Source organism: Artemia sp. Qi Xiang Cuo, chromosome 7, assembly GCF_049724085.1.
Source record: "Artemia sp. Qi Xiang Cuo chromosome 7, ASM4972408v1, whole genome shotgun sequence".
Lineage (NCBI taxonomy): Eukaryota > Metazoa > Arthropoda > Branchiopoda > Anostraca > Artemiidae > Artemia > Artemia sp. Qi Xiang Cuo.
Window position 1 is genome coordinate 12,914,863 of NC_142800.1, and position 136,478 is coordinate 13,051,340.

Below are 136,478 nucleotides of genomic sequence, written 5' to 3' on the forward strand. Positions count from 1 at the left end.
CCATGGCCGCCACTAGAACGGCATCACCCTGCTTTTTAAATCTCGACAAAAATGTTCGTGATTGCACTTATCCATCCCTCCACCCCAGCTTGAGAAATTTTCTGACGGTACTGATAACTCCCTCTCCCCCACTCTCCACGTTTGTGCCTATGGACACGTAAATGTAATCTTTCATGTTACATAGAAAAGGATTTCCTGGAATAAGATGAGTGCTACCACCGCCCAGCACCAATATTAAACGTGCTGTCTAAATTATCTCCAGGTTCTAGATGGTTCCAGGTTCTATTTTCATTTAAATGTGTACAAAAACCAAGCTCAAGGCAACAAGTTTCTCCCCCTTCTGGAAAAATACTCTAAGATGCTAAGGAAACCTCGTCCCTCCACCTTTTTGCAGGTTAGGATATGAATGTAATGGTTTGTGTGAGAAGGAGACATCTTTCTGCGATAAGAAGGGAGCTGTCATCCTGCAGCACATGTATTCAGGCTCAATATAAAAACATAAAGATTGGATGCTATTTTATATGATCTCCTTCATTAACCTCTTCTATATTGGCTCACGAGGAGCTAAAAAAATTGGGAATAAAAATGTTTGATTAAATTCAACTTGGTGAACTGTGATGAAACAGTTGAGAGCCATGGCTAATTGGAAAAGAAAAAAAAATCCAAGACAGATAGTTTGAGTGAAAGGCAAAGCTGGCCTAAGCTTTTTCAGAATTGTATAAAAATGATATCATTTCATTTGTTAATAGATAGACTACCATTCATCCATCCTAGGGCAGAACTAAGGTTGATAGGTATGGAGTAAGGGTAACTCAAATAGTTCCTGAAGCACCAGGCACATTCCCCTCTGCACAATGGCCCATCGACCCTCCTCAATAATAGCTGATGCGTAGTTTTTCATTGCTGTGCATAATTTTGTCAAACATCCCAACTTGTTAATTAAAGCTTTAAAATGAATGTCCGTATTAACCGTTTATTTAGCATGGACTACATGACTCTTTAGCAAGGAATGCGCTGCCGCACGTCATTACCATCTCTGAAGATGGGATCCTCATTATGGAGTTTATAGATAATTCTAGACCAACCGGAACCTTTGGTGTCATTAAATAAAAAAAACAAGTTTTTTAAACTGAAAGTAAGGAGCGACATTAAAACTTAAAACGAACAGAAATTATTCCGTACATGAAAGGGGCTGTCCCCTTCAACGCCTCGCTCTTTATTCCGTATATGAAAGGGGCTGTCCCCTCCTCAACGCCTCGCTCTTTACGCTAAAGTTTGACTGTCTCACAATTTTTTTTTTAAACAATAAAAAACTTTAGCGTAAAGAGCGAGGCGTTGAGGAGGGGACAGCCCCTTTCATATACGGAATAAAGAGCGAGGCGTTGAGGAGGGGACAGCCCCTTTCATGTACGGAATAATTTCTGTTCGTTTTAAGTTTTAATGTCGCTCCTTACTTTCAGTTTAAAAAACTTGTTTTTTTTATTTAATTTCTGATCGTTTTTTAGTTAATGAAGCTTTTATTTTAATAAAAATTTTAATTTTCTTTTGATAAATGTATTTATTTAAAAATTAAATTAAGTAAATAAATTATATATTAGTATATTTTTCTTCTGGCAAAAATTCAAAGTTGCAGATTTTTGCAGATATGAGCTTGAAACCTATGTAATAGGGTTTTCTGATACGCTGAATCTGACGTTGTGATTTTCATTAAAATTCTTCCACTTGTAGGGGATGTTTCCCCCTCTTTAAAAAATCGAGTAAATTTCCTCAGGCTTGTTGCCTTTGATGAGTAATACTAAACTTAATAAAATTTATATATTTAGAATCAGCATTATAAACACATTCTTTTGATACATTTATTGACATCAAAATTCCGTTTTTAAAAGTTTCGATTACTATTGAGCCGTATCGCTTGTTTTTTTATTGTTTTTTTTATTACGTATATGTTATTACGTATATGAGGGGGTTCTGCCCTTAGTCAATACCAAGCTCTTTACGTTAAAAGTTAAAAAAAATTTGATTCACAAACCCCTGAATCACAAAGGCCGTTTAATTAGAATAGATAGCTCTTTTGAAAGCACTAAAAAAAAACTGTAGCTTAAAGAGCGAGGTATTGACTTGGAGGAGAACCCCCTCACATACGTTATAATTTCTGTTCGTTTTAAGTTCTAATATTCCTTCTTACATTTCAGTTGAAAAAACTTGGTTTTTTTTTATTTAATTTCTGATCGTTTTTTAAATAATGCTTGGAAATCCGGCGCCCCCTTCATAGAAATGTCCCTTACCCCAAAGAAACATCCTCCACGGAAATATTCTCCAGAGTAACTCCTCCTCTAGCCCCCCTCCAGAAAAAATCCTTCCTGAAAATGGTTGTATACTTCCCAATAACCAATAAATAATGCTGGCAAGTCCGGCGCCCCCTTCATGGCGATTTCCTTCCCCCATGAAAACTTCCTTCATGAACAGATCCTCCAACATAACCCCCGACCCACCCTTCCCTCCCACTAGCAGAAAAAAACCTCCTGAAAACTTCTGTATACTTCCGAATAACCAATACTATATGTTAACATTGGGTAAAGTTCATATCTTTTAGCCCTCCCTCTGGGTACTTCGGGGATTAAGTCATCCCAAAAGACATATTTATCATATTTTCGACCATGCTGAACAAAATGGCTATCTCAAAATTTTGATCGGGTGACTTTGGTAAAAAAATAAGCGTGGGAGGGGGCCTAGTTGCCCTCCATTTTTTTTTGTAAATTAAAAAGGGCAATATAACTTTTAATTTCCATCCCAATGAGCCCTCCCACGATTTTCTAGGACCACTGGGTCTATACGAACACCCCTGGTAAAAAAAAAAAAAAAACAAACAAACAAACAAAAAAACCCGCATCCGTGATCTTTCTTCTGGCAAAAAATGCAAAATTCCACATTTTTGTAGATAGGAGCTTCGAAACCCGACCGTGGGTTTCTCTGATACGCTGAATATGATTTCTTGATTTTCATTAAGGTTCTATAGTTTCTAGGGGTTTTCTCCTGATTTTTTCGAAAATCGGCCAAATTTTCTCAGGCGCTCAACTTTTGACGTGTGTCACTAAACTTGATGAAAGTTATATATTTGAAATCAGCATTGAAATCTGATTCTTTCAGAAATCTTTTTTGAAATCTTTCGAAATCTTTTTCGAAATTTTTGAAATCTTTCTGAAACGGAAAAACCCGTTTTCTAGAGTTTCGGTTACCATTGAGCCGGGTCGCTCCTTACTTACAGTTCGTTACCACGAACTGTTTGATTAGGCGTTTGAATTGAGTCCTTTATACTGCAGAGAAAAGTTTTTCTTTTGTAAGAGTGGATCTATCACACTAGGCCACCCATATTCAAGCTCAGTTCAAATGAAGGGAGATTGGAGATTAATTTCCTCTCCTCTCCAATTTATACTCTCTTCTATATTTATATGAAGTCTCTTGGAAAGTCTGAAAATTTGGGCACACAAATTTGCTTTTCAATGCATCAGGCACACTTGTCGTCTACTTAAACATCGACTCGGCGGCCCTTCTCAATAAAAGCTGATATGAAATTATAATTTACATAAACATACATAGCTTTATCAAACATCAAGCTAATCAACTTAGTTATATGAAAGTTCAAAATAAATGTCTTTATTGCTAAGATTTAAGCCAATAAATGACAGAAATCGCAACTTTTTGGGTATTTGAAAGGGGCGTCGAAGGTTCTAATTTTTTTTCTAATGAGCCTTCTTTTGATTTTCTAGAACCATTGGCTCGATACGATAGCCCGGAAAACGCATCCGGAACCACGGTTTCCGGCGTTTTCCGGAAACACCGGAAAACGGGAAAAAAACGCATTCAAGATCTTCTTCGTCGAAAAAACAACAAAAATGACACAAATGGGTAATCCACAATTTTGTATATACAAGCTTGAAAGTTCTACTTTAGGGTTTTCTAATATGCTGAATTTGATGGTGCAATTTTCATTAAGATCACTTGCCATTTAGGGCCATTTCTTCTTTTTTGATGGAAGATGTTTTTCAAAAGGGCTAGTCAGCAATATTCAAGCAATGGCTGAGGGTACTAAGTTTAAAATCCCATCCCCATCAACATGCAAGGTTGATGGGGATGTTAAAGTGTGATTTGAGGCAAACAGCCCCCCCCCTGCCCTTTCATATGCTACCTCCTCAACACTGATGGAAATTTTGAAAAACAGTTTTGCTTAAAACGGTCGGAAAGACTAACAATTATGCTTTCGGAGATTTCGTGCCCCTCTCAGCCCGCGGGGCAAGGAATATAAATTTTGCAATTTGTCCATTTTTACATGCAGAATATATCATTGGAAAAGGGGGAGTATTTGTTCCTTCGTGTGTCTAAGGGTATTCTGGTGACATTTGGAGGAATGTTTAGGGATGTGTTGAGTTAAATCAAAGGACATTACGTGCACCCGGATCACCAAAAGGCGTACATGCCATATTTTAGGAGCGGGTAGGGGTATTAACTTTCAGTGCTATATGACTGCAACTGCTACTGTGAATGAAACTGTGACTACTTGTGACTACTAATGCGAATGCAACTATGTTCACTTGCTACGGTGACTACTTGCAATTATGACTGCTTGTGACTCCGACTACATTTCGGCGTAATTTTGATGAAATTTTTGAACAAGTTTAAAACACACTACGGGCATGTTGGCTGCCAAAAGAGTGTATCCGCAATATCTCAGGGACAGCTGAGGGTGTTGAGCTGAAACTTCTAGGCATATTCAGAGGGATGCTCGAAAGTGCCTGGAGGGCAGCCAGCTCCTCCCCTACGCCCTATTTAGATGCCCCTTCCCCAAAACTGATCGATATTATAAAAAATTTGTAAAAATCTAATAACCATTACCCTGATTAAGAGCTGTAAATTATGTAATTTGCCCATTATTTATATACAGGACTTATCGTAAGGAAAGATGGAATGCTTGATCGTAGGTGTGTCCAAAAAAGCTAAGGGTGTTATGGTGAAACTTCAAGGAATATTGAGGGGGATGGTGAACTAAATCAAACAACGATTTGTATCCAGGCTATAAAAAAACGATTGCATCCAGGCTATAAAAAGGGAGAATCTGCTGTATCAGCCACTACTACTACTGCTACTACTACTACTGTGGTTGCAACTACAACTGTAACTTATTGTGACTGCGACAGCTTGTGACTGTGACTGTGAGTACTTTTGACTACGACTACTTCTACTTGTCACTACTTCCAGGATACGTTCAGGAGATGCTGAACAAAATCTGATCACACAATGTGCAATCTGATTATAAATTAACTAAAAAAACAAGTCTTTTTATTGAAAGTAAGGAGCGACATTAAAACTTAAAACGAACAGAAATTATTCTGTATATGAAAGGGGCTGTCCCCTCCTTAACGCCTCGCTCTTTACGCTAAAGTTTTTTATTGTTTAAAAAAATAAACTTGTGAGACAGAGTCAAAATTTAGCGCAAACAGCGAGCCGTTGAGGAGGGGACAGCCCCTTTCATATACGGAATAATTTCTGTTCGTTTTAAGTTTTAATGTCGCTCCTTACTTTCGGTTAAAAAAAACTTTTTTTTTAGTTAATTTCTGAACGTTTTTTAAATAATGCAGCTTCGATTTTGGCTAACCGTACATGAATAATTAAAACAAAGTTGGCATATTAATTTTCCTTTTTTTGGCTAATTGGCTCTCTCGAAATTTTGTTCTGACGTAACTTACAAATTAACTTACGTAACGAATTTCTATATTCGTATGCTTTTATTACTTATATTAGGTAGTTCGCTCCCTAGTCAATACCTCGCTCTTTACGCTAAAGTTCGAATTTTGTTCGAATCACCAACCTCTGAATCACAAAGGCTGGTTAATTAGAACGATAGCTCTTTTGAAAGTACTAAAAAAACTTTAGCGTAAAGAGTGAGGTATTGACTAGGGGGCGAACCCTCTCATATACGTTATAATTTCTGTTCGTTTTAAGTTTTAATGTTGTTCCTTACTTTCAGTTGAAAAAAAGTTATATTTTAATTAATTTCTGATCGTTTTTTAAATAATGCTGGGAAATCTGGCGCCCCCTTCATGGAAATGTCCCTTCCCCCAAGGAAATAGCTGCTCCATGGAAAGATCCTCCCCCGTAACCCCTACTCCGAACCCCCCCCACTAGAAAAAAATCCTCCTGAACACGCCTGTATACTTCCCAATAAACAATACTATATGTAAACAATGGGTTAAGTTTATAAATTGCAGCCCTTCCCCCGAGAACGGTGGGGGATTAAGTCATCCTCAAAGACATATTAATTAGATTTTCGACTATGTTGAATTGGGTGACTTAGGAAAAGTCACCCAATCAACTGAACTATGTTGATTGGGTGACTTAGGAAAAAAATGAGCGTGGGACGGGGCCAAGTTGCCCTCAAATTTTTTTGGTCACTTAAAAAGAGCCCTAGAACTTTTAATTTCCGTTCGAATGAGCCCTTTCACGATATTCTAGGACTACTGGATTGATACGATCACCCCTGGGAAAAAAAACATCAAAATTCCTTTTTTTTAGAGTTTCGGTTACTATTGAGCCGGGTCGCTCCTTATTTACAGTTCGTTACCACGAACTGTTTGATAAAGGCGCATCAGCAATATCTCAGGAATGGCTGAGGGTATTAACTTGGAACTTTCAGGGCGTGTTGAATAGTGCTTGGAAGACAAAGGGCCCCACTCCTCCTTTCTCGATGTCCCCCCTAAATACTGATCAAAATTCTGAAATAGCCCTGTTGTTCAAAATATTCAAAAGATTTGATAACCACACGTCTGGGGATGTCATGCCCCCCACAGCTTCGGGGCAAATAATGTAAGTTACACAGTGTGCTCATTGTTTACGTGCATTATTTATCATTTGGAAAGAGTGGGAATGTTTGATCCTGGGCGTGTCACGAAGCGCCAAGGGTATTGTGGTGAAACTTTAGGACATATTCAGAGGATGCTTGAAAGTGATCGGAGGGCAGTCAGCTCCTCGCCTACATTAGATGCCCCCTACCTAACACTAATCGAGGTTTTGTAGTAAAGACATTTTATTCAAAATAGTAAAAAGTTTGATAACCCTCACCCAAGGCAAGGGTTGTAAATTATGCAATTTGCCAATTACCAAACAGCCTGAGAAAATTTGGCTGATTTTCCGAAAAAGGGAGAAAGACCCCCTAAAAGTTATAGAACCTTAATGAAAATCGCACCATCATATTCAGCGTGTCAGAGAACCCTACTGTAGAGGTTTCAAGCTCCTATCTACAAAAATGTGGAATTTTGCATTTTTTGCAAGAAGAAAGATCACGGATGCGTCTTTATTTTATTTTTTTCCAGGGGTGATCGTATCGACCCAGTGGCAATAGAATATCGTGGGAGGGCTCATTGGAACGGAAATTAAAATTTCTAGTGCCCTTTTTAAGTGACCGAAAAATGGAGGGCAACTATGCCTCCTCCCACGCTCATTTTTTTCCCAAAGTCACCCGATAAAAATTTTGAGATGGCCATTTTGTTCAGCATGGTCGAAAATATGATAACTATGTCTTTTAGAATGACTTAATCTACCGAAGTCCTTGGGGGGAGGGCTGAAAGTTATGAACTTTACCCAATGTTAACATATAGTATTGGTTATCGGGAAGTATACAGACGTTTTCAGGGGGGATTTTTTCTGGTAGTGGGGGGGGGTCATGGATTATGTGTGAGGATCTCTCCATGAAGGAAGTTTTTATGGGGGAAGGGACATTGCTATGAAGGGGACGCCGGATTTCCCAGCATTATTTAAAAAAAGATCAGAAATTAAATAAAAAAAACGAGTTTTTCAACTGAAAGTAAGCAGCGACATCAAAATTTTATACGAACAGAAAATATTTCGTATATGATTGGGTCTACCCCCTAGTCAATACCTCGCTCTTTAAGCCAAAGATTTTTTAGCACTTTCATAAGAGCCATTTGTTCTAATTAACGGCCTCTGTGATTAAGGGGTCATTTTTACAGAATTGGAACAAAATTCGAACTTTAGCTTAAAGAGCAATGTAATGACTAAGAGGAGAACTCCCTTATATATGTATTAAAAATATATGAAAATAAAAGTTTGTTACGTAAGTTAATACGTAAGTTACGTATATTTATTACTAATAAAAACGTTCATAAATAAAATTAAACAAGTTTCAAGAAAGCCATTTAACCAAATAAAAGTAAAATTAATATGCAATTTTTTTTTAATTATTCATGGACGGTGATCCAAAATCAAAACCTGCTTTAATTCAAAAACGTTTAAAAATTAAATAAAAATAACAAGTTTTTTTTTAAACTGAAAGTAAGGAACGACGTTAAAACTTAAAACGAACAGAAATTATTGCGTATATGAAAGGGGCTGTCCCCCCCTCAACGCCTCGCTCTTTACGCTAAAGTTTAACTTTCTCACAACTCAATTTTTTTACAACAATAAAAACTTTAGCGCAAAGAGCGAAGCGTTGAGGAGGGGACAGTCCCTTTCATATACGGAATAATTTCTGTTCGTTTTAAGTTTTAGCCTCATTCCTTACTTTCATTTAAAAAAAACTTGTTTTTTTTATTTAATCTATATGCAGGATTTATCATAGGCAGCGCAATAGTGCTGCCTAAGTAAAAAGTAATGCGGGCACAATGCATTATTATTATTATTTTTTTTAGACCAGGGAACTTCGCATAGAAGGAGCTGTGGTAGAAACTTCAAAAAGGGCTAATTCGATTGGAAATTGAAGGGGCTAGTACCCTTTTAATATTTGAAAGTGATTGGAGGGCAAGCAACCCCCTCCCACGCCCTCTCTTATATTTTATAAGATTCTTATAAAAATAGCGGCTGTATAAGCTTGGGGGGGGCTTATTAAATTAGTAATCAGAAGTTCTTGTGCTCTTTTTAAGAGTCAAAATGATCAGAGGGCAGCTACCCTCCCACGCCCATCATTTCCCCAAAGCATCCACTAAAAATTTCGAGATAACCGTTTTGTTCAGCGTCATTGATAGGTTCATTAATTGTGTATTTGAAGATGACCCCCCCCCCCCCACAGCCCTCAGGTCATGGGTTGTAAATTTTACCTCCGGGGCATTTAAGGTTTAAACGGATTGAGTGGTGGTACAAACTTCGGATGGGGGATCATTGGACTGGAAATCAGAAATTCTAGTGCCCTTTTTAAGATTCGAAATGAGCAGAGGGCAACAAGGCCCCCTCCTTATGGTATATTTTCCTCCAATACACCCAAAGAAAATTTTGAGAGAGCACTTTGTTCAAAAGCAGTCCAAAAATCAAATAACAAGGTCTTTGGGCTTGACGCAACCCCCCCCCCTCCCCCCTACGAGTCTGAGGCCAGGGATATAAGTTATGATCCGGGGTCATATAAGCTTTTATAGAACGGGTGGTCGTGGGAGCTTTAGAGGAAGCTCATACGATTGGAAATGTGTAGTTCTAGTTCAATCTAGTTCCCTAATGTTTTTTAGCACTTTTAAAAAACGTCTTATTGTTCTAATTAAACAGCCCTTGGGTTTCAGGAATCATTATTAAAGAATTGGGACAAAATTCAAACTTAAGCGTAAAGAGCATGCTGTTGAGGAGGGGCGACCTCCTTTATATAGGTAATAATTTCTGTTCGTTTTAAGTTTTAATGTTGCTCCTTACTTTCAGTTGAAAAAACTCTTTTTTTAAATTTCTGATAGTTTTTTAAATAGTGCCAGGAAACCTGGCCCCACCTCCACGGAGAAACCCCCTTCCCATAAAAACATCTTCTGGACAATTCCATCCCGGTGAAAATTTACCCCAGTCAAATACTCTTAACCATTCCGCGTGCAAAATTGAGACGGAACAGAAAAAACAAGACATATGAAATGAATTTTGTATAAAAATTCTGGCAAATTCCCCCAGTGTATAATTTCCCCTGACAAGTTCACTCCCTGGAAACTTCCCTCTCCATGGAAGATTCCGCCGTGGAAAAACCCAAAAACCCAGCAGAAAATGTGTCCCCCCCACCCAAAAATGTATTCCTTCATCCCAATAACAAATACTTTGCACAAAAATTAGGCAAATTTTATAGCTTAAAGACCTCGCCCCTGGAGGTATGGGGGGGGGGGGTCATGTTATACCCAACGTCATAGTTATTGGGCCTTTCAACTATGATGAACAAAATTGGTGTCTCAAAATTTTGATCGGAAGATTTTTGGAAAAAAGGACGGGGGAGGGGGCCTAGTTGCCCTCCAATTTATTTGGTCACTTAAAAAGGGTACTAGAACTTTTAATTTCCGTTCGAATAATCCCTCTCTCAATATTCTAATACCACTGGGTCGATACAATCACCCCTGGGGAAAACAAACAAACAAACAAAAAAAACAACAAATAAATAAACACGCATCCTGATCTTTCTTGTGGCAAAAAAATACAAAATTCCACATTTTTGCAGATAGGAGCTTGAAACCTATGCAATGGTGTTCCCTGATACGCTGAATCTGATGTTGTGATTTTCATTGATATCACTTGATTTTTAGAGGCCGTTTCTCCCTTTTTTCTAAAATCAGGAAAAGTTTCTCAGACTTGTAAATTTTGATGAGTTAGACTAAAATTAATGAAATTTATATATTTGGAATCAGCATAAAAAAAAACAATTCTTTTGATATATCTATTGGTATCAAAATTCCGTTTTTTACAGTTCCGGTTACTATTGAGCCGGGTCGCTCCTTACTTACAGTTCGTTACCACCAACTGTTTGAAAAACCGAAATATATATATATATATATATATATATATATATATATATATATATATATATATATATATATATATATATATATATATATATATATATACATTTAAAATAATAAAAAAGACTATGTCAATAAAAAGGAATAGACATTAATTTAAGAAAAATTTTTCCATAAAAAAAAATTCAAAGAAAACTAAAGAGCCCCATTATGCCAAAAATAAGCGGAAATAAAGTCAAATAATCTTCCAAGCTTAAAACTACCACAATTCCCTATCAATAAATGAATGAAACTTAAAATGAACAGAAATTACTATAAATAGCCGATTCAAACTCAAAACGAGCAAAAATTAACATTAGTATGGCTGACAACCTTCATGCCTTCTCAAGACCAGAACATAATTTGCGCTTTACTGAACACAAAATGTGTTTTAAATGTTTTCGCTCTTTTTTATTTCAATAAATTCAAATATTAAGACTTTAAGGAATAATTATCAGTATATGTATATGAATAGAGCTCGTCCGGAATGATGCACCCCATGTCTGCTGACCACGTACCTCTGGATACGGGGTTTCCCCTAACTAAACACTCCGATCAGGGTGGCCTCAACCTCACGAGGGGGTGGAGCCCACCCCAGGATTCTCAGTATCAGGTAAATCCTGGCTCTAATCAGAATCCAGGTCTAGGGTCGGTTGGGATTGCAACCCTCCACCCGAGACCCATTGCAACGAATAGCTTAGCATTTGCCTCGGATGACCAACCTTCTTTTATCCCATCACGACCCTGACTGCTTGCCCCTTGCTTGCTTAACCCTTGCTGGCCCCTGGACCGAGAAATGACCAGTGTTTGAATCTCCTTGACCAAGGTCGCCGCCGTATTGCCAACTAGAATGTATGGACATTGAATTTTCCCGGAGCCAAGACGCTTTTGGTGATGGAACTGAAGAGTCTCCACACCTCTATTACTAGGATAAAAGAAATCCACCTATTCAAGATAGGGAATGATTGCGTTGGTGAGGGATACCATCTTCTCCGGTCTGGCCGGACAACCACCAGAAGAAACGGAGTCAGACTAGTTCTTGAAGAAAAATCCAAGAAGTGTCTACTGTCATTCACTCCCGTCTCGGATAGAATCGCTAATGCTCGACTCAGTCACAAGCAAGGAAAAATGACGGTCCTTGTTTGTTATGCCCTGACAAACGAAGCCGACACCGAAACAAAGGACACTTTCTACTCTTCCCTGACGAATGAATTGTCTAAGATATCCCCGCACGATATTGTCATTCTCCTGGATGACCTTAATGCAACTTTGAGCGACAACCACAACTTATGGCGACAAGTCATTGGACCAGTTACTCCGGATTCCCTAAATGGCAATGGTTTAAGGCTTCTACAACTCTGCAGCATGCACAACCTTGTGATTACGAATACCATGTTTGCAAGAAAGAACATCTACAAAAATAAATGGTACAACAACGACGGCCATACCAAAAAAATGATCGACTACATCATCGTGTCACAGAGATGGAGGTCTTCGATCAGTAACTGCAGGACGTATAGGGCAGCTGAGATTGGCAACACTGACCATCGCCTCGTTGTCGCTAACATGCGACTAAGGCTCAAAGCTCATCGCTCAGAACCAAGACCAGCCAAGATCGACGTCTCTCGCCTCTGCCATCAAAAGATACGGTCGAAATATGCCATTGATGTCTCGAACCGCTTCTACGCACTCTTGCCATTTGAAAGTTGTGAAAACACATGGCTCTCGTTCAAAAAGAATGTCCTGGAATCAGCGACAGCAAATGTTGGACGGAAAAAGCGTGCTAATAAAGCGTGGATCTAGTCTGATACGCTTGACGTCATAGAGCAGAGACGCAAGGCAAGGTTACTCGGTGACATGCCAACCTATAGAAGCCTTAATGGTGTCCGCAACAAACTGATACAGCAAGAGAAGAAGATGTTTGTGGAAAGGAAGGCGCATGAGCTAGAGGGTGCGGCCTAGAAAGGTGACGTTTGCAGTCTCTATAAGCATCTCCGTGATCTAACAGGTGACAAAGCCCCCTCGGTTGCATTTGTTGTCTTTGCGGATGGCCAGCCGCTCAGTGAGGAAGCTGCCCAGGTCAGTCGATGGAAAGACCACCTCTCGGGCCTCCTCAACGCCAAAGCTGTAGCGCAGACTGACCAAGAACTCATCACCCTAGCCGCCAACCCCCAGGAACTGCTGACAATTGACACAAAAACTCCTTTCACGTCATCAGAAATCTACACAGCAGTAATACGTTTGAAGAGCAACAAAGCGGCAGGCGTATGTGGAAGATCTGCTGAGCTCCTGAAGTATGCCGGACTGGCGATGCTACTTTGGCTTAACGTGCTGTTTTCTGTGGTTTGGTGCACAGAATGGATCCCGAAGGACTGGTGAGCAGGTATAATCCTGCCCTTATGGAAGAGAAAGGGGAGCAAGAGCATCTATTCGAACTACTGTGGCATAACGCTACTTTCAGTGCCTGGAAGGCTCTTTGCTATGACCCTGCTGGATAGATGCATGAGTATCCTCAGAAGAAAGAGGAGAGTCCAGCAGGTGGGGTTTATGCCCGGGAGATCCACTGTCAAACAAACCTTTACCATGTGCAAGTTAATTGAGAAGACGAAGGAATTCTGGAGGAAAGAATATGTAGCCTTTGTGGACTTCAAGGCTGCGTTTGACTCGGTGGATTGTAACTCGCTCTGGCTGATACTTCGATCAACTGGTCTACCAGACAAATACTGCAAGTTGTTTGAAAATCTATACGAAGAGACCGTTGGTTGCGTCCAAGTCAACGGCAAACGGAGCACGACATTCGGCATCAAAACCAGTGTACGACAAGGGTGTGCCGCCACCCCAGAACTTTTCAATTGCGTGATAGACCATGTCATGAAACGAACAACAAATCGCCTGCCCTTTGGTCTGCAGTTTGGAGATCGTTTTCTGACGGACGCTGACTTCGCAGATGATATTGGTCTAGTTGCTGACTCGATCGACCAGTTGACTGACACTCTGGAAGTCCTTCAGGAAGAGGCAGCAAAAGTGTGGCTGAAAATAAACTAGCTTAAGACGAAGCTAATGGCAATTGAGCCCCCAATCCCAGTCTCGCCCCCTAAGAGCATAACTGTTCGCGAAGCTCCTGTTGAGGTTGTGAAAGACTTAACTTAACTTTACCCCGTGCTGTCTAAAGTAAGCTCAGAAATGGAAGAGGCGAGCGGCCAAGTTACAAAAGCCTCGTCTATCGTTGGAAGGCTCCGCAGTCTCTGGAGAATGCCGCATATATCTAGGCATACGAAGATGTGAAATTTATAATGCATTCGTAAGCTCGGTCCTCCTCTATGCAGCGGAAACCTGGCCTCTCAAATCAACAATCCTTAGCATGATAGACGTCTGGCAGAGGAAACAGCTCCGTCGGATTGAGGGACTTCGATGGGAGGATTTTGTAAGCAACGCAAGGTTGCTCGCACTCACCTCCCAAGTGCCATTCTCCGTCCAAATAGCGTACCGTACTCTCAGATGGTTTGAACACCTCCTGCGTATGCCGACGACAGCCCCAACCCAAATAGTCTACGATTTTGACGCTAAAGCTCATGGCTGGTCTCGCCCGAGGAACAGACCTCAGACAAGGTGGAAGGATAGCCTCAACAAATTCCTTGAGATAGCTAGCATTGCTGTCGACGAGGCCCCACTAATAGCAGCAGACCGGTCAGCCTGGAGGAGCAGAGTTGCGACGCTCTCTACGCCGCCCCCAACGCGGCAGGAGCCTTAAGTAAGTCAAGTAAGTCATATCTATATTAAACTGACAATCCACGTTCATTTGTTTTTTGTTTTTGTTTTTTTCAGTAAAGCGCAAACTATGTTCTGGTCTTTTGAAGGCATTGAGGGTTATCAGCCCTACTAATGTTGATTTTTGCTCGTTTTGAGTTTGACTTGAATGAAATCACTCAAGAGAGGTAAGTCCGTGTTCTTCCTCCACTCCAGCCCCTGAGAAATTCTTTCAGATATAGCCACGACTTCGGAGTGCAAATTGCAGTAGTGTGGAGTGTGGAGTGCATGGAATCCGCAGATTTTGGTCGACAAATCTTGCACTCTTCCGGTTTTGAACAATACATTTTCCTTTGGTTTCAATAAAGGTCTTGATACGGAGGCCGTAGAATGTTTAAGGTAGCTCGAGAGGATCGAAAAATTCTACACATTTCCTAGTTTGAAAGATACAGGGCTAGTGTTCAAGGATTTGTGCTTGGACGTATATGGATCCCTGTTAAAGACATTGGTTATTAGATTGGTATTCATGGTCCAGGTCTCGTAGAATTCGACTTAGTGAGATTAGGATAATACTCGGCAAAGGTGCACTCTAAATGTATAGTGCCTGCTCGTACAATACTAATATCTTGAGCGGTCGACAAGTCCAATACACCAGTTCAATGAGTTTTTGAAAAAATTGAATCGGTTATTGTATTTTCGAATAATTGTTAATATCAATCCAGGGGTTGCATAGTCAATTCGCACAGGGTTCTGTAGGATTTATCAAAGGATACATTGTATTTTGCTTTGCAATGAAGATTGTCCAAATAATATAAAAAGTTCAAATTTGTGTGAGGAGGCTGCTAATGATCCTACGGCACTGGCGCCTCTTTTTTTTTTTACAAAGTCTAATGCAAGCTTTGAAGGTATTTCACCGCTTATAAATAAAGATCTGTGTAGGTGTCTAGACCAGTGGAAATGTGTCCTTGGTTGTAGGTTGTATAAGGGACGAGCAGTTGTTTCCACTGGCTCTTAATTTTTCAATTGCCAGGAACCCAAATTGCCACGAACACAACGGAACCCAAAACCTTTTGTTTCCGAACTTGAATTTTTGCCGAGGAAAGAGTGACAGATACATCGACTGTGCCTGGAAGTACTTTTCGCAAAATAAAATTGAATGGAGGGAGTCTTAACTATGATTTCCTTACATTATGTCCACCCTACATTTGGTGGTAACCACTGGGATGTATTAAGGATTCCAAGATTTGTTTTGCCACCCGAATGCAATTTGCTAGTTGCATTTGTAAGTGCAGTCGTAGCCTCCGTGTCTGCCGTCCGGCTGACCCTTTCAATTTCTTATAGGACATCAACATGAATTTAGGATGGATTTTGGATTTTAAGATGAATGAGTCTTCTCCGAAGTCTATGTGACCACCCTTTCAAGAAAAATCTTAAATGTTAACAATACGCAACTAGTATAGCTTATAACCCTTGCCCTGAGGGCCGTGAGGGGGAGGTTGTCATCCCAAAAGACATAATTATTAGACTTTTCAAATATGTTTAATAAAATGGTTATATCTGAATTTGATTGGTTTTATCTTGGGAAATGATGGGTATGGAGGGGGGTGTGGGGGGAGGGTGGGGTTGGCTTGTAGTTCTCCTTTCATTTTCGAATATTAAACTTCTGATTTCCAATCCAATGAGTCCTCTCCGATGTTTTTACGACCTCGTTTTTCATAAGAACCTTATATGCCCCCGGGGCATAGCTAATAACCCTTGCCATGAGAGCTATGGGGGGTTGTAATATTCAAAGACATAGTTACTGGATCTTTTAACTACGCTGAACAGAATAGCTATCTCAAAATCTTTATTGGATGGTTCTAGGCGTTTACCCCCCCCCCCAGCGAGTACCCCCCCCTTGGAAAATAAGGCTTTCCAAATTTGAGAGTCTTATTTGAGTTTTATTTTTTTAATTTCCGTAGGGGGAAGGAACTTTACTGCTTGTGTATTATGCAACAATCACTCAATTTTACGCTGTGTAAAACTCGAAAACAAAACCGGTTTCTTCATTAATTTTTTTCAGCTTAGCGCGAGACAAGGCAAAGACAAGTGACAGAATATATGGGAAATGTATATAATTTGAGCTATATATTTGCACACAAGCGGGGGGGGGGTTAAAGTATTTGGATAGTTTGGTGTCAGAAAACTATTCTTTCTAGGTATGTGGCCACTAAAAATTTGCAGTAGAATAGCGAGGTATCTGTAAATTTTGTTAACTAACTAAAAAAAAAAAAAAAAAAAAAAAAAAAAAAAAAAAAATCCCAGTATAAAGTAAATGTAATGTTTCATTTAAGTGATTTTCCAAGTGTTAAATGTTTTTTGTAGTGACCGTTTTTCCCCAGTATTAAGTACTATTATTACGTTAATGTAGTATTTCATTTAAGTGTTTTATGATGATCGCTGATCAAATGTTATTTGTGCCTTTCATTTATGTTATTAATTAAAAAAAACTTTTTCCACAAAATAAATTTTTCAAAGAAAAGTAAAAAAACTTCATTAAACAGAAATTGAGCAAAAATAAAATCAAATAATCTACCAAGCGTGAAACTACCACAAATCAGTCTCGGTAAATAAATGAAACCCAAAACGAATAGAAATTACAATAAATAACCGAGTCAAACTCAAAACGAGCAGAAATCAACATAAGTTGGGCGCAAAACCCCTACGCCTTCCCAAGGCCAGAACAAAATTTGCACTTTACTAATAAAATACAAATGAATGTGCATTGGCAGTTTAATATACATATACTGATATTTAGTAATCAAAATCTTAATATTATTTGATTTATTAAAGTTATAAAAGTAAAAACATTTATATTTTTTTCAGTAAAGTGCAAATTTTGTTCTGGCCTTGGGAAGTCATAGGGGTTTTGCGCCCAACTTATGTTAATTTCTGCTCGTTTTGAGTTTGACTCGGTTATTTATTGTAATTTCTGTTCGTTTTGGGTTTCATTTATTTACCGATGCTGATCTGTGGTAGTTTAACGTTTGATAGATTATTTGATTTCATTTTTGCTCATTTTTTGTTATATGGACCTCTTTTGTGAAAAACTTTTTATGTGGAAAAAGTTTTTTTTAATTAATTTCTGTTCTTTTTATATTGACATAGTCTTTTCAGGGAAAAAGAAAATAACACTTTAAATCTTTTCGTTTTTTAAGACTTTATTTTTTTTTTTTTTTTGCGTTTTTTTTTTTGGCGGCTATTTTTATGCTGGAGAAAAATTTTAATCAATTTTTAACAACATACACCCTTTGAAAAATCTAGACACAAACAATAGTGTTTAATTCGATTTCATACCTCCTCTAGTTGATCTGAAATGGAAAACTTGATACCATTCACAAAAAAATCTGTTTACTTTCTTTGATAGCTTGGATCCACTTACGCTATTTTGATTTGGTTGAATTTTAAGAGCAGAAGTAGCCCCGAAAGTTTGAACATAATACCCTCAGTCGTTCTTGGGATACTGCTGAGGTATCTCATTGGGAATTGGGATTATCACAGTGCATTTTGATTTAATCTTAAGGCAACATTTAGTTTTTAAACATAATGGGCGAATGGGCATGGGAGGGTGGGAGTGGAAGGGGGATTAGTTGCCTCCAATCACTTTTGACTATGAAAAAGGGCATCAGCCCTTTCTGTTTTCAATCGAATGAGCCCCTTTCGAAGTTCCCATGGCAACTCCTTCGATACGAAGTGCCCTGGTCTAAGCAACAAGAACAACAAAAAATATCACTAATCACTTTCGACTATTAAAAAGGGTACTAACCCTTTGAATTTCAAATCGAATGATCCCCTTTTCAAGTTTCTACGACAAAGATTTCAATAAAAACCTTATATGCCCCCAGGGCATAGCTTAAAACCCTTGCCCTGAGGGCTGGGGGGAGTATCCTCCTCAAAAACATATTTTCTATCTGGAAATCAACTACGCTGAACAAAATAACTGTCTAAAAATTTTGATTGGATGTGTTTGGGGGAATGATGGGCGTGGGGGGGGGGGCTAGTTGCCCTCCAATCACTTTTGACTATTAAAAATGGCACTAGCCCTTTAAATTTCCAATCAAATGAGCCTTTTTTGAAGTTTCTACGACAACACCATCTATAAAAACCTTATATGCCCCCAGGGCATAACTAAAGACCCTTGTCCTGAGGGTTTTGGGGGAGTGTTCTCCTCAAGAACATATTTTCTATCTAAAAATCAACTGCGCTGAACAAAATGGCTATCTAAAAATTTTGATTGGATGTGTTTGGGGGAATGATGGGCGCGGGGGGGGGGCTAGTTGCCCTCCAATCACTTTCGACTATTAAAAAGGGTACTAGCCCTTCGAATTTCCAATCGAATGAGCCAGTTTTGAAGTATATAAGACAACGCCTTCTATAAAAAACCTTATATGCCCCCAGGGTATAACTTAAAACCCTTGCCCTGACGGTTATGAGGGAATGTCCTCATCAAAAACATATTTTCTATTTGGAAATCAACTACGCTGAACAAAACGGCTATATCAAACTTTTGATTGGATGTGTGTGGGGGAATGATGGGCGGGGGGGGGGGCTAGTTGCCCTCCAATCACTTTCGACTATTAAAAAGGGCACTAGCCCTTTGAATTTCCAATCAAATGAGCCTGTTTTGAAGTTTCTACGACAAAGCCTTCTATAAAAACCTTATATGCCCCCTGGGCATAACTTATAACCCTTGCCCTGAGGGTTGTGGGGGAGTGTCCTCCTCAAAAACATATTTTATGTATGGAAATCAACTATGCTGAGCAAAATGGCTATCTCAAATTTTTGATTGGATGTGTTTTGGGGAATGATGGGCGTGGGGGGGGGGCTAGTTACCCTCCAATCACTTTCGATTATTAAAAAGAGCACTAGAACTCTCGATTTCCAATTGAATGAGCCCTTTTTGAAGTTTGTACGACGACCCCTTCCATAAGAAGTGCCCTGCTCTAAAGGAAAAAATTAATAAATGATACACTGTGCCAACATCGTTCTTATATGCCCTCAGGGCATAGCTTAAAACCCTTGCCCCGAGGGTTTTGGGAGAGTGTCCTCCTCAAAAAGATATGTTCTATGTGGAAATCAATACGCTGAACAAAATGGCTATCTCAAAATTTTGATTGGATGTGTTCGAGGGAATGATGGGCGTGGCCGCTGCCTATGATTTTATTGTGTTCATGGCCGTATATTTGGCTTTAAAATACACTTATCTATCTATCTATCTAATAAACGGAATAAGTTTACCAAATATATTTTGCATGCAGACCCGCTGTACTTTACCCCCCCCCCCCTAATGTGTAAATCTATAGCCCAAATTTATTTTTAAAGTAACAAAGAAACTAACGAAAAAACTGGTGTGTTTTCGTATTTTACAGAGTGTAAAATTAATTGAGTGGCGCATAATACACAAGTACCAAAATTCCTACCCCCAACGGAATTAAAAAAATAAAACTCAAATAAAATTCTAAAATTTTTCGAAATCCTTATTATCCGCGGGGGGGGGGGGGGTATTTTCTGGGGGGCATTTTCCGAGGGGGGTATTTTCCGGGGGGGGGGGGTAAATGCCGGCCACCCTTTAAGCACAACGTAAACTATAAATTTTGACTTCCAATAAAATGGTTTTCCTTCCAAGGTTATAAAAACCATCGGTTCTGTACGAAGTGACCAGGGGAAAAAACAAATAAGAGACTTAATACTCTTTGCCTAGTAAATGCCACTATGTTGGCTCCAGTTTAGTAGATTGTAAGGTAATAATTTATGTTTATGTCACCAAACTAAAAAACAAGTAAAGCATCGAGAAAAAAATAAAACGACGGATAAAAAAAAAACACTACGGATATAAAAAAGAGGAAAAAACATGGAAAAGACTACACACTGAGCAGTAAGCACATCTCTTTAGAAATCAACTATGTTCATTAAGCGAATCGCCTTGCACAAGGCCATATCCAGGAGCTGGGGGCAGTGGGTTTGAACCACCTTCCTCAAAATTTTCGCCCAACTCGTAAAAGCGTAAAACAATGCAAATGAATTTTTTTTTGATGAGTCTTTAATTTTTTGGTAAACCTCCGAAGAAATACCCCCGAAAACAAAACATGGATACGGCCTTGGGTTTGCATCAATGAGAAATTCAAGCAGCCTACCTATGACATAATAATTTTACTGAAACTAAGTGAATACAAATTGAACGAAAAGAAGGATTAACAACTCATTTAAAAGTTTTATCAAAAGCGAGCGTGGAAAAGAACAACTGGAACATTCAAAGAAGAGGTCATAATAATTTTCAACACCACCACATTATCAGAGTGGAGTGTTACTCTTTCCTGTATGTAATAATTAATTTAGGAGGCTTTAACTGGTTATAAATTGTGTTAAGCATGGGGACGGGCTACATTTTTTAAGAGACACAAGGTCATCCTCATTACAAAAAAAGTTGATCCTCCAGCTACTGACAGAATTCTCTAACCTATTATACCAATTATGATATATTGCATTGGTAAAAACGGCACGGAGAACAGCAAGAGAGGGAGCAATATTTTTTTGAATTATAATATCTGCTCGCAAAATCGAGTGACTAATCCTTCAGTAAGGATGAGGGTGTCGTTTTTTTTTTGGGGGGGGGCAAGAGGGGGCAGCTGCCCCCCTAATAATCTGTAAAAAAAATAATTTTATAGCCCATGCCCCTTGACTATCCGGATATAAACCCCTCTCGTCCCACCCCAATAAAAATGCAGGGGCTACATCCATGGTAAGGATATTTCAATGCTACTGTAATTAATCGGGAGTCCATCAGAAGTGGTGGCTATAACCTCATTTGAGGCAGTCCTAAAATATTTGGAAATTAAAATCAGGGAAGAACTTTGAACTGAATGTAGAACATCCCTTATATATGTTTTCCTAATTGCACTAATCCATATTATTGCTGAAAGGGTTTAGTGCTCAAGGTTTGAACCCCAAGTTTATCTGGGCGCACTAAGGAAGCGGTTGGAATATTATTTTACGGATTTAATTCTACATAAGTAATATGAGGAGACCAAAGGAGTTTTCTATCTAAAATATGTAGTGGTAACTGTATATAGGTACTTAAAAACTCCGCAACAGGGTTTTATGACGTGCCAAAGTTGATAGTGTAATTTTTAATAAAAGAAAAATCACGATTAGAATTTAAAATTTTCATTTATGCATAATGCTATCAGAATCCCGCTTTTTAGAGTTTTGGTTACTATTAGCCAGTGTCGCTTCGAAATGTTTAATGTCTGCATTAAATGTTTGTTTCGAATGAATTACGTGATTTATTTATTTAGGTTTTATTTCATCAAATAAACAAAAAATCAAGCCAATATAATTAGAAAACACTACGCTAGGGAAAAAACAATTTTGCTAACGCCTAGCGATTGCATACATAACTCTACCTAAATCAACCTAAATTAATAAATCAACTCCACAAAAAAATAATAAGGAAAAAAAACTAAGCCAAACAAATACGGCACCTGGAACAAAATTTGGAACAAATACGCCACCGCGTGGCATTACTGACTCTGAAACTGGGAAGTTCAACTCATTGCTCTTAAATTTTAAATCAATTAACTATAACAATCGATAATAACGTGGTTGTTTTTGCGATAAAATTTTAGTTTCGTGCCATAGAATGGAAGAAAATACCACTTTTCTGCAGCACAATTTGGCTATTTGGCTATTCACAATTTGGCTATTCAAAAAGGGGACTAAAGCTATTGGCTATTCACAATTTGGCTATTCAAAAAGGGGACTAAAGCTTTCAATTATTTTTTAAATTAATCCGTTTTTTGATTTCTAGGACTACTTTTCCAATGCAACAACCTCTCAAAAAAACTTTATCACCTCAAATAAAAATCCAATGTTTGCAGATGGTAGCTTGAAACCTGATGAATTGTATTTATTTATCATCAGTATAAGAAGCTGATTATTCTGATGTGTGTTTTGCTATCAAAACGTGTTTTAGGGTCCTTTAACTGGCAGCATCCTCTATTTTCTCTCTAAACGTAAGTTTTTTTTTAACAGTTTGTGGTAACGAGCTGTAAGTATTGAGTGACTCGGCCCAATAATAACTAAAATTCTAAAAAGATTTTTTTTTAGAGTTTAAAGTACTGTAAGTATGAAGCGACTCAGCCCAATAATTACTAAAACTCTAATAAGAGCCATTTTATCTAAAAATACATACATTAAAATAATTGGATTTTTATGCTGATTCAAAATATATAAAATTCATTTCATCAAAAATCAATTTATCAATATATTAAAATCGATTAAGACAAATAAAAAGAACAAATAAAAGACGATTTTTTTCTTCCACAATTAAGACAAATGAAAGAAAAAATTATGTGTGGGAGGGGTTTTCCATGAAGGGGGAGGTGGATTTTTTAGCAATATTTGAAAAAAAAATCAGAAATTAAATCCATTTTTCATCTTTTGAATAAGCTTTTTCACCTTTTAATAAGCAAAAACGGAACCGACACGTAAATGTAGGTAAATGGTTAAAATACCAAGAAGGAAAACCAGATATTAAAAATCAAAATCTGTTTTTACGTCGTTAAGATATGAGTGCTGGGAATCTTTTGAAAAAATTAATTTCTAAATTGTTGCGCAAATAAATCTGGTATTCTCTTTTACAATTTTAGATGTCATATTAGAAGACACGTTTATTCAATTTCTAATTATATACTTTACAGCAATCACGTACACAGAAGTATGGATCTTATGTTTTAAGGTGGGGCTAGCTTGAAATAACAAAACAAACACAGACAAATTTATAAATTTTATTGGGAACTCTGGAGAAGATTAGGAAATTGGTGTGACCAAGGGAAAGGGGTAAAGACCCAAATTTGCGAACTTGCCTGATTTACAACAAGCTCAACATGCATCAACAGTAAAATAACATAACCAAGATGTATTGGTAACATAAGATGTAGTGGAAACACAGGATGGAGATGCACTCTAATCTAAAAGATTTCGGACATAGACTAAGGCTGGGTTCAGATCTATATCTATGACTCGAATGAGAGTCGACTCTAAGAACTCATAATTTGAATTTATTTCTCACGCAATTTTTGTTTTAATAATTTGATTTTTTATCCAACCCAGCATCTTTACATAGAGACTTAGTTTTAAAGTAAAGGGTAGGTTGTTTTGACCAATATTTTATTTTCTGAGAGAAAAAGCATAGAATTTGAGGTCAATTGGACCTTAGGGAACAAATTTGACTAAAATTTGATTTTTCATAAAAAAACCTCTGTCAAACAGTTCGTGTAACGAACTGTAAGTAAGAAGCGACCGGACTCAATAGAAACCGAAACTCTAAAAAACGAAATTTTGATACCAATAGATACATCAAAAGACTTGTATTCTTATGCTGATTTTAAATATATAAATTTTATCAAGTTTAGTCTTACCCATCAAAATTTACGAGCCTGAGAAAATGTGCATTATTTTCCAAAAAGTGAAAACACCCTTAAAAGTCATAGAATATTAATGAAAATCACAACATCAGATTCAGCGTATCAGAGAACCCTATTGTAGAGGTTTCAACCTCATATCTACAAAAATGTGGAATTTTGTATTTTTTGCCAGAAGAAAGATCACGGATGCGTGTTCATTTGTTTGTTTTGTTTTGTTTTGTTTTTTTCCCCTAGGGGTGATTGTATAGACCCAGTGATCCGAGAATATCACGACAGGGCTCATTCGAACAGAATTTAAAAGTTCTAGTGCCCTTTTGCTGTGACCAAAAAATTGGAGGGCAACTAGGCCCCCTGTCACACTCATTTTTTCCCCAACCGCACCGGATCAAATTTTTTTGCCCATTGTTTGCATATAGTATTGGTTATTAGGAAGTTTACAGACGTTTTCGGGGGGATTTCTTCTGGGGGGGGGCGGTGCTTTCCAAATAAAAATGCCGTTTTCGGTGTAGTAAGGCAAATTTCTAAAAAAAAAAAACGGCAAATTTCTTAATTTATATGAGAGCAGTGGCTTTATGAAGTTTTACTTAATGTTTTACTCAATGTTCTGTTTAATAATTCTGGCAACAACTGCTCCAGTTATTATATCTTTGGATACAGTGGCGGTTCTGTCCTCTCTTGAACCCGGGACAAAATTTGAATAGTCCCCTTCCACCTCCCTGTCTTTGAAGAATATTCAGGCCTAATTTTAACAAAGTTTTTATTTATTAATAAAAGTTTAATTCATTAGCAAAGTTTTTCATTTATTTAAACATGATGTTTCTTACTTTATAAGAGAAAAGATATGGGAAAAATGAAAAACTCGGATTCAATTTATTATACTTACTACCAACTACGCCTTCTCCTTTATTTAAATAAAAATGAAATTTCAAAAATGATAAAAACATCATAAATGTTAGATTATGTATTTTAAATTTTGTGCCCCTAAAATTTTTGCACTCAGGGCCAGTACCCCCGTAAAGAACAAGGTACTTACGAGGGGGCAAACCCCCTCATATACGTAATCATTTCTGTTCGTTTTAAGTTTTAATGTTGTTCCTGACTTTCAGTTGATAAAACTTGTTTTATTAATTTAATTTCTGATCGTTTTTTAAATAATGCTGGGAAAACCGGCACCCCCTTCATGGAAAATTTTCTTTCACCATGAAAAATTTCTCCACGGAAAGATCCAGCTGTCCCCTCCTCAACGCTCCGCTCTTTACACTTAAGTTTTTTATTGTTTTATAAAGTAGAGTTGTGAGAAAGGGTCAAACTATAGCGTGAAGAACGGGCGTTGAGGAGGGGACAGCCCATTTCATATATGGAATAATTTCTGTTCGTTTTAAGTTTTAATGTCGTTCCTTACTTTCAGCTAAAGAAAACTTGTTTTTCTTATTCAATTTAGGAGGAAAACGTCCTCTAAAATTCAAGCGATCTCAATGAAAATCACACCATGAGACCCAGAACATAAGAGAGCCCTATTGTAGGGATTTCAAATTCCTCTGTACAATAATGTTGAATTTGGCAATTTTTACCAGAAAAGATTATGGATGTGGTTTTTTTTTTTTTTTTCATTTCTTTGGGTAATTGTATCAAATAGATGACTAGGAGAGGGCTCGTTCGAATGGAAATTAAAGGATCTTGTTTCCTTTTTAAGTAGCTAAAACATTGGAGGGCAACTATCACCATTCCCACACCCCTTTTTTTCTTACTGACATCCGATAAAATTTTTTTAGACAGCTATTTGATTCAGCATAGTTGACTGGTCTAATAATTATGCCTCTGGAATTGACGTTACTCCCCACAGCCCCTGGATAACGGGATGTAAGCTGTACAATTTGCCCTTGGTTACTTATTTGTTATTAGGAAATATAACTAAATTTGTCCTGGAAATTTTCAAAGAGAATCTTACACATAGGTGGTGGGGATTTCCTGGCATGGAGTCTTTTTTCCCCTCTTATTCCCTCAGAACTAGCAGGGCACTGAAATGTCACAGAAAGCTTTCTAAGAGCTTGTTTGAAACCTAATGCTTACCTTTACAAACTTTGAATAAATTTATCTTAACAGCGCCCTAGTAAAGTTCTGGTTTTCTGGATAATTGACCGTAGTGTTTTAACAATATGTCTTTTACGTGTTCTGTACGTGTATCGTTGCACGTATTTTTATTGTTGCCGTATGATTTATCATGTTCGTGCTCGCAGTAAGTATTGTAATTATTTGTAGATTGGACATGTCTACAAATATATTATTTTATGCTTTAAAACGTATTACAAGATTTTTGAACAGCTTTTTAGCGCGCAAGGGACTTTTTACCCCTAAATTCTCCCCCTTTCCATTAAATTTTGAAAAATACCTCTTTTTGGTGTTTCTATCGAAAAATACCTCTTGTTTGGTATTTGCAATGAAAAAAAAGATAAACCCAACAACAAAAACAACAACCCCCAGATTTTGAAAATAATATTTTGTCCCTCCCTACAATTTTGTGAATTGACGCCCATGGTGTCCACCCTCTAAGCCCAATACACCATTTTCTGAATATCAATATAAGAAAATCTGTAATTTTCAATTCCTTAAATACAACTCAATAGAATTACAATTCAATGAAGACAACTATATAACACTCAAACCTTGACAATAAAATAACAGATTTTCATAAAAATCCTCATTTTTTACCTGGAAATACATTTATTTTTATGTTTCAGAGGACTGACAAATCCATTTTATAAATTGCAAAATAGTGGCATAAAAATATTACGTTTCTTTTAATTTTTTTCATCACCCCCTTTCACCTTCCAACCGGGGTGTCGTTTGGGGGTGGCAAGGGGGGCAGTTGCCCCCCAATAATGTGGAGAAAAAAATTATACGTCCCATGCCCTTTGACTATCCAGATATAGACCCCTCTTGCCCCCCCCTCCAATAATAATGCTGGAGACTCGCTCTTGCCTCCCAAAGAAAATATCTCTGATCCTTCAAAATCGTTTTTTCAAGTAAAGATGCCTTAAAAAATATTCTTTGTACAAATAAGCGGTCTTTAGCAATATTGAATAAATCTTTAAAAAAAAGTAAGAAAAAACAGTTAAAGAAACATACTTTTCACCTTCCATTCTTCATTTGAACTATATATTTTTTAACCTTTTAAACTACCTTTTAAATTACTACAACCGATCTGTTAACTTTGAAGACCAGCGTCCCATTTCTTTGATATAAGATACTGCCGCTAAAAAGGTGAAAACATGCCAAAATCATCGTTTTTCGAGCAAAAGAGTGGTTTCAATCCCTCCCTCATAAGAAAAAGCACCCTCTAAGAAAATCCCCATAAGCAAATCCCGACCCCTAAAATTTTTTTCTTTAGGGCAAATGGGCAAATATTGCCACTTGTACACATGTAACATTTGTTATTGGGAAATATAAAGATGTTTCTTGGGAGTAATTGCTGCGGAGAGAGGAGATTTTCAACGGGCAGAATTTTCCACGGGGAGGAAGTTTTTGGGAGAGGGGGGGACAGTTTCCAAGGTAAATTTTATTCGGGCCAGGGAAGGGGTTTTCCTCGCATGATTTCAATGAAATATTAAATAAAAGTTCGAATAGGGATAAAATCCTTTTAATAGACAGTGATGATGATAACAGTGATAGAAATTCCGAAAAAATAGCAGATATTTTGGTCACATATGCAGTGACCGTCATCAGTAGTAAAACTAAACTCTCATCATGGAAAGGCAGTGTGGTCTCCGAAATTATCTACGAAAAAATATTAAATATAAAAAACAGGTTTTTTCAGCTGAAAGCAAAGAGCAACATTAAAACTTAAAAAAAAATTCCTTATATTAGGGGGGCTGTCCCATCCTCAAATCTCGTCCTTTACGCTAAACTTTGAATTTTTGTCAAAATCATAGGCAGCGCAATAGCGCTGCCTAAGTAAAGAACGATGTTGGCACAATGTATTATTTATTTATATACTTTTTTTTTTATCCATACCCGGGCACTTCGTATCGAAGGAGTTGTCGTAGAAACTTCGAAAACGGCTCGTTTGATTGGAAATTGGAGTAGCTAGTGCCCTTTTTATTAGTCGAAAGTGATTGGAGGGCAACTAGCCTCCCCCCCCCACGCCCATCATTCCCCAAACACATCCAATCAAAATTTTGAGATAGCCATTTTGTTTAGAGTAGTTGATTTCCAGATAGAAAATATGTTTTTGAGGAGGACACTCCCCCACAACTCTAGGGGCAAGGGTTTTAAATTATGCCCTGAGGGCATAAGAACGATGCTGGCACAATATATTATTTTTTTTCCTTTAAAGCAGGGCACTTCGTATCGAAAAAGTTGTCGTAGAAACTTCGAAAAGGGCTCATTCAATTGGAAATTGGAGTGGCTCGTGCCCTTTTTAATAGTCGAAAGTGATTGGAAGGCAACTAACACCCCTTCCACGCCCAACATTTCCCGAAACACATCCAATAAAAACTTCGAGATATCCATTTTGTTCAGCGTAGTTGATTTCCAGATAGAAATTATGTTTTGAGGAGGACACTCCCCCACAGCCTTCAGGGCAAGGGTTGTAAGTTATGCCCTTGGGGCATATAAGGTTTTTATAGAATGCGTTGTCGTAGAAACTTCAAAAAAGGCTCATTCGATTGAAAATTCAAACGGCTAGTGCCCTTTTTAATAGTCGAAAGTGATTGGAGGGCAACTGCCCCTCCCCCATACCCATTATTCCCCATACACATCCGATCAAAATTTGAGATAGCCATTTTGTTCAGCGTAGTTGATTTAAAGATATAAAATATGTTTTTGAGAAGGACACTCCCCCACAACCCTCGGGGCAAGGGTTTTAAGTTATGCACTGGGGGCATATAAGAACGATGTGGGCACAATGTATTATTTATTATTTTTTCCTTTAGAGCAGGGCACTTCGTATCAAAGAAGTTGTCGTAGAAACTACGAATAGGGCTCATTCAATTGGAAATTGGAGTGGCTTATGCCCTTTTTAACAGTCGAAAGTGATTGGAAGGCAATTAACACCCATTCTACGCCCACCAGTTCCCGTAACACATCCAACAAAATTTTGAGATAGCCATTTTGTTCAGCGTAGTTGATTTCCAGATAGAAATTATGTTTTTGAGGAGGACACTCCCCCACAGCCTTCAGGGAAAGGGTTGTAAGTTATGCCCTGGGGGCATATAAGGTTTTTTTTATAGAAGGCATTGTCGTAGAAACTTCAAAAAAGACTTGTTCGATTGGAATTTCAAAGGGCTAGTGCCCATTTTAATAGTTGAAAGTGATTGGAGGGCAACTAGCCCCCCCCCCACATGCCCCTCATTCCCCCAAACACATCCAATAAAAATTTTGAGATAGTCATTTTCTTCAGCGTAGTTGATTTCCAGATAGAAAATATGTTTTTGAAGAGGATACTCCACCACAACCCTCAGGGCAAGGGTTTCAAGTTTTGTCCTGGGGGTATATAAGAACGAAGTTGGTACAATGTATTACTTATTATTTTTTCCTTTAGAGCTGGGTACTTCGTATTAAAGAATTTGTTGCAAAAGCTGCGCAAAGGGCTCATTCAATTGGAAATTGGAGTGCCCTGTGCCTTTTCTACTAGCCGAAAGGGATTGGAAGGCAACTAGCACCTTATCCACGCCCACCATTTCCCGAAACACATCCAATCAAAATTTTTGATAGCCATTTTGTTCAACGTAGTTGATTTCCAGATAGAAATTATGTTTTTGAGGAGGACACTCCCCCACAGCCTTCAGGGCAAGGGTTGTAAGTTATACCCTGGGGGCATATAAGAATATATAGAAGGCGTTGTCGGAGAAACTGCAAAAAAGGCTCATTCGATTGGAAATTCAAAGGGCTAGTGCCCTTTTTAATAGTCAGAAGAGATTGGAGGGCAACTAACCCTCCTCTCACGCCCACCTTTTCCCCAAACACAGCGTATCAAAATTTTTAAATAGTCATTTTATTCAACGTAGTTTAAGTTCTGGAAATTAGGTCTTTAAGGATGACAACCCCCCCCCAGAACCCTCAGGGCAAGGGTTGTAAGTTATGCCCCGGGGACATATAATGTTTTCATAAAACGCTTTGTCGTTGAAACTTTAAAAAGAGGTCATTTAATTGGAAATTGAAATGGCTATTCCTTCTTAAAAGTCGAAAGTAATTGGAAGGCAACTAACAGGCCTTCGCCGTCTACCGTTTCCCCAAACACATCAAATAAAAATTTTGTCATAGCCATTTTGTTTCACGCAGTTTAAAGTTCAGGAAATAATACCTGTGAGCAGGACACTCACCCCAGAGTCTTCAGGGCAAGGGTTATAAGTTATGCCCTGGGGGCATATAAGTTTTTATTGAGATCTTTGTCGTAGAAACTTCAAAAAGATATCATTCGATTGGAAATTCAAAGTTCTAGTCCCCTTTTTAGTAGTCGAAAGTGATTTAAGGGCAACTAACCCCCCTCTCACGCCCACCTTTTCCCCAAACACATCTAATCAAATATTTAGTTAGCCATTTTGTTCAGCGTAGTTGATTTCCAGATAGAAATTATGTTTTTGAGGAGGAGACTCCCCCACAGCCCTCTAGGCAAGGGTTGTAAGTTACGCCCTGGGGGCATATAATGTTTTTATAGAATGCGTTGTCGTAGAAACTTCAAAAATGGCTCATTCGATTGGAAATTGACATGGATAGTGCCCTTTATAATTGTCGATAATGATTGGAAGGCAACTAAAATCCCTTTCACGCCAACCATTTCCCCAAACATATCCAATCAAAATTTTGAGATAGCCATTTTGTTCCACGCAGCTAAAAGTTCAGGAAATTATACCTTGAAGAGGACACTCCCCCCACAGTCGTCAGGGTAAGGGTTATGTGTTAAGCCCTGGGGGCATATAAGGCTATTATTGAATTCTTTGTCATAGAAACTTGAAAAAGGGCTCATTCGATTGGAAACTACAAGGGCTAGTGCCCTTTTTGATAGTCGAAAGTTATTTGAGTGCAACTAACCCCCCTCTCACGTCCACCTTTTCACCAAACACATCCAATCAAAATTTTAGATAGCCATTTTGTTTCACGCAGTTTAAAGTTCAGGAAATTATACCTCTCCCCCCAAGGTCTTCAGGTCAAGGGTTATAAGCTATGCCCTGGGGGCATATAAGTTTTTATTGAAATCTTTGTTGTAGAAACTTGAAAAAGACCTCTTTCGATTGGAAATTCAAAGGGATAGTGCCCTTTTTAATAGTAGAAAGAGTTTGGAGGGCAACTAAACCCCCTCTCACGCCCACCTTTTCCCCAAACACATACAATCAAAGTTTTTAGATAGCCATTTTTTTCAACGTAGTTGAAAGTTTTGGAAATTAGGTCTTTAAGTCTGACCACCCCTCCCCCCTCCCGAAACCCTCAGGGCAAGGGTTTTAAGTTATGCCCTGGGGGAATGTAAGGTTTTTATAGAAAGCGATGTTGTAAAAACATCAAAAAGGGCTCATTCAATTGGAAATTGAAAGGACTAGTGCCCTTTTAATAGTGGAAAGTGATTGAAGGGCAACTAACCCCCCTATCACACCCACCATTTCCCCAAATACATCCAATCAAAATTTTGAGATATCCATGTTGTTCAACGTAGTCGAAAGTTGTAGAAATTAGGTCTTTTAGGATGATAACTTTAGGAAGAGAAATATCAAAAAGGACTCATTTGTTTAGAAATTGAAATTGCCCTTTTAATAGTTGAAATTGAGTGAAGAGTAACTGACCCCCTCCCACTCCCACCATTTCCCCAAATACATTCAATCAAAGTTTAGAGATAGCCATTTTTTTCCAACGTAGTTCAAAGTTCTGGAAATTATGTACTTAAGGATGACAAACCCCCCCAGAGCCCCCAGGGCAAAGGTTGTAAGCTATGCCCTGGGGGTATATAAGGTTTTTATAGTTAGAGTTGTCGTAAAAACTTCAAATGGGACTCATTCAATTGGGATTTTGAGAGGGCTAGTGCCCTTTTTAATAGTTGAAAGTGATTGGAGGGTAACTAACCACCCTCTCACGCGCACCATTCCCCTAAACACATCCAATGAAAATTTTCAGATAGCCATTGTGTTCGACGTAGTATAAAGTTCTGGAAATTAGGTCTTTGAGGGTGAACCCCCCCCCCCCAGCCCGCCGGGCAAGGGTTTTTAGTTATGGCCTGGGGGCATATAAGGTATTTATTGAAAGCGTTGTCGTAGAAACTTCAAAAGGGCTCATTTGATTGGAAATTGAAAGGGCTAGTGCATTTTTTCAAACAGTTCGTGGTAACGAACTGTAAGTAAGGAGCCACCCGGCTCAATGGTAACCGAAACTCTAGAAAACGGGTTTTTGATACCAATAGATACATAAAAAAAAATCAGATTTCAAGGCTGATTTCAAATATATATAACTTTCATCAAGTTTAGTCCTACCCATCAAAAGTTACGCACCTGAGAAAATTTGGCTGATTTTTGAAAAAAGGGGGAAAGACCCCATAAAAGTTATAGAACCTTAATGAAAATCACACCATCATATTTAGCGTATCAAAGAACTCTACTGTAGAGGTTTCAAGCTCGTATCAACAAAAATGTAGATTTATGTATTTTTTGCCAGAAGAAAGATCACGGATGCCTGCTTATTTGTTTTTTTTTTCCAGGGGTGATCGTATCGAACCAGTGCTCCAAAAATATCGTGAGAGGGCTCATTCGGATGGAAAGTAAAAGCTCTAGTGGCCTTTTCAAGTGACCGAAAAAATGGAGAGCAACTAGGCCCCCTCCCACGCTCTTTTTTCCCAAAGTCACCCGATTAAAATTTTGAGATAGCCATTTTGTTCAGCATGGTCGAAAATATGATACAAATGTCTTTTAGGATGACTTAATCCCCTGAAGTCTCCGGGGGGAGGGCTGAAAGTTATGAACTTTACTCAATGTTTTGAACTAGTTATGAACTAGTTCAAACTTTCAAAGTTTTACTTATGAACTAGTCGAAAGTGATTGGAAGGCTTGAAATTTTTATAGTAAAGATCGATATGGGTATAATGTATGATTTTTATTTTGTTGTTGTTGTTTGGACCAGGACACTTCACATCGAAGGGGATGTCTTAGGAACTTCGAAAAGGGCTTATTTGATTGAAAATAGAAAGGGCTGATGCCCTTTTTAATTGTCGAAAGTGATTGGAGGGCAGCTAATTCCCCTCCTACGCATACCCTACCATTTGCCTTTATTATTAAAAACTAATTGTCGCCTTAAGATTAAATCAAAATGCACTGTGTTAATGCTAATTACCAATAAGGCATCTCAGCAGTATCCCAAGAACGACTGAGGGTATTATGTTCAAACCTTTGGGGCTACTTCTGCTCTTAAAATCTAACCAAGTCAAAATAGCGTAAGTATATCCAAACTATCAAAAAAAGTAAGCAGATTTTTTGGCGAATGGTATCAAGTTTTCCATTTCAGGTCAACTAGAGGAGGCATGAAATGAAATTAAACACTACCATTTGTGTCTAGATTTTTAAAAGGGTGTATGCTGATAAAAATTGCTGAAAATTTTTCTCCAGCATACAAATAGCAGGCCAAACTATGAAGTCTTAAAAATCGAAAAGATTTAAATCATTATTTTCTTTTTCCCTGAAACGACTATGTCAATATAAAACGAACAGAAATTAATTTTTAAAAAATCTTTTTCCACAAAATAAGTTTTTCAAAGAAAAGTAAAGAACTCCATTAAACAAAAAATGAACAAAAATAAAATCAAATAACCTACGAAGGGTGAAACTACAGCAAATCAGCATCCATAAATAAATGAAACCCAAAACGAACAGAAATTAAAATAAATAACCAAGTCAAGCTCAAAACGAGCAGAAATTAACATAAGTTGGGCTCAAAACCCCTATGCCTTCCCAAGGCCAGAACATAATTTGTACTTTACTGAAAAAAATACAAATGAATGTGTATTTTCATTTTAATATACATATACTGATATTTACTAATCAAAATTTTAATATTATTTCATTTATTAAAGTTATAAAAGAAAGAACATTTATATTTTTTTCAGTAAAGTGCAAATGTTTTTTTTTCAGTAAAGTGCTCTCAGGTCTTTCAACACTTCCACCAAGTTGATTTATCGTATTAATCGTAAATCGATTAACTTACGTTTGGTCTGACAAAATTGTTGACTTCCCTTTGAATTGTATTAGGCCAGGTTAGAGTAATTCTGCATTATGCAATCATATAAGTGTTGTGAGTTATAGTATGTTAAAGCGTGTATTAGGTCAGATAATATATGTTTTCTATTATAAGCGAAACCGTTTTTTTTTTTTTTTTTTTTTTTTTTTTTTTTTTTGCTTCGTATTTTTGCTTCTATTATAAGCGAAATTGTTATTTTTTTTTGGCTTCGTATTTTAACCCCTCTAGTGTGCATTTTTGTATGTAGAGGGTACAAATAAATTATTATTACTATAATTATCCGACACTCAACAATTTTTTTCAATGTGCGTATTTTGGAATAGTAATGGCTAGAAACAGATGTTCTGCAAGGTCTACGCCCTGTCACGAATGAACTACATCTTCCTTAAATGAGATGAAATCCCCAAAATGCTCTTGGGCACAATAAAGGTCACCAACCTCCTCAATATTTCACAGTACAGCATCCAGTGGTTTCAGCACCTCACTGAAATGAGTATTCAAGCGTCTAAGGGATAAGGAGAAGAGGCGGTTTCAGGAGGGAGAGGGTGCACTTGTCCCGGGCGTAGAAATTTTAGAGACGCAGCATTTCAAATAAATAATCTAACAGTTAAAACCATTTCGTGATCTTGGAAATTTTATATTCATTAAAATAGAGTAGATGGCGCAGTTAATAAATCAAACTAATTAATAAATTATTAATTAATTAATAAAATAAATACAAAAATTAAAATAAAATAATAATAAAAATAATTAAAATAATCAATAATATTTAAATATGGGAAATAATAAATTCAAAAATAACTAAAAATAAATTGTTAATGAATTAATAAATTGAAATTAATTTCATTAATAAATAAAATTTATGTTTAGTTTTGGCCTTAAAATTTCACAGGAGACAGGGGGGTTGGGGTGGTGGTAATCGAGATTTTGCCCCAGGCACCAGAGAGACCCGAATCGCCACTGATAAAGAGGGGGGAGCGAGAGAGAAGTGTCTCTAATTGATACTGATAATCCTTCCCAGCTTTACAAATAAGAAATTTACGACATTCTAAGTTTTTAGACTTGCCAGCTCTATCGTTGAAATTAAACTACATACCCCCCTTCCACTTCCTTCAACTCCCGCGCTCAAGTCGTGCTCAAGTCGTCTGCCAATTTGATTTGAAGCCAAATACAAAACAAGTGGTCACCTGCAGCATGACACGCAAAATCACATTTTTTTTTTCTTTTTCCCTGGAAACTCGTTATCGCTGCCGGCAGTGATAAGAACAATGGGTATATATACAGCCGCATTTAGGGGAATCTTCAGAATGCCTGTAGAGAGCAGCGTCTCAACACAGGATGAAGAACTACGCATTTATGCTCTTGGGTCTTGCCACCTGTAAGTGAACTTCTGTTAATTTGCTTTTATTCTTATTGTTGTTTCCGCTACTATTTGGTACCTATCTATTTTAGGTCGTGATCAAAAGCCATCATTAATAGAAATTTACACTCTAAATGATCTTCCAAGATTAAACGTAATTAAATCAGTTTGTTAGCACCCCACCTACGATTCATTATCCTCTCCGATATTTTAGTTAAGTCTAACAACCTGCTTTAAGCTTCTGTTGCATCTTTCTCAACCAAGCCAACGATGCACACCCTCTCCTTGGGCTCATAAATAAATTAAAATTTTTGAATTGTACTCTCTAAACCCAAACAACTCTTTTTTCTAACATTTACTTAAATCTGCTGGCTTTGGCTGGCACTCCGATCTTTGACTAGAGACTTCCGGTCGCTTAGAAACTGTTCAAGGCATGTCTTTGAGAGTAATTTTAAAGTAACTAAAGTGCCTTATTTTTATCTCCGTAGGATAGATAGACTAGCACTCTTAAAAATGAACTGAAAACAAAAATGTGTTCCGTCTACAAAAATGTATCCATCAAAAAATGATTATCGTCTTGGTCATTGACCTTCCCTCTTTCCCTAAGAAACACTACCCAAATAGAACTTTTAAGTACCCAACTTTTAACTAACCAAATAGAAGAAGTCTATAAAAAAAATAAGTTATGTACTTGTATAAAAAAAACAACTATAGACCTTGTGACATCTATTATCTAACTAACCTTAGCCTATAAGTAGTAAAAAAAAGAATTCTATCCCTAATCCCTATATCCCTATAAGTATAAAAAAAGAAGAATTCTATCCCTTTCTTGTTCGAATGTTTGGTTCAAAAAATCATTTATAAGCTCCATTAACCTCCCGCTCCTCCGTAAACATAAAAAAATGAAACCAGCCCCACCTAAATTTAATTTAATTATTTTTTTTTTTTTTTACTCGACTAATGGATTTGGTTTCCTATTTAATGCATTAATTATCTAATTATTGACTCTAAAAAAGGAGTTTGACTGCTGTCATACTGCTCACCCAGCTTTTAATTTTTATTTCAATAATTATATATTTGTATTCATTCTAATTCTGCCTGTGACGTTACTTGGTTTCTATCGCCTTTCTCCTTCCCTAATTTACACAGTTTTCAATGCCCGCTTAGACGGTGTACCTACTCACTTGATCCTCGTATGTTAAGCCACCAGAGATGCTATAGTAGTTTGTCCAAGCAACAAGTAGCTAAGAATTTTTTGGTTCAAATATTGAAAAATCCCACTTTATCGAATTTACATGTTATAACATGAGAAAACGTTAGAGGGGGGATACAATAGCGCCTTCTAAATGAAATTCCTGTAATCTACATGATAGGCTAACAGAGTTTGTTTTTATGTCTTCCTTTTTTTTTGTTCGTTGAGGTTAGGCTTCCTAACCTTTTCTATCCTTCCTCTGTTTTTCGCTTTCTCTCTTCCTCTTAAAAATTGAAATATACTTATGTGGGCCTACGAGAAAGGGAGTAAAAGAGGGAGAAAGAAAGAGGTGAATGTACACACACACACACACACACATATATATATATATATATATATATATATATATATATATATATATATATATATATATATATATATATATATATATATATATATATATATATATATATATATATATATATACGTATACATATACATACATATATATATATATATATATATATATATATATATATATATATATATATATATATATACATATATATATATATATATATATATATATATATATATATATATATATATATATATATATATATATATATATATATATATATATATATATATATATATATATATATATATATATATATATATATATATATATATATATATATATATACTGTGGTTATATGGTTATATACACTCGTTTTTTAAATATGCATTGTCTTTTTCAGTCGCTTCTGCAGCTGAAATTAGTGGAATCCTTTGCAGTGACAAAGCAACTATCAAGCGAACATGGGCCACTGTTACCGACTTGCCATCTTTTGGACGTAACGTTTTCCTTAGGTAACGTTCAATTATTTCCTAGTATTAAAACCCCTAATAACTTATCTGGATATAGACTGGGAAAGTGAAGCTTTAGCTAATATAAATTATTATAAATTATTATTATATTATAAATTTAATTATAAATAATAATATAAATATATTATTATATTAATTAATACATATATTATTATAAATTATATAAATTATTATAATTTAGTATTAATTATTATAATACTAAATTATTTAGCTACTCAAAAAGACCAAAAGTATTGAATCTACTGCTTTCAGTATTAAAAAATAATAGCAATACATTTAGGTTCATCTGGTCTCCGTTAGAAAAGCAACTAAGTGGTCCCATACTTTGTAGAATATATTTTAATCTCATAATATAATACGTAGGAAATTTATAGAGTAACGGTTCAGGGCAAATTACGGTGTAAATTTAAAAATGAAACAATGGTTAAGTGTTCATGTTTTTACTTGCTATAGTGTATTTTTGATATCCTACACTGGTCCAAACAGGTGCACTTATGGGGAAGGGCTCCCTGATCCTCCCTGATGTTAGCTTAGATGAATAATTTAGCAGAAACTGGAACGAATTTCTGAGAGGCGAGTTCATGTTTGATCGACTTGAGAGAACTGTAAGTTTTTTCTTAAACTTGTTCTGAATTTCTAGGGAGCTATATGTTTTTTTCGTATTTTTATTGAAAAATAAATAGATAAGTCCTAAATTTTGAAAAAAAAGTTTATTTCATCTTCATTAAAAAAATTAAATATCCCCCCCCTATCACTACATTTTTGTAAATTGGTGCCCCTTATAACATTATACTAAATACAGTATGTTACTGCTAGTACAACGGACATGTCATTGCGGAAGCCACCCGAAACCCAAACAGCTGCGTACGCTCTTCCTTCCCTCCAGTTTATTCTAAGCTTCAATCTTTTCTCTCTCACACGAAGTTGCGATTCCCTTTCATTTTTTTATGACTTCTTCTCACTCCATTCAGGGATGATCTGCTTTTTGTTTAGCCCCAGATAGATGGCCAAAAAGCCCAAGTTTTCGCAATTATAGCATCCGTCATGCGTAAAACTTCGCCTAATCATTGTTTGCATAACAATGCGCCAAAGGGAAATTAAGAAAAAATAACTTGCTCCCTGAGTTTTTTGTCCTCCGCTGTATTTTGAAAATAAGGTTTTTTGGTATTTTCATTGAAAAATACCTTTTGGAATTGCTATAAGAAAACATTTAAAGAAACCTGAAAATTATACCCTCCAAAGAGTTTGAAAAATATTTTTTTGGCCATCCTTATCTTCATTTTCATGATTTGGCAGCCCTTTGTCCAAAATCAAAAGTGCGCAGGCCAGGCTTGTAAAGGGAGGGTGACATTTTAGTTTAGATTCTCTTGTTCTTTATTCATATCTTTATTTTTGTTCGCCTGTTTTGTTTTAATTTTTGTTTTTTTTTTCGAATCATCCACCGCTAAAATAAATTCCTTTGCGTTTGCCCGACCTCTATACCTGTTTTACTATTTCAGAAATTTAGCAGAAGAAAGGTCATAGCAGGGGTCCATGACCTGGACCAGTTTTACAGCGTAAACACAGTCGACTAATTTTGCTTCTTGATAGAAAAATAAAATTTTTAGTTTTAAATATTCCAAGGGGTTTTCTTCCATTATTATTAGCATTAAACAAAATTTTTTAATTTAAATTCTGCCTCAATTTAGTATACCACAACTGCTTAACAGTATAAAAGGAAATTTAACAATAATTTCGTTACTTAACAGTATATTAGTCTTTCAATATTACAACCATTCTATTTTCGCATAGCATTTATTTTCAGTTCACTAAATCCTAATTTCTTATAAGTATCTAATCAAAAACTCCTTTTAGTGTTTTTGCTGCAAAACCCGAATACAAGAACCTGTTTGTTGAATTCCGCAACATTCCTACTTCTGAGTTGGCCAACAGCGAGCGCCTCCTCTATCATGGTGGTCGCGTTTTGTCTTCCATCGATGAGGCCATTGCTGGAATAGATACACCAGACCGTGCTATAAAGACCCTCCTCGCTCTTGGCGAAAGACATATCAGCAGAGGCACAGTAAGACGACACTTTGAGGTAAGAATCCTTTTTAAATCCTGCGCAGAAAAAAAAGAACCTGTTTACCAACTAAAGTATTTAGGAAAGAGAAAACCATGTTTTCAAAATAAATAATAAAAATCATGTTCTAATGTACTAAGTTTTCCCATAGATGAAAAACCTGGAATTTTAACATTTCTAGCCTAAATTAATTTAAAACCTGATGAATTTGAAGATCTAGTAAAACAAACGACTAAAATGTATTCATATTCTTAAAATTTCTATTCATATTCAAATTTCCAACCTAAGATTTATATAATTCAAATTTATCTAAAATTTCATATACATATTCAATAGATTTCTTGCTTTCTTATACAACCTTTCTAACGGACTGCTGAAGCTTACATTACCTACTGCTACGAACTCACTACAGCATCAGGCCGCCACTGACCTATACAGCTGTGCACACTACTCCTCTATACTAATCTACTCAAAGCTTCCCTATTTAACCCAATTTTCCATTTTCTTGGAATCCTTTCATGCTACTGGCTCTTACCCTATTTGGGGACCACCTACTTTGTGTTTGGCCCTGGACGGATAGCCAAAAAGGAAAATCTTTGGTGGTCTGTCATTCTTCATCCGCAAAACGAGTCATAGTTGTCTCAGCCTGTCTCTCATTCTAGTCCTAGGAAGGGAGATACAACCACATTTTTCATACAGCTTACTGCTTAAAATATGGTCAGTCAAACTGGTACCCGAAACTATCCGAAGATAGTTTCTCTGTAAAACACCTAATAAATCCTTTCCCGTCTTCCAAAGCTCCCACATTTTAGAACCATATTTGGCAACTGTCATCACTATAGCTTCCAATATTCTAATCTTGGTTCGCAGACTTTTCTTTTAATTCTTCCAAACTTTTTCAACTATGAAAAAAACCCCTGAGCCTTGGCTATTCTACTTTTTATACCATCACCTCGTCCACAATCTTTGCTAATAATACTATCCAGTTAAGTGAAGCTATTCATTTGATTGATCTTCTCGTTAACCAGCATTAGATCTTCACCTTCATTTATTCCCAGTCTCAGTTACTTAGTCTTCTTAACATTAAATCACTCACACCCTGAACTCATACAGACCTCCAAATATGATTTATTTTACTAACATTTTTGTTTAGGACACTCAAAACCACCTTTATAAGTTAAGCCAAGGAGAATTTTACCTTTCTCTTTGATTCCAACCTCTCCCCCCCCTAGCCTTTCCTGTGCATATCTATATAAACATAGAACAAAGCCCTGCTTAACTCCTGATTCAATAGAAACCTGCTACTTACCTCATTACCTATTATAATCGTAGCAATGTTATTCTCGTACATAGCACTAATAACTTTTATGTATTTATCTGGTATACCGCACAAGAGTAGGACCTTTACTAAAGCCCTACTTTTGGTTGAACTTAACGCCTGTTCATAACCGATAAAACCAAGGGCTAAAATGGTCTGATGATTGATAGTCTGGGGGTATGGCACTTCTCAATTTTTAATCTAAGTATGATTAAATAAAAAAAAAGTTGTTTCAACTGAAAGTAAGGAGCAACATTAAAACTTAAAACGAACGGAAATTATTACACATATGAAGTGGGTTGTCTCCTCCTCAATATCCCACTCTTTACGCTAAGGTTTTTTTTATTAATTTTAAAAAAGGTTCTTATTGTTCTAGTTAAACGACCCTTGTGTTTCAGGATTCTTTCTCAAAAGAATTGGGATAAAACTCAAACTTTGGAGTAAAGAGCGAGTTGTCGAAGAGGAGACAACCCCCTTTATATTCGTAGTAATTTCTGTTCGTTTTAAGTTTTAATGTTGCTCTTTACCTTCAGTTAAAAAAAACTTGTTTGTCATTTAATTCCTGATCGTTTTTAAATAATCCAGGAAATCTGGAACGGAGGAATACTCGGAGAAATACCCTCCTCGCGGAAATATACTCTAGAAAATTCAATCCCACTGAAAATTTTCCCAGGACAATTACCTTAAGCAACTCCGCGCGTGAAATAGAGACGGAAAAGAGAAAGCAAGCCATATAAAAAAAATCTTGCAAATTCCCCCAGTGCATAATTTCCACTGGCAACTCACCGCGTAGAGACTTCTCTCCCCATGGATAATTCCCTGTGTAAGAAAAGAAGAAAATTTGTCCCCACCCCTGAAAACGTATGTATACTTCCCAATAACAAATACTGTTCATAAACAATGAGCAAATTTTATAACTTAAGGACCTTTTCCCTATGGCTGTGGGGGGTCATGTTATATTCAAAGGCATAGTTCTTGGGCCTTTCAACTATGATGAACAAAATGGCTATCTCAAAATTTTGATCGGACAATTTTGAGGAAAAGGTGTGGGGGAGAGGGCCTAGTTGCCCTCCAATATTTTTGTTTGCTTAAAAAAGGCACTAGAACTTCTAATTTTCGTTCGAATGATTCCTCTCCAAATATTCTAGGAACACTGGATCAATACAATCACCCCTGAAAATAAAAAAAATAAATAGACACGCATCCCTGATCTTTCTTCTGGCGAAATATACATAATTCCATATTTTTGCAGATAGGAGTTTGAAACCTCTACAGTAGAGTTTTCTGATACGCTGAATCTGGTGGTGTGATTTTTATTAAGATTCTATGATGTTTAGGTAGTTTTATTCCCTTTTTTCAAACATAAGGAAAATTTTTCAGGCTCGTAGCTGTTAATGGGTAATATTAAACTTAACGAAACTTATATATTTGTAATCAGTATAATAAGCAAATCCTTTTTATATACCTATTGGTATCAAAATTTCGGTTTTTAGAGTTTCGATTACTATTGAGCCAGGTCGCTCCTTACTTACAGTTCCTTACCACGAACTGGTTGAAAACTTGGTTAACACATTCACTTCGGTTCCTGAAGCCACACTGTTCTTCTCTTAAAACTGTCTACAGCATCTCAAAGCATCTCTATACGCTTTGGGTAATTTATATTACCTCTCCTACACAAGGTTTAATTAAATTTTTCCTAAATCGCTAGGTACTTCCCCTCATTTAAAAATCGTATGCATAATCTTCAGTAATTTATCTGTAACTTTACACCCCCATATTTTAAAAGCTCATTTACCGCACTATGAGCAACCTGTGGCCTTATTATTTTTTTATTTTTTTTTAATCCTTTAGTACTGTCTCTAATTCTTCTTCGCAAAATAAATCTTCGATGATTTCGAAACTGTCACATACTTTTTCATGCTTTTCGATTTCGCTTTATTGTAACTTTACCATAATTCAAAACATTTTCAATTATTTTGCCCGTCTCTCTTTCCTTATCCCTAATTGAGGTCGTGTTTTGTTTTTTTTCTTTAAATGGGGCATATTCAGATTGATTAATCCTCTAAATGTCTTAACCTGTGAATACAATATTTCAATGTTCTACTGTTTGGCTGCACCTTCCAAATATTTAGCAATTTTATCCATGACCTCTACTTCATAACTCTGTAATTTACACTTTAATGCCTTCTCTATTCTTTATATTTCTCTTATTCTCAAATACTATCTCAAATACTTACCACTCAAATACTACTTGTGGAAACTCCTCCTCTTTCCTACACAGCTTAAAGTGTTTTCACTAATATTCCTAGCTTTGCTGCTAACTTCCCTCCCGAAGACTCTCTCTGCTGCTTCACAAACTATTTTCCAAAATTAATCCATCCATCTTCTACATGGTCAAATTTAGGCTCTTTAGTTTCATTTTAAACTTTTCCTGGGAAGTTCCTCTTAAATTATTCTGGGAAATTCCTCTTAATTATGGCCCTGTTCCTATCTTTAACTGGGACAAGTCCAGATTGACTACTTCCTCTCAATTTATTAACATGTCAGTAAAATATTTTGCTATTGTGCCGTCTAGCTGCATCTTCCAGATCCTCGGCAATTTCATCCATGGTCTCCCCTTCACACCTCCTCGGTGCATATTTTAATGCTTGCTCCACTTTCTTTACATTCCTGTTATTTTCATATGATCTATCACTCAGATAATCCTTGTACTCTTCTTCTCTCTTTTAAACATAAAGCATTTTCACTGGTATATGCGTTTCTAACTTGCTTCCTTAAGACACCATCAACAACTTCACAAATTATTTTCATAAAATTGTCCGGTCCGCTTTTTACATTGTCATATTTTAAACTCTCGAGTTTAGTATCTAACTGTTCCTGGAAAGTTTCTCTCAAATTCTCATCCTGGAGTCAACCATCCTCAGAGCTTTCTAAAAGGTAATTACCCTTCCTATATTTTAGCTTGAGATTAACTACTTCATTGTTAAAATAATTAAAATAATTTTTAGACAATACATCGAGTAATAGCCATTTTTGTGACCAGCGGTAACACTGATCAGGTTTCCAGCATTTTCCAAAATGTATATGCAAAACCAACAGAGAGAAACACACATTCAGCTACTAAGAATATTAAGCGGAAATATTACTATTTTGTTTTAGGCGTTTTCTTATGCCTTCATTGATGAACTGAAGCAAAGAGGTGTCGAATCTGCTGACCTTGCTGCTTGGAGAAGGGCCTGGGACAACATTGTCAATGTTCTTGAGGCTGGACTCTTGAAACGTCAGATCGACCTTGAAGTCACTGGGCTCAGCTGTGTGGATGTTGCAAATATCCAGGAAAGTTGGTCAAAAGTCAGTGGAGATCTCAAAACTACCGGTTCCGTCGTTTTCCAAAGGTACTTTTCAGCCAACTTAAAAATAACTTTAAGAGAGCTTGAAACAAAACTTTAATACTAAAATGTGCGAAGTAGTGTGCTTTGCTATCTCAATATGTATTTTTCAGTCTAAAATTCAATCATAATTATTAGGCAGCCTTAGATATTTGTCCAAAACAGATAATTCAGCAACTATTATAATCAGAAAAAAAACATGATGGCCAGAATGAGTGTTAGACTCTCGAAATCAGAAGAAAAATTTAAAGACGTTAAGCGATGGTCATTACAAAAAAAACAAGATAGTAGAGAGTGAAATTAGGGAGTTAATATGCACTGACATAAATTGAAAGTCTAAATAGCATCTTACAGCGAATTTCCATCAGTTACAAAAAGTCTTTGAATAGTAAGGCTAGCAAGAGTTAGATAATTTAATGAGAGTAACAATTAAGGGTAGGTTCAGTTTGTAATTGATAGTATAATACAAAGAAAACATCAAAATTTTGCTAAATCCAAACAATAGGATGTTGTATTTATTGAAAACAAGCAATAGAGTGTCTGATGAAAATAAGTTAAAGATTCTGTTTAGCTTAGAAATTATACTTATTAATGGTAAAAATAATGAATTATTTGCCACTGTATTTTGTTATTTCATATTTTTGCATTCTATTGCGCTGCATTATTTGGCACTGCATGATTATTCCAAAGCAAGAAAAGTGTCTAAATGTAGATTACCACATTTAAGTGACTAAATTTGAATAAATTTAATTGGAGCAAATTTGGTGACAAAAATAAAACATTATTTTTACTTTTCCAAAAATCCGAGAGTTCTTAGCAAAAACAGAGCAAAGTGGGTTTCTTTCAAAGTTCTTCTGAACGGAAATAAGGTAGACAAATTTCAGAGTACTAAGCTACTAATGCTATTATTCTCCAAATAAATAAGTTATAACTTAGATCGAAAATTTAAAACAAGATTAGATTTTGCAAATGATTATAATTCCGAAGGTTTCCGAAGGTACTTCCTAATTGATCGTAATATATGAAAATATGAGCAGCGATTATAGATAGCGATACTACAGACCAGTGTTGCCAAAGCTTCGAAATAAACTGTACCAGTTCTCCGCCTACAACTGTATCACAAGAGACTAATTTTTACCATCTGAACATCAGGTAAAAAATTTGCCGTAACAAGAATAAAATTTTCCGTGAAATAAAACTTGCATGAGATATCTGAGCAAAAAAGGAGCAAGCAAAACCATTATGTAACGGAAAATTTGATTGTACCGAAAAATGTCCCAAAGTACCGTGTTGTACCAGGACCTCTAAATTGTACCAAAAACGGTACAATTGTACCTCTTTCGCAACACTGCCACAGCCGACTGTACGCATTCGTACTTGATAAGAGTAATGTCAATCAACAGAACTTAGTTTGTCTGCATAAATAAATTTTTTAGTTTCTCTTCTTTTTTTTAGATTTTTTTTTAAACTTTTTTTTAGAACTGCAAGTTGGTAAAACCGATAGAAAAAATGAATATAATTTTTATTTTTTTTTATTTTTACTATTTAAAATCCTCAGTTTCTTTTTCTTAGTTGTTTTTCTCTTCTTTTTATTTATAGATTTTGAATTATTAGTTAGATAATATGTTTATTTCCCAATTTTAAGGACCATGGGGCCTATATCTGGGGAACAATTTCGTGATTTATATTTTTTTAAGAATAAAATTATGTTATTCATTTAATTTAAAACTTCTCTATCACCATCCAACCAAAAAAAGCTTCTTTATTTTCAAAAGAGGCTTAATAAAATAGAATTCAATATATTCATCAGTATAAAATTCATATATATAATAACATTCATCAGTAATTTATTATTTTTTTTTTTTTAGAATGATTAACGGTCACCCAGAATACCAACAGCTCTTCAGACAATTCCGTGATGTAGAACTTGCCAAGTTAGGTGAAAGTAATTCATTTGTCGCTCATGTTTTCCGCGTCATTGCTGCTTTTGATGGTATCATCCACGAACTGGACAACAACCAATTTATTGTTTCTACCCTTAAGAGGCTCGGAGAGCAGCACATTGCTCGCGGCACTGATATCAGCCATTTCCAGGTAATAGATTTGTTAAGCTTTGTTTAGAAGCTATATGTCGCTTACCTTTTACAAGGCTGTAAAACAGAAAAATATTGAAACTTCGAATACTAATGTTTTCATTAGTGATATCGATCAACTCAGTGTTTACATGCTAACTTTAATTTCAAAATTATTAAATTATTCAAATAAATTAAAGAAATTGGAAAGATAATTTAATTAAAGGAACAAGGGAGTCCAATTTTACTGCTTTAAATCGTTCTTACCACTTACCACATTCTTACCACATTCTTGAACACATTAAGGCAAAAATTAGGAAGCCCAGAGAATTAATATTAGCACTTTCCTAAGATACTAGAAGAATCCTATGAAGGAGTAAATGAAGGAGTGAAGGAGTGTATGTTTAATCCTGCTTCATTAACTTTTGAAAATTTACACAAAACTACAGTAGACCCATGTGAAGTAACGTAATTTCGATCAAAACTTTGCTCTTTTTTCATGTTGGTTTATTTTAGACATGATTATAAATTCATAAGCCAAATCCATCCCAAAAATATGTACGAAATTCATACAAGAATACCTAGACTTATTCAAAATCCCAACAAAATAGCATACTTAGGTATTAGTTTTACATAACAAAGAAGTTAGTACCACTGAGAGGAGAGGGGGTGGGGTTAAAACAGTCAAAACAAGCCATAAAGCACAAAGCAAAAAGGTTGGATCCTGTTTTGTTGGATAAATGTAATTATGACATTAACACTGAATAGAGTTCTCCCAATTCTGTTCACTTACTTTTCAAGACATTGAACAGTGTTGTTCAATGTCAACGTCAGTAATCGCCAACGATTACTGTTCAACAATATTCTAATATTTGGCTAATTTGTAATTATTTAGCTAGTCCTTAATGTTTTATGCAGTTCATTAATTTAATACGCTTTGAATTAGAGAATTAAAAATGTGTGTTGTACCTTTATATCCTAATGAAAACTTTATGTTTAAATATTCTAAAATATTTGTTTTTGCATGACTCTGTTCTAGCTGAAACGTTTCAAACATGGGATCCATCTAATTTGTTAGCTCTGGTATGTAGTGATTTTTGTAGGGAAAGTTATATTCTTATAAATAATTGAATTTCCTGAACAATCATTCCTTGGAAATTCCCACAAGGGAAAGTTTTTTCAAAGTCACTAGCGGCTCATAAACGTATGCTACATTAACGTCTTCTTTGTATTTACACACATCCGAATTATATGGGGTGAAATAGTGACTTCAATTTCAGAAAATATAGAGAGGAGAGCAAAATTTATTTTTCAAATTTATGGAAGGGGCAATTTTGTCCATTGAAAATACAAAGAAAGGGCATTTTTCAATGAAAGGTATTTTTTAAAATTCTGAGGGGAGGGGAAAAAAATATAGGGAGAAACCCCCCCTCTAAATGATGACCCGGGGTAAATTAATGGAGAATAAAATCATATTCACAGCTTAAATTTGTTAAATTAAATGTTAAAAAAATTTTACTAAATTTGTTTGTAAACTAGAATTATAACTTAAACTCGTTTACAAAATTTTTAAGCAAAAAAGTAAGAATTGGTGTGGAATGTGGAATTTTTCCAAAGATAGCGATTAAAAAAAACGTCAAGTAAATATTTTAGCTATATGATGAATAGCCATCCCCATCAAAATAGAACAAATACAACAGAGAAACACTTAACAAGACTAATTGATCCGCCACAAAAGTTCCGCTAACAATGTCAACTCAGGTCATTTATTCATCCTACATTCCATCAAAATCTTAACATTTCTTTGCAGATAATCTTCAACCTTGTACTGTTTCTGCATAGAGGTTCAGGGGTATGTTTTATTGATTATATCATTATCCAAAAAGGATTAGAATTTGGATCAGTTTAAATATTAAAAAAAAAATTCAACTGAAAGTAAGGAGCAACATTAAAACTTAAAACGAACAGAAATTATTGCGCTTATGAGGGGGTTGCTCCTCCTCAATACCTCCCTCTTTGCGTTAAAGTTTTTTAGTACTATTAAAAAAAGCTTCTTATTGTTCTAATTAAACGAACATAATGTTTCAGGAGTCGTCCTTAAGGAATTGGGACAGGATACAAACCTCAGCGTGAAAATGAAACTTATATATTTGAAATCAGCATAAAAAGCCAATTGTTTTGATATATCTTTTGCTATCAAAATTTTCACTATTGTTACTATTGAGTTTGGTCGCTCCTTCCTTACACTTCGCTACCACCAACTGTTTGATTCTTAGGTTTAATTTTAATTACTGGAAATAAACCTCATTCCACATACCTTCTTGTTTTCTGTATGATGGAAAAGTAGTGTGGTATTTATTGATCCTTCCTAACTTTATAGTGTATTAAACTGTATTACTATATATTATACTCTATACTGTATGTACTTTTATAGTGTATTATATTTTATCACCGGAAACTATTTATTGTTTGGAATCATGCTCATTCGGCTGCTTTGATATTTCCAAGTTATACCGGTGAATGTGGACACTTGAAAAATGGTGTTTTCCATAGGGGAAAGCATCTTATTTTGGCAGTGGTGCTTTCACACTACGCAGCAAAACCTTTTACGCTTGCATAACTTAAACTTTTGTGTTACGTTATGCAATCTCACCGAATTAATTTTTTTAATAGCATAAACAGTGCAAATAGAATCGAGCTCTGCATAGAACTTTATGTCACGTAAGCTTATGTTATGTTACGGAAAAGTCAACAGAGCAGCAACAAAACGGAACTCATGGATGCACAATTAACATATTTGGAAAATAAATTAATAGACTTATCCTAGACAGCTTTCACGGGTGACCGGGGATTCCTTTCCACATTCTCAATTTTTGAATAGTTTGCTTAGATGACCGTGATGATTTTATGGACTATTACCAAATGGTGTGGGTACTTTACAATGATTACAAAGCTTGAAAACTGATTACAAAGCTTGAAAAAACTCCAAGCGTCACCAGACGCTAGATGGCGTTAATAATTTTTGCCAACACTAGCGCCAGTTCCCACTCTTTAAATTACCAATTCTCTTTGGATTATCACATCAGCCTTGAGTAAAAAGTCTTTTAAGTGCAATAGGTTACGCTTAACATAACGTAGTTAACCACCTTGCACAAAAATTACATGTGTAGTGTGAGTGCGGCTTAAAACTCAAAATGCTTTGAGTCTTAAGTGTTTCAGAGTCTTTAAAGAGTTTTTAACATATTCTTTTTGTTTTCCATTAGAATTTCCGTGTCACTCTATTGGAATATCTCACGGAGAACGGCATGAGTGGAGCTCAAAAGGCATCATGGAATAAGGCATTTGACTCATTTGAAAAATACATTTCAATGGGCCTCAATTCCTTGGAAAGAGTAGACCCTATCACTGGATTGTCAGGGCTAGAAAAGAGCGCCATCCTTAGCACATGGGGCAAAGTCCGTGGAAATCTTCAAGAAGTTGGAAAAGCTACTTTTGGAAAGTAAGCTACTTATATAATAATCATAAATTTTATATGACCCATTTTTATCACTTAACGCTGCTTAAAAATAATCTTGAATAGCCCTTTTATAACTGACTAATATTTACTTGCTGTCAATCATTTAAGATATAATAGAAGGCGGGGTATATTGCTGAAATTGGTTCACCATGTTATAACTTTATTCGAATGAATTTCATTGCTAATACATGTATTGTTCACTTTAAATAACAAAACCTTACAGGGAACGTGGACATTTTTCCCACATGATTTGAAGAGCCATTATGAAAAAAAAAAAATAGTTGGGCCCAGACTCCAAAATTGTTACCCACCAATAGCGTTTAGACTATGGGCATTTATAAATAGTATTATTTAACTGTCATAAACAACTTCTATAGCTTCAGTTTGGGAAAATATCTTTTTTTCCTTTTACTATAACATTACTTCTTACTATTGCTCTTTACCACTTAAAATCGGGACAAAGTCACGGTAAAACTTGATTCAAAGAGCCCATAAGAAGAACTAATCAATATTTGGGCGAGCTCCCACTCCAAAATGTTACCCTCATAAGGGTTTTATCATCAGCTTTAATAAGCGGAATGTTATATTATGTCGTGTTTTTTTTTTGGCACACACACGACCCTGCTGAACTTTGAGAATAATATTTTTAATAAATTGGAAAAAATTATTATACCCTTAACTCTTAAGAAAACCAGGCAAGTGGTACTTTTCCCCATTTTTGTATTTGTCATCTGCGTATTTAGAAACGGAATAAAATGCAACTGCCACGAATCATGCCACGTATTCAACTAATAAACCTTGAATTCGAAGTTTTAAGTTTTTTTTGGCAGCGAAGAGATTGAATTTTATTCGGTTAAGTTAAATTAAGTCTAAAAACAAACAAAGACTAAAACAAAGTGTATCAAATTACCAAATAGTTACATTTGTAGTACTTAGAAAAGCTTTCCACTAAGCTCTAGAAAATACATAGCTTAAGAAGTGGGGAGGGGGCTAAGGAAGGGTGGTTCCACTAATACAGGACATATTCTATTAATTTTAAGTTATAATGTTTCTCTTTAGTTTCGTTTGACGAGTTATTATGTTTGTTTGGTTTGAGATCTAAAGTTCAAGATCTGGTTCGAGATCAAGATAGGGTTCAAGACATAAAATGTGAGTTCTATGAGTTTGAGCTAATTCCCCCCCCCCAAAAAAAAGAAGTTTTTTGGGTTCCCTTAACCAACATTTTTTGGTATCGGTGATAATTGGTGTATTAAGCTTATCCGCAGATCAAGAAATTCAATTCTAAGATTCTCAATGGTGTCTTCCAAGGCCGTACCCAGGATTTTGTTTCGGGGGGGGGGGGGGGGGTAAATCAAAGATTTTTTCGGGGGGGGGGGGGTTACACGAAAAACCCTCAAATAACGCATACAAAATTTGTTTATATCCATTTCTGTTACGTTTTTACGAGTTAAAAAAACATTTCGGAGGGGGCTGGAGGAGTTCACACCCCCTAACCCCCCTGGATACAGCCTTGGTTTCTTCAAGAATCATATCCCTCAGGATATCCTTCTAAATGAAAGCGGAACATATTTTAAAAATCACATCTTTTGGGAGGAGTGTGATTCTTGAATCACATCCCTCCTTTGAAGTGCATTGGGATGTAAACTTTCATCCAAATCGAAGTGCAGTGTCTTAGAAACTGTTCTTCAAGTTACCAGCGTTGGATGACCAATATAATTAAAATAAATAATATAATATTCAAAAATAACGCAATTCCCTTGTTCGAATAACAAGGGAATTTATGTATTAGTAAAACAAAATTCAGAAAATTCTTATTAAGCAAAAAATTAAGTGAGAGGCACCACAGGAGAAAGAAGGTGAGCGGCCCTGTCTCAGATTCCCCAAAAAATGACCATATGCGTTTGAAAAGTTTGGTTTGTATATATTATGTTGATTTGCCTATTATGCTTGTTTTTACAATTTCAGGCAGAAAAGGGCCAGAATTTCAGGGCCTGTGCCTTGTTATAGCCATTTCTATAAAAAGCCTCTTTCATAATCTATTTCATCGAATGGAACCCCCAATCAATATTTACACAGATGAGGAGTCTTTACTCAACTGAAATATCTAGATTCTTACGATTCTCCCAATATATTTCTCTTGCAATCCACATTTTTGGTTTTTTGTCATCCTCCCCCTACGATAAGTTTCAGCTCACGCACCATGACTTAAGTTCGTGTATCTGGCAACTATGTATCAAGTGTTTTTGAAAACTTTGTTATTATATGGTTCGTTACATTGTATTTTATGATGACTAACATGCTGCCTTACTGCTACTGCTATGAATGCTCCTACTATTAACTCATCACAGTGTTAAGATGCTTGACACCACCCCCAACATGCATCCCTTTTGGAGCCTCTGATTTTTCCAGCTCCCAATAAACTTACAAATTTTATGTTCACTTTTGTTTATTCTCATCATAACAAAATTTGGGGGCCAAGCTATTTTCCAATCCCATTGTGAAATATTTAGTAAATTTACAGAAGACATATGGTCTTTGTGGATCTCATAGATATTTTCAAGTCATCTTGTATATTTTTTTATATATAAACATGCAAGAGTATATCCGGGGGAGGGGGACTGGGTTTGAACCAACACCCCCCAAAATTTTCGTTCGACTCGTAATAAGGCAACAAATATGCATATAAACATATTTTTTATCTTTTTGTACCCCCTCCCCCAAAAATTAATACCTCCCTCCCGCTTAGTTGTTGCATGTGTAACATTATTTTTTACATTGTCAGTTACTACCGGCAATTAGTATACCGTGATGGTCAATGCGTTATTAGACATGTTTTAAATTGTTTCCTAGTTCTCACTTTTGGCAACTCTTAGAAATGGAAATTTAGTAATCGAAAAAAAATGTCAAAACCTTGATCTTGATTTTCGAATCTATAAAATTCTTTGCAATAAATCAGTACTTAAAAATAGTAAAAAGTCAGTTTTAAAAACAGTTGAATATTACCTACCGACTAAGGAATAAATATTTTTTAGACTCTTAACTGCTCATCCAGAATACCAGCAGATGTTCCGCTTCTTTCAAGGTATGCCATTGGCGAATCTTGTAGAGTCTCCTAAGTTTGCTGCCCACACCCAGCGTGTCGCGTCAGCCCTTGACCAAACTCTCTTGGCTCTGAACAGACCATCTGACTTCGTATATATGATCAAAGGTAAACAATAATTTCTTTTGCTGAACATCCTTAGAAAAAGAAAAATACAAAATACATGACTACAAAAGATGATTAAGTGTTAACATGAACACATGTTAACTTATTTGGCTACATATTTAGATAACACGCGGAGCGTAAAAACTTGAGGAATGGGCATTTAGAATGGGTCCAAACATCGAATACTTCAATATGCACTTGATGCAACATGAAAACCACCTGTCATCAGTCTTTTAGGTGCAATATATGTTTTATTCTTTTAACAATAACTTTGTAAAAAAAAACGACGATAATTCCAACTAGAAAAAGGAAAGTATTTCCATTGAAAAAAATTTTTGTGTCCAATTTAGAAAAGATATTTCTAATACTTGGATATTGTTGATTTGAATTCTATATTTTTGTTCTACGCTTACGGCAGAGAGTAGGAAGAGTGTACAGCTACCTCTTATAAGCCGAAATATCTGCCCTTTCAGTTTAAATCTGACTGGGCTTTTATCGTGAAACATTGCATCTTCTTCTAACTTAAGAACATAAGAGAAAAACACATTTATTCCGTGATTCAGTGAAAGATGAAAGCTACCTGTAATTTATATATTTGGTGCAAGATATGTTTCGGTGCAAGATAATTTTGGGTGCATATATTCGGTGCAAGATATGTTTTATTCACTTATCAATAATTTATAAGAAAAAACGACAATAATTCCAACTACATAAGTGAAAGTTTTTCCAATGACAAACATTTTTGTTTCAAATTTAGGAATTAAAATATTTCTTATTTTTGGTTATTGCTGTTTTGAATTCTGTGTTTTGTTCTGCACTTACGAGAGAGAGTGGGTAGAGTGTACAGCTACCTCTTATACGCCAAAATATCTGCTCGTTCAATTTAAATCTGGCAGGGCTTTTATCGTAAAACATTGTATCTTCTTCTAACTTAAGAACATAAGAGAAAAACAAATTTATTCAGTGATTCAGTGAAAGATGAAGGCTATTTGGTGCTATTCAGTGTATTTGGTGCAAGATAATTTTGGGTGCATATATTCGGTGCAAGATATGTTTTATTCATTTATCAATAATTTTATCAAAAAAGACATTAATTTCAACTACAAAAGTGAAAGTATTTCCAATGAGAAAATTTTTTGTTTCAAATTTAGGAATTAAAATATTTCTTATATTTGGATATTGTTGTTTTGAATTCTGTGTTTTTGTTCTGCACTTACGAGAGAGAGTGAGGGGAGTGTACAGCTATCTCTTATATGCCAAAATATCAGTTTAAATTTGATTAAGTCAGTTTAAATTTAAATTTTTAAATTCAGTTTAAATCTGGCTGGGCTTTTATCGTAGAACAATGTATCTTCTTTTGACCTACGAACATAACAGACAAACGAAGTAATACAGAATGGCTAAACGGTGTAATAAAAATCTTTTGAGACTTTTTGGGTCAATTTTAATAGGTAAAACATTAAATAAGTAAATCGAATGCAAAACAACTCATATATTACTCTCATCATCTAAAGTTGAGTATGTTACCGATTACCGAAAGGCTTACAAGGAAGGACTTAGCTAAGGAAGAGAAGTAAGGAGGTAACCGTCCCAGAAGTTTATTGTCCCCCTCCCCTATAAGAATCCTCAAAACTGAATGCCAAATTAACTTTTTTGAGAATAGTGAAAATATCTAATGCCGCTTATGTTTCTATCTGCAAAAACGTTCTCTGGAGCACTCGCACCTTGGTCCGGCTTTTATAATGGGTGAGATAGGGTATGATCATACTGCTAATTCTATAAACTGTGCTTATGACAAACAAAACCTGATAATTTTCACTTAATTAAGATACTTGTGTACGGATTACTAAAACTTCGGAAATTAAAAAATTAAGAACATCACAATTTGAATGTTCAGTACGAACTGTAAGATATTTCATATACCCATAACCAATTTCTTTATTTAAAGAATTGGGTTTGGACCATATCAACCGAGGCACTGACAGAAGTCACTTCGAGAACTATCAAGTTGTTTTCGTTGAATACCTCAAAGAAACTCTCGGAGAGAGTATGGACGAATTCACCGTCAGATCTTTCAATCATGCGTTTGAAGTCATCATCAGCTTTTTGAACGAAGGTCTTAGACAGGTGAGAAAAATAATATAATTTACTATATTATTCATTTTAATAAAACTGTTAATAAATGCAGTATTTATAGTATAGCACCGACACGCATGGCATTTTTAGTATAGCTATGACTTGCATTAAAGTGACGGGTCATTTGAAGAATCATGAAAATAAAACAGACCCAATATCATTTTTTCAGCTTGATGAAAGCAACTAGTGGATTTAATATATGAATAATAATGGGTATTATTATCCATATATTAATACTGGATATATTTTAATTATTGTTTCGGTACTTGTCTGTTATAGCGCCTATGTATATAGAAGTTAAGTAGAACTTGTTTTCCTGACGCTCAATCGACCCGGCAGGTAATTCCGCCAACTCACCAGCATTCAACGTATTAGGGCACATTGTTGAAGTTGTCAAGTCTTATACATACCTTGGATCTGGCGTCTCGGATAACGGCTCAATCGAAATGGAATTCCAGTCGCACATAGCCAAAGCCACCTTTATTATGGCTCGATTACGCAGTTCCTTGTGGTAAAAGCTCAACATCTGCAGAAAAACAAAGATGCGGACCTACAAAACGACCGTAAAAAGTTTTGTCCTGGAGATAATCGTGTGAGATTGTCAGTCACTAATGTCTTGTATTTTGTTTTTATTTGTCTTTTTCACACATATATATATATATATATATATATATATATATATATATATATATATATATATATATATATATATATATATATATATATATATATATATATATATATATATATATATATATATATATATATATATTGTAATATATTGCTCCCCTTTTATAGCCCTCAGAATATGTATAACCCTATTTGTCAGGAGAAGGGTTACAAGGACTGCAGCGTGTCAGGAGTACTGTCAGAGGATATATGTTTTAAGAATTTATATTATATGTGACTTTGCTTGCGATTTAGTTATTAACTACGTTTATAATTTTTTCTTATGCGGGATTGGGTTGAAAATCGGGTGGGGGTAGGTTTATAGTAGGAGGGGGGACTGTCTCTGATCATTGTTGCATTTGAATAAGAATTCACGTAAAATGGACTTGCCAATTTACATAATTTAATGATGGAATTATTTTTTTTTAAATTTATACACATTTTGATTCTGTTGTGGCAAAGGAATGGACCTATTAGAATGAAATTTGGCGCATAAAACCCTCTCTGGTTGGAGATGGTCGAGAGGGAGATAAGGTAGAGGGTGGTAGTATATCGCGTATAGTAAAAATGCTTTAATGTTAACGCGATTCGTTTAATATAGCATGCGTGACGTACCTGTGGGATGAAATAACATATAGGGGGGGGGGGAGAAAGGAAGGATTCTATTCTAAAATCTATTTATTATTCTTTCGTCCACCCATAGTTTCTCTATTGCATTTCGGTTTGGGCATCTACCTTTTCGTCTGTTTTCAAATATCTCCAAATACTTCAGAATAAAGCAAAGAGGATTCTTTTTAATGTTGATTGCAGATCTTCAGTTAGACACCTATATGGGACTTCAGGAATTTTTTCTTTGGACAAACTTCATTTAATTTCTATCTCTAGTATTTGTCACGATTATCAATATAGTAATTTACCTGTAAATTTCTCCGGTATTTTTCCAACTAATTCTGAGTTTCATAATTATCCTACTACGCATCGTTCAGACTTTTCGTGCGAAATTCGCCCGACATCGAGAGCGGGATTCAGCATCCGTCACACTGGGCCAAAAATCTGGAGCTCAATTTCAGCATCAGTTCGAGAATGCACCAACAAGCGACATTTTCTAAGATTAATTAAAAAACTTTTTCACAAAATAAGTTTTTCAAAGAAAAGTAAAGAACTCCATTAAACAAAAAATGTGAAACTACCAAAAATCAGCATCGATAAATAAATGAAACCCAAAACGAACAGAAATTACAATAAATAACCGAGTCAAACTCAAAAAGAGCAGAAATTAACATAAGTTGGGCTCAAAACCCCTATGCCTTCCCAAAGCGAGAACATAATTTGCACTTTACTCACAAAAATAGAAATTTTTTTACTTTTATAACTTTAATAAATCAAATAATATTAAGATTTTGATTACTAAATATCAGTATATGTATATTAAACTGACAAAGCACATTCATTTGTATTTTTTCAGTAAAGTGCAAATTATGTTCTGACCTTGGGAAGACATAGAGGTTTTGAGCCAAACTTATGTTAATTTCTGCTCGTTTTGAGTTTGACTCGGTTATTTATTATAATTTCTGTTCGTTTTGAGTTTCATTTATTTATCGATGCTGATTTGTGGTAGTTTCACGCTTGGTAGATTATTTGATTTTATTTTTGCTCATTTTTTGTTTAATGGAGTTCTTTACTTTTCTTTGAAAAACTTATTTTGTGGAAAAAGTTTTTAACTAATTCTGTTCGTTTTATATAGTCTTTTCAGAGAAAAAGAAAATAATACTTTAAATATTTTTGTTTGGTTTTTAAAATTTATAGTTTGGCCTGCTATTTGTATGCTGGAGAAAATTTTTCAGCAGTTTTTAACAACATACACCCTTTTAAAAATCTGGACACAAATAGTACTGTTTAATTTAATTTCATTTTTCTGCAATTTTTAACAACATACACCCTCTTAAAAATCTGGACACAAATAGAAGTGTTTAATTTAGTTTCATACCTCGTCTAGTTGACCTGAAATGGAAAACTTGATATCATTCGCAAAAAAATCTATATACTTTCTTTGATAGCTTGGATACACTTACGCTATTTTGACTTGGTTAAATATTAAGGGCAGAAGCAGCCCCAAAAGTTTAAACATAAAACCCTCAGTCGCTCTTGGGATACTGCTGAGATGCCTTATTGGGAATTAGCATTAACAGAGTGCATTTTGAATTAATCTTATGGCAAAATTTAGTTTTTAAACATAAATTAAAATTGGAAGGTGGGTGGGTGAGTGGGATTAGTTTCCCTCCGATCACTTTCAACTATAAAAAAGCATCAGCCCTTTTTATTTTTAATCGAATGAGCCCTTTTCTAAGTTCCTACGACAACTCCATCGATACAAAGTCTAAACAACAACAACAACAAAAAAATAATACATCATACCCACATTGATCTTTACTATAGAAATGTCAAGCCGTCAAATCACTTTCGACTATTAAAAAGGGCACTGGGACTTTCGATTTCCAATCAAATGAGCCCTTTTTGAGTTTCTACGACAACACTTCCTATAAACACCTTATATGCCCCACGGGCATAAATTACAACTCTTACCCTAAGGGTTGTGAGGGTGGTTGTCATCCTTTATGACCTAGTGTCTAGAACTTTCAACAACATTAAACAAAATGGCTATCTAAAAGTTTTGATTGGATGTGTTTTGGAAAATGATGGGCTTGAGAGGGGAGTCAGTCTTTTTCCATTCACTTTAACAATTGAAAAAGGCACTAGTCCTTTCAATTTCCAATCAAATGAGCCCTTTTGAAGTTTCTACGACAACGCTTTCAATAAAATCCTTATATGCCCCCAGGGGATAACTTACAACCCTCGCCCTGAGGGCTAGGGGGGGGTCATCCTCACAGACCAGATTTCCACAACTTTCTACTACGTTGAACAAAATGGCTATCTGAAAATTTTCATTGGAAGTGTTTGGGGGAATGGTGGGCGCGAGAGGGGGATTAGTTACCGTCCAATCACTTTCAACTATTTAAAAGGGCACTAGCCCTCTCAATTTTCAATTTAATGAGCCCCTTTTGAAGTTTTTATCATAGAGTCTGTATCATTAAAAACCTTATATGCCCCCAGGGCATAACTTATAACCTTCGCACTGGGGATTCTGGAGGGTTTGTCATCCTTAAATACATAATTTCCAGAACTTTCAACTACGTTGAACAAAATGGCTATCTCTAAAATTTGATTGAATGTGTTTGGAGAAATAGAGGGCGTAAGAGAGGGGGGGGGGGTAATTACTCTCCACTTACTTAAAAAGGACAATTTCAATTTCCAATCAAATGAGCCACTTTTGAAATTTCTACAACAACTTTCTATATAAACCTTATATGCCTCCAGGGCATAACTTACAACCCTTGCAGTGAAAGCTCTGAGGGGGCTATCATCCTAAAAACCTAATTTCCAGAACTTTCGACTACGTTGAAAAAAATAGACATATCATAATTTTGACTGGATGTGCTTGGGGAAATAGTGGGCGTGAGAGAGGGGATAGTTACCCTTCAATCACTTTCGACTATTAAAAGGGCAATAGCCCTTTCAATTTTCAATTGAATGAGCCCTTTTGGTTGTTTACAACATCAATTTCAATAAAAACCTTACATGCTCCCAGAGCAAAACTTAAAACCCTTGCCCTGAGGGTTGTTGGGGGGGGATGGGTTGTCATCCTTAAGGAACCAATTTTCAATAATTTCAACTTCGTTGAATAAAATGGCTATCTAAGTAAGTCGTTTGGATGTGTTTGTGGAAAAGGTGGTCGTGATAGGGGGGTTAATTACCCTCAAATAACTTTTGACTACCTAAAATGAAACTATTAATTTGGATTTAAAATCAAATGAACCATTGTTGAAGTACTTATAACAAACATTTCAATAAAAACCTGATATGCCCCAAGAACATAGATTACAGCGCTAATCTCGGTGACAGTGGGGGGAGTGTTCTGTTGATATGCGTAAATTTTTAAACTTTAAACTGTGTGAAATAAAAGGGCTATCTCAAATTTCGGATTGGATATGTTTGGGGAAATGGTGGGCGTGGAAGGGGGGTGTTAATTGCCTTCCAATCACTTTTGACTATTAAAAAGGGCACTAGCCATTTCAATTTTGAATTGAATGAGCCCTTTTTGAAGTTTCTACGACAAGGCGTTCAGTAAAAACCTTAAAAGCCCCCAGGGCATAACTTACAACCCTTGCACTGAGGGCTCTGGGGGAGTGTCTTCCTCAAAAACATAATTTCTATCTGGAAATCCACAACACTGAACAAAATGGCTATCTAAATATTTTTATTGGATGTGTTTGAGGAAAAGATGGGCGAGAGAGGGGGGCTAGTTGCCCTCAAATCACTTTCGACTATTAAAAAAGGCAATAGACCTTTGAATTTCAAATCGAATAAGCACTTTTTCAAGTTTCTACGATAAAAATTTCAATAAAAACTTATATGCCCCCTGGACATAACTTAAAACCCTTGCTCTGAAGACTGTGAGGGGAGTGTCCTGCTAAAAGGTATAATTTCCTGAACTTTAACTGTGCGGAACAAAATGGCTATTTAAAAATTTTGATTGGATGTGTTTGGGGAAATAGTGGGCGTCGAAGGGGTGTTAGTTGCCTTCCAGTTACTTTCGACTATTAAACAGGGCACAAGCCATTTCAATTTCTAATCGAATGAGCCCTTTTTGAAGTTTCTACGACAACACTTTCTGTAAAAACTTTAAGCACCCAGGGCATAACTTACAAATCTCGTCCTGAGGGCTGTGAGGGGTTGTCATCCTCAAAGACATAGATTTCCAGAACTTTCAACTACGTTGACCAAAATCGCTGTCACCAGATTTTGATTGGATGTGCTTGGGGAAAAGGTGGTCGTTAGAGGGGGATTAGTTACCGGCCAATCCCTTTTGACTATGAAAAAGGGAACTAGTCCTTTGAATTTCCAATCAAATGAGCGTCTTTTGAAGTTTCTATGACAACACCTTATATAAAAATCTTACATGCCCCCTGGCCATAGCATACAACCCTTGCCCTAAGGGTTGTGTGGGAGTGTCCTCCTCAAAACTATATTTTCTGTTTGGAAATCAACTACGCTGAACAAAATGGCTATCTCAAAATTTGGATTGGATGTGTTTGGGGGAATGATGGGCGTGAGAGAGGGGGGGCGAGGTGCCCTCCAATCACTTTCGACTATTAAAAAGGGCACTAGCCCTTTGGATTTCCAATCGAATGAGCCTTTCTTGAAGTTTCTACGACAACGCCTTCTATAAAAAGCTTATATGCCCCCAGGGCATAACTTAAAACCCTTGCCCCGAGGGTTGTGGGGGAGTGTCCCCTTCAAAAACATATTTTCTATCTGGAAATCAACTACGCTGAACAAAATGGCTATCTCAAATTTTGATTTTATGTGTTCGGGGGAATGATGGACGCGGGGGACGGGGGGGGGGGGGTAGTTGCCCTCCAATCACTTTCGACTATTAAAACGGGCACTAGCCCTTTGTATTTCCAATCGAATGAGCCTTTTTTGAAGTTTCTACGACAACGCCTTCTATAAAAACCTTATATGCCCCCAGGGTACAACTTAAAACCCTTGCCCCGAGGGTTGTGGGGGAGTGTCCTCCTCAAAAAGACATTTTCTATCAGGAAATCAACTACGCTGAAAAAATGCCTATCTTAAAATTTTTATTGGATGTGTTTGGGGGAATTATGGCGTGGGGGCGGCTAGTTGCCCTCCAATCACTTTCGACTATTGAAAAGGACACTATACCTTTGAATTTCCAATCGAATGAGCAGTTTTTGAAGTTTCTACGACAACGCCTTCTATAAAAACCTTACATGCCCCCAGGGCATAACTTAAAACCCTTGCCCCGAGGGTTGTGGGGGAGTGTCCTCTTCAAAAACATATTTTCTATCTGGAAATCAACTTCGCTCAACAAAATGGCTATCTCAAAATTTTGATTGGATGTATTTGGGGGAATGATGGGCGTGGGGGGGGGGGCTAGTTGCCCTCCAATCACTCTCGACTATTAAAAACGGCACTAGCCACTCCATTTTCCAATCGAATGAGCCCTTTTCGAACTTTCTATGATAACTCCTTCGATACAAAGTGCCCGGGTATGGAGAAAAAAACAAAAAAAACAACACATTGTGCCCACATCTTTCTTTACTTAGGCAGCGCTAGCGCGCTGCCTATGACTGGTGAAGAAATATCTTATGACATGCTAAGCATTTTGTTCATTAGGGTTTTCTTTTTCGTTGTTGTAAAATTCAGTTAGAAAATGGCTGTGTATTCTCGTTGACAATATTTTCAGCGCTAAAGTATGCCACCAGACGTGTGCGCTGTTATGTGACATTTATTTATTTATATGTTATAAATAAAAAATATTCTACTCTACTCTTCTACTCTACTCTACTGTAACTTGATACTGTGCGTTATTACTTATTATTTATATATTCCTTATTATATAAGATATTTCCTTATTACATGTTCCTTATTATGTACATAATATATATTCCTTATGCTGCGCGTTATTCGTTATATTTATTATTTAATTTTTTCTTGTATACAAAAATACAGAGCTTTAGATTGGTCCTCTTATAATTTTCTCTCTATGTTATTTATGCCAATTCAATCAATCAATCAATTTATTAATACTAAAAAAAACAATTACAAACGTAAGGTTTTTACACGCCCAAGAAGCAGGTTTTTACACGCCCAAAATGATATTTTCATTTTGCGGTGAAAAGTTGCTGAAATATCTCAGTAAGGGGTGAATGAGTTTTTAGAGGGGATAATTTCTCAATAAGTAAAGTTTGCTCAATAAAAAGCTTGCTCAATAAGTACAAGCTTTTACTATAAACTTCACTTAGAACTTTTAAATAGCTCTATAAGCTCTACTGTAAAGCTTAATATAAGTTTCAGCAAAAGATTAACGTAAGCTTTTGTACTGATTTCTTTATTATCGGTCAGTCGTTTTCTTTATTATCGGTCAATCTTGCATATTACTGTGAGTTATTAACATAAGCTTTACTACGAGCTTTTAAATAAGCTTTACTGTAAGCATTATTGTAAGCTTTCGTACAAATTTTTTGATTATCGGTCAATCTTAAACATTACTATAAGTATAAGCTTTTACTTTAAGATTTACTGTAAGATTTTAAATAAGCTTAATAAGCTTTACTATAAAGCTTAATATAAGAATTATTATAAGCATTACTGTAAACTTTTTTACTACTTTTTCTTATTAAGGGTTAATTAGACACATTAATTTGTTATAACTTATTACTATATATCATTATATATATTATTATATATTATATATATACTATATATTATTATATACTATATATTACTATATATACTATATAATTTATTACTATATATATATATATATCTATATATCTAGTATAGGCTACTATAACAATTACTATAAGTAATTGGAATAGTGCTGGTACTTAAAATCGATTTTTCTCGTTCTCTTAAAAAACATGGAAGACTTCTTAAAAAATTTCCACTGCAAAGTCTCAATATTAAATTGTGCTTTAAGATTAGAAACTAAAGATCATAACTGTTTAGAAAAGTACTGCATTTAAACTCTCAAAATGGAAGATTTCATTAGAAAGTTTGAATTGGCATAACTCTACCAAAAGACATCCTAAGCCTTTTTACATTATCTTTGACACACTTCGTCGTATCAGAAACCTTACTGTAAATCGATTCCTAAAGGCTGAAATGTTGCTTCCCCTGATTTCCTAAAGCGAAAAACTAACTTCGGTACTCTTTTAGGCTGACATTGTTGACCCAGTTACACATCTTACTGGTCGTCAGAAGGAAATGATCAAGGCTTCATGGTCTAAAGCTCGCACAGATCTCCGCTCCCTTGGACAAGAGCTCTTCATGAGGATGTTCAAGGCTCACCCTGAATACCAATCATTGTTTGTTAACAAAGGGTTCGCTGATGTTCCTCTTGTGAGCCTCCGTGAGGACGAGCGTTTCATCTCTCATATGGCCAATGTTCTCGGTGGATTTGATACACTACTCCAGAATCTTGATGAATCTTCCTACTTTATCTATTCTCTTCGTAATCTGGGTGATGCTCACATCCAGCGTAAAGCAGGAACTGAACACTTTAGGTAAGAAACTAACAACAGTAATAGAGTGCTACAATTTTTAGGCACAATAATCTGGTTATAGCCAATACGGTATTTGGTCACGAAATGGCCCAAAAGTTGAGAAGGTACTCATATGATGGTAAGATGGCCCTAGAGTTTACACTAGAGTATATCTGAGTGCCATTGTTGATAGTAAAAGTAAAAATCGTCATCTAGTAGTGTCAAGAGTTAATCTAAAGTTGAAATTTAGGAAGGATTACTAACTTTTGGGTATATACGACATTGATTGATTCGAGAAACGAGGTTAACTTTCCAAGAAAAAAATGAACATGAGACTGGAGAGTTTAAAATTTGATAATGTAGAAGATGGATGGAATAGTCTTGGAAGAAAAAGCTTGTGAAATAGCAGTAAGTGTCTTAGGGAGGAAAGTTAGAACCACAGCTTCTTGAGGAGTTGCACTTCTTATTGAGTGTCTTCTTACAGCTTAGCTTCTTAGGGAGTGTCTTAGATATAGTAAATAATGAAAACATATTCCATTGGTTGGGTTAGTCTGCAAATTAAGATAATAATACTGATCACACATACTTGATAACACAATACTTGATAATACAGTGATCAAGTATGGTTCTTAAGTATGAATCTAACATTTCAATATTTTGAAATGCTGAGGAAGGTCTTTGTCGTTCTTCGTTTATCTGCCGACATAAAAAATGAGCTGAAAACATGGGCCAGAAATATTCAGGATTATTATTGTTCTTTTTTGGCCTTGAACTCTTATTTCTAAGAATTCTTAGATTCCTACATTTCTCGTTATTTTATTTATATATTTGGTTTTCTGAGGAGAGTTTTTAGATAAGAGCCGAAATATTCATTTGTTTAAACCGAAATAATGGTTTAAATAAATTTTACTGTCTTAGATAAATTCCCTATTGTTTTACTTTTTGTTGTTTTTATGACAGGAAGGCACTGTGGTCTTCGTAGTTACTTACAGTATTAGATCGTTAACATTTAAGTCAAACTAGCATATTTATACCTTTCAGATCAACTTTTGAAAATAGCCTTTGTCGACATAGGACATTTGGAGAGAGCGACTTGTTAAAAAAAATTATAACATACAAAAATCCAAAAACCTCCAAAATGAACTTTCTTCGTTAGAAACCATCGGATAGTTGATTTAATGTTTTTCCACGTTTCGAAAATTTTCCGCTCCCAGCTCTCCAAAAACTTGACAGAACAATAATTCATAAAATTGCATTTCTAATGAAATTTAGTTAGACAACAATGATTTATTTTTGCAGAAGCTTCGAAGCAATCTTAATTCCCTACCTCCAAGAATCTCAAGGTTTAGATGCTGCTGGAGTGGAAGCATGGAAAAAATTCTTCGATGTTTCAATTGGTGTTATCGCCCAAGGTCTCAAGGTAAGCTGTCCTTTTTAAGTATTGACTAAAAATAAAAATTTATTAAATATTTCCTTCTTTAGTGTACCCTTTTCTAGAATGTATATTCATTTCCTTTTCATTGCAACATTTGGAGTTTTTTTTCCTTTTTTTTGTATTCTAATCATTTCTAGAATGGAGAGATCCAAAGATGGAAGCCTGAAACTGTAGTGACATTATGTTGTTGTAAAAAAAATTATTGATAAAAAAAATAATAAAACAAGGAATTTGCTTCTCCGTAATGGGTAAACAGTTTTGACTTAAGACTGTTTTTTTTTAATCCCAAAATGTTCCTGTGTATTAAAAATGGATTAAAAAAATTTTGAAGTGACAAAATTTTAAAGTAAAAATGTGGCACAATTTTTTTAAAATAAGTTAACATAATTAGACAGAAAAAAAATGCAATTGAGAAGTAACAAATGCGCTAATAATGAACATGGAAAAAATAAGAATTCCTAATCAATTTTTCTATAGATTCTGGATAGATTTCTAAGAGATTCTGGATTCCCCGATGATGAAAATATTGGGTGCTTTTATGTTTAATAATTCTTATAATCTACATCGTAATATCTTTTTTTCTTTTTCTTTTTTTCCCTCTTTTGCCAATTTCTCTTCTGTCAAGTTTCGATAATTATTTTCTAGTTTTATAATTACTGAAACTAATTCAGAAATAAAAAGAAATATGACCACTAATTTCGTAATAATGAAGTTAAAACCACTCACTGGAATAACTCCAAATGTTCTCCATTTAAAGTATTTAAAATATGTAAATATGCGTGATATTACTTAATATATTATTTTCTTGCTGTATTGGCTAGCTCTTTCATCACATTTTTAATATTTAATTATTTGGCTCTAATAAGCTAACCATCAGAAAATTGAGGTTTTCAGTTTTTTTATTGTTTTTCTTATTGTGTTTTGAATTATTATTTTTTTTCCATTTTTGTTCAGTATAATCTTAAAAGATTTGGACAATAACTAAAAATGTAGTAAAAATAGAGTAGAGACTCTATTTCTTATAAATTAATTTGTCACATTTCATAGTTTAATATTACCCCTTCTTGAAGGTTGAAATTCCTAAATAAGTATTAATTTATAGGTTGCCACATCCGAGGAGGCTGACCCAGTCACCGGACTTTATGGCAAAGAAGTTGTAGCCCTTCGCCAGGCTTTTGCTGCTGTCACCCCTCGCAATGTTGAAATTGGCAAACGTGTTTTCGCCAAGTAAGAGTTTTCCACTTCATTAAATAGTAAAAAAAGAAACTGAACCAAATTACTACAAATCATTTTTTCAACGTCGCTGGGATTCATTTTGGCCAAGGCCTTAGACTGTATGCTTAAATATTGATAATATTCAACTTAGTTTTGGTAGTCTTGATGTCAGCTTTTGTGGCGTCCTAATAGATCCCCAAATATCAAAGGGCCACAATCCCAGCATAGGCTTCTAGTTTAAATAGGCTTCTATTTGTCTTACCGCATTGGTGGTTATATGCGGGCTTTGTTCATGTTTTAGGATACATATACTGAGCTGGTTCAAACCCTTTTTTCCATAAAAATGTACGTCTTGCCTCATTCTTGATTTTATTGTAATTCCATATGAAAGATTTTGCAATTCAAGCACGCGGTGTTTTCCCAAGCACACGTGAGAAACTCCCCCTCCATAGCACAGAAACACAAATCACGATATATGGTCTCAACAAATCGCTTTGTTAACCCATAAATAGCTTCTCTTGTCTAATAAACAGCCCAGTGGCGTCAATTAATATTTAATCACACAAATCTCAATATTTAATCCTAACAAAGGGTTTTTAAGCATTATAGCCCTCCTTACACCAAGGGGGGCTACCCCACCCCTTACTTCCTACACACCAAGGGTGGAGCGGCAAAGAGGCATTTGCTTTTCCCTTAAATTTTGAAATATTCCCACCAAAAAAACATGATTGCCACCCTCTAGATTTCGAAGAAACATATTTTGTCCCTTACCCCCTAATTGCATGAATTGACGCCACTTAAACTGCCAGTTCAGCCACTCCTCAGAGTTAGACTTTTCCCACCCATGGGATATCATTTGTTTAGTCTTTCTACCGGATTCTGATGTTTTTACTTGAAGTGGGGCCACCCTTTTCACCCTATGACGAAATTCTACTTGTTAGTAGACATATGTTAATCTGTATAATTCTTGCTAAGGCACACACAAATCACGATATTTGATCTTAACAAAGTGTTTTTAAGCATTATAACACCCCACTCCAAACTAACCTCAACTCTACCCCATCCTTCGAAGTTTGAATTTTCCCATGCCTGACTAACCATTCAGTAATTCTTTAATCTTAGCATGTCCTTTTCCTTAGTAGTAATGTCTAGTTAAAAATATATATTATACAATAATTCTAACAATAAAATGAGTCAGCCTTTTTCAAATTCCTTTTTTTAAGTTTATGAAAATTTTTGCGTCGTTTTGACATATATATTTTGCAAATTTTGGAGCCGTTGAAGAAATGAGGAGAGGGAGATTATCTTTGATATTTTGTTCTATTCTAGTCCCTCTTTGTTCTAATTGCGCTTGTTTTCTTTAGATTGTTTACTGCCCACCCCGAGTACAAAAATCTTTTCAAGAAGTTTGAACAGTATTCCGTTGAAGAGCTGCCATCTACCGATGCTTTTGCTTACCATATCTCATTAGTTATGAACCGGTTTAGCAGTATTGGCAAAGTCATTGATGACAACGTTTCTTTTGTCTATATGCTAAAGAAACTTGGAAGGGAACATATTAAACGTGGTCTTTCAAGGAAGCAGTTCGATGTAAGTTGTATTTCTGACGTGCTTCATATTTGAAAGCTGACGTCTATCAACATTTGTTATTTCCCTACATATAGGAATGTTAATGTGGAAGTATTGTAAAAGAAAATTTTGAATGTTGATCCCCGAAGATTTTTGACTTTTATTTTTAACTTTTATTTTACTTTTTTTTTACTTTTGACTTTTTTTATTTTAATGGAATTAAGAGCAATGTTAAAGATTAAAACAAACAGAGATTACTTTACGTGTCGGAGGGTATACCGTCCCCTAAGATCCCTGTTCCTTATGCTTTAGTTTACCTTACACTTTATTCAAAGTACGGTTGATGTTTAAGTTATGCTGAATTTTAAGTGTAAAGAGTGGGAACAGCAATCTGCTTAAATATACAGTATTTTCAGTTGGTTATAACTTTAATTCTGTTCTGTACTTTTATTTAAAAAGAGATATTTTTAATTTTTAATCCTGTTTAATTTTTATATCCTATCCAGGGCCATCTTAAATAAAAAGGGACTTTCTTATGGACTTAAACCACCAACTCAACCCTAAGCAACAAAAACCTTCAATATCTCCCTAAAAGCTGGTGCAATTTTATTTGATTGTTTATAACTAGTAAAATTACTAATATTAGTATAATATAGCTGTGCAGATATTTTGTAAATACATTCAGATTTTAAGAGAAAGTTGGACATTGAGGGGGAGAGAGGCGAGAGAAGAAGGTATAAGGAAAGAAGAGGGGGGGGGTTAAAAAGGAGAAACACCAGAATGCTGAATTTCACACTCAAGTATATGACAACGTCTTAATAAATTTCGAGAAACCCCTCTCCCTTGTTTTTATAAAAAAAAAAGTATGAATTAGAATATTAAAAATTAAATTTTGATATCATAATAGTAAATGTTAATTTTTACAACTTAACTAATAGATTAGCATATCTAGTTCTGCTTCATTAGATTTCTGTCGACAAAATTTAATCTAGACAAAAGTGAAAATTATACATACTGATCGAATTGACTTTTTCTTCTATATTTCCTTCTATATTTTTCTTCTATATTTTCTTCTATAGTTTTTCTTCTATGCTGAATTTCAACACCCAAGTATGTGACAATGTCCTAATAGATTTCAAAAAACCCTCTCTCCCTTGCTTTTATAAAGAAAGTATGAATTCAAATATTAAATATTAAATTTTAGTATCATACTAGTAAATTTTAGTTTTAAAACTTAACTAATAGATTAGCATATCTAGTTCTGCTTTATTAGATTTCTGTCGACAAAATTTAATCTAGACAAAACGTGAGAATGATACATATTGATCGAATTGAAGTTTTTCTTCTATATTTTCTTCTATAGTTTTTCTTCTATGCTGAATTTCGACATCCAAGTATGTGACAATGTCTTAATAAATTTTTAGTTGCCCCTTTTCCCTCATTTTTATAAAGAAAAGAGAGATGATAAACAAATAAACGAGAAAATATCACAAATTTATTTTATTATCATGCTAGTAAATAATCATTTTAAAATTAACTTTTTGATTATCATAGCTAGTTCTGCTTTATTAGATTTCTGTCGAGAAAATTTAATCTAAAGAAAATTTGAAAATAATACATACTGAGGAAATAAAAATTTTTCTTCTTTACTATTATTGTGGTAATTATTTCGCTTTTGGATACATTTTTTATATTGTATTGTGGGCTTCAAAATGAGTTTTGGAAATCTTCATGAATTTCAGCTTCAAAATGCTTCTGATATATCAGGCAATACCAAATTTGTTTAGTTGTACGAATTCATAGCATTAGAATGAACTATATGCTTTAAAATAATCTGAAATGAACAAATAAATATGCCACAGTCACTATTTAGTTTGTAGTTTAAATTTTTGCATTTACTTTACAGCAATTTGTTGAGCTATACATTGCCGAAATTTCGTCTGAATTGAGCGAAACTGGTAGAAATGGTTTGGAGAAAGTTTTGAACTTCGCCACTGGTGTCATCGAACAAGGACTCTTCCAACTTGGTCAAGTCGACTCTAACACCCTAACTGCATTGGAAAAACAGTCCATTCAGGATATCTGGAGCAACCTTCGCTCTACTGGACTTCAAGACCTTGCAGTCAAAATTTTCGCAAGGTATTTTTTTTGTCTTACCGGTGGACACAATTCACAAAAATAAAGCGAGGATAAGCGAAGCAAAATACAATTTTCAAAAATATAGAGCAACAATTTGTTTTCTTCTTTTTTTAACGAAAAAAAATCCAATAATGTATTTCCCAAAATACAAAAATAAGATATTATTCCAAATCTATGGGGTAGTAAATAAACTTAGGGAGTAATTACCCCCTACACTCAATCGGTATCACTGTGTCCTAGTGAAGACTTTCACTATTGATATACCTATAAAACACCTACTTGGTATCAGAGGGCTACGTATTTATTTTATTTTTGATTTAATAGGACTGTTAATAAACATTAATTTTTTTAAGATGACGAGATTTTTTCTGTCTAAGTGATTCCTTTAATAAGGGTAAAAAATGTTCTAATATACCAATTTCTTATAAAGGCGCAATTTTTTCCGATGAAAATACTCGAAAAGTCGTATTTTCCAAAATGGCAAAACAAGGTATATTTAAAAATCTAGGAGGCAGTAAATAAATCTTCGGGGTAATTACACTTTTTTTGATGAAAATACCCTAAAATCGTATTTTCCAAAATGCCAAAATGAAGTATATTTCGGAATCTAGGGGTCAGTAAATAAATCTACGGGGCAATTACATCCCTGCCTCCAATCGATGTCGCTATGTCTTACTGAAGAATTATCTCTACTAACATATTTATAAAAAAACTGTTTGGTATAAAAGGGGCAATTATTTATTTTATTTTTAATTTGATAGAACTGTTAACAAACAATAAATTTCTTTTTAGATGACGACATTTTTTCTCGTCTAAGTGATTCCTTTAATCGGAGTAAAGAAAAAATATTTCAATATACCAACTTTTGAAATTTTGAATGGAACGACGAATGGGTTTGTACGGAATAGAGAATGTACTTATTTTTTTTTCTAAATTAACCTGATTTAAATTCTCCTTTTCCAATGTAATTCTGACTATTAAAAAAAAAACATTTGTGTATTTTTATGCCTTGCCAAAGACTTTAGTTAGTGGTGCGACAATAATCGGTATTTCTTGTATCAAAGCCTTTTTATGTATCTCTTTTTTCGATTTGATAGGCCAGTTAAACAGCTGTATATTTTCGTCTGGATGACGTATATTTCTTAGTTTTGATGATTCTTTTAGTCAAAGTATTTTTTTTTACTTTCCTTTTGGAATTTAATATCCGATGGATCTTGTATCGACTAAACATTGTACTTCCCTTCCTTGACAAATTTTTTCTAGTAGGTTTGTTTATTAAACCAGACTGCAGTGAATCATAATATAATACATATAATAAACTAATAAATAACAAATAAATAATAATCAAATAATAAGTTAGTAATAAATAAAAAGTGCAGTGAATCTTTTGCACTACGAATGTGGCTGACTTGAGTTTGTTTTTTTTACCGCCGAAATTTGAGAATTTTCCTTTTTAAAAGTGTAGTTTTTAAACAATTGTTAAATAATATTTTTTTTCACTCACGTCTTTATTTTTTTTATTATTATCTCTTTGATAACATTATTGTCCTAAAAAAAAGTAAGCTTCTCTTTCTCGTCAGGACTAATGTTCGATAAGATATGAGAAAATATAAATATATATAAATATAATATATAGACAAATATATTATTATGTTTTCTCCTTAAATTCTTTAAATGCTAAAGGAGGTTTTTTTTACCAATAAATTGATAAAAGTTAATAAATTATATAAATGTATCAGCAGCGCTTGTTTTATTTTTGTCTGATTGAATAACACATAGATTTAAAAGGACTAATAAAGGTTAGCTCGTTTTAACTTCACTTTAATTATTTGTAACTTTAATTTAATTTCAATTCGGTCTAAATTAACTTAATTTAAGACTAGATTTCGAAATTATTTTTCTTTTATCACCTTTTACAGGGTATGGTTGGTACTATTTTTATAGCTTGGAAGAGATTCAGCCCTCCTAAAAAATTTAAATGTGCATATACTTACCCTATAAACGGTATTAAAACAATTATTTGCTTTTAGACTTTTCACTGCTCACCCAGAGTACAAACTTCTGTTCACGGGGCGATTTGGCAACGTAGACAATATTAACGAGAACGCCCCATTTAAAGCCCACCTTCACAGAGTGCTTTCAGCTTTTGATATCGTCATCGGTACTCTTGACGATAACGAGCATCTTATCCGTCAACTAAAGGTATAATTCATTGATTTTAAAAAAATTATTAGACACGATTTTAGTCAGTGTTTGGCAGTGACGTCAATTCATAAGACTATTGGTGGGGAGGGGGGGGAATGATATTCAATATTGGGGGGGGGTATCTTATGGCCAGGCTATATTATCTGGCTAAGTGGACGCGCGCTGGGCTGAGAATCCGTGAATTCGGGTTCGATCCCTGGTGTGGTCAGTTTCTTAATTTGGGACGCGGGTCAGTGGTGTGCCCTGTAAGCTTAGCCAGAGTCAACCCAGCTCTAAATGGGTACCTGGAGAAATCTGGGGAAGGTAAAACAGGAAGGTTTTGCGAAAGCATAGGTTGGCTGGCCCCCAGCCCCCCATTGCACTTCCTGGCTGAAGGGCCACGAAACGGAGATCAGCACCGCCGGTTTGGACCTTAAGGGTCTAGTGCCGCATCCTTTACCTTTACCTTTATATTATAATCAATGTTGATGTTCGACTGCATCGCAAATCGTATATTCCATTCATAAATTCTGGGGTTGAACAGTATTCTACTATAAAGCATCAAATTTATGATTGATCAATCATAGTTAATGTTCAAGGCATTATTTTCTGAAATTAGAAAAGATGGAAACTTTGAACAGCGGATATTTTATATGTAAAATACATTTGGCAACAGATGAAAAGGCATAGCATTAGTATGCAATAGTTGGGGATAAATTACTGTTGATTTAAGCTTTTCAAATCAACTTCTACAATTAAGCAATTTCACCTTCTTAAGGTGTTTCTTTTAGGTGTATGCCTAATTGAGTGTAGGCTATTTTTTGCTGAATTCCGCCCGCATTTTTGTTGTTGATTTGGCACCTGAGTATAAGTATTTATAATTTATAACTTCCTCAGAACTGCAATTAACCCAAGGAACTGAATTGAAAACTTGCAAAATTTTCGTGTGGAGTACACTTTGTTCTACCTTAAAGGGGATGCACAGATTTTTTGACTTGCACTCTTTTTGAGCAAAAATTACTCTTTTTTGGCCTTGATTTGCACTCTTTTTAGACGTCGGCAGTTGGCAATCCCGCAAGGAGGTCTTTTTCTAAAGAAAATTGAATTCCTGAGTTTTACCTGTTTTTTTTTTAATATACATTAGTCAAACGACTAAATTCCATTCTTACTATTATTGTGAATTTAAGCATCCAAGAAAAATAGTATGGCCCTAATAACATCTTTCCTCATTCAAACCATAAAACATCTCTTTTTTCAGGACAAAAGCATTTAATATTGTTACAATTGTTATCATTAATATTAAGGTTTCTATCCTGTATGTTCACACTGACCTGTTCAAAATTAACAACAGAAGCTTAAATGGGCCAAATATGGCTTTAATTTTGTTAAAATCTTATTAAAATCACGTTTAGTTCCTCTCAGCTCTTGGATTATTTCTTTGATTTACGTTAATATTCAGACGTTAATAATGATAAAACAATTTTAGCAGCAATTGCGTCAAATTCAAGATTTTTTTTTTGGGGGGGGGGATGTATGTTTCAATGTCTAGGTGGGGTGGCAAATTTGCCGGTTTTTCTCTTTTTTCAATAAAACACAAAAAAGAGCATTTTTGAAAATCTGAGGACGGGGGCAGAAAATACAGGGAAGCATTAGCCTTCCCTACACTTCTTTCCCCCTCTTTAGCTGTATATTTTGCAGAGGCAACAATTACCTGACAAGTAGTAAAAAACTCAAACTTTGATCAATGGGATGAGGTACGGGAATTAAACTAAATCACCGAAATATTCAGGGATACGTAAAACAAAATAAAAAATCAAATTATCACATCTACTTGATATTGCTTCCTAAAAATTTTAATCAAATCTCTAATTTTTACCGTAGTACAGCAGTATACGAAAGTTTTCGAAGAAATTATTCTAAGAAAGTGGCAGAGAGGCTTTCAGAATTTTTCCTGTGAGCGGATATAGGGAAAATAAGTTGCTATTAAAAGAAAACTGTTAAATATTTTCTGAATGAATGTGTGTGCGCTTTTTACGATTCTAAGTTCTAAGTTCTTCTAAGTTCTAAGTCTTCTAAGTTCCCTCATCTTCTCTATAAAAACCTGATATACCTGATATACCATACTGTGATATACCTGTGTATAGTAATAATTCAGCCTTTCGGAGCTACAGGCACATATATTAGGTGCAGACATCATTGATTTTACATAAAAATAGGTAAATATTCACACCATTTATTTTGCTGGTAAATATATATATATATATATATATATATATATATATATATATATATATATATATATATATATATATATATATATATATATATATATATATATATATATATCGTCTGACAATTTGAATTTGTCTAGGACCTTGGTCTTTTCCACACCCGTCTTGGTATGACTCGCGCTCACTTCGATAACTTCGCCACTGCCTTTTTGTCCGTTGCTGAAGACATCGCACCGAACCAGTTAACCGTTCTTGGTCGTGAATCTTTGAATAAGGGTTTCAAGTTGATGCATGGTGTCATTGAGGAAGGTCTTCTGCAGCTCGAAAGAATTAACCCCATTACTGGTAAGTTCAAAGTATTTCAGACTTTTTGCTTTTTTTGGTAAATATTTGAAAAATGAAATGCGAAATTTTCCTTGTCAATTTTAAGGGTAACATTCCTGATTTGGATAGTGAAGCCAGTTTAACTATCTATTAGTATTCATTCCTAGTGGAAAGTGGTGTGACCAACATTTGTGTCTCGGCAAAAATTAGGCCGTGATTCCAACGACCGTGGCTATTGCCTTTGTTTGCAATAGCTGACAATGAGTTAGTTCTATAAATTTTTTTTATGACAAACGTTATAAATATTATCAAACATTAAATATATATATTTTCAAACGTTATAACAGTTTTAATGGATAGCTGTTCTATGACGTAAATATCAGCGGATCAGTACAATGTAAAATAGTTTCTAAGGGGGTTTTTGAAACAGAGGGGGGGATTAGGATTTAACCTTCTTGCCAAAATCATAGAAACTTTGAGTTTCTTTCTTAATGTTGTTGCAAAAATGTAGCAATACTTTGGATAGTAGAAGCATAAACTGTCAACCTAGTAACATCACAAAGGAGAAACAGCAATAGTAGGCTCAACCTGAGAACATAGAATCATCCCAGTAATCGTCAGATTTAGGTAATTAGAACTTTTGTTTTAGTGATTAAGTTCCTACCGTGATTTATGAATTAGCTCAATCCAGCTCACTATGTCTACCAGGAAAAGAGTGTGTCGTGTATTTCAGGTGGGTTCTCCAAATGAAGAAATGTTGAATAACTAGAATAACTCTACTATCTATTCCAGCAACAATTTCTGAAAACAACCCCATCCATCTAAGGGGTAGAAAGGTTGAATGCCTTAAATAAAGTTTTTTTTTTTTAACAACAGCATTAGGTTATATTTAAATAAATCAAGCCAAACATATCAACCTTCTGATGTTAAGAATGCTAAATCCACTTACCCTTAAAAAATTACCTGTTAATTGCACTTACGATCAACTAGCAAAATAAAGTCACATTTCTATAAAAATATAAACAAAATAATTAATAGGTTATAATAAAAAAGAACACGTGATGCAAGTTAAAGTCAAGTTGATATAATTTAAAAGAATATTAAATTTTTGGAGATTTCATGGGATGTGGCCAAAGGATGTGCTTCCAATAAGAGGGGGGTGTCCAGGAGGATTTGTAAGTGATCAGCATCCGGTAGTTAAGCAATGTTACTAGTAATGCTGACTTCAGTATTGACATCGATTCTAATTTTGAAATGTTTTTCTTACAGGTCTATCCGCTAGAGAAGTTGCAGTTGTAAAGCAAACTTGGAATTTGGTAAAACCTGATCTCATGGGAGTCGGTATGCGTATTTTCAAAAGGTAAGCAAGCATATCTAAAATTTATTATATAATAAGTTTTATAAACTGAAACCTTTTGTGGTATCTAGATGGCGACGTCACTGTCAAGATGTCGTCGTCTGTATATTCAGCCAAATATTAACGTTAAGGACAATAATGAGAATGTAAACGGTAATAACGCCTGCCGACATAACATTTTCGACGTCACTGTTAAGATATTGCTGTTCGTCTATCTAGCCAATGAGTAGCATTAAGGACACTGGTAAAAAAAAACTCTAACTATAATAACGCCTGTGAAACTACTGAGAAGCTTTTGTTTGATGAATGGAACATCAGACATTAGTTTTCAAACAATTATTAATTCAGAAATTTTTTTTTTGATACCTGTATTTTTTTTTTCATTTTTAAATCTGTAACTCAGGCATATCATAAGAATTTCACTAGAATACAAATATGGTCCAGAGCTGTGATTTTTTTTATAAAGGATTTTTTCTGAATTTTGTAATTCCGATACAACGTAAAATATATTAAAGCTGAAAATCCTATAGTAATTAAATTAATTGTTTTTTCTTTTTGGCTCTTTATCATCAACTATGAGACTTGATCTCCGTCGGTTCCTTATTGACAAAAGTCACAGCAAAAATACAGCAATCATTTGAGTAGTAGTACCAGCGAAGCCATTTGGTACACTATTAGGATCACATACTAACTGAAAAAAACCATTGCGAAAAAAAGATGTCGTTCCTGCTACAGTTAACGCATTGTTTCATGATCATTTTATAACCCTATAAAATTAAAAATTAGCAAATATCCTAATTTTCAATTCTCTAAACTTAGTGTCTTAATCAAATTCAATGGGATACTTCAGGGGCTTCAGTGGTAATTACATTGTTTTGGAAGAATAAAGAGCAAGCTTGGAGGGTTTAACAGTAGTTGAACAGGAATTTAAGCTGCCAGCACTACTGAAAGTGCAATGTATCGAGAAGAAATAGAAAAACCCTAACAATTTTCCTTTTAATTTGCTAAATCTGGAACTTAGTTAAAGGCCTTTCTTGTAGATCTTTTTGTTTTCAAACTATTTAATATCGATTATAAAGTTGACATGGTCTAATTAGTATGCAGTGCAAAGGAGTTTGCTTATTATAATATGCTTATTGTGATAAATCCTGTAAAGATAGGCTTATTATATTGTTTTGTATATTTCCTCGGAGACATACTTGAATATATCCTTCTAGTTGCTATTGTTGAGCTTCTCATTTCCAAACACCAGCATTATTTTAGAAAAAATCTTATAAACGATAAGATTAAATAACTAAATATTAAAATAACAAGATAAAATAATATGATAAAATCAATTTAAATACTGTAAATCAAGTTAAACGATTAATTAATTAAAATTAAATATTTAAATAATGAATATAAGAGAAGAAAAGGGTGCGTCGGGGTGCAATTTCACATAAAGCTGAGTTTCAAATTTAATTTTTCAGCCTTTTCGAGGCCTTCCCAGCTTATCAAGCCGTCTTCCCCAAGTTCAGTGATGTTCCTCTTGATAAACTGGAGGACACTCCAGCTGTTGGCAAGCATGCCATCTCTGTAACTACTAAACTCGATGAGCTCATTCAAACGCTTGATGAGCCAGCAAACCTCGCCCTCCTTGCCCGGCAACTGGGTGAAGATCACATTGTCTTAAGAGTGAACAAGCCCATGTTCAAGGTAAATATTAATTTTTTAGAACATTTGTCATATGAATATACCATTACCTGGTATACCATGTGCAATAGCTTGTGGTAAAATATTTACCATCTGGGATGGTAAAATATTTTATAGTTACTGAGCAATAAGCTGGTTAGAACCTAGTTTTAGCTATATTTTTAACTTCAAATTAATGCTCTGTTGATAATTTTGGGCAATGTTGACACTAACGCAAAAATATCCTGTACCGCTTTTGGGCTGACAGACATTGTAAGATTTATAAGCATATGATTCTAAGGGTTTGGGGTCGAATATTTTTATCAGCCTTATTTTAGTTTTACCATCAAAATTATTCAATTAATATATAATGTTTTCTATGCTGATGTGTATTTCAAAGCTTCTGATAAAGCTCTCGACCGTCTAGTGAAGAACATTCTCAGTCAAAAATTCTCAAACTTTGCTTCCAACTCATGGCCCTAATATCTAAGGCCCTTGACCCTAGTCCTTAACTCTAAGATATAATGGCTTTATATTTTTATCAGGATATGTTTAATTTTATCACAATGAACGTCAAGTTAATTCTAATGAATTTACAATATTTCCTATATTAAACTTATATTTTTAGAGCTTCGGAAAGGTTCTCGTCCGTCTCCTCGAGAACGACCTAGGTCAAAGGTTCTCAAGCTTTGCCTCCAAGTCATGGCATAAAGCTTATGATGTCATCGTGGAATATATTGAGGAAGGACTGCAACAGAGCTACAAACAGGATCCAGTCACTGGCATCACTGATGCAGAGAAAGTACTTGTACAGGAATCTTGGGACCTTTTGAAACCAGATCTGTTGGGTCTTGGCCGAAAAATTTTCACAAAGTAAGCTTTATTCAATAAACTATTGATTGAAACTATAGCAACTAGTAATGGAAATATTAACGAGGATCAACAAAAAATGGAAACTTTTTCCAGCAGTCCAGTGCATAACAGGCTGGAAAGACAAAGCAATTAACTTAAAAATACTACTTCTAGCAACTCAGTGCAACACCAAGCCACCTGAGGCCAACACAGCTACACACACTCCTCCTCCATACCAACTATTTAAAGCTTCGTCTTTACACTCTCTCAAAAAGTTCCTGTTTCCGTTATATCTCTCTTTACGAAATCCTCCCACCCCAATCAGCGCCAACCTGCTTTTGTTTGGCCAGAGACGGTTCCCAGACAAGGCCGATCTTGGGCAATCTGTCATCCTTCATGTCCTAATGTCTTAGCTTAAAACTTCACCACCTTTTCCTGCCTCCACTTAAGGAAAATCTCCCATTCCTTTCCAATGCAAGGAACTTGGGGCACAAGGAATTGGAGGCTTGAACCATATTCTATCCGAATCATGTTGACGACTAGGCGCGAAAGCTTTTTTTGGACCCTGTTTCGTTGCTAATTTTAATAGTTCCTGATTTGATTTTTTGACCCTTTTAAGCTATTATTCATGGCTGCAATTATTTTTTTTTCGTCACATTTGTTTTTGTCAGATTTTTAATATTGACAAATATTTACTTTCCTAATTTGTCTCCAGTCTCCTTATGTTCATTTTTTTTTCTGTAAGATGCTCATGCTAGCTTTTCAATATTTTGAGAATGAGAATGTATCCTATTCTAATTTTCAGCTATTATTATAAGGCCAGGTATAATTAAGTATATGGCCAGGTATAATTAAGTATATGGCCAGGTATAATTAAAAAGTACGAGATATAAGCATAAACTATAAAAGCATTGAAATACAGGATATAATTATAAAGCATACGAGATATTGGTATCAAACGTGGCTGTAGTTGATTAGGATTTGAAATATCTACTTCTACTGAGTGTTTGTACAAAAGACAAATAGCTTATTAGCTTTCCTAAAATTCCGATTCTTCAAATTCTTTTAGTTATTTTAGTTATAGCTCTTCTATGAAATAAAAGTTCTTCTAATTCTGACCCAATTAATACATCAGACAAGAAGATTATAATGTTAGCCACAAAATCAAACATCTCAGAGAGTAATTAAACAAAAATAAATTAAGTCTAATTTCTGTTATGTGTAGAAATATTTTTTATGTCATTAAAAAGATTTGTTTTTAAAATATAAAAAAGTTTACTCATGTTGAGCTTACCAATGAAAGATTCTTTAACTTTACCTAAAATTTGAAATTGTGGCAATATTCATTTCCAGCATTCACGGACAAATCATGGACCACTAAATTATAATTCTTGATAAATTGTCTCAAAACTAAACATAGTCTAAAACTTACATAGTGTCTTTTTATAAGGACTGGGGGGGGGGTGCAAATTAGCAGAAGTAGCAGATAAATTATACGTATCATGGCATCAGGTATTCTCAAATGAAAATCTAATATGAATTAAAACCGTTCCCAGTGGGATTCTATGTTTAGACTGCCTCTCCGGAACTGAGAAAAATGAATAATTAAAAATGTTTACTATTTAATAGTTAAATAACTAAAAATGTAATTATACAGCTACCTCCTCCTCCCAATAACCTGACCAAATGTTTTTTGTTGCTGAGAAAGATTTCAGTGGCAAGGTTTGGCTTTAAACTAAAAATTCATACAAAAAATATCTTTGATCATTTAATTTGCAATCATTATGTTTTTCCTAAACCATTTAAAGTAACAAGAAATATTTTAATTGAAACATGAAATCAAAATATCAAAAAAGGGTCATTATGACATGGAATAGATTTTTCCTAATGTCGAGACCGCCCTAAAATAAGGTGACCCTATCATATTTTCCAGACACTATTAAAAAATAAATACAAGTAAGTGATGTTTCAAGTTTAGAAACAGGCCCTAAGGTAACAGAGCCTTTAGTAAGTGAATTTGACTGTGCTTGCACAAAACAGGGAGAGGAGGATCCCCCTACGTTGCTTCGAAAGGGCCCCCTCCCATAAAATTATACCCCTAATTTGACGGGGTCTGGTATAAAATCACTCTCGCTTAATACCTCAGATCGCTTTTAATCTCGCTTGGAAGTCAAGCCTGTAGCTTTAATCTTTCTGCATGGTCGGTTATATAAAAAAATTATGAAAAAAACATAAATAAAATATATTATTGCAGGGTATTTACCAAGCACCCAGATTATCAAATCCTCTTCACCCGTACTGGCTTTGGAGATACCCCGCTTACTAAGTTGGATGACAACCCTGCCTTTGGAACACACATAATTAAAGTTATGAGGGCATTTGACCACGTTATTCAACTACTGGGTAAACCAAAGACCCTTATGGCCTACTTGAGGAACGTTGGTGCTGATCATATTGCTAGAAACGTGGAGCGCCGTCATTTCCAGGTAGGAATTAACTTTTGTAGCTTACTCTCACGAAAAAAAAAACACCCTAAGATTGGGTTTTTACTTAATTAATATTCACATTGAAATAATTTCATTAATATTTTGTCTTGTTCATATTTTTCAACTCCCTGATTGTATTTTAGTTAAAGGTCCTGAGGATTCAATGCAAATTTATCTAATTTTGTTTCCATATTTCAAATTTCAACTCGGAAACATATTTATTTGCCATCACATGGATTCTACTTAATGAGGATTTCTGGTGAGTCGATTACAAGCACAATATTCGTTTAAAATTTTCTTTCACAACTGCTTCAGAGAGTGAAATAAAACCCCGTTTAGTTTAATTCTTCAAATTATTCCCTTTCTTCCAAATTTTTCTTTATCAAGTCTTCCTTAGCCTTTCAAAGCACTTTGATTGTAGAACCCTACTTAACTACTTTTATTACCACAGCTTCCCATTTTCTAACTTTAGTTCAAGGAATTGTCTTCCTATTCTTCCAAAATATTCTGAACTGTAAAAAAAAACCTTCGCCTCGGCTATTCTAAATTCCACACCTACAGCACATCCATCATATAAACTGATAAAGCTGTCCATGTAAGTTAAGCTATCCACTTTATCAGTTTTCTCGTTAATTAATATCACCTCTTCAAATTCCTCTATACCTAGTCTAAGTGACTTAGCCTTCTTAACATTACTACCAGACCTATTCTCAAGCCCTGGGCTCTCAAAATATTCAAAACTTCATTCATTCGAAAAATTATTTGTCTAGGCCCTCAAATGATCTGTATAATCGAAGTCTAGAAGAGATTTTTCACTTGTAATCCTCCCGTAATAACCACAGTCACTCTTAAGGATTTTTAGTTGAAATTTTCCTAAAATCACTAGGCAGTTCACCTTTCCTAAAGCTACATTCACAATACATATTAACTTGCCTCTAACTTCAAAACTCCATATTTAAAAAACTCATTACAAAGTAATCAGCACCAAAGGCCTTCTGATTCTTCCGATTCTTTTAGTACTGTCACTAACTCCTCCCTGTAATATAAATCTTCATTCACTTTCAAACTTTTTTTATTATTGTCTACAGCATCTCATACAATTTTATCAAAGTTTTACACATTCTTAAAATGTTCTACCAATCTCTTCTCAACAATTTCTTTGTCACTAATTGAAGCCCAGTTCCTGTTTTTAATTTAGATATATCCAGACAAACAATTTTCTCTCATTTCCTTAACATGCCCAAACAATATCTTACTATTGTGCCGTCTGGCTGCATCACCCAAATCCTCGTCAATTTTATCCATGACCTCCTTTAACGTCTCCTTAATTCATACTTTAATGGTTTCTCTGTTTCCCTTACTTTCCTCTTATTCATGTAAGATCTATCCCTATGAGACATTTTGCACAAATCCCGCTGTCTTCTACCAAGCTTATAGCGTTTTTACTAATATTCTTAGCTGTGCTTATAAATTTCTTCCCTAAGACTTCAGTTGCTACTTACCAAACCATTTTTGAATTGGTACATCTATCTCCTACATTACCTAATATTCCAGTACCATATCCAACTGTTCTTTGAAAGTTCCTTTCAAGTTATTATTCTTGAGTCTAATGACATCGCAACAATCGGCAAGGTAATTACACTTTCTAAACTTTACCTTTGAATTAACTCAAGACACTATCGAATGGCAATTTTTACTTTTAACATCAATAACAGAATTCCTATATATCTTAGAATTCTAAGAATTGTATCTTAGAATTCTATATATCTTAGAATTCTATATATCTACATTTATCTAATTCTTCAAGTATTGGATTTACATTAGTGTGATCAATAGGGCTGGTGGTCTTTACCTTAGCACCTATTTTATGACCAAATACCGTTACAACTAGATCAGGGTTCCCAAGATTGTGGCACTCTATTACCATTGCCATTTGCCGTAGTACTATTTCTTCATTTGGAAAACAAATAAAACTTTGTTAATTCTAGGCCTTCTCAGAAGCTCTGATTCCAGTTATGCAGCATGAGCTGAAAGCTCAATTGAGGCCTGAAGCCGTCGCAGCCTGGAGGAAGGGACTCGACCGTATTATTGGTGTAATCGACCAAGGTCTGCTCGGCCTTAAGGAGGTAAATCCACAGATTGCTTTCTCTGCTGCCGACATCCAAGCTATTCAGGGAACTTGGGCTCTTGCCAAGCCTGATCTTATGGGAAAAGGAGCGATGGTTTTCAAACAGTAAGTGCAAGTTTTATTCATTATTTTTTTTATTTAAGTTTATAAATCCATTGTTTTTAAAATTAATTTTTCTGTTTACAATTTTGTTTATTTTAAAATTTATCCGCTGTACAACGATAAACATGTTAATTTATAATCGACTGCAAAACAGCAAAATTTTTGGTTAGGTCATTGCACTTTTTTTCGTCTGCTTTTGTTCTAGGTCATATGGAAAATGGCTGATTTTCTGATATTTTATTTTTTATTTTTAATCACATTTAGCAAGTGAACGAAAAGGAATGGGAAGCTGATTTCCTTAGCCCTCATTACTAGAACTTGCGGTATGCACTAAAATGTTACATTTTTCACCTTTGACATTAAAAACAGTGAACCACTGTTTAGTTTACAGCAACTGAAAAATAATTTAACACCCATATCGGACTGAACCATTTTGGGAATAAAGTTGTAATTCCAATTCTATACACAGTCCAAACGTAAAACGTAAAACGTAAATCCACAAGTAAAACATATATCCGTTTTACTTGTTGTAAAACGTGCTCATGTCTAATAAGTGATGATTTACCTTAATACAGTTTTTACTTCTTTTAGGCTGTTCACTGACCACGGTTACCAGCCACTATTCAGCAATCTTGCTAAATATGAAATCACTGGCCTTGAAGGATCTCCTGAATTAAACACTCACGCCAGGAATGTTATGGCTCAACTTGATACTCTGGTTGGAAGCCTCCAGAATTCCATTGAGCTTGGACAATCACTTGCTCAACTTGGCAAAGATCATGTACCTCGCAATGTTAACAGGGTACACTTCAAGGTTTGTTTTCGTTTCAATTGAAATTTAAGATGAAAAAGTAAGGCTTTTATAATATGTCGTTTACATTCTTCAGTCTTTCATTGTTTCTTGAAATTTAGTAAATTTAAAAATAGATTGGTGTGATTTTTTTGGTTCCATCCGAAGATAACGCCTAATTTTCAATTTAACAAATTTAACATGGATGAAGGGTAATTAAGTATTTAGTGATCGGCAGGGGGATACCAAACAGTTTTCGTATTCTTAGTTTAAATTTTGACAGCCGTCTGACATTACCGTCCTTAGCTATGTCCTCCAGCTTAATATCTAGTTTATAATCTCCAATTCGCGCCTAATGTGGGCTGGACGTATCTCTATTAGATGACTATAACATATAACATAGATGACGATAACATATCGTTTCCATGGCCATCTCCCATTTTTGGCTAGCTTGGGAATCAACTCTTGTTATTTTCATGAGGATTTCCATAATTCCAAATTCCTTTAGTGGCTTTTGATCCGTATTTGTATTTAAGATCTCTTGAGGTCTTAAATCCAAGATATTTAGTCAAAGTATCCAAAGACTAAACATCCAAGTTGTTTAGTCAGCGTGGTCAAATCAGAAATCACTTCCTTTTTTTGAATTTGCATCCCTGGATCTTATAATTAGATACGTTAAGCATATTTGTTACATTATGATTTTAAATACATTAACGTTGAGGTGTGTTAAATTACAAAAAGTTGAATGGACAAGGTAGAAAGTTTGAAAAATAATTATTATTTAGAAAAATTTATTATGATTGAATTAGGAGGAATCATACCATCCTTTATAAATTTTTTCCTAGTTAATTATTATTTTGACATACATGGAAATACAGACCTTGATATTTCTTTGAGACTTCCCTTGGATCTTCGTTCTATTTCTACTAATTTATATGTTGTTATATCTCAGTGAAAATCGAAGGATAGGAAAAGGAAAGGAAAAGGAAAAGAGTATGGATAAATATTATATATGATTATCACACAATATTTGATAACGCAATGAAATTAAAAATAAAAAAGACGATGTATCATTTAAGTAATTTTAATTGAAACAAGCCATAGAAAAAAACTCATTAATTAAAAACTTTTTGTATCGAAGCCTGTTAGGTACAATATTTTTGGAGAAACCAGAGACTATGGCAAAGTTATAAAATTGGGATATTGTGCTAGTATTGAAAACAAACATCAATAACGCCATCTAGAGCTTGATGGTTCTGCTCCTTTTTTAGCCTACCCTAAACTCCTGCAGACTTGTCTTTTCTGACACCTTATTGACTAAATAAAACAAGTTTTTTTAACTGACAGTAAGGAGCGACGTTCAAACTTAAAACGAACAGAAATTATTCCGTATATGAAAGGGGCTTTCCCCTCCTCAACGCCTCGCTCTTTACGCTAAAGTATTTTATTGTTTTACAAAATAAAGTTGTGAGACAGAGTCAAACTTTAGCGTAAAGAGCGAGGCGTTGAGGAGGGGACAGCCCCTTTCACATACGGAATAATTTCTGTTCGTTTTAAGTTTTAGTGTCGCTCCTTACTTTCAGTTAAAAAAAACTTGTTTTTTTTAGTTAATTTCTTAACGTTTTTAATTAATAAAGCTTTAATTTTGGTTCACCATATATGAATAATTAAAACGAAATTCGCATGTTAATTTTCCTTTTGTTGCTGGACGGCTTTATGAAAATTTTGTTCTGACGCTACTTACGAATTAACTTACGTAACGAAGTTCTATATTCGTGTGTTCTTATTACGTATATTAGGGAGTTCGCTCCCTAGTCAATACCTCGCTCTTTACGCTAAAGTTTGAATTTTTTTCGAATCACAAAGGCCGGTTAATTGGAATAAATAGCTCTTTTGAAAGTACTAAAGAAAATTTTAGCGCAAAGAACGTGATATTGAGTAAAGGGCGAGCCCCTTCATATACGTAATAATTTCTGTTCGTTTTAAGGGTTAATCTTGGTCCTTACTTTCAGTTGAAAAAAAAAGTTTTTTTATTTAATTTTTGATCGTTTTAAAATAATGCTGGGAAATCTGGCGCCCCCTTCATAGAAATGTTCCTTCCCCCAAGGATATATCCTCCATAGAAAGAGCCCTCCCCGTATCCCCTACTCTGACCCCGACCCCCCACTAGAAAAAAATTCCTCCTGAAAACACCTGTGTACTTCCCAATAACCAATACTATATGTAAACAATGGGAAAAGCTTATAACTTGCAGCCCTTCCCACGGCAACAGTGGGGGATTAAGTCATCCTTAAAGACATATTAATTAGATTTTCGACTATGTTGAACAAAATGGCTCTCTAAAAATTTTTCCACGATTTTTCCATTCAAAATTTTTTCAAAATTTTTCCATTCGGTTTACCACGAAATGTTTGATAGTACAGAGGATCGTAAACAGAGTAGAGTTATGTTACCAGAAGGTTTACCATCCAAAACTAAACCAGCATTCATCATCTGCAAATATTTTACACAGCTTGGACTACTTTATGCAGATAGAAAATAATTCCTTGGAATAAAAAAGGGTTCTTGTGCATTATACGCCACTCACTCAAGTTTACGCTATGTAAAACTCGAGAACAAACCAGTTTCTCCGTTAGTTTCTTCGTTACTTTAGAAACAAATTTGGGCTATATATTTGCACATTAGGTGGGGGGGGATAAATTATAGTGGGTCTGCATGCAAAATGTGTTAGGTACAATTATTTTGCATATTATTAAGAAGTAAGAACTGTTTTCTAACTTCAAACTGTCCAAGTACTTTACCCCCCCCCCCTAATGCGCAATTATATAGACCAAATTATATATTTCCTATCTGTTCTGTCAATTGTTTTTTCCTTGTCTCACGCTAAGCTGAAAGAAACTCACGAAGAAACCGGTTTGTTCTCGAGTTTTACGCTGCGTAAACTTGAGTGAGTGGCGTATAATACACACGCACGTAAGAAAGTACTAATTAACATCTTTAATAGAGAAATTTCAGCGTTAGTCCTATAATGTTGAAGGCCAGTTATATCAGTCATCCTATTTTCTTCCAAATCTGCTTTTTAATCAAGTCGCTAGGCACTATACACTGCCAGTGACGCTTGGAGCATTTAATCCCCATATTTCGATTTTTGAGCTTCGAAGATTCTAACCTTAGAAATTCTGTTAGAATAGAATTCCTGCTATTTTAGGGAGCGTGCTTGTGATATTATGCGTCGCTTTTAAGACCCAGTTTGCTTCCGTAATCCGTATGACAGTGGCATAAATTGAAAGGGACAGGGGGGCTTGTACCCCCTAGGTTTTTCGCCTCGCCCTAGATTTTGAAAAATACCTTTGTTTAGGGTATTTCAAATTAAAATGCCTATTCTTAGTATTTTCATTGCAAAACTGAAAAGAATGACAATTTTAGCAAGTTTTTAGACATTGAAAGACACATTTGGCCCCTCCCTGAATTTTCGTGAATTGAGACCAACTGTCGTCAAGTATCATATTTTTTCTAGTAATTTAGTTAAAATTAAAAACTTTTCTTTAGTTTGTCGGTTTTTATTAAGGATTAGTCTGATTATTTCTGTTTTTATCGCCACCTACAGACTGGCTACTCTTTGCTGGCTATACTAAATGATAATTTTGTATTGAGGGTGGCAGGGGGCCTGCACTCCCAAATATTTTTTTCCTGCCCATAAGTTTTGAATATACCTTTGTTTCGGCTATATTAAATAGAAATGCCCCTTTTTTGGTATTATCATCGAAAAAACTGAAAAAGACAATTTCAGCCAATTTTCAGACATTAAGAAACACATTTAGCCTTCTCTCTAAAGCTTCGTGGATTGACACCACTGTTGTCAGATCTAGTATTTTTGAGTAACTAATTTACAATAACAAGCATTCATTTAGCTATATGTGTCATTAGTAATGACTACTTTGATTATTTCTGTTTTTTGCCATCATCTAGAAACTTGTTGCTTTTTGCAGCCTAATTTAAATAAAAATTTTATACTGATTAAGATATATGTGGCGAGTTAAAGTGGTAAGCAAAAACTATCAGAAAAACTATCAAAAAACTATAAAAAAAAATGATTCAGTCGGTTAGTCTCAGTTAATCCACTCGATTGCATGATTACCGATTAAAAGTTACCAACTTGATCATTGATCTAAATAGTCATATAATTTTAGTTATTTTCAATTTTGACTGGTTTGAATTAATCAGTTGATTCAGTTGAATTTAATAAATCATTTAAATTAATTTTAACGCCACTTTTGCTCCTTAATTTGACAATGGATAAATAGAATAGTTTGTTTATTCTTAATAGGATTTCGCTGAGCACTTTATTCCACTTATGAAAGCCGATCTTGGTGACGAATTTACTCCATTGGCTGAATCAGCTTGGAAAAAGGCCTTTGATGTGATGATTGCCACCATTGAGCAAGGACAGAGGGTAGGTTCTTAAGGAATTTTTAAAGTATGGTTTACGTCAATTATTTTGACAAGGGATTTAAAGATTCTGCTGATCAAAATTGAAATTAAATACATAGGAAAGGATTACTTTTGATTTTACTGAAAACTGATATTGAGTTTTGAGTTGTCTCAAAGGAAAAGTACACTAATGCCATCTAGCAATATTCGGAAAAATAATTGGTTTTATTATAAAATTTTAAAAGGAATATTAGTTGTATTCGTGTTTTCGTCTATTTTATTGTTTAGCTTTGCACTGGTTCGAAACTAAAAGACCTACTTTACCAGAATAATACGATAGGTTTATATGTCTTTATTTTTATTATGTAACCCATGCTTGTATACTACAACTCTAAATATTTTATGATCAATAAGAAGCGCTTTAAGAAAGGACAAATATTTTCAGCAAATTCCTGGTGGGATACAATAATTTCTGAGCTCTAATCAAAGGCTGACATAAAATAAATATAAATTAAGTTTATTTTTTGTTGTTTCTTTCTTTCTTCTGGGCTACGTGCCGTGTCAGTCACACAAATATATTTATTTAAAAAAATCCTAATAAACATATCAGGACAACCATATCTTAACAATGTCTTAACAATCAATAAGTAGAGTAATGAATTTTAAGAAATAAGCTAAACATAGACTTTATTCTTACAAAATCACATTAGAGTACAAGAAAAATAATAATTAGCCTTAAGAATTCCTTCTAAGGCCAGTCGAAATTCTAGAAAAACAACAGGTTGCAATTACTTTACCTGTAGATCCAGCAATATTCATCCTCAACGAAAAAAAAATGTAAATCAAAACTTTTAAATAAAAACAATGGAACTAAAAGAGAATAAATTAAAAAAAGAGGTAAAAGCCAAATGTATAAAGGAAAATTAAAATCAAGCTAAAATGATTATCTTAAAAAGCCGTGGCGTCACATGAAAGGAGAGTGTAAAATGCTACTTCCTCTAGATTTTTAGATTTTAGGCCTAAAAATTCCTCTATATTTTTAAATTTTTGGCCTAAAAATTGGGGTGGAGATTTGGGGGGGGGGGGTGTATTTTCATTGATTGAAAAATGCCTTTCTTTGGTGTTGTCGCTGAAAAAAACGACAAAGTCAACCCCTAGGTATTTAAAAGTACTTCCTCTCCACCCCCCCTTCCCCACGCAAGTTTTCATGAAATGATGCCACTGGTAGAAAATGATTAAAATAAAACAAAACTCAATGGGGATAAGGATTACTTTTGTTCAATGCAATAAGTAACCAAAACTAAGCAAAATCAAATATACCAATGAGTTACTCAAGTCAAATTTGAATCTATATTCTGGATTTACCCAAAGTACCTGAATTATAACTCGATTTTCATTTTATTTTTGCTACTTTCTGGCTAATTCTCTATTATGGCAATTTATTAATCTTGACTGTAATTTTACCGCTTATTATTTGTTTTTTTCTTCTTGTTTCATTTTTGTTCCATTTACACTCAGGTTGTTTTTAGTTTTGAGTTGTTTTTATTTCTGCTTTTTTCCCCTTGTATTTAGAATACTTTAGTAATATAGTTGTATTGAACATCAGAGGCGTCGTTTTGGGATGAGCCAGAGGGGGGGGGGCAGTTGCCCATCCAATAATTTTGCGAAAAAAAACTATTATATATTCAATGCCCTTTGAATCTCCGGATTGAGACCCCTCTTGCCCCCCAGTAATAATTCTGTGAAAATCAGGAATGAATCCAGGATTTTTTTTAGGGGGGGGGGAGCAAAATAGGTTGATCTGATAAACTTGTGTTAGGAGCAAGTTTAATTAAAGCAAACTTGTGTTAATTAATTAAATTACACTACTTTAGACTATGCTAGGGGGCACGCGCAGGGGCGTCCCGAGGGGAGAGGAGGTTTGTGCCCCCCCCAAGTTTTTTTGCATTCGGTAAAATTGTCACCTAAGTCGAAAATTTCGGCAGCAATTTTGCAAAATCGGCCGAAATTTAGCAAAATTCTTGATTCCTGCAGAAAATTTGGCATAAATCAGGTAGCGATTCGGTAGAATTTACGAAGTTCACCCCACAATAAAATGAGCCTCAGGACGCCCCTGGGCACGCTCCCCCTCCCCTTGGATCCGCCACTGGGGACAACGACCCTTCTGAACATTCTACTGCCTATTTTTCTTTTCTAAATTCTATATGTCTATATGTCTTCTATATGTCTAATTCTATATAGACTAATTCTATATGTCTTAGACTTATTTTCCTAAATTATTTTACAATTCATTTCTGTAATATTGGGAAACTGTTTGAAAATTAGCCGAGTAATAAATAGATTATATACACTACGTTTGCCATGACTTTTTAAGTTAAGTTACTAGCGGCTTTTCAGTTTGAACTTTTTTTTCAGGCTCGTCGCTCAGTTGCTACCTTCTTGACAAACCCTGTGGCTTAAACTGAATATCTGTGACTGGAAGGAACAACTAACATGGACTTAATTTATTTCACATTTTATAAAATAATTAGAGGAAATAGAGATATTGCATTATAATTACTTCTCGCTATAATTTCTTAGACCATGAACATATTAATGATATTAATGGAGGCCAATGTTACATTCCCGATAAATTGCTGGAACTCCTTGAAAGTTTCCTTTTCTTGCGAAATATATGAGATTAATTAAAGCTTTACTTTCGAGCATGGTCGGTACGCCTCTTCGTATAGGAAAAACAAATTCTCCCCTTTGTGACAAAAATGATAAATTGTCTTTTGGGTTGAAAGGACGAAAAGGGAAGATATTTGCAGCGGGTGAAAAGGAAAATATAATACAAATATTTCAGTCGAGACCTCTGCTCTACTGTCCTCAATAAAAAAAAACAAAAAAAGCATAAAAAAAAGCCAGCTGTTAGTTCTGTTGGATGGTTGGCTCTGGTCGTTTGCTAGTTCATTAAATGGTGCTTACGATCTAATTACCATTTAGCAGGCCAAAATACTCAAGTCCGTAAATGTACAAAAAGGGTGTTTATTTAAACATAGCCAATATAACAGAATCAGTTAGATGCTGCTCTTAACAGTTTCAATACTTAATTAAGACTAAAAAAACACTAGGCTCAACATTCATATTTATGTCGTTTCATAATAAGGGAAAATACATAGAAGTGGTCAGTATACCAAATCAAACTGATAAAAAACAGGGTAAAAAAGTGTAGTAAATGGATATGTATACAAAACAAGGTGACAAAGATGTTTGTGCGCGAACACAAACATAAAAATATTTATAAAACTATTTGTGTATGTATGATAAAACTATTTGTGTGCAAATACGGTGATAAAAACGTAACTGGGAATGGAAACGTGACTGGGTTCACGTAGCTTCGGTTTAATGAAAAAGGGCCAACACTAAGGTTTTATGCCAATTTTTCCCATTGCCGATTTTAGCCCAATTTACTTTTTTCACCTGGACATTTTTTTTGTGAATAATTAAAAAAAAAACTTCTCGGAAAAGAAGTTTTCCAAAGAAAGTAAGGAGCCTTATTAAATTTTGAGACGAGCACCTCTACGATAGTATTTTCTTGTCGATAATTACATTACATACATTTGTTTAAATACATTGAAGTACTTCATATAAATAGAAAAAGAAAAAGATCATTTAAAATTGCTGAAAACTTTTTTTTGGTGAATTTGAAAATTTTTCTTCAAAGTAAACCTTGTCCCCTCCACCCTGAAATATCAGCAACTTGCCAATAATCATTCTTGTAATTATGCGTTTCTTCTCTATTTAACCATCTACTTTTCAAACTGTCCCCCCTGAAATTGTTCTTCAAAGTAAACCTTGTCCCCTACGCCCTGAAATATCAGCAACTTGCCAATAATCATTCTTGTAATCACGCGTTTCTTCTCAATTTAACCATCTACTTTTCAAACTGTCTGCCCCTGAAGTTTTTCTTCAAAGTAAACCTTGTCCCCTCTGGCCTGAAATATCAGTAACTTGCCAATAATCATTCTTGTAATCACGCGTTTCTTCTCAATTTAGCGATCTACTTTTTAAACTGTCCCCCCTCCCTGACGTTTTTCTTCAAAACAAACCTTATCCCCTCTACTCTGAAATGTCAGAAACTTGCCAATAATTATTCTTGCAATTACGCGTTTCTTCTCAGTTTAACCATCTACTTTTTAAACTTCTCCCCCCTGAAGTTTTTCTTAAAAAAAACCTTATCCCCTCCACACTGAAATGTCAGAAACTTGCCAATAATTGTTCTTGCGATTACGCGTTTCTTCTCAGTTTAACCATCTACTTTTTAAACTGCTCCCCCCTGAAGTTTTTCTTCAAAAAAAAAAACCTTATCACCTTCACCCTGAAATGTCAGCAACTTGCCAATAATTATTCTTGCGATTACGAGTTTCTTCTCAGTAAAACTATCTACTTTTTAAACTGCTCCCCCCCCCTGAAGTTTTTCTTAAAAAAACCTTATCCCCTCCACTCTGAAATGTCAGCAACTTCCGAATAATTATTCTTGTGATTACGTGTTTCTTCTCAGTTTAACCATCTACTTTTTGAACTGCTCCCCCCTGAAGTTTTTCTTAAAAAAAACCTTATCCCCTCCACTCTGAAATGTCAGCAGCTTCCGAATAATTATTCTTGCGATTACGCATTTCTTCTCAGTTTAACAACTACTTTTAAACTGCCCCCCCTCAACCCCACGAAGTTTTTGTTCAAAACAAATCTTGTGTATGTGCTTGGAAAGGAGTTACACATTTGATCATATGTACCAACAGCAATTGTTCCTCTTAAGTGTGGGAGGTTTGAATTTGTTGGCACGAAAATTTTGAAGGCAAAGAGTGAAAATAATAGGTAACTTAGAAGATGGCATTTTAATTGCAGAATAATTTCTTTTTGTGGTTGTGCATTATACTTAGAGCAGAAACATGGTGGTTTTTTTGTGTCACATAATTATTTGGGTACAAAATTGAGGTGGTATATGTTAAAGGTCAATAGGAACTACTGATTCAAAAATAAAAATAGATCGTTTAAAATTTCTCTGTCTCAGAAGACAGACGTGACATATTACACTTGGTGACGCAAACGTTAATTAGTGACTAATTAAAATTACTTACATGGGTGGATCCAGGACTTTTTTAGGGGGCGGGGTAAAATAGGTTGATCTAATAAACTTGCGTTAAGAACAAGTTTAATTAACGCAAACTTGCGTTAATTAAGTAAATTACACTACTTTAGACGACGTTAGGGGGCTGCGCCCCCCGCCCCCTGGATCCACCACTGATTACTTAAAACTACTAATTCGAGCTGTAAACTACAAATTCCGTAAATTACGTATTTAGTGCAATCTTGTTGAGAAAGTGACTACACCTAAGATTTATATTTTTATTGGTTCTTTCAAACAGTTCGTGGTAACGAACTGAAAGTAAGGAGCGACCCGGCTCAATGGTAACCGAAACTCTAGAAAACGTAATTTTGATACCAATAGATACATCAAAAGAATCAGATTTCAAAGCTGCTTTCAAATATATAAGTTTCATCAAGTTTAGTCCTACCCATCAAAAGCAACGCACCTGAGAAAATTTGGCCGATTTTCGAAAAAAGGGAGAAAGAACTCCTAAAAGTTATAGAACCATAATGAAAATCACACCATCATATTCAGCATGTAAGAGAACCCTACTGCAGAGGTTTCAAGCTCCTATCTACAAAAATGTGGAATTTTGCATTTTTTGCCAGAAGAAAGATCACGGATGCGTGTTTATTTGTTTTTTTGTTTTTTTTTGTTTGTTTTTTTCCCAGGGATGATCGTATCGACCCAGTGGTCCTAGAATATCGTAGGAGGGCTCATTGGAACGAAAATTAAAAGTTCTAGTGCCCTTTTTAAGTGACCAAAAAATGGAGGGCAACTAGGCCCCCTCCCATGCTAATTTTTTCCCATAGTAACCAGATAAAAATTTTGAGATAGCCATTTAGTTCAGCATGGTCGAAAAAGTGATAACTATGTCTTTTAGGATGACTTAATCCCCCGAAGTCCCCGGGGGGAGGGCTGAAAGCTATGAACTTTACCCAATGTTAACATATAGTATTGGTTATTGGGAAGTATACAGACGTTTTCAGGGGGGATTATTTATGGTAGTGGGGGGATGGGTAGAGGGTTATTTGGGAGGATCTTTTTTCATGAAGGGAGTTTTCATGGGGGAAGAGACATTACTATGAAGGGGGCACCGTATTTCCCAGCATTGTTTATAAAAAAAAGATCAGAAATTATATATATAAAAAACAAGTTTTTCAACTAAAAGTAAGGAGCAACATCAAAGTTTAAACGACAGAAAACATTACATATATGACTGGGTTCACCCCCTAGTCAATACCTCGCTCTTTAAGCCAAAGATTTTTGGTAAAGTTCTTCCAAATCATATTATTAACTTACGCATAAAGGGAATATACCACTCGATGCCTTTTTTTATGCTGATTACGAATATAATAATCATTTCTATTAGAAATTAATTTTAGCCCCCCCCCCTATATATGCCAATTCAGGGTATATATTTCTACATTAGGGGTGGGGGGGTGGTGGTAAATTTTAAACTTACCTCCCATTTAAATCAGAAAAAAAATTTTCCCCCCCCCTAATGTAGAAATATATACCCTGAATTGGCATATATAGGGGGGAGAGGGGGCTGAATTCATTTCCGATAGAAATGATTATTATATTCGTAATCAGCATAAAAAAAGGCATCGAATGGTGTATTAACTTTATTCCTAACTCAATAATATGATTTGGTAGAACTTTACCAGATTTTTCAGTACTTTCATAAGAGCTATTTATTCTAATTAACGGCATTTGTGATTAAGGAGTCATTTTTAAAGAATTGGAACGAAATTCGAACTTTAGCTTAAAGAGCAAGGTATTGACTAGGGGGCGAACCCCCTAATATACGTATTAAAAATATATGAATATAGAAGTTCGTTACGTAAGTTAATTCGTAAGTTGCATATATCTATTACTAATAAAAACGTTCGTAAATAAAATTAAACAAGTTTTGAGAAAGCTATTTAACCAAATAAAAGTAAAATTAATATTCAAATTTTGTTTTAATTATTCATGTACGGTGAGCCAAAATCAAAACCTGCATTAATTCAAAATGTTTAAAAATTAAACAAAAAAACAAGTTTTTTTTTACTGAAAGTAAGGAACGACGTTAAAACTTAAAACGAATAGAAATTATTCCATATATGAAAGGAGCTGTCCCCTCCTCAACACCTCGCTCTTTACGCTTAAGTTTGACTTTCTCACAACTCTATTTTTTTTTTAACAATAAAAACCTTTACCGTAAAGAGCGAGGCGTTGAGGAGAGGGCAGCCCCTTTCATATACGGAATAATTTCTGTTCGTTTTAAATTTTAACGTCGTTCCTTACTTTCAGTTAAAAAAAACTTGTTTTTTTTTTTAATTTCAAAATAGCGCAGGAGGAACAGTAGTTTATACAGAACCAAAATGTCAAGACCTGGCAATGTATATATGTTGTTGCGACAATATTTACAACAAATTGTTGCATCACCAGCATATCAGATGGCAAAATCGGCACTCTGACGTCCGATGCCGACGTCTATAAAAGTAAAATAAAATGTTGAAATATCATTTTATGATATTTCAACTACTTTGAACTTGGTGAATTCACAAATATTTAGTGAATTTGAATTATATCTACCACAGAAATCAATATAGTTGCTTTAGAAGCACAGAATTTTGGAGTGAGATGAAAAAGACTTAACCTGCCTACAAACGTTAACTTAAAAAGGTTAGCCTTAACTTAAAAAGACTAAAAGAATATACAATAAATAACCTAATTTGTCAGCGCGGCTACGGTTTTTAAAACTGACGTCGAGCTAAGTTCTGATAGGAGTCGGATTTAAATCTGGTGGATGACAGATTCTACATCAGCCAGCAAAAAATAATGTCTTCAAGCGGGTAAATATTACTATTATTATTTGCAGATGATATTGCTTTGGTGGCTAGCACACCGCAAGATCTGCAGACGTTTTTGAGTCTTATAGAAGAATATTTGCAGATGAAAAAATTAAGGCTGAATGTTGAAAAGAGTGAAGTTGTTATTTTTAAAAAAGGAAAGCAAGTGGCGAAGATAATTATAAAGAATAAATATTATTATATATTATATTATTATATTATTATATTATATATTATATTATTATATTATATTATTATATATTATATTATATTATTATATTATAATATTATTATATTATTATATTATCTATTTTATAATATTTATTTAATAATAAGGAACTGAAAGTAAGTAAAAGAATAAAATATTTATGATTTGTTTTATCGGAAAATGGAAGTTTAAAGAGTCATGTTGATGAAATAATTAATAGAGGCAAAGTGGCCATGTCTGCAATTTTTAGAAATCCGACGATAATGGGAATTAAAAACCTAAAAATACACAAAAGAATATTTAATACAAAAATTTTACCAGTATTAGAAAATGGAGCGGAGATTTGGGGCGGAGAAGCGGCACAGAAGTTGGAGTCCCTCCAGCTCCAGTATTATAAAATACTGTTTGGATTACATCAGACAACTCATTCACAGGTTCTGAAAGGTGATATGGGCCTGTTTTCGTTAAAACTACGTATGTCTATTTTAATACTTAGATTTTGGTTAAGGATACTAAGGTGCAATGAAGATAGACTAGTAAGTGCTGCTAATTATCAGATTTTAAGCTATTGTTTAGAAACTTCGTAGCCATCCCAAATTAGGTCATTACTAGAAAGAGTGGGAATGGCTTACTTATGGAATGACGGTCTTGGTTCCCCTGATCTACCAACAAATTTAGTAAGCCAGGTACGATTTATCTTAGAGGGTCAAGAAATTCAGTATAGGCAAGGGCTGGTTTTAAATTCTGCTACATTGAATCATTATAATCAGGTTAAACCTAGTTTTGGAGAGGAAGTTTATTTGAAATTCAATTTACCGGCTATGATTTTATGTCGATGGATTCAGCTAAGGGCGAATTGCCTTCCAATCCAGAGGAGGCAAATGGTGTTCGACAGGGGGATAGTACATCCTGATGGTCGGCATGTGTGTCCTCTTTGTAGGGATGAGGACGAAGATTTGGACCATTTTCTCCGAAAGTACCCGTTGCCCTCTGATTTGAGTTAAAATTACTTACATGGGATTGTTTTACTAATTCCAAAAATTTTCAAAGTAGTAATCCAACCACAATATTTAGTATTGGTGCGTACATAGAGAAGGGATTAGAAAGAAGGAAATATTTTTACAATTAATTATTATAAATTATATGGAATTAAAGTTATTTTTTTACTAATTTACCAGAAGGTATTTTTCGCCATGTATCATGTTAATGTGTGTTTCGTAATTTGCTCTGTTGTAATTTTTCTATTTTTCATAATTTTTGTGTGTATATGGCTCTTGGGCTTTTGAAATACACGATCTATCTATCTATCTATTCTGTTCCAGATGAGAAATTTGTTATTTTCTTTTATTATGGTTACAAAGTTAGCAAATAAAAGGCGATCTGAAGCACTGAAATTTAAAAACGAATTGTTTAAAGGAGCTATTTTCAGAGTGAATTTTCGCAAATCACACTGATTCATAAATAGTAAATGTTATCTAGATTCTAGATACAACTGTAGTCACTCAGTTGCTAACAGGTGAACATCTAAAGCAAATTAAATATATAACGGAAACTAAGGATTATAAGTTGACGGAATTTATATTATATTGTGAAAGTTATTGGAATTTATTCGAACCTGGAATTTCACATGTGCAGAATTCCAGCTGTTAACATATTGATTGCGACTATGCGTTTGATTGATTAACCCCCTGCTTGGGGTGCCTAGTGTTTATGACGAGTAGATTTACAATATTCTGAGTGGTGCTTCGAATTTTTTTTTCTATTTGGAATTTGGATTATTTGGAGCATTTTTTATGAAGAGGGGTGTTAGCCGTGCCCAAATTAACGGTGGTTTAGCAAACTGCACGTAACGGACCCACGTGAATAAATAATTGGTCCTTAATGAGGTAAGTTGTCTGGAAACAATCATTTAATTTTGTTGTCTGGAAACAATCATGGGACGTAAAAGAAAACAACCTCGTAATATTGGAGATGATACACAAAATACTCGGAGGGGAGAAGGGGAATGTGATCTTAACGTTACTGCTAGTAGTACTGATTCTACAAATAAATTCACGATTTCAGCAGTTAAAGAGAGTCTAAATACTGTTATCAGTTTGGTAGCAGAAATGGAAAAAAGCTGGATTCTTTACAAAATAGGATTAAGGGATTTGAAGATAAAGTGGCAAATTTGGAGATATAACATGCAGGATTTGCAAGGCAGCTGACTGAAAATGATGAGCGAGTGAGGCAGCTTGAGAAAGTCAAAGAATCTCTTAAGAATCAAGTAAAAGTAATTTCTGATGATTGTACAGCTCAGAGTAAAGAATCAAATAACTTCAGTATGAGATTGGCCAGGCTGGATTTTGATAAACTGAAAAAGAATATTATTGTATGGAATATCTCTTGTGAATCTGAACAAAATGCGAAGGATATCTTCAAAAGTATTCTTACAGAAGGACTCGAAATGGCTCCAGTCCCATCATTCAAGGTAACCCAAGTGAGTGAGCAACAGAAATTTATTCGTGTTGAAGTATCTGATAAAAAATCGAAAATTGATATTTTGAAAAATGCCAAGAAATTAAAAGGTAAAACAGTGTCGTCGTTCCGTGACATCTATCTCAGTGATGATGTCCCAGCTGATGTTCGCAAAGCAAGAAATGATTTGTTGATGAAAAGGGTGAAACTACGCAAATTAGGAATAGACGCTTGGATCTCGAAAACTTTTCCGCCTGTGTTACTTTTCAATCGCCCCAATGGGACATGTTCTAAATATTCACCGGACGATTTGATTCCTGAACTTGATTATGCACCGAATAATCATCCATGTCGTAATCACATAGCTGCAATTAGTGAAGCTTACGAGGAAAAATAGCTGTTCGAATTCATGTTCCCATTGATTAAGGAGTAGCTGGTGATTAATTAGTGATAGAAAGAGATTTTGGCGGGAAATGGAAGGAGTTCATAGTTTATGGTTCATATAGTTCATAGTTGGTTGTTTGTAGCGTAAAAAAATCTAAATATATGAGAAGGCACCCAATATGCAAGGTGTACCCTTTTGAGTCATTGTTGTTTTTTTTGGAATATTTCTTTCTTCTTTTTTTGCTGTTGTTATTTTTTTATCCCACTATTATTATTGATGTTGTTATTGTTTTTAGGCAGCATGTAATAAATTTATATTTAGAGTGTATTGAATCGTGTCTCCTGCGGATTTGTATTCAAATTTTTCCGTTTGGCTTTGATGTTAGGTGAAAGATTGGAGTGTCCTCCAGGACAAGTTAATGTAGGCTATTGGAGCTGGAAAATAATAAGGTAAACTTTGAAAGTAGGTATAATGAAATTTTTGATGGAAGTGGTGGGCCTGGTGGTTATTATAGGTTGGAGTTTGAAGATTCTAAATATTTATTCGTAAACCAAATGCAGATGGAATGCAGTAATGTTTCGGATAGATTTAATGTGTTCCATTTGAATTGCCAAGGATTGAATTCAAGTTTAGATTTTATAAATGAAATTTCCAATTTATCTATTTTTCAGGTAATTGAACTGACTGAAACTTGTTTAAATGACCAGAATTCGGACAGACAAGATTATTATAAAATAGAATTTGAAAAAGCATCTGAAAATCTGTCGAAAACATGGAATGTGATAAGAAGCACTTTAGGACAATCATCTGGAGGAATCCTTCAGGAAATATTCCGTAACGTTGGAACCAGTCTTACAAATCCAGAGGAAATTTGTGAAGAATTTGCTAACCATTTTTCGACAGTTGAATGGAGAGTGAAAGAGTGGATTATAAGCAAACCAGGTGACCAAGCTTTTCAAAACTACCTTCATAAGGAGATGGAAATCTCTTTAAATCTACTCCCAGTTCAGGAATATGAAGTTCGAAAAATTGTTTATGTTATAAAAGGTACCGCTTCTGGATCTGATATTGTTTCATTTAGAGTAATGAAAACATTCTCGGAAGTGATTGCTCAAACTTTTGTTTCGTTAATTAATCAGTGTCTAAAAGAGGGAGTGTTTCCGAGTTGTTTTAAATCAGCGAAAGTGATACCAATGCATAAAGGAGGGATTACTGGTGATGTTAAAAATTATAGACCAATTTCGATTTTACCCATTATGTCTAGGATACTAGAAAAATGCTTTTCGATCCGAATTTATCAGTACCTGGAAGACCAGAGAATATTTACTCCTAAACAATTTGGATTCCGTCAAGATCGCACTACTGAGCAAGTAAATAAATATTTGACTAGCATTATTAATATGACGTTAGATAATCGATATAAAATGGCAACTGTATTTTTAAATATTGTAAAGGCTTTTGATACGGTCAGTCATGCTATTCTGTTAATGAAGTGTGAAATTTATGGGATTAGGGGTCCAGCTCTTTCATTTTTACGTTCTTTTTTGTCTTGTAGAAAACAATATGTTCAAATTGGTAATATGGGTTCTGATGAAAAATGTATTGGGTGTGGAGTTCCACAAGGTTCGGTACTTGGACCCTTATTATTTTATTTCTTGTGAATTATCTTCCACAGTTTGTAAGTAAGCTGGAAACAAGAATGAGCGAGATCATCAAAAAGGATAGCGCGGCTACAGTGCCTATGTTTGCTGATGATACTTCTTTAGTGGTGATCGCAAAGTCAGAGAGATTGCTCCTAGAGAGTGTACGAGAATCGCTAAATGAGGTTTCAAGATGGCTGAGAGTGAATCAGCTAAAGGTGAACCCCTCTAGGAGTAATTTTCTTAAATTTTCTAGGACAAAGAATTATCATCAATGGATACAGTATATAGTATATGAAGATGGCATGATTGCTCGTCAAAAGGCAGTAAAGTATCTTGGCATTATTATAGAATAGACTCTCAGTTTCCGATCCTATGTTGAAACTTTATCCCAGATTCTATCACGTAATTTGGGGATGACTCGTAAACTTAAACAAATGTTTCCAACTAGTATAATTAGGCTTCTCTATTTTTCGTTAATCCAACCCTATATTTTGTATTGTTCTTCTGTATACATGGGCACATTTTCTTCAATTGTTAATCCTGTGCAAATTATCCAAAACGAGTCTATTAGAGTATTATCAAGAAAATCAGAATGAGAATCAGTTCGAGAAGTCTATAGGGATCTTAGGATATTGCCTGCCGCGGGTCTTCATCATTTTTATATATTAGTGTTTATGTTTAGGAACAATATGAAGCAGCTGCCGGAGTGTTTTAACGGTTGGTTTTACAGCCGATGGAATATACATAACCACAATACTAGGGGTGGGACTGATTATTATACAACACCTATAGTGTCTTCCGGGTCCACGTTTTCTTTTGTTATAAAGGGTATAAATTTATGGAAGAATTCGGATAGTGATGTGAAGAAACTATAACATTTTAGTGGTTTTAAAGCAAAATTGAAAGAAAAATTATTCAGTAAGTATGAATTCTAGTTTTGTTTGTTTTGGAGGTGACTTGATTTGAGTTCATTTAAATTAAGTTGTAATTGCTTGTTGGTTTGTGAGTGCGACCCCACAGCATGAATATGGTATGTAGCTGCTGTTCCTGTAGTATTATTATTATTCTTTATTTATTTTGTTCTTTCTTTTCTCTCTTTTTTTTCTTTCTTTCTTATTATAGTGAATTTAAATGACGCTATATGTATGCCATTTTTTTTACCTGTTTCATCCCACGTCAGCCGTTTGGTTTTGGGTGAATCATATTGATTTTTGTATTTAAACCTTTTGTTAAAGTTAATTAAATATGTCACTAAAAAATATAAATATAACTGAAGGGTAGTTTCTATAGCGCTGATTTGTCAAACAGTTCATGGTAACGAACTGTATGTAAAGAGCGACCCGGCTCAATGGTAACCGAAACTCTAAAAAACGGAATTTTGATACCAATAGATACATCAAAAGAATCAGATTTTAATTATGATTTCAAATATATAAGTTTTATCAAGTTTAATCTTACCTATCAAAAGTTACGTGCCTGAGAAAATGTGGCTGATTTTCGAAATAAGGAGGAAAGACCCCCTAAAAGCTATAGAACCTTAATGAAAATCACAGCATCATATTCGGCGTATCAGAGAACCCTACTGTAGAGGTTTCAAGCTCCTATCTACAAAAATGTGGAATTTTCCATTTTTTACCTGAAGAAAGGTCACGGGTGCGTGTTTATTTGTTTTATTTGTTTTTCTTTTCCCCAGGGGTGATCGTATCGACCCAGTGGTCCTAGAATATCGTTGGAGGGCTCATTGGAACGGAAATTAAAAGTTCGGGTGCCCTTTTTAAGTGACCAAAAACAAAATGGAGGGCAACTAGGCCCCCTCCAACGCTCATTTTTTTCCCAAAGTCACCCAATCAAAATTTTGAGATAGCCATTTTGTTCAGCATGGTCGAAAATACTATAACTATGTCTTTTAGGATGACTTACTCACTCGAAGCCCCCAGGGGGAGGGCTGAAAGTTATGAACTTTACCCAATGTTAACATATAGTATTGGTTATTGGGAAGTATACAGAAGTTTTCAAGGGGAATTTTTTCTGGTAGTGGGGGGTGGGGTGGGTCTGGAGTTATATGGGAGGATCTTTTCATGAAGGAAGTTTTCATGGAGGAAGGGACATTGCTATGAAGGGGGCGCCGGATTTCCCATCATTATTTTTAAAAAAAAATCAGAAATTAAATATAAAAAAACAAGTTTTTCAACTGAAAGTAAGGAGCAACATCAAAACTTAAAACGAACAAAAAAATATTAGCTATATGATTGGGTTCACATTCTAGTCAATGCCTCGCTCTTTAAGCCAAAGATTTTTTAGTACTTTCATAAGGGCTATTTATTCTAATTAACGGCCTTTGTGATTAAGGGGTCATTTTTAAAGAATTGGAACAAAATTCGAACTTTAGCTTAAAGAGCAAGGTATTGACTAGGGTGCAAACCCCCTAATTTACGTATTAAAAATATATGAATATAGAAGTTTGTTACGTAAGTTAATTCGTAAGTTACGTATATTTATTACTAATAAAAACGTTCGTAAATAAAATTCAACAAGTTTCGAGAAAGCCATTTAACCAAATAAAATTAATATGCAAATTTCACTTTAATTATTTATGCACGGTGAGCCAAAATCAAAACCTGCATTAATTAAAAAACATTCACAAATGAAATAAAAAAAACAAGTTTTTTTTAACTTAAAGTAAGGAACGACGTTAAAACTTAAATAGAACAGAAATTATTCCGTATATGAAAGGGGCTGTCCCCTCCTCAACGCCTCGCTCTTTACGCTAAAGTTTGACTTTCTCACAACTCAATTTTTTTTAAACAATAAAATTTTGTTTTAATTGCAAATTTTCTTAATTAACTTTAACGAAATTCGCACCATCAGATTCAGCTTAGCAACGAACATTATTAAAGAAGCTTCAAACTCCTATCTGCAAAAATGTGGAATTTTGCATTTAACGAAAATTTTAACGAAAATTTTACACTTTAACGACTTTACACTTTACAACTTTAACGAAAATTACACCATCACATTCAGCATATCAGAGAACCCTATTAAAGAAGTTTCACGCTCCTATCTGCAAAAAGGTGGAAATTTGCATTTTTTGCTCGAAGAGCGATCACGATGCGTGCCCTCCAAAAAATGGAGGGCAACTAGGCCCCCTCCCACGCTCATTTTTTTCTCAAAGTCACCCAATTAAATTTTGAGATAGCCATTTTGTTCAGCATAGTCAAAAATATAATAAATATGTCTTTTAGGATGACTTAATCCCCCAAAGTTCCCAGGGAAGGGTTGCAAGATATGAACTTTGCCCATTGCTTACATATTGTATTGGTTATTGGGAAGTATACAGACATTTTCAGGAAAGATTTTTTTCTGGTGGGGGAGGGGGGCTGGAGGAGGGGGTTACTCGGGAGAATCTTTCCGTGAAGGATGTTTCTTTGGGGTAAGGGACATTTCTATGAAGGGTGCACCGGATTTCCAAGCATTATTTTAAAAACGATCAGAAATTAAATTAAAAAAAAAACAAGTTTTTTTAACTGAAAGTAAGAAGTAAAATTACAAATGGAAGCGAAAAGAAATTATTACGTATATGAGGGGGTTCTCCCCCAAGTCAATACCTTGCTCTTTACGCTACAGTTTTTTTAGTGCTTTCAAAAGAGCTATCTATTCTAATTAAACGGCCTTTGTGATTCAGGAGTTTGTGAATTAACTTTTTTTTTAAATTTTAACGTAAAGAGCGTGGTATTGACTAAGGGGAGAACCCCCTCATATACGTAACAACATATGCGTAATAAAAAAAAACACGCGATACGGCTCAGTAGTAATCGAAACTTTTAAAAACGGAATTATGATGTCAATAAATATATCAAAAGAATGCGATTATAATGCTGATTCTAAACATATAAATTTTATTAAGTTTAGTATTACTCATCAAAGGCTACGAGCCTGAGAAAATTTACCTGATTTTTTAAAGAGGGAGGAAACATCTCCTACAAGTGAAAGAATTTTAATGAAAATCCCACCGTCAGAATCAGCGTATCACAAAACCCTATTACATAGGTTTCAAGCTCATATCTGCAAAAATCTGCAACTATATCTGCAACGTATTTTTTGCCAGAAGAAAAATATACGAATATAGAAGTTCGTTACGTAAGTTAATTTGTAAATTACGTCCGAACCAAATTTAGAGACAGCCATTTAGCAAAAGAGAAGTAAAATTTTTATGCAAATTTTGTTTACTTATTCAATGACGGTGAGCCAAAATAAAAGCTGCATTAACTAAAAAACGATCAGAAATTAAATAAAAAAAACAACAAGTTTTTTAAACTGAAAGTAAGGAGCGACATTAAAACTTAAAACGAACAGAAATTATTCCGTATACGAAAGGGCTGTCCCCTCCTCGACGCCTCACTCTTGACGCTAAAGTTTGACTATGTCTCACAAATTCAGTTTTTAAAAGAATAAAAAACTTTAGCGTAAAGAGCAAGGCATTGAGGAGGGGACAGCCCCTTTCATATACGGAATAATTTCTGTTCGTTTTAAGTTTTAATGTCGCTCCTTACTTTCAGTTTAAAAAACCTGTTGTTTTTTTTATTTAATTTCTGACAGAAGTCCAAGTGCTTCTTTCGAAGTTACTTCAAGTGAAAAAAATTGAAAAACTTGAAAGAAGGCTAAATGAATAAAAATTATTATTAATGAAGAGATAAACAGACATTATAATAGGTAGGGAACTCAAACTTAAAGCAAACAAACATTAACAAAAATGAGAATGATATTATCATACTCCTCAAACCCTCCAAAGTACCAAATTTTACATGCACTTAGCTGAAAAATAAATCCGTAATAATTTTGTAATTTATTTAGAGCAATCTTGTTGCGAAAATGACTAGACCTAAGATTTCAATTTTTATTAGTTCTTATTCAAAACAGCACAAGAGGAATTTATGCAGAACAAATATGTCAGGACTTCGCAATGTCTATATGTTGTTTAAAAAAAATGTAAAAAGTTTTTTATTGTTTAAAAGAAATAGAGTTGTGAGAAAGTCAAACTTTAGCGTAAAGAGCGAGGCGTTGAGGAGGGGATAGCCCCTTTCATATACGGAAAAACTTCTGTTCGTATTAAGTTTTAACGTCGTTCCTTACTTTCAGTTAAAAAAACTTTTTTTTAATTTAATTTTTGAACGTTTTTGAATTAATACAGGTTTCGATATTGACTCACCGTACATGAATAACTAAAACAAAATTTGCATATTAATTTTACTTTTATTTGGTTAAATGGCTTTCTGGTTCATCCTATCGGATGAACCCCTTCCGAAGTTTATACGACCCCCTTCCATATTAAGTGCCTCTGGGTAAAAAATAAAATAATCAAACATTGGAGCCTTATAGCCTTTACTATTCAGTAAAAAAAAAGTTTTTTTCAACTGAAAGTGAGGAAAGTAAGATCCGTCCCTGGTAAGGAGGAACATTAAAACATAGAACGAGCAGAAATTATTACGTGTATGAGGGGGGTTACCCCTTCCTCAAAACCTCGCTCTTCACGCCAAAGTCTTAAGTACTTTTAAAAAAGCTTCTTATTGTTCTAATTAAACAACTCTTATAATTCAGGAGACGTTCTCAAAGAATGAGGGCAAATTTCAAACTTTAGCATAAAGAGTGAGGTAATGAGGAGGTGGCAAAGCCCTCATATACGCAATAAGTTATGTTCGTTTTATGTTTTAATGTTGCTCCTTACTTTCAGCCAAAAAATTACTTAATTTCTCATCTTTCTTTTAAATAATGTCAAAAAATCTGGCTCAATCTCAGGAGACGTTCTTCAGGAGACGTTCTCAAAGAATGAGGGCAAATATCAAACTTTAGCATAAAGAGTGAGGTAATGAGGAGGTGGCAAAACCCTCATATACGCAATAAGTTATGTTCGTTTTATTTTTTAATGTTGCTCCTTACTTTCAGCAAAAAAATTACTTAATTTCTCATCTTTCTTTTAAATAATATCAAAAAATCTGGCTCAATCTCCACGGGAAAATCCCCCTCTTCACGTGAAAAAGCTTTAGACAATTCAATCCCGGGGAAAATTTACCCTGGACAATTACCCTTAACATCTCTGCACGTAAAATTGAGTCGGTAACGAGAAAGCAAGACACATAAAAAGAGTTTAGTATAGGAATTCTAGCAAATAACTCCGGTGTAAAATTTCCCCTGAAAATTTTACTCCCCTGAAAAATTCCCTCCCTATCAAAAATTCTTCTCGTGGAAAATCCTCCAGTAGAAAATTTGACCCCTTCCCCACCTCAAAAAAGTATGCATGCTTCCCAATAACAAGTACTATACGTAAACATTGGACAAGTCTTATAAATTAGCCTAAAGACTTTTCCCCAGGGGCTATGGTGGATCATGTTATCTCCAAAGGCATAGCTATTGGGCCTTTCAACTATGCTGAACAAAATGGCCATCTCAAAATTTGGTCGGACGATTTTGGGGATAAAAGAGGCGTAGATGGGGGCCTAGTTTCCCTTCAATTTTTTTGGTCACATAAAAAGAGCACTAGAACTTTTTATTTCCGTTCGAACTAGCCCTCTCCCGACAATCTAGGACCACTGGATTGATAAGATCACCCCTGGAAAAAAAGGAGCAAATAAACACGCATCTTGATCATTCTTCTGGCAAAAAAAAATACAAAATTCCATATTTTTGCAGATAGGAGCTTGTAACCTCTCCAGTAGAATTCTCTGATATGCTGAATTTGATGGTGCAATTTTAATTATTTTTTTTTTACTTTTAGGGAATGTTTCCCCTCTTTTCTAAAAATCCAAAAATTCTCAGGCTCGTAGCCTTCGATGGATAACATTAGAATTCATGAAACTTATTGATTTGGAATCAGCTTAATAAGCCAATTCTTTCGACATATCTCTTGGTATCAGAATTCCGTTTTTGGAGTTTCGGTTGCTATTGAGCCGGGTCACTCCTTACTTATAGTTCATTACCACGAACTGTTTGAAACAATTTAAATGGAATTGAATTTTTCCAACTTTAGAAGACATACCTCTGCAAAGCAGGAGACCTCCGGGTTCAATCAAATCTTCCTCTCAGTTCCTAAGTTTTACCCAAATTTTATATTAATTAGATTTTATTAACTACTTATTGCCATTCTGATGGTTCTAATCTCCATTGACATATTACCTTAGACCTTAGATCCTCCTGGATCCTGCGCCGCCAGGGGCGCCTAGGGAATCAGTTAATATTCGCCAATTGGGTCTGAGATGAGCCGCTGCGTAGACATCTTCCCAATCTGGTTGGAGAGAAGCATCCAGGCAGCATAGGTCACTGTTGTAGGTTCGCCTCAATGTATTTCGAGGTCTTCCTCGCTTCCGACTTCCTACTGGCTGCCACTTAAGTGTAGACTTCGGGATTCAATGGTTTTCCATTCTTAAAACATGTCCGAGATACCTCCATCTACGGATCTGATGGTGTCGGTTATTAGTGGTTGATTGGTGATTTTCCGAATGTTATCGTTTGAGACCCTTTCCGATCAATGTATATTTAGAATCCTCCGGAGGCAATTGTTCTCAAAAGTAAGAATCTTCTTCTCTTGTTGAATGTTTAAGTGCCAAGTCTAAGTGGCATACCGGAGGACTGGTGAAACGTTACTGTTGAGTAAGCGCAGCTTAAGGCGATTTGAATAATTCTGAATAATTCTTGGATTTCCATTGACATATAGCCCCATCAAAAACGTTCTCATCTGCAATCCTTCAGAGACCTATCATTTTGCTTAAGATTAAGAATGGGCTTCTATAAAAAAAAGTTCATACAAGCCCACTGCCTCACCCCCTCTCCTCCGCAATGGGGTATATATATATATATATATATATATATATATATATATATATATATATATATATATATATATATATATATATATATATATATATATATATATATATATATATATATATATATATATATATATTTTAGACGTTTATAGCATGTCCCTTATTAGAGAGTAAAATTGATTCGTCTGGTTGTTGTTGCCCTAAGTGTCAGTTGTTTTAGACATGTGTCTAAGGGACCGTTTGAACAGTACTTATCTGAAGTATACCGATTTTTCTCCAAAGTTTCTTATAATGTTAAATCAATTCACGTTTAATTTTTGCTGTTTTGATATTGAATAGTACCAGTTCCCCCAAGACCAGTCTGATAGACTAATGAAGCTAGCAAGCCTGGTTGTTAGTGCATTTAGACAATAGAAAGAGGGGAAAAACTTTTGTGTTTTTATTTTCACATATAGATTTCTAACGTCAGCCCCCCCTCCCACACTCAGTATTCCTTTGGGTATTACCCTGTTCCCCACATTGTGCCCCAGAAAGTTAGACTATGAGTAAGTTATGATAAATAATAAACAGAGGCGTCATTTAAGCGTGCATTAAGTTCAAATTCTTAAAAGTTTTTTTTTCACATAAATTATTCTAGCTTCGCTTATGAACAATAAGATATAATGTCTTAACTTTATATTAAGGGTGTCATGTTAGATAAGTAATTTATTGTTCAATACAGGGGCGTCACACTGACATTCAATCGTGTTTTTGATATCATGAATTAAATGTGAAACGATTCATCGTGACAAAAAAACTTGCCTGAAACACTTGGCCATTTTCAGTTGGGTTACCAAATCAAAAGAATATGGATAACTACTATAGAACAATAGCTCCTTTGACAGCAGAAAGTCACTCTTTTTGGCAGCAAAAACAATATAAATTTCAGAGGAGAGTGGAAAAACTTAAAAATAAGTTTCAATTTTTTATCAATCATTTTGTGGGAACGAACTGTAAGTAAAGAGCGACTTGGGCTAATAGTAGCAGAAATTCAAAAACAGGGAATTTTGGTAACAATATATACACCAAAAGCCTCAGCTTTTGATGGTGATTCAATATATATACAACTCGAGTTATCCATCAACAACTACGGGCCTGGGAAAATTTGTCTCATTTTCGATAAAGGAAGAAAACGCCCCTAAAAGGCCGAGTAATATTGATGAAAACTTGTAATTAGATTCTACACATCAGAGGCCCACTATTTCAAGCTCCCATCTACACATTGTGGAATGTTGCACTTTTTTTCGAAAAAGAAGATCACTGATGGGTGTTTATTTTCCCAGGGGTGATCCTTTTTTCCCAAGAATGTGCACCTTTTAGTGCCATAAACTTACACTTTTGTCTCAAAGAGAGCAATTTTGCTATTGACTGAAAATTCAGAGACAGCCAAATGACTTAAAATTATTGAAAAACTAAGTGTTCAACTTCCCAGTCCCAGGAGCAGTAATGCTGCGTGGTGGCGTTAAGAGCCAAGTGGTTAATACAGCATAGTCATTTATTCAAAAATTGAGTTAACTAAGTTGATTCACTTGAAAAGAAGATATGCACAGTTACATATAATTGCACATCAGCTACTATGGAGGAGGTAGGTGAGTTTTTGTGTAAGCTGGGGGAAGAGCTATGCTTGATGCCTCAAAAAGTCTAATTTTGAAAAGTGGCAACTCACCGTGAACCTACAGATAAATATAGATGAAGGGGGTATGAATTAATCGTTTTCTCTCTTCGTTTAGATTAAAACTTAATATAAGGGCTGCGGTGCAGTGGCACGAATTGAGAGGAAGTAGCCTTTTGTCCCTAGATATTTTATCTCCTTACATTCAAAAATTGTTTCTTATGTATATTCATTGGGAAAAATACCTTCTTTTATTATTTTCATTGGGAAAAATCGAAGAGAAAAATTGCACCTCTTAAGTTTGGAAAACAATTGCCCCCCCCCCCCCAAATTTTAGAGAATTAGTACTACTGCTGGAAAATAATATCATAAAAATGTTCTCTTTGTCATGGTTGCAGCGGTAGCTGCTATCTAGTAAAGAGCGAACAACAGCCCATAGTAACCAAGAGTTAAAAAAAGCGTTTTGAAAAAAACTGCCTTGTGAAACAAATTCCACCTGACACTGACTCAAAAACGGTAACTATTATTTGGGTTTGTCTTAAAAGTAAAAATTTATTGCGAAAAGAAGTTTATGTTGATTTCGAAAAAAGCCTGAAACCCCTCAAAAATGACATCAGATCAAAACAAAAAGTATACCATTACAATCAGCATGGTCAAAAACCTTGTTCATAGAAATTGCAGTCCTCCTCCGTGAACAACAAGGATCATCACGTTTTTGCATTGGTAGCACTGATATGCCTCTTTTTTTTTCTTTTTTTTCAGCAGACCTACCGGATTACCAGAACATCATAGCGAGATGCTTAATGGCTCATTCAAAAGCTATATCTTATATCTACGTGCTATTTATAAATTCCGCCATCTACAGGTGCCATATGACACTAAAATGACAATGTTCCATTTCTCAAGGTCTTTTCGGGTAGCGCTTGCTGGCTACCAGAATATCGTAGACAGATTGAGCTCATATAAAATTTTGGAAAACAATTTCCCCTAAGTTTGGAAAACAATAGCCCCCCCCCCCCCAACATTTTAGAGAATTGGTGCTACTGCTGCAAGATGATATCATAAAAATCTTCTCTTTGTAACATACAAGACTGGATTCATATGTTTACCCGCACAAAGAGGTGGGGAGATGGGGAAGGGTAGCTTGAACGTCACCTAGCAGTTTTTAATGAGGTGGAGACAACTGTTACCAGAAACGTTGTTTTAACGGACGTTTAAATGGAAATATTGGGTTTTAAACAGTTATTGGCAACGAATGAGAAAGTTTGTGGTAACAACCTGTAAGTAAATCTAAAATTTCGCGGTAACGAACTGTAACTAAGGAGCGACCCGGCTCAATAGTAACCAAAACTCTAAAAACGGAATCTTGATGCCAATAGATGCATCAAAAGAATCGGCTTTTTATGCTGATTTGAAATATATAAATTTGATTAAGTTTAGTCTTACCCATCAAGGGTCACGAGTAAAAACAATTGCTTGATAAAATTGCTTTATTTTCGAAAAAGGGGAAAACAACCCCTAAAAGTGAAAATTTGAAATTTTCTTGAGAAAATTTTCCTGATTTTCAAAAAGGAGGAAACAGCTCCTAAAAGTCAAGTGATCTCAATGAAAATCACACTATCAGATTCAGCGTATCGGAGAACCAGACTGTATAGGTTTCAAGTGTTGTGAGGTGTATTTTATGGTATTTGGGGGTTGTAGTCATAGATGCCTTTATTCTCCCTCTACAGGAGATATAAACTCTGGCCCTAAGGTAATTTAACTTTGGTAGCGTGCCTTAGGCTATGACCAAACTAATGAGACGTACCGACTGGGTATGTTCGAGGGGCTAAAGGTAGATCGTAGAGAGGTTGTCTAAAATAAAATACTTTTATTCAATTTACATATAATATTCCAGATATAGATATTCTACTGGGACTGGCTGTCCCAAGTAGACCACAAGTCTCAGAAACTACAATAATAGATAATAAGATACAGACACTTACAATGATCCGACAAGATCCCAAGGTATTTCTAACAAGATAATAAACGGGCAAAGGTTCGCCCTGCAAGTCAAAAAGTCTGACTTCAGTCTCAAAAATCTGGGTATATATATGAAAAACCAACCATGTCCTTCCGGTTCATTGACGCATTTAGCCAGGAAATTGGTTATTGAGCAAGTTCCCTCCAAGCTTACACATTCCACGATTTGTTTTTTTATTTAATAAAAAGTGGTATTTTGAAACTTTGTATTTGCGTCTTAATATATTTTTACTAAATTAATAATTAACTAAATTAGAAAGCTTTACCAGAGTACTCCCCATTTACAGAAGAATTGTCCCAATTCTCAATATTTTACTTTTAAAACAACTTAATAATTTTTTTTTACAGCTATTATGCTGCCATCTTTGGGTCATTATGTGCATATACCCTCAATGGCTTTCGTTAGGGTCCTGTTTCTTTTTTTGTCGAAGGACTTCAATTTTGAAATTTATCCTTGTTTTCCTTTTCCTCTATCTCTCGGAATAAAAATACTCTTTTTACCCTCCTTCACATTTATCTTCTTTTATAACTTTGCCCCAAGCGGATTTAGCATTAAATTAGTGGTTTTGCTTAAATTAGATTTGTATTAGAAAAGTTTTATGAATTATTTTAGTTTAAACTTAATTCCTATTAATAATTTAGTGTATCTGTGTGATGTGGTTGATATAACGTTTATTTTTCGTTTTAGAAATGCCTTGGGTAAATTATACATAACATTTTTGATTTTTTTAAATTTTTAAATAGTTTTCCAGCACAAAGCATTTTCACATATTTCAATAACATAAGCCATTTGGGCTATGTAGCACATTCTCTAGGCCTAAATTAAGTTCTGATTTTATCTCACTTTCTGATGAACTAGTAGTAAAGTCTGTAATACTGCTATAGTTTCCAAAATATCAGTTGATCAAGTTTGGTTTGGTTTCTGATGGTATGAGATGATAGTACTGGATAAATTTGAATTGGCTTCAAAATTTGTTATTTCCAAAAATGTGTCAAAATATGATTGAAAAAAAATGGATCTAAAAGGATGCTACAAAAAATTTTATTTCCAAAAAAATAGCAAAGGCTCTATCTAAAATCAATATACACATTAGAATACATATAAAGCATAATTTTTTACCTATATATAGTAAAAAGAAACACTTAAAATTTGCATATATCACTGCATTCTTTTTTTTAACAAAAGTTAATTAATTTTAATTACTTTCTCCTCTTTTTAATTACTCCAAAAATAAAATGCCGCTTAGATCGAAACATTATGTTTCTTGCTTAATTATTCTTTCAAATTTAATACTTTACGGATTATTTCACAATAAGAAGTATTCATACATTGACTCGAAGTCAAACCTTTACATATACATTAAATCACTAGTTAAAATTTAAAGTAAATTAAAACAGAGCATATATATACAAGCAATGTGTAATAACTTACACAAGTATTGTTTTTATTCGCAAAACTAGATGGAACATTTAACTACTGGCTAAAACTTCAAAGCCTTTAAAAAAAAATAAAACACGGTATAGACTAGTATTGGAATTAATTCCAATTATTGTTTTGTTAATTTCTTATGAAGTATTAATCTAGAATACTTCTTGAATGATATAAAAATAAAAACACAAATACTCAACATTTAATTCACTATATTTACATGGACAGTTTAGGTTATATATACATATATATATATATATATATATATATATATATATATATATATATATATATATTAACAGAAGTTATGTTGATACATAACTTAATTGTTAAAAACAAATAATAATTATGTACTCTAATAATTTATTTAATCACTGCAATATTTATTCTTTGTAAGACTTTTAAATAAGTCCGTCAAGACTTTTATATGATAAGTCCTAACTGCAATTAAAATATTTACAAAACAAAAGCAAATCCAACAAATAGATTTATGGACTATAACTGATAACTGTGATTAGCCTCTATATAAGGGCTTTGCAAAAGTTCATATAACATAACTTTGCTTTTTACATTTCTACATTTACAATTTTTTTTTTAACGATAACAATTCCCTTTTATAAAGGTTTTCAAAATACATTTATAACTATAGATATTTTCTCAATTACATTTGTTACAACTATATAACTTTTCCCATATACGACTATATACATTTTCTTATCTTTGTTTTACCACTATGGTTCTATACCGAACCAACTTGTGTCATTAACTGTCATTAGTTTACTATATGCCTGTTTGTTTATTCAGACTTTTGAGCTTTCTAATTCTTTTAGAATTTTAGGTACTTGAGACAGTTTTATAACGTTTTTGTCTGTAATCTCTCTTTTTTTAGCTTTAATGTCCTTTTGGTATAAGGCTCCATTTACAGTTTATATCTGATAAGATACAACATTTTTGCTGTTCCCCTTATACCTGTTAGCCATTATCAATTGACTTGGCCTGTACTCTGAAGGTTGCTTACCAGGGCTGCCTTCTGGTAGCTCCTTATAACGTTTCCAGGTCCTCTTGTGATCAGATACAGCTAAAAGGACTATTATGAACCTGCACACACAATAATTAATTATTTATATTATTGCCACACTTTTTTTTTAAAACGACTCCCAGATAAAAGAGCAAATTTTTTTGATGTCTACTTGGAGCATTTCTCCAATATTTAAATTTCTCTCAGTCGGCGTTAACCAGTTTAACTGCTGCTCCATAGAATTAATACTACTTATTTTTTACCTATTTATTATAATATTAGTACAAAATACGTTTTGTCAGTTCAATATATGCGTATAAAAAAGTTTAACTGACTCCATTCCGTTTCTTCTCCTTTAATTTCGTCTACTATATTTTCAACTTGAACCCTTCTCCTTTTTTTGTTATTATTTACTTCAATGAAGCCTAAAGTTTTTTTTCAAGTTTTTTTCCGTTTTATCAGTAAAATAGGTCTTTTTTAAGCATATATTTATATTTTTCATGTTTTTTTCAATAACCTTAACAAGTTTTTATGCTGATCGCCCTTCTATGGTCAAATTCATTATCTCCTTATTTTTAAGAGGTGGGGTGGGGGTCTAATTTTTGCAACCTGCATATTTTTTTTTTACATTATTCAAGTTTTTCTGTCCAAAAGTGTTTGTGTTAGAAAAGTATTGTATTTATTTCAGCTGATTTTTAGAACATCTTTAATTAATTTTTGCCCTGCATTTGCTAGTTTTGATTTCTTCATAAAAATACAAATTTTCCGCTAAACTGGTTAAAGATTTTATTTTAGTTTTAATTAAGATCTTATTTCATATGCCAAAGAGACAAAAATTCTCTTTGCTAGGGTACATAGCTTTGAATGTGATTTCCACAATCTATGGTTTATTGATAAGCTTAAATCTGGGAACGTTGTATGAATGAATTTCTGTTCATTACTGCAAGTTTGTTTGTTGTGTAATGTTATCTTTTATTTTCAAAGAAAAAGTGGATATGTTTAGTTTATGTTAGGGTTCAACGGCTTGTGATTTGGGTGTTTGGGTTGGCACAGGTGAAAGCCAATTGTTTAAGCTAGGAATCTCCTGTGCCAATTTGTTTTCTCAGATCCAATACATAGCTAGAGTTAAAATTATTACCTTGAACTACTTTGGTTTGCTTGTGACGATGAGGTTTAATTTTTGGCTTATTTTTAATGGATTTTGTCCTTGGCTTTTACCTCCTGGTAAGTTTTTAGGTTATAATTTATTTTTATATTGCTTTTCGTTTCTTTTACCTCGCATTTTTTTGCTTTCTAAGCTTATTCTAAGTTTCGCTTATATCTTTATAGCGCTTAATTATTGTCTTTAATTTTTTTTTGTTTTACCAAAAATTTTTATATTAAACAATAACTAATTATAATAAGATTACAGCTAGCTTGTACACATAGCCGGCACTTAATGTAAACCCTGGCTGTATTTTACTATTATTATTTTTTTAAATTCTTAAAAAACATTTTTTTTCCTATTCGACTGAAAGTGTCACCTCAGAGAGTCAAAGGTTAGTAGATACTTCGCATTTACTTAACAACGAGAGACCAGCAGTGATTGAGCTCAACTCCAAATTAGCCAGCTCCCAATGACCTTATTTCAGCAAACTAACCTCCTTCTTTTTTTTATCACCCTCCCAAAATGTATATTTCCAATATACGTATAAAAAGAATTATCTTTGAATGCTGATTCTAAATATGTTTAATTTAATTAGTTTCACAACACCTATTTATAAGTTACGTGGCCTTACTTAATTTCTTTTATGAAACGAAGCCTAATTCGTTTTGACAAGTCATTACACCGTTCGCGAAGTTTTATCTCATACCGGAAACAAAATTTTTCCAGGAAGCTATGATGTCACTTCAGATCGGAGCTAATTTCTTTTCTCTGTGACGCTATTAATTTTTACTGGCGATATATATATATTTGAAGGAAAACTCGATGTTATTTACATACCGATTAAAAAAAGAAAATATGGATATTTCTTTAGAGGCTTTTTACTCGTTTTATTTTTATTTATTTTTTTTTCCGTTATAGTTGTTTTATTCAAATATTAATCTGCTGGGGGCTACGCTTGTTCTGCCTTTATCCGTCTCTTGGTCCGAATTTTGGACCCCAAATTTTTGCTTTTCTTCTTTATAATATTTGCAAGTTTTTTCTTGGTCTCTATAGTGCGGTTTACATGGCTCTGAATTCGAGCGCGGTTTTGTTGCCTCGTCAAATATCTTTAATCTTTGTTTCTCCTTATGTTTGGCCTTTTTCATAAGTGTTTTAGCTACTTGTGCTGCTGACAAAGGAACTTGTTGCTACCCCTCTGGTTTCTTTACTTTTCTCCATAATTTCTCTCTTAAAGAGGGTTTTCTTAACGATGGCCCAGGTTTAGTGATATCGATTTCTGTAGAAGAATTATCAGTGTCACATTCTGTTAGCTCGTGTCTGGTAGATGGAGTTTGTTCCAAAAGCCATTTTTCGTTAAGACTGTAGGTGAGTCTAGTGTATAAAAATCAGATAATTCATTGGTTCCTTCCAATTTTTCTTCCTCTGTGGATTTTACCCTTGGTTTATCACATTTTAAACCCTTATGTTGTGTTTGATGTTCTTCCTCGCTAGTATCCGATGAGCATCGAATATTTGCCCTCTTCTCTTGTTTGCTGTGGAGAGTTTGTGGTCAAGACTGGGCTAAATACTCCTTCCACTCCTCCCAACCTTTGTGGTCATTAAAAAGGTCATAAAATTCATATGGTCTTCTGATATATACTGGTGAAATTGTGTCTTCTATTTCTTCGTCTGATAGAATAGGCTCTGTTTTCCGCGGTTTTGAAAAATATCCCTTTTTCATTCTGTTATGGTGTACTACTTCTTGCTTTTCCTTATATTGATGCTTTAGAACATATGTTAAGTTATTTGGTAGAATCTTTACAATTCTGCAGGGCCCATCCCATTTCGGTTTTAACTTTTTTTTTCCTTCCAGGTTAGTTTTGTACAAATAAATCTAGTCTCCTAAACGGTAATCTTTATTATTTTTGTTTGTTCGGTCATATTTTTCTTTTTGTTCTGTTTTCGCATCTTCCAGATTGTCTTTAACTTGTTCCGTAGCTTTTTTCATTCGCATCACCATTTCTTGCTTATATTCGTCTAAGTTGTAAAATATTATATCATTTTGTATTTTATCTAAAAAAAATCTGGGATATCTTAAATGTTGACAAAAAATAGCGTTTCTTTTAAGGAACTCGAAAAAGCCGTATTTATTGCAAAGACTACAAATGGTAAATGTTCATCCCAATTTTCATTTTCCTCTCTTGCATGTATTCCCAGAATGTAAGCTAATTCCCTATGCTTACGTTCAACCTTTGCTTATTTGCGGCCAAATAAGACGATGTAAACCATCGTTTAACATCCAGATATTCTGTAATTTCGTCTAATATAAGGCTCTAAAACATGGCCCATTGTCGCTAAGTAAAACTCTATGAAAAACTCGGTGTTCCAGAAATAGGCGATTGACCAAAACTTTCGCAATGGTTTTTGTCTTTTCATCTTTAATTGGAAAAGCCAATAAATATGAGTTGAAATGGTGGACTACGGCTAGTACGCACCTGTTTCCTTTCCTTGAAACTGGTAAACTTCCTCCTGCTCCCCAAATATCTATTGTCATTAATTCCTACCCCTGAAGGGGTGGGGTATTGTCCTAATTCAGCCCTAGGGGTGCTTGGTGGCGACTTTTTTTTGGCGCACTCTTGGCAGTTTTGTATAAAAGCTTTTACTTTTGAGTAAATTTTTGGAAAATAAAAATTTTCTTTCAGCCTCCCCATAGTTTTGCTTCTCCCATGTGACAGCCAATCGTTGCCTGTGCCATCTGTAAAACTTCTCCTTCCAGAAATTTTGGAATTACTGGAATAATTTTTAAGTCATTTTTTCTATATTCTTGCGATGGTCTATGATATCTTACCAAAAGATTTTTACTTTCGTCCAGATCAAAATTATCTAAGTCCTTTAAAAAATGTTTAAAGTGCTCTGGCGGCTCCGTTCCTTTTGATAAAAAGAATTTCAACACTAAACAAAAATCATCTTTATCTTGGTGATTTGAAATAGTTTCATTACATATTACTTCTAGCCCTTCCAGTTTGTTCTGGATGGTTGTTACCAAATTTCATTCCGTATCTGGATTTCGTGACAAATATTCTGGTAAAATCTTTGCAAGGCTCTTTATATATATTGGGGTATATGAATATGCTTGTAGATGCAGTATCCACCGTGTCAGCCGGGCTGAAGTATTTTGCATCGTATGTAGCCAAATTAATGATTTTTGGTCTACGCGTAAAATGAATTTTTTTCCAAGTAAAAATTGTCGAAAATATTCTGTAAAAACTACAACTGCCTAATATTCCCTATCAACTGTTGAATATTTTCATTCTGCCTTTGACAGTGACCTACTGGTGTATTGTACTATTGATTTTATTTATTCAGAGTTTATGTTCTATAATATGGCTCCTCTACCACAACCCGAAGCTCCTTTTTGCCAACAGAAATCCTGTGACTAATCTGGTAGTTCAAGAGTTGGTGCTAGTAATAATTGTCTGTTTCTTTCATTTAACGTTTGTTTTGCCTCCGCTGGACCTTCGAATTTACCTGATTTTTTAAAAAGGTTTCTCAAAGGTTGCGCGATGGTTGCGTAATTTTTAATATATCGTCTGAAATAGCTTAACAAACCACAAACTGATCTGCAGCTTTTTTTATCTTTAGGACACTGTAGATTTTCTATGACTGTAAATTTTTCTGGATGTGGTGAAATAGTACTTTGATTTATCAGGTGTCTAAGAAAAACTAATTTTGGTACTACTATTTTTAAGTTTTCTGTTTTAAATTTTAAGCCTGCTTTTTCAAACTTTTCCAGTATTTTTCTAAGTCCAACTAAGTGGTCTTCGAGGTTTTCATTAAACAGAATTACATCATCTAAATAAGCCAAGGTATCTTTTTTTCTTCCTGGTTCGTTATCTTTTAACACCAAATTCATTAGTCAACTAAAACAATTTGGACTAAAGGATAAGCCAAAAGGCATTCGTTCCAGTGTGAACGTTCTTCCATCGTCTAAGATTACTGTGGCTTTATGCTTTGTTTCTTCATCTAAAGCTATTTGCCAATATCCTGCTATTATGTCAAAACAAGTGTAATGTTTTGAACCTCCTAGTGAATCTAAAATCGTATCAATTCTTGGTAACTTCATCACGTCCTTAACCGTGACGGCATTTAGTGCTCTAAAGTCTATACATAATCTCCAGGTGTTATCTTTTTTCCTGACTATTACTATCGGAAAACCCAAATCACTCACACTTTCTTTAATTATTCCCTGATCTTCCATTTCCTTTATTTGGCTTTCTAGCCATGGTTTTGAATGATATAGTGTATTATACAGTGACTTTTTGATTGGAAGACCTTCCATTGTTATTTTGTGCGTGATTAAGTGAGTTAATACGTAATCTACTCTGTGTCTTGCAAAAGTCCATTTAAAATTCCAAAGAATATTTTCCACCCTAGTTTTTTACGTTTTCCGGTAAAAATGTTTTAAATCAAATTGTTGCAAAAAATCCGTTTTTGACATTCCATACTCTTCTTGTGGTTGTAGTTTTAATGAAGATAATTATTCGTGGCTAGTGAAATTTACGCTTAATTTTAGACTGTTTAGAGATTTATGTACGAGTTTGAAATCTTTTCCACTGATACAAGTTCTATTTTGTTCCGTTTTACTTTATTATTTCCTAGATTTGATAGTTTCAAATATGTTATAACATTTTCAATTTTTATAACATAATCTTACACTAAAATCATTGGGTATTATTTATGGTGTATCCTCCTATCATGGCATCCATTGTTTTAACATTTCCTTCTTTTGTATTTAATGTCTCTAGAACTTGAGCTGTCGTTCCTCCTTCTATGGTAAATTTTTTGCTTATGTTTAGGTTCTGATTTGAATCTTCGCTTTTGTTATCTGTTGATACCCAACTTTGCCTATTATTTTCTTTTGTCTTGTTTATGGTTATTGTGTCAGATATGGGTTTCCATACTACTCCATATTTTTTGATGGCATATACTCCTAGAATACAATAAAATGCTAGCTGCTTACATATTATTACTGTTACTGTCATTTCTTTATCCCCTGTGCTAAATTTTAATGGACATTTTCCCAAAATTGTCAGCTTGTGCCCTGTCACTGATGTCAGGGTATTTTGGCATCTGCTTACGCGATTTTTGACAGTAGGAGGAAACCTCTTAAGAACATCCTCTCGAATTAACGATTTAGATGCACCCGTATCTAGTAAACATGGTAAATTTTGAAAACACTCAATTTTAAAACAATGCAAAATCGGTAGACTATTATTATTTGCATTTGTATCACAACATTCTAAACTATATAGAGGTCTTTGTAAGGAAACAGCTCTGTCGACCCTTACAGGCTGGTTTCTCCGTTTAAATGCCCACTGTTTGGCCAAAAGTTTCTGAGATTATCCCAGTTTTCTTCAGCGTTGCTACTTTGACCCCGGGTATTGTTAACAATTTGTCTCCTAGGTCTAAATTCAGGAATATTATTAGGTGTTTGACAAGTATTATTTGTTCCCTGCCTTCCTAAATTTCTGCCCCCCTGCGTTCTGAACTGGTGTTTTGTCTTGTACGGCTGGCCTTCTTTGGGTATTTTATGCCAGCAATCTGCCGCATAGTGATTTGGTTTTGCCACAATTATAGCAATTGAATCTTTTCCTATATTGCTAGGTAATTTGCCCTTCCTCGTGGGGTATAAACTTATTTCTATATATTCTTGATCTGCCACCGTTTGCTCTATAATTTTCCTCAGGAGGAGGAGGTGGGTGTCCATAATACTTGGTATTCCAAGTCGTTAAGGATCTAATACCGTGGGATTGGTCGTCAAATGGGGAGGGGTCAGTCCATGGTGGAAAGGATTGACCTTCCTCGTGCCTTTTTGGTTCACAATTTGGCTCCTCAAAGTTCATCCTCTGCTGTCCCCTTTCATATTTTTTACTTTCTTGGGCTCCTGTGTTATTTATTGACATCCGATCAAACCTTTTTATAGCCTCGTCAATTTTTACCTCTGTTTTGACTAGTATTATAGCCTACTCTAAATTTTCAGGTTTCCGTGATAATATTAGTCTTAATAACTTTTTCGGTAACCCTTGGGTAAAAGTATGTAGTTGTACTTTCTGTACTGTCTTGTCATCTCCACCTTTCTCTAATTGTAAGCATACGGATCTACAAATTTTTTCTGCATATTCCCTGATACTAGTTGAGGTTTTGAATGTCACTACCTTTGTTCTTATCCTCTCGGAGATGCTTGTCTCTATAAATCTTGTTTTAAAGGATTCAATTAGAGTACTGATGTCCTTGGGCTCTGTTTGCTTAATTGCCTATAAATGTTTAAGGGCGCTTCCCTTTAATCTGGCTGCATCGCATTTCTTTTTCACCTTATCCTCACATGCTTGAGATAGCTCGTCGAAAAATTGCAATTTTTCGATAAAATTATCTACATCTGAATTTCTCGCGTATTCAGGTATAATTTTTGCAGATTCAAGTATTGTAGATAGAGACGTCATTTTTTATTCTAATAAAACCATTTCATTTCAGTCTACTATTTTTATCTAGCCCTCTCGACCCAGTTTTTCCAACGGCCACCAGTTGTTATGAGCTGTATTTTATGGTATTTGGGGGTTGTAGTCGAAGATGCCTTTATTCTCCCTTTAAAGGGGAGATAAACTCTGTCCCTAAGGTAATTAAACTTTGGTAGCGTGCCTTAGGCTATGACCGAACTAATGAGGCGTACCGATTGGGTATGTTCGAGGGGCTAAAGGTAGATTGTAGAGAGGTTGTCTAAAATATAATACTTTTATTCAATTAACATATAATATTCCAGATATAGATATTCTACTGGGACTGGCTGTCCCAAGTAGACCACAAGTCTCAGAAACTACAATAATAGATAATAAGATACAGACACTTACAATGATCCGACAAGATCCCAAGGTATTTCTAACAAGATAATAAACGGGCAGAGGTTCGCCCAGCAAGTCAAATAGTCTGTCTTAAGTCTCAAAAATCTGGGTATATATATAAATAACCAACCTCGTCCTTCCGATTCATTGACAAATTTAGCCAGGAAATTGGTAATTGAGCAAGTTCCCTCCAAACTTACACATTCCAGGATTTGTATCTTTATTTTAATAGAAAGTGGTATTTTGAAACTTTGTATTTGCGTCTTAATATATTTTTACTAAATTAATAATTAACTATTAACTTTTTATTCTTTTAAAAAATAAAGTTGTGAGACAGAGTCAAAATTTAGCGTAAAGAGCGAGGCGTTGAGGAGGGGACAGCCCCTGTCATATACGGAATAATTTCTGTTCGTTTTAAGTTTTAATGTCACTCTTTGCTTTCAGTTTAAAAAACTTGTTTTTTATTTAATTTCTGTTCGTTTTTTAGTTAATGCAGCTTTTATTTTGGCTCACCATCATTGAATAAGTAAACAAAATTTACATAAAAGTTTTACTCCTCTTTTACTAAATGGATGTCTCTAAATTTGCTTCTGACGTAATTTACAAATTAACTTGCGTAACGAACTTCTATATTCGTATATTTTTCTTCTGGCAAAAAATACAAAGTTGCAGATTTTTGCAGATATGAGCTTGAAACCTATGTTATAGGGTTTTCTGGTGCGCTGAATCTGACGGTGTGATTTTCATTAAAATTCTTTCACTTTTAGGGGAAGTTTTCCCCCTCTTTAAAAAATCAGATAAATTTTCTGATAAAGATAAAGATTCATGATCAGATAAAGATTCTGACGGTGGGATTTTCATTAAAATTCTTTCACTTGTAGGAGATGTTTCCTCCCTCTTTAAAAAATCAGGTAAGTTTTCTCAGGCTCATAGCCTTTGATGAGTAATACTAAACTTAATAAAATTCATATATTTATAATCAGCATTATAAGCCCATTCTTTTGATACATTTATTGACATCAAAGTTCCGTTTTAAAAGTTTCGATTACTATTGAGCCGTATCGCTTGTTTTTTTATTGTTTTTCTTTTACTACGTATATGTTATTACGTATATGATGGGGTTCTCACCTTAGTCAAAACCACGCTCTTTACGTTAAAAGTTAAAAAGAAAATTAATTCACACACCCATGAATAACAAAGGCCGTTTAATTGGATAATATTGATATTGTGAAAGAAATAAAAAAAAACTTTAGCTTAAAGAGCGAGGTATTGACTTGGGGGAGAACCCCCTCATATACGTAATAATTTCTGTTCATTTTAAGTTCTAATGTTGCTACTTACTTTCAGTTGAAAAAACTTGTTTTTTAAAATTTAATTTCTGATAGTTTTTTATATAATGCTTGGAAATCCGGCGCCCCCTTCATAGAAATGTCCCTTACCCCAAAGAAACATCCTCCACAGAAAGATTCTCCCGAGTAACCCCCTCCTCCAGCCCCCCCCCCCCCCCAGAAAAATAGTCTTCCTTAAAATGTCTGTATACTTCCCAATAACCAATACAATATGTAAGCAATGGGCAAAGTTCATAACTTGCAGTCCATTCCCTGGGAACTGTGGGGGATTAAGTCATCGTAAAAGATATATTTATTAGATTTTCGACTATGCTGAACAAAATGGCTATCTCAAAATTTTAATTGGGTGACTTTGAGAAGAAAATGAGCGTGGGAGGGGGCCTATTTGCCCTCCATTTTTTTGGTCACTTAAAGGGCACTAGAACTTTTAATTTCCGTTCCAATGAGCCCTCCTACGATATTCTAGGAGCACTGGGTCAATACGATTACCCCTGGGGAAAAGAAAAAAACAAACAAACAAGCAAATAAACACGCACCCGTGATCTTTTTTCTGGCCAAAAAATTCAAAATTCCACATTTTTGTAGATAGAAGCTTGAAACCTCTACAGTAGGGTTCTCTCTTATACGCTGAATATGATGTTGTGAATTTCATTAAGGTTCTATAACTTTTAGGGGGTCTTTCTCTCTTGTTTCGAAAATCAGCCAAATTTTCTCAGGCACGTAACTTTTGATGGGTAAGATTAAACTTGATGAAACTTATATATTTGAAATCAAAATTAAAATATGATTCTTTTGATGTATCTATTGATATCAAAATTCTGTTTTTTAGAGTTTCGGTTACTATTGAGCCGGGTGGCTCCTTACAGTTCGTTACCACGAACTGTTTGAAAATGTGGAATTTTGTATTTTCTGGCAGAAGAAAGATCAAGGATGCGTGTTTATTTTGTTGTTTCAGGGGTAATGGTATCGATCCAGTAGTCCTAAAATATCGTGAGAGGGCTCATTCGAACGGAAATTAAAACTTCTAGTGCCCTTTTTAAGTGACCAAAAAATTGGAGGGCAACTTGGCCCGCTCCTATGCTCATTTTTTCCCGAAGTTGCCCGATGATAATTTTTAGATAACGACTTTGTTCAGCATAGTCGAAAATCTAGTAAGTATGTCTTTGAGGATTACTTAATCCCCCCAGTTCCTGGGGGAAGGGTTGCAAGTTGTGAACTTCGCCCATTATTTACATATAGTATTGGTTATTGGGAAGTATACAGACGATTTCAGGAGGGCTTTTTTTTTCTGGTGGGAGAAGGGGGGCTCAGAGGAGGAGGTTACCTGGAAGGATCTTTCCATAGAGGATGTTTCCTTGGGAGAAGGGACATTTCTATGAAGGGATGCCAGATTTCCAAGCATTATTTAAAAAACGATCAGAAATTAATGTAAAAAAACAAGTTTTTTTCAACTGAAAGCAAGGAGCAACATTAAAACTTAAAACGAACAGAAATTATTACGTATATGAGGGGGTTGACCCCGTAGTCAATACCTACGCAAATTTTTTTTTAGAACTTTCAAAAGAGCTATCTATTCTAACTAACCGGCCTTTGGGATTCGAACAAAATTCGAACTTTAGCGTAAAGAGTGAAGTATTGACTAGGGGGAAAACCCCCTCATATACTTAATAATTTCTGTTCGTTTTAATTTTTAATGTTGCTCCTTACTTTCAGTTGAAAAACTTTGTTTTATGTAATTGCAAGAAGAAAGAACAAGGATACGTGTTTGTTTATTTATTCATTTTTCACCTGGGGTGATTGTATCAACCCTGCGGTCCTAGAATATGAGGAGAGGGTTCATTCGAACGGAAATTAAAAGTTCTAGTGCCCTTTTTAAGTAATCAAAAATTGGAGGGCCCCTAGGCCTCCTCCTCGCCCTTTTTCCAAAATTGTCTGTTTCAAATTTGGGATAGCAATTTTGCTCAAGCTTAATAACTATGCCTTTGGCTATAACATGACCCCCCACAGCCCCAGGGGAAAGGTATTTAAGTTGTAAAATTTGCTCATTATTTGCACATAGTATTCATGATTGGGATGTAGGTATACATTTTCGGTTGGAGGTGGGGGTGACAAATTTTCTTCTGTTTTTTTTTTTCACGGGGGAATTTTCCATGGTGAGGGAAGTTTCCAGGGAGTGATTTTGTCAGGAAAAATAATACACTAGGGGAATTTGCCATAATTCCTATACAAAATTATTTTCACATATCTGGCTTTCTCTTTTCCGTCTCAATTTTACACAGGGAGTGGTTTAGAGTAATTGTCCGGGCTAAATTTTCACCGGGATTGAATTATCTAGAGGATATTTCTGTGAGGAGGGAGTTTCTCCTTGGAGCTGGGGCCAGATTTCTTGACATTATTCAAAACGATCAGAGAAATTAAATAAAAAGTATGTTCAACTGAAAGTAAGGACCAACATTAAAACTTAAAACGAACAGAAACTATTACGTATATAAAGAGGGTTGTCCCCTCCTCAACACCTCGCTCTTTACTTCAGCTGAAAAAACTTGTTTTTCTTATTTAATAATAAGTTAAAGCCAATTAAAAAAGAAAATTAAAGTAGCAAATTAAGTATTGATTGAAGAATCAAATAAATAGTATAAGAAATTAATAATGAAATCAACTTATTAGCCACCAAGACTCTAAAACAGGGATGACAAGGATAACAATTTGATTTTAACAGCAAAAGAATTAGCTTTTATGAGGATTATTAAAAAAATCCTTTTCCACAAAAGGAGTTCTTAAAAAAAAAAGCTTCATAGAACACAAGTCGGGCAGAAATGAAGTCCAGTAATAATTCAAGTATAAAAACAAAAAGAAAAGAGTGCCAATAAATAACCATATCCAAATAAATTTGCGCTTTATTGAAAATAGTTTTTACTTCGAGCACTGGGTTTTTGTTAAAGATCAACAAAAAAGAAAGAACTTAAACAGCCGATTAAATGCAGACTGAGAATTCAATATATATTGATATTCATTCAACATATATTGATATTCATCCCTTAAAATCTCAGAAATCTTGGATTAATTAATCTTATAAAAGAAAAAATATTCAAAACATAACTTGTTTTCAGTGTAGCCCAACTTACTTTCTGGTCTTTAGAACGCTTAGGAGGCGTTAGCCCTGCGCCTGGTTTCAATAATTTCTTTTCGTTCAAAGTTTGAATTATTGTTTGACTTTATTTCTGCTCGTGTTTGTTTTAATGTAGCTCTTTACTTTTCTTTGAAAACTTCTTGCGTGTAAATGGTTTATTAATTAATTTATGTTAACCAATGTTTTTTTATTGATTAATAAAGGGGATGTTTGTAAGACTTATTTCAATTTTTCTATTTAAGCATAAAGATTTAGGCTTGCTATTTAAATTTAATACAAAATTTTGCAACAAAAGTTAATAAAGGTTGTACTAGGGACTTTGAATGGATGTGAGGGGGGTATTATTGAAATAATTAGGCTGAAATTGTGCATAAATATTTGAACTTCTGTAGGGCTAAAGCCATCTGACCCCAATCATTTCATAACTTTGAGCAGAGACAAATATTGATCGATCATTTCATTGCGAAATTATCATTGCGTTATATGTTTGTTTATATTTGTCTAAAAAAGACGAATATAAACAAAAACTGATTTATAAGAAAAAAAGTTGGACCCAGGAATTAATGCAAAATTTTTTCAAATGTTTGTTGTTATTGATAATCTAGATTATCAGATAATAGATAATCTTGAAATAAAACATTTGTTTCGTCTGTTTGTTGTGTAATGTTATCTTTTATTTTCAAAGAAAAAGTGGATATGTTTAGTTTATGTTAGGGTTCAACGGCTTGTGATTTGGGTGTTTGGGTTGGCACAGGTGAAAGCCAATTGTTTAAGCTAGGAATCTCCTGTGCCAATTTGTTTTCTCAGATCCAATACATAGCTAGAGTTAAAATTATTACCTTGAACTACTTTGGTTTGCTTGTGACGATGAGGTTTAATTTTTGGCTTACTTTTAATGGATTTGCCGTTGGCTTTTACCTCCTGGTAAGTTTTTAGGTTATAATTTATTTTCATATTGCTTTTCGTTTCTTTTACCTCGCATTTTTTTGCTTTCTAAGCTTATTCTAAGTTTCGCTTATATCTTTATAGCGCTTAATTATTGTCTTTAATTTTTTTTTGTTTTACCAAAAATTTTTATATTAAACAATAACTAATTATAATAAGATTACAGCTAGCTTGTACACATAGCCGGCACTTAATGTAAACCCTGGCTGTATTTTCCTATTATTATTTTTTTAAATCCTTAAAAAACAATTTTTTTCCAATTCGACTGAAATTGTCACCTCAGAGAGTCATAGGCTAGTAAATACTTTGTATTTACTTAAAAATGAGGTATCAGTAATGATTGGGCTCACTCGAAATTTGCTAGCGTCCAGTGACCTTATTTACGTAGTCAAACGTCCTTCGTTTTTTTTTTATTATCCCCCCAAAATATATTTTTTCAATATACGTATAAAAGTAATTGCCTTTGAATGCTGATTCTAAATATATATAATTTAATTAGTTTCACAACACCTATTTATAAGTTACGTGGCCTTACTTAATTTCTTTTATGGAACGTAGCCTAATTCGTTTTGACAAGTTAAGTCTTGTGTAATTCTTGTCATTACACCATTCGCGAAGTTTTATCTCGTATCGGAAACAAAATTTTTGCAGGAAGCTATGATGTCACTTCAGATCGGAGCTAATTTCTTTTCTCTGTGACGCTAATAATTTTTACTGGCGATATATATTTGAAGGAAAACTCGATATTATTTACATACTGATTAAAAAAAGAAATATAGATATTTCTTTAGCAGCTTTTTGCTCGTTTTATTTTTATTTATTTTTGTTTTAGTTATAATTGTTTTATTCAAATATAAATCTGCTGGGGGCTACGCTTATTCTGCCTTTATCCGTCTCCTGGTCGAAATTCTGGACCCCAAATGTTTGCTTATCTTCCTTATATTATTGGTAAGTTTTTTCGTGGTCTCTATAGAGTGGTTTACATGGCTCTAAATCCAAGCGCGGTTTTGTCGCCTCGTCAAATATCTTTAATCTTTGTTTCTCCTGATGTTTGGCCTTTTTCATAAGTGTTTTAGCTACTTGTGCTGCTGACAAAGGAACTTGTTGCTGCCCCTCTGGTTTCTTTACTTTTCTCCATAATTTCTCTCTTAAAGAGGGTTTTCTTAACGATGGCCCCACAGCCCCAGGGGAAAGGTATTTAAGTTGTAAAATTTGCCCATTATTTGCACATAGTATTCATGATTGGGATGTAGGTATACATTTTCGGTTGGAGGTGGGGGTGACAAATTTTCTTCTGTTTTTTTTTTTCACGGGGGAATTTTCCATGGTGAGGGAAGTTTCCAGGGAGTGATTTTGTCAGGAAAAATAATACACTAGGGGAATTTGCCATAATTCCTATACAAAATTATTTTCACATATCTGGCTTTCTCTTTTCCGTCTCAATTTTACACAGGGAGTGGTTTAGAGTAATTGTCCGGGTAAATTTTCACCGGGATTGAATTATCTAGAGGATATTTCTGTGAGGAGGGAGTTTCTCCTTGGAGCTGGGGCCAGATTTCTTGACATTATTCAAAACGATCAGAGAAATTAAATAAAAAGTATGTTCAACTGAAAGTAAGGACCAACATTAAAACTTAAAACGAGCAGAAACTATTACGTATATAAAGAGGGTTGTCCCCTACTCAACACCTCGCTCTTTACTTCAGCTGAAAAAACTTGTTTTTCTTATTTAATAATAAGTTAAAGCCAATTAAAAAAGAAAATTAAAGTAGCAAATTAAGTATTGATTGAAGAATCAAATAAATAGTATAAGAAATTAATAATGAAATCAACTTATTAGCCACCAAGACTCTAAAACAGGGATGACAAGGATAACAATTTGATTTTAACAGCAAAAGAATTAGCTTTCATGAGGATTATTAAAAAAATCCTTTTATTTGATAATCTAGATTATCAGATAATAGATAATCTTGAAATAAAACATTTGTTTCGTCTGTTTGTTTAATTTACTGAAAACTACAAAAAATAACCCTAAACGGAGAGTAGAGATCGTAAAGATGGATATGTAAAGAGTAGAATCATTATCCTGATTATCATCCTGATGCTTATACATGATACTAATTAATATACTGATATGTTGCAGATACGCCCCTTTGAAAACATGGATGTAAATTATGTCTTTTGATTTATTTTAACATTCCTCTAAACACTCCTTAAAGTTTAGCTTTAAAACCCTTAAACGGCGTTCAAATGCGTGTCTAGCTAGAATCCCATGTCTAGACAAATGTCTGGCCAGGCATCAATGCCTAGACAAATACCGTTCACATGTAAAATTTGGTGCTTGGCTAGACAAGTTACAGCTAAGCAGCCAGTTCTAGATTCTAGAACTCAAAGTCTAAGATTTTCGATTAGAGCCAATCAGAATGTGTCAAGTTCCACTCTTTTCATCATCTATGTTCACATTTTTAAACTGACATCTAATTTTTACTTTCTCATTAATTGTTTTTTTCATTTTCGACAAATATGCAACACCAGACATAATACTAAGGCAAATGTTTGGCTTGTGTCGCCAAAACCATGACAAATTACACTGTACCAGCGAAAACCATCAGCAGCAGCACGATACCATCAGCATCACCACTTTATTGTTTAAATTATAGACAGCAAAAATGCAAAGAGCAAAACAGATGGTGAAAGAGAGATAGAGAGAGAGATAGAGAGCGATAGAGAGTGAGAGAGAGAGAGATTGTGTGAGACAGTGAGAGAGAGACAGAGAGACACAGAGAGAGAGAGAGAGAGAGAGAGAGAGAGAGAGAGAGAGAGAGAGAGAGAGAGAGAGAGAGAGAGAGAGAGAGAGAGAGAGATCTTATTACTCTTATTCCCCCTCGAAAGGCTCCATGGCCAGGAATACAAGGAGGATACAAAAACTACAATATGAGCAACCAAAATTCCCCCCCCCCCCAAAAAAAAAGTCGGCAAACAACATATAGGACGAGGAAGAGACCATACCTGAGACCTGGGAGTCAAAGCGCAGAGAAGACCACCATACAACATGAAATAAACACTCAAGGGACATCAACGTAGAGAATTCCAAACATATTGACAAGCAACGAGAGTATTGAAGTCTGACCTGAATTTCATATTGAATTTCACATTGAATTTCATATTGAATTTCATTTTGAATTCATATTGAATTTCATATTGAATTTCATATTGAATTTCATATTGAAATATGAAATCTGGATGAAGGGGTAGAAGGAATGTGGATATTATGTGAAGTCAGATCAAAATCCCATGCTGCAGTTGGCTTGAATTTTAGACAAATACTTCAAACTTGATACATATGGCCGAAATAGGGATACTGAGCGGGGAGAGGGAAAAGAAAATGAGACTAACGGATTCATTCACCACCCTGACATCACCTTTTAGATTTATTATTTCAATTCAATATGATCTAAAAAACTAAGCTGATGGAAATATAAATTAAGCAAACTTATCTTATCAAATTTTATTTATCTTTTGAGGACCTAGCCGAATGGCAATCTTTAAAGCCCCAAGAACACATAAATCAAAAGTTTTAACCCCTTGCACTTATGCAACGATTAGGGAAAGGGGTACCAGCCCCATCCCACACCACTGCTGCCATCTACAATTTAGTCTAACTCTGACCCCACACCATATATGGGCATACATTCCCTAGGGGAAATGGATTTCCAAGAAATTGATTGCGTAATCGATGGGGAAGTGAATTTCTGAGAAATTGATTGCGTAATCGAAGGGAAAGTGAATTTCTGAGAAATTGATTACATAATCTCCCGGGCCTATATAATTTATGCATGTTTTTATGGTTTTCGTCGCTGAGAATAAAGAAAAACAGGATTTTTCTCACTTTGATGTATTTTCATGGTCGATTAATGTCTAATGGATGATGTCAAGGTCGATTTATTTGTTGTTGTTTGGCCAAGTGTAATGACACGAGGGGTGATTTACATAATCATTGTGGAATATATTGATCTAGGGGAAGGGAATTTCCAGGAACTTCATTTACATAATCGGTGGGGAGAATGTTTTGATCCAGGAATGGGAAACAGGAAGTACATGCCTCCTTCTAAGCCAATCAGGGAGTCGGAAATACTGTGAGTACAAGATCAATGCCCCCTCTTTCAAGGTCGATTTATCTGTTGTTTTCATGTGTAATGACTCCGGAGTGAAGTTTGCACATGCGCATTAACGGTGGGGAAAATGTATTGATCTATAACTCGTGACGGGGCACTATATATGGGCTTAGCCTCCCTAGGAGAAATGGATTTCCGAGAAATTGATTTGTTGGTGTTCGTCCAGGAGAATTGCCTCCGGGCGAAGTTTGCAGATGCGCTATCAAGGTCGATTGATTTGTTGGTGTTCGTCCAGGAGAATTGTCTCCGGGTGAAGTTTATTAATGTCTGATGGATGATGTCAAGGTCGATTGATTTGTTGGTGTTCGTCCAGGAGAATTGTCTCCGGGCGAAGTTTATTAATGTCTGATGAATGATGTCAAGGTCGATTGATTTGTTGGTGTTCGTCCAGGAGAACTGTCTCCAGGCGAAGTTTATTAATGTCTGATGGATGATGTCAAGGTCGATTGATTTGTTGGTGTTCGTCCAGGAGAATTGTCTCCGGGGGAAGTTTGCACCTGCGTATTAACGGTGGGGAGAATGTTTTGATCTTAGAGATGAAGAGATTAACGCGGGAAAGGGTTTCTTAGGAATTTCAAATGTGACAGCGTAGGGATGCCAAAACAAAAGGAACACACAGAAATTACGTTTAGGGATTAGTTGGGCGAAACCGTTTTGAGACATTTTAGAAGATGATTTAAGCGGAACCGTTTGAGGTATTTTAGAAGATGATTTTAGAAGAGGATTTAGAAGATGATTTGAGGGTGAAACTCTGTGGTCGTTATAATACACAGGTTCCATTTGAACAGTCTTGTGAGGTCCCCTACCCCAACAACCCCCTACCTCAACCCCAAAGGACTCCGACCCCCCTACCCGAACCCCAAAGGAACCCTCCGGCCCCCAAAGACCCCCGGTCCCCCAAAGACCCTCCGGTCCCCCAATGCTCCCTAAAGGGCCCCCCGAGACGCCAAAGGCCCCCGGACCCCTAAAGGCCCCCGGCACCCCCAAAGGGCCCCCTGCCCATTTTTTAATACTTTTTATGTGCACTTGAGACATAGAAGGGCCCCCCAAATTTCAAAAGGCGTTATTATATCTTTTCAGAACAAGTTCTTTTCTTAATATTCCCTCCTAAACCCATTTTGTAAGTTGATGTACTCATCCTTCTCACCACAACTTTATCTTACGACTTTTTGAATACCCCAACACCAAGCAGTACTTTTCAAAAGGCTTTTTATATTATTTCAGAACAAGTTCTTTACGTAATGTCCCTCCTAAATCAATTTTACAACTTGAAGTACTCATCCTTTTCACCCACAACTTTACTTTATGGCTTTTTGAATATCGCATCACCAAGCAATACTTTCAAAAGGCTTTTTTATTAAATGTTTACTTAGCACACACAAATTTCTCTTAGAAATAATATTTTCCGACAGTGATAACACTTTTTCTGTTCGAACTAGCAAGTTTTCTACCAAAGATACCAATTTTTTTCTTAGAAGTAAAATTTTTTTTTATTGTGATAACAACTTTTTTGTTCGAACTAGCAAATTTCGCTTAACACTAACAAACAGTCTCATCAAAGTAACGACATTTTACCTTCATACTAACATACTTTTAATGAACACACACAAATTTTTCTTAGAAATAATATTTTTCGTCAGTAATAACACTTTTTCTTTTCGAACTAGCAGGTATTCTAGCAAAGATACCAAATTTTTTCTTAGAAGTAACATTTTTTGATTATGATAACAACTTTTCTGTCAGAAGTAGCAAGTTTTGCTTAATACTAACAAACCTTCTCATCAAAGTTACGACATTTTACCTTAATACTAACATACTTTTACTGAACACACACAAAGCTCTCTTAGAAATAATATTTTTCGTCTGTGATAACACTTTTTCTGTTTTAACTATCAACTTTCCACCATAAATAAAGGGGTTCATCGTCAAAGTATCATTTGTTTACTAGGATACAAACTTTCTCGTCAGAACTAGAAAGTTTTCTTCAGCTGTAAAAAACCGTCATATCAAAGTTAAGAAATTGCACGTTAAAACTAACTTAATTTGAATGAAAACACACAAAAAGTTCTCTTAGAAGTAATATTTTTCGTCAGTGATAACACTTTTTCTGTTCAAACTAGCAAGTTTCCTACCATAGATACCAAATTGTTTCATAGAAGTAACATTTTGATTGTGATAACAACTTTTATGTCAGAAATAGCTAGTTTTGATTAAAACTAACAAACCTTCTCATCGAAGGGACATCATTTTACCTTAATACTAACATACTTTTACTGAACACACACAAATCTCTCTTAGAAGTAATATTTTTCATCAGTGATAACACTTTTTCAGTTCGAACTAGCAAGTTTTTTACCAAATATACCAAATTTTTTGTTAGAAGTAACATTTTTTGATTGTGATAACAACTTTTCTGTCAGAAGTAGCAAGTTTTGATTAACACTAACAAACATTCTCATCAAAGTAACGACATTTTACCTTAATACTAACATACTTTTACTGAACACACTCAAAGTTCTCTTATAAATAATATTTTTCGTCAGTGATAACACTTTTTCTGTTCGAACTAGGAAATTTTCTACCAAAGATGCCAAATTTTTTCGTAGAAGTAACATTTTTTATGACTGTGATAACAACTTTTCTGTCAGAAGTAGCAAGTTTTGCTCAACACTAACAAACCTTCTCATCAAAGTAACGCCATTTTACCTTAATACTAACATACTTTTACTGAACACACACAAATTTCTCTTAGAAATAATTTTTGTTGTCAGTGATAAAACTCTTTCTGTTTTAACTAACATATTTTCCACCAAACATACCAAATTTGTTCTTCGACGTAACATTTTTTGATTGTGATAACAGCTTTTTTATCAGAAGTAGCAAGTTTTGCTTAACACTAACAATCCCTCTCATCAAAGTAACGACATTTTACCTTAGTGCTAACATTCTTTTAATCAACACACACAATTTTCTCTTAGAAATAATATTTCTTATCAAAGATAACAATTTTTCGGTTCTAAGTAGCAATTTTTCTACCAAAGATACCAAATTTTTTCTTAGAAGTAAAATTTTTTGATTGTGATAACAACTTTTCTGTCAGAAGTAGCAAGTTTTGCTTAGCACTAAAAAACCCTCTCATCAAAGTAACGACATTTTACCTTAATACTAACATACTTTTACTGAACACACACA

The 136,478-nt window shown here is 34.7% G+C and overlaps 3 protein-coding genes across 3 annotated transcripts; all 3 read left to right on the forward strand.

Annotated features, from left to right (window-relative positions):
* The first annotated feature begins 11,687 nt into the window (after nucleotides 1-11,687).
* On the forward strand, nucleotides 11,688-12,596 carry LOC148949969 (protein CFDP2-like). Its single transcript, XM_089091749.1, has one exon. It carries the CDS (start codon nucleotides 11,688-11,690, stop codon nucleotides 12,594-12,596), a length of 909 nt encoding a protein of 302 aa, XP_088947875.1.
* Nucleotides 12,597-12,650: 54 nt separating this feature from the next.
* Nucleotides 12,651-13,172, forward strand: LOC148949970 (uncharacterized). The gene is made up of 2 exons (XM_089091750.1): nucleotides 12,651-12,744; nucleotides 12,802-13,172. The coding sequence occupies exons 1-2, from the start codon at nucleotides 12,651-12,653 to the stop codon at nucleotides 13,170-13,172; spliced, it is 465 nt and encodes a 154-aa protein (XP_088947876.1).
* Nucleotides 13,173-35,528: 22,356 nt separating this feature from the next.
* Nucleotides 35,529-91,620, forward strand: LOC148949971 (uncharacterized). The gene is made up of 23 exons (XM_089092039.1): nucleotides 35,529-35,588; nucleotides 37,524-37,635; nucleotides 39,508-39,733; nucleotides 44,193-44,428; nucleotides 46,291-46,516; nucleotides 49,758-49,993; nucleotides 53,044-53,219; nucleotides 55,165-55,343; nucleotides 63,825-64,171; nucleotides 65,450-65,570; nucleotides 66,688-66,812; nucleotides 68,165-68,390; nucleotides 70,276-70,508; nucleotides 72,539-72,710; nucleotides 75,064-75,268; nucleotides 76,517-76,607; nucleotides 78,074-78,299; nucleotides 78,904-79,148; nucleotides 81,382-81,613; nucleotides 83,602-83,846; nucleotides 84,435-84,657; nucleotides 88,961-89,086; nucleotides 91,480-91,620. The coding sequence occupies exons 1-23, from the start codon at nucleotides 35,549-35,551 to the stop codon at nucleotides 91,522-91,524; spliced, it is 4,293 nt and encodes a 1,430-aa protein (XP_088948165.1). The 5' UTR covers nucleotides 35,529-35,548; the 3' UTR covers nucleotides 91,525-91,620.
* The last annotated feature ends 44,858 nt before the right edge of the window (nucleotides 91,621-136,478 follow it).

What these genes read in the sequence shown, in the direction of transcription:
- LOC148949969 (XM_089091749.1), top strand. Translation starts at nt 11,688, where the DNA reads ATGGAACTGAAGAGTCTCCACACCTCTATTACTAGGATAAAAGAAATC.
- LOC148949970 (XM_089091750.1), top strand. Translation starts at nt 12,651, where the DNA reads ATGCCAACCTATAGAAGCCTTAATGGTGTCCGCAACAAACTGATACAG. An exon ending in GAAGGCGCATGAGCTAGAGG is followed by an intron (nt 12,745 to 12,801) that starts GTGCGGCCTAGA and finishes GTGATCTAACAG; the next exon opens with GTGACAAAGCCCCCTCGGTT.
- LOC148949971 (XM_089092039.1), top strand. Translation starts at nt 35,549, where the DNA reads ATGAAGAACTACGCATTTATGCTCTTGGGTCTTGCCACCT. An exon ending in GGAAAAGCTACTTTTGGAAA is followed by an intron (nt 49,994 to 53,043) that starts GTAAGCTACTTA and finishes AATATTTTTTAG; the next exon opens with ACTCTTAACTGCTCATCCAG. An exon ending in ATCTTATCCGTCAACTAAAG is followed by an intron (nt 72,711 to 75,063) that starts GTATAATTCATT and finishes GAATTTGTCTAG; the next exon opens with GACCTTGGTCTTTTCCACAC.